Below are 144,179 nucleotides of genomic sequence, written 5' to 3'. Positions count from 1 at the left end.
TAGCATGCACATTTCTTCTCATTGGACTGCGTTTCGGCAAGCTTTGTGGCCCCGTTGCCATTGGCTGGCTCGGCGGGCGGTTTGTCGACGCACTGCTCCATCCTCTTCATGACCAGGTCCAGCAGCGTTAACACCGCCTTGTCCACATCCGATCCTGTCGCTGCACTCGTCTCAAAGTACGGGATGCTGTGAATAACAAAAATATTTATTTAACAGCTCCATAATAACAGGATTCCATTGTTATTGGACTGATATTCTCACATATATTGCATAATATGCATGTCCCTGTATTCTCAGTCCATGACACCTATAGTATTAATAATCCCTATTTCAGTGGGCAGTAATAATAATGAAAGACATGACATGACTGTCTAACTCCACATATCTTTTATTCTGAAGATATGAGTCATCTCTTTCACTGTGAACACATTTTAAGAGCACCTCAAGATATGCAGAGACAGCCAAACTGATTTCTTGTCTTATGAATCTGTACATCAGTGTTTTACATCACACGTTAATATTTTCTCTTCCTCTGAAGCAAACACTGAAGATGTGAATTTGGTTATTAGACAGCTGTATCTAAAAACCTGTTACAGAGACAACAGTGAGGTTTTTAAAGATCCTCTGCTCGCAGCGCATGATGAGAACATAACTTTGATAATAAACTTTTACTTTGTAAAATTAACTAACTTAAGGAAATCAATCAATCAGTGAAATCTATCAGTTACCCTATTATCCTATTTTATTATCTTTCACTCTCCCTTCTTCGTCGGGAAAACTGCAAGTGCAATGTCTGTACGAAAAAGAATTTCCCTTCGTGGATAAATAAAGGAATTCTAATTCTGATTCTGATTAAACTGGTGGATGGTTTAGAAAATTATCAGCCCGAATGAAAAAGTTCAAAACAGCCACAGAACCATTTAACACGCATTTGTTTTCACATTCATTCACAACAATGAACTGATTAACAAATTAGATTACTGACAGTAACAGTGTGTGGTGAAGGCTGTGTAATGCATGTGGAAGTAAGACTGAAGCTGTCACTTTAAATGTACCAATCTGTACAAACTTGTTGCTCGCAGTATCTGATATTGTGCAAACATTACTGAACTTCTTTAAGTTCTGCAGAGTAAAAGAACTTTCTGGAACAGACAACATCAAACCGATGTCTTGGCTGGCTGGAATGACACCAGGAAACACTTTTTACCTTGTCTAACAGGAAGTTCTTTTGTTAAGAAACTGTGATATGTCTGTGCTACACATGAGTAACCTACTGCCTGCCTGGAATGTTGTGTTTTGTTGATGCTTACAGTTAGCCTACTCTTTATGTAACGCATACTCTTCACTGTGCAATAATGTCAATACAACAAAATAACAAGAATGAACTGGTTTTAACGTGTAAACATGTAAAGTTGTACACTAAGTTGAGAAACATCATGTTCAGCTTCAACAGAAAACAATTTCTGAACCAAATAGAGAACAGGAAAAACAAACGTACCCGTATTTATCAGCCAATTCCCTGGCTTGTTTCTCCTGAACCTCCCGCTGGTCGGCCAGGTCCGCCTTGTTTCCAACCAACACAATGTCTGGATTCTCGCAGTAGGCATTGGCCTGTAGCTGGCCTGGAAATTAACACAATAAACAGCAACAGCAAACAAATAAGGAGTCGAAGTGTATTATGGGAAAAACCTTTTCTGACCACTCACTGCACTGTGCTTGTTTTGACAGCCAAATCAAAAAAACGACCCCAAGCGGACGAAACGCAGCTTTCCAAACACACAGGGAAAATGTGACGTTAACAACATACTCATCCAGTTTCTGACGTTGAGGAAGCTCTGCTGGCTGGTGAGATCAAACATCAGCAGGAACCCCATGGCGTCCCTGAAGAACGCCGTCGTCAGGCTGCGGAACCTGGAGCACACACCAAAGTGATTCAGTCATTTCTACTTCAGGCTCACCTCTCAGTTCTTCATCTCATCCTTCTGATGTTTCTCTTGGTCATTTTGAAAATTCAGCATGAAATGATTAAAGCTACAAACAATGGTATGTTTGTGACCTGTATGCTGGATTGACGGGTTCCTCAGCCACTTTATAGATTTTTCACTTTTTGTTTAGAAAATGATGTGGCCAAAAAATTATTTCACAATATATTTAATCATAGTCACAATTGACAACCTATACTAAAGTCCTTTAAAAATTTTTTTAGCAATTTTGGAATGCCCTGTGAGATGCCCCGAGAGACTGCAGTTCTTTTCAGAAGCTTCTCATCCACCATGTTGCCAGCTCTAATTAATATTGCATTATTTCCAATGAATCATCATTCTGTTGGTTTGTTTATGCAGTGTGGATCTGCTAGTCGACGAGGATAATGACCACATTGCTATGTGTTTACTGGAAGTGTAAATATGAAACTTAAATATATATTTATGAATAGATTTAAATGTAAAAAACCTGTTTAAAAAGAAAAAAAAAAGATTTACAGACAATGACTGTGGATTTACGTTCTGTCGCATGCTTTTTGAATGCCACAGAGTCACAGACATGATAACTGTAATGCTTAGTTGTGATTGGCTTAAGCCTTAATTGGTGAACAAGTAAACAAGAGTAGACACTGTGTGCTGTTATATCCACATATGCTTTTTATATTAGTAATTTCCATGTTCTCTGTCGTTTCTGGATGTCATGTTATATGAAGCTTTATGTAAATACGTAACATGCAAGCAATGAGGATAAAGCTACAGACATCAGTCTGGCCATCTGATCGCACAGGTGGAATAATGACAAGGTGCTCGATTTCCATTATGATGAACTGAAGACAGGAAGTTTAATTCATGTAACTAACACTGACTCATCCTGCCATGAGTCATCAGGCCTTTCTAAGCAGATTCAACAGATCGAGGCCAGTTCCGATTTAAGACCACACACACTTACATGATTGACACAGTGTGTGTACAGGCAAGGAGTCATATAGACACACACACACAGAAACACATGCAGACACCCATTGTGTCTGATCTGTTGCTTCTCCATTGAAACACCCAGTGTGTTTACATGTGCTCAGTTTCAGCAAAACAGATTTCTCACTCCTTCTTTTCTGATTACTGAAAGTTTTAAGCAAAGAGCTCAGCTGTTGAGGAAGCAAAAGACTTTGTATATCTGGAGAGACACTCTTGCTGCTGCTCCAAGAGATTTTTTGGAGCAGCATCTATTGGCTTATCAGAGGATCTGCATTTGAACACACTTCAGCTCTGTGAGCAGAAATTCGAAAAAGTGGGCCCAGTCCCAGTGTGTTGAGCAGCCCACCTCTCCTGTCCGGCTGTGTCCCAGAGCTGAAGGTGAACCTTGAAGGTTTTCCCCGTGGTCGTCCCATTGGATGCTGTGTACACCTGAAGAGAAACAAACAACATCAGTTTAGTTTTTACACTGATCAGCCATAACATTAAAACCACTGACAGGTGAGGTGAATAACACGAATCATCTGTTTACAATACAATGATCTGCATTGAAGCCTCGGGTTCTGGCAATCGTGTGGATGTTCTTTGACACACACCATCCACACACAGCAATGCATGTCATCTGGGAACACACTACAGTAATCAATCAAATAAGTGCGAGAAGACTCTGCACGCTCTTTTGAATTCTGTTGACTTTATCAGATTAAGACATGAGGCCACAGAATTAAACTGAACAATGTGCGCATTTTACCGTGTCCAGCCTGCCGTGCCTGCTGGGAAGCTAACACTAAATAACCAGCAGTCTGTTGACATCAGGACGGTGTCAGGAACTACAGCAGGAGCAGTCAGATAAATGAACTCTGTCTGCGCTGTAAGGTTGCAACAAACAATTATTTTCATTATCAATGAAACTCACATTTACTTTCATGACTGGTAAAATGTCAAAAAACTGAGACAAATGCTCATCACAATTTTACAGAGTCCAAAGTTCGTCTTCAAATCGCTTCTTTTATCCAGCCAACAGTCCAAAACCCAAAGACGCTCCATTTACTATCATGAGGCCTTTTGAGAAGCTGGAAGCAGGAAATGCTTGACATTTTTGCTTAAAAACACAATTGAAAGCATTAATCACAATAGTTGGTGATTAATTTCCTTTAGATAAACAAACAATTCAGTGTTGCAGCATTAGTGTGCCGAGACTGATTATTAAACTGGATGTCTGATTCTAACAGTCCGTAGCTGTATATGATTGCCTTTATTTATTTATTTATTTTTTTGAACAAGCACGACAGTGACATCTTTGGCAAAAAAAATAAAATAAAATATGTTACGGCCATATTGCCCAGCCTTTCATGCACATTCCTAGTAGATCACTTTGTAAGGTGTGTGGTGTAATTAGTCTGCAGAAAGGGAAAACTCTTAGCATAACACGTTTCCACAATTGTAAAACCAATTCTTTAACTATTCTAAAATGCTGTGGACTGACTTAGCATCTGCCAAAGTAGCTATAAGTTAGTCATCTTGTGTGAACTCTTATGAACTCCCGTGTGCTGCAGCTGGTCGTGTTTGTGTCTCTGCAGGAAGCCTGGCACGTCATTCACACCCCTCTCCTCCCAGAAGAGACACTCTGACACTTCCTCACACGCTCTTTCAAGGCTGCGTTCACACCGATCACATTCAGAGTGGTTCATTTGAGCTCTAAACTGTTTTGGTTCACTTTCTTTTAAGTGACACCTGACTGTCAAGTTAGGTGGCAAATTCTGACTTCTGACACCAACAGTGCATTATAGCGAGTCCTGCAGTAGAGCTGAAGATTGTGGGATTGTGTGTTTTATGTTATTAAACTATACATTTTTACACCTTTGCCGAATATAACAAATCAGATTATTTCCCAGAAAATCCATTTTTGTTTTTCATTACAGTTAGATATGCTGTTTTTCTGTTTCTGTAATAGACAAATCTAAAAAGGACTGCATGGTTGTCACACCAACAGCCCAGTCAGTTCAGTTTCAATCAGTACTCAAACTAAAAAAAGACAGAAACAAAACTAAATTCAAAGGAAAAGAAAATCTGTTTAATTGACTTTTTTACTGCAGAAATTGTATACAACAGAAAAACTGGAAAAAGAGGGCTGACAGTAAGGGAATCACTGTAAAAAAAAAAAGGTGTACATGGGGGTGGGATGATTTAGGAGATGTGACTGAAGAGATGTTACTGATTCCACATTCACTTCCAAAGCTGAGCTAACAATGAAGAGCTCCATCATTTTCGGTCTTGACATTTTCGGAATTTAGCTGGGACTCTGAGAAAACAAATCTGTGTCGAAAGGGAAGTGAAGGGAGCCGTGTTGGTGAGGGTGTGCTGTGTAAGGTACTGATGTAACATGAAATCTGATCCAGGAAGTCCAGTGTGAGAGACAGATTAATGTGTTTAAGAACACACATCCACAACAGTGTACAACTCTCACAGAACGGGTCTATCTACTAAGTTGTCGTTCCTGCATTTATTTGAACTTTTTCTGCAGTCGTGTTAGTTGAACAGTAGAAAGACGCCATCCACATTATGAAGTAAACCACCAGGATATGCACCTGCATGTATGTGACTGGTCGACACAGTGCCCTGCCAGATGCTGTTCAGCTTTTTGATTGACTGCACTGCTTTGCTGTAGCACTGGCACCACTGCAGAGCCCATCAGCTGCTTAAGACACAACCAGCAAAGTCTTAAAATAAGCTATATGTTCACTATATTCAGCTCCGTTAGCAGCGGCTGCAGACCTGCCTTCAGCTTAGCTTAGCAAAACTATCCAATAAATGACCTGGTCAGACATGTGACTTCAGATTCTGGTTCAGAGACTCAAACGATAAACAAACTGGTCCACATCATGCACCCAGCTTCAGGCTCCACAAAGACCCTGAGGAGGAGCCAGTGACATCATGGAGCTACAGCTGTGATCACATGTGTCTGCTTCTGTTGGACTCTTGAAAATGGGGTGTGATTTTAACACACACACACACACACACACACACAGTGTGAGGAACAATAATCAATCCTATGAGTCATCCACAGAGGTGTGATTAAACCAGAATTGTCGGTACAGTACATCTGATGTGCAAAGGTGGGAACGGCACCCACTGCATGTTCGTCTCAGACGTCTGGATGTATTCATCCTGATTAGATTCCAACAGTAGGAGTAAATGTTTTCAGCTGCTGGGACAACTCTGGGACATGATAATTTTACTTTCTTGCGGATTGAGGTGATTAGATTGACTCTCATGTTTGTACTTGACCTTACGGTTAGCTTAGCTTAACACAAAGGCTAGGGCCTAGAGGATGGAGAAGTGGCTTGCGATCAGAAAGTTGCCGGTTCGATTCCCCCACCGGACGGGCAGGAAAAATTTGAGTGTGGTGGAGTGATAATGCACCCACCCCCCGATTACCCAACTGATGTGCCCTTGAGCAAGGCACTTAACATCCCCTCCCTCCCCAATTTGCTCCCCGGGTGCCTGAAATGGCAGCCCACTGCTCCTGTGTGTTTCACTGCATGTTGCATGTGTGTGTGTGTTTCAATGGGTTCAATGATGGGTTAAATGCAGAGAGGTAATTTCCCATCTTGGGATTAATAAAGTAAATTAAAAACAAACAAAAAAACAGCTAGCCCAGCTCTGTCCACGGTTCAAAATCTGCATCTCATCACCTATAAATGCTCCATCTCATTTGTTGCATCTGTACACAAACTGAAAAGTAAAATGATGACAATTTCTGCTTTTTGGCAAGCTAAATAAATATGAGGGTAACAAAATTTTTGAGAAAGGAATAGACATCTCACAAAAGATTATGGTTCTTTTGGTTTCTTTTCCCCGTGTAAATAATGCATGCTTTGACTCACATGACTGGAGGCAAAGAACTGCAGGTTTTTCACATTTGTGAACTGGAACAGCAAAGATGGAACTGGTTAAAATATATAGTTTATGTATAATTTCAAGTTCTTTTCCATTTATTAATACCACAGCAATAAAAATGATAGAAAGTAGCTAGTAGTAGTAGTAGTTTGCCATCTTCTCACACATCACACATCATACATCTCCCTGGACAAGTTAAAATGATCATTGTGACTCAGCTCAATAGCTGCTGTGGGAGAAAAGCAGCAGAAAAACCAGACCTGACCTGACCTGACCCACCATTTATTCATTGATAAGTACAGCCAAAAGAAAGCGCTTGGGCAAATGACACGGTAACTATGGCAACCAAGCCTGCATCGCCCTGTGCATAGGGTGAGCATGTGGAAGTTTGTGTATCAGAAACATGACTTCTAGTTGAAATGAGGCTTAGGATTGACTTAAAACATCCAGAGACATGCACATACTTCCTGGTTTTTGTTCCTAAAACATCATCACTATAATGAAGGATCAGAACCCACCACTCTTTTTTCCCTGAAGTCAATACCGACTGTGGTGATGAACTTGGGGTTGAACTTGTTGTCTGTGTATCGGTACAGGAAGGTGGTCTTCCCCACGCCGGAGTCCCCCAGGGCAAGGAGCTTTATAAGGTAGTCATAATCCCCATCAGTCATAGTGATGACCGCAATAAACCTGTGGAAAACAGAGAGAGACACATGTTAACATACAGACACATGGAGAAATTCATAGCTTCAGTTTCTTTCTAGGAATTCTGTGCCTGTCATAACACCACATGGCACGTAAAAGTAGAAGAAAAGATGAAATCAGAGAGAAACAAACAAACAAATACTGACATGAGAGTTTTAAATTAAACAGGCTGATGAATGATAGAAATGAGATGGCGTGTATGTATGTGCGTGTGTGTGTGTGTGTGTGTGTGTGTGGTGGTGGGGGGGGGTTATCTTCCCCACTGCTGAATTATGGGACTGTGGTCAGAGGGCTGTTCTGACCAGAACATGACTTTCTGGGAAAATAGGAGCATTAAGTGTGGGTGGGAAAGTAAGTGTGTCTTTTTATATTTGAGTATGAGAAAGCAGAAGAACATCACAGAAACTGTGAAAGAATGTGAAAATTAGATAAACTGAAAGAAAAAGTGCAGATTCCAGACAAACTCATACATCAGTTTTACTCAATTTGTGTTATTCACTCCACAAATTTGGGACTTTGTCGTACGAGTGGGTCGCACTTTGTATCTCATCCACAAACACAGCACGTGACCAAAGAGAAACACATTCTGTTTTATATCAAAAAAACAATAAAAAAACAGCAAAAGAAAAAAAAAATGCACCAGCAAAGGCAGATGAGGAAGAAGAGCACAAACTAACACAAACTACTGGTTTTAAGAAACAATCAGCTTCGCAAATGTTTTAAGAGATGAGGAAATCCCTTCAACATGGCTGTAGATGCACACATTACTGCCCCCAACAAGTACAGAAACCCAACAAAAAAGGCAGCCAAGCAGAGGACTACTTGCAAGTAAGCAAGGTGGGTGTAAGAATCTGAATACTTATTCCACCTCTGCAAAAATCAATAAGTGGATTCAAAAAATAGCATTCGCAGTACTAAAAAGTATGAAAATGAAGACAGTATTATTTTCAGTTTTGGAAAGTGTTTGTTTTCTGACAAAGACAAACTGCCAACAGTCTAAATAGCAACACCTACAGGCTGCGCTGATCATTACAGCCACAGTATGAATGACGAACAGAGAATTTAGCTAATCTTGGGGTCTTAAATCAAGATCATACTTTCAGCACCTGTGAGTAAACAAAGGTTCGCTGTCAAAGGCTGACATCAGAGGGTGGGAGTGTAGCCTCTACGCAGACGTCCACGTACCTCAGATGTTTCGTTACGACAAGCTACGGAACACGTTTGGACATGCGTGGAACACTGAACTAGACAGTAAGATCAAATTTCAGCGAAATCGGAGAAAATGCATCATCTGTGGTACTCCTGAGCACTGATCACTACAGTTGGTGTCTATAATGAAGAGGAATGCAGCTTTCATGTGAAATCCTTGAATCAAGCCATGTATCCAATGAGTTGTAGTCTGGGGGTCTGTTTGCCTCACGGCTACATGTGGTATATTTAGAGAGGGTATCATAAGACCTTAATTCACTCAGCTGAGGGGGAGCACATACTCACACTGAGCTTTATTACTGTGAGGACAGTGATTAACCAGGAGCTCTGATTTCCTCACAATAACCTCCCTGTTCCTCGCACAGTACGGTGAGAGTCAGGGTGGCGCCATTTGACAATCACACGTATAAGAAAGTAAAGAAATTGCCACGCTCAATCTTCATCGTAACTCAAACCACAATTAGGTTTGTATAGACCGCAGCTATTTCCGGTCATCTTGAGCAGAAAGAGCAGCTGTAACTCTTAATGCAGTTAATATTACATTACATAACATTCATTTTTGCAAACATCTTGGAATTTGTTTTATTCCCTTACATACACTCTTTGGCACTTTAACATGTAGACAGGAGAAACATCACATCAGAGAAGTGAGAAAGGTCTAAAGATGACATTAATGGTGGGAGGGCGAACATACAAATTATCGTTATCACCAAGTTTCAGTCCTGATTTGAAAAATTAGGATTTCAATATGCATTCTTGAAATGAATTAATGCTTTTTATGATGCATTAAGTGCACAGTAGCAAAGAGCAGACCTTTCAAAACTAACTAACAAAGGCAGCGCCAGTGACAACTTTGGCAACTTACTGAAATCAGTAAGAAAGACACAAATCTAAAACTACATGGTTTAAAGAAATGGCCCAGAGTAATAGTCTGCATGTGGAAAAAAGGCAATTTATTAATGTCTAGAAAACAGACCATATAACTCTTTATGGTTTTGTTATTTGTGAAGATATGTGGTCCCACATAAACTGATAGACATTGTTTTTTTTATCTCACACATTTAGCATCCATCAGTCTTGGCACTGATGAAGCCCTCCAGGGCTGCGAGAGTGAGGAGGAGCTTATTTTATTGATTTGTCATCAGTGGTGGAAAAACCAAGAATGTCTGTAGTGTGATCGGTCAGTAAGACAGAATACCCTGAAGGTAAAAAACAGTTAACAGCCGCTCAGTCAGCTGATGACAGAGAATGACTCACAACCACCCCAACGATGATCAACAGAACAGAACAGAACAGAACAGACTAAAGTAGGAATTTATTTCAGAATGTTCATTTTCTAAGCTGTGATTAATGGATTTTAAAACACCGTCAAATCCAGTCTCCAACTCCCCCGTGCTTGAATGCACAATAGGTTTTCCGAGTTATTACATTCAACTTCTGTACATTTTTGTTCTCCCCAGATTGCCTGAAAGTTAGTGTGGACATACCATACTGCATCCTCTGCAGCATTATAGTGACCAGTTCACCAAAATCAGCTAACTATTCATCTAAAGTCTACCCTCCTACGGCTACCCCACCGAGCAAACATGGGAACCGCCCTACCTCTACTATGTTTATGGTCCAAAGTGCAGCAAAGAAGTGAGTGTAACAGAGGATCAGATCCAGCTCCATGAAAGATATGTTCCATCCATTAACTCCCCCAAGATAAGGGAAGGATATGGGAGTTCATCACAGAAATAAACAGCCATTCATGCTAACATTCATACCAAATAAAGGAATGCCTCTGGTATGTCACAGAGAGCATTTTACACCTACAGGACATTGCTAAAGGTTCAGAATGGGGTCCAAGTGAATTCTCGCCTCACATTATAGGCGCCAATTTGATTGCCAGATTACCATCGTCGCTTTTGCTGTCACATTGATATTATGCCTGCGTGACTCTGAACAGATGTGAGAGGAGATGGAAGCGAGATGGCTCACTCTTTAGCTACTTCTATCAACAGCTTTGAAAAACTGGTTCACAGTTTTGCTACATCCAGGTTGTGGAGTAATAGTTTTCCCTGGTGTGCATTAAAACGTCTCAATAAGAAGCAAGAATAAAACCATAAAACACACAGAGGCATTAAAAATGTATGAGCCAGCACCCACAACAGAAGAAAGGGAAACAGAAAGAGACGAAAAAAGAAGATGACAAACGCCTGCCCAGAAGAGAAGATGAGTTAAGATGAGAGTGTGTATGAGAACACATCATCAGTGTTACTATCCGAACAGCTATCAGGAAGTTGGGTTTTGCTCTTCCTCCTGTGTTATCCTTCAAATCAGTGAGATAAAAATGCTTTCAGTCAGACTCAAACAGTATGTAGCTTCATAATAACCCACTAAACGCTTGTCTTATAAAATGTGTCAGAATGTGTTTATGGTTATGACCAAGATGGCACACGCTCCAGTACAGCCACAGTGCAAAGCATACCATTTTTTAGTCATCATTTCTCATTACTCATTACAGAACACTGGCTGCTTACCTGGGGCAAGTAAAATGCCACTTTAGGCTAGTGAATCTAAAAACTCACTTGACAATTGGGCAAGTTTTCAGAGCTGATAATGAAAGTACGTAAGGAGTGAGCTATCTCGCTTCCTTTTCATCTCTGTTGAGAGTTACATGCACAGTACTGATTGGGTATTCGTGAGAAAATGAGAAGGTGAAGCACAAGCAATCTTTTAATTATGCTGGAAACAGGGTGGGTGACACTCCGGCTATACTGTGTTACACAGTCTGAAGCAAGTTTGACAGCAAAGCGGATAAGATTAAACATGACAGCTAACTTTAGTTTTGTTGTTTGAAAACCACTAGTTGAAAGCAAAAAAGTGACTTCATGCAAGTAGATTTCTGACTCGAGGGAAAAATTACATTATTACATAATACTACATCAGGCAGCATATTGCTTCAGAGGTTCAGTGTTGCCTCTTAGCAAGAGGGTTCCAGGTTCAAATCCCGGTTTGGGCCCTTCTGTGTGGAGTTTGCATGTTCTCCCTGTTCCTGCGTGGGTTTTCTCTGGGTACTCCGGCTTCCTCCCACAATACCAAAAACATGCACATAAAGCTAATTGGCTACTCCATGTTGCTCCTGGGTGAGAGTGTGCGTGTGTGTGTGTGTGTGTGTGTGTGTGTGTGTGTGTGTGTGTGTGTGTGTGATTGTGTGTCTTTGTGTGTCAGCCCTGTGATTGACTGGCGACCAGTCCAGAGTGTACCCCGTCAGCTTGTGCTGGACTACTGCTGTATGTCTAAGTAGTGTGTAAGTTCACTGAGAGAAACAAAAAAACACTGTCAAAGTCCTTGTATGTGTTTATATTTGGCCAGTAAAGCCAAAGAAGATTCTACAGCGTGGATGCTTCACACGTCTTCAACACAGCAACACAGAAGATCTATACAATAAGCAGTCTGAAGGTGGACACCCAAGATTAATGTCACCAATTCAGTATCTGACCAAATGTGAAATATGGTCACAATCTGTACTTCTGTTCCTGAGTTATGGTGTTGAATAATGGACAGAAAACATGATGCCACGGTGAAGTTGACCTTTGATCTTTTGGATATAAAATGCCATCACTTCATCATTTTTTCCTATTAGACATTTTTGTGAAATTTCCTCATACTTAATGTATCAATTCTTGTGTTGTAGCTAAAAGCCCGTTTTGCTTAGTCACAGTGACCTTTGACCACCAAAATCTAATCATTTTATACGTGAGTCCAAATGGAAATTTGGGACCAAATTTGAAGAAATTCCCTCAAAGTGTTATTGAGATTTCACAATCACAAGAATGGACGAACAGAGACATGATGCTAATGCTGCTAGCTATCATCTGCAATAAAACAAACCAGCTGATAGTGTTTAACAGGTACACAATGGCATACACAGTGTGTTCAGTAGCAAAAGAAGGTCGTATGTACTATATATATATATGTTATATCAAACCAAAGAAAAAAAACAAAAAAATACATTCATCCATACATCCATTCTACATGAAAGGTCAGTAGAAATTTGTCAGAGATGTTTATGTTTGGCTGCTGTGGTCTCTGAATCATCTTAAACAGATCAGACAACTGATTTGTTTCCCATCTGTTCTGCAGACTCTGCTGAGGGCCTTTGTCACTAACCAATCAATTCTCCAAAGTCAACAATCAATAACCACTGACATGGATGAAGATTGACCCTTGATTATTCAATTTGTCCAGATGTTCTCCGGGTTTAAACCTCAAATAGTACAAAACCTTTCTAAAATCTCAGACCCACTTAGCAAAACAATGAAGCACATTTGAGACGACACAGCAGAAGGATCAATGAAGTGAATCTAAACAGCAGCTGGGAGGCTTAGTGTGTAGATGTATAATTACTACTATTACTTCTGGCTATTCCCCCAGATAGTGTACTATACAGACAAAGTACTGAGGCACCTGGCCATTACACCAGCAGGGACTTTAATGACATTGCATTCTAAATACACAGACGGCTTTGCAGCTGTAACAGCTTCCACTCTTCTGGGAAGGCTTTCCACAAGAGTGTTTCTGTGGGAATTTTTGCACAATTCATGCAGTAGAGCATTTGTAAGGTCAGGCACTGATGTTGGACCACAAGGTCTGACTCACAATCACCGTTCCAGTTCATCTCAAAGGTGTTTGATAGGGTTGAGGTCAGGGCTCTGTGTAGGCTAGTCAAGTTCTTCCACACCAAACTCATACAACCATATCTTTATGGACCTTGCATTGTGTACTGGGGCACAGTCATGATGGAATAAAAAAGGACCTTCACCAAACTGTTGCCAGTTGCCAGGCAAGCATAGCATTGTCCAAAACGTCTTGGTGCTGAAGCATTAAGATTTCCCTTCACTGTAAGTAAGCCCAAACCCTGAAAAACAGCCTCATAAAGAGGTGTGTCTGAAAATTTGTCCATATAGTGTAGGTCTGATTACAACAGGACAGAGGACCATACTGACTTTGATAAATTAAGTGAAGGGCCACAAATTCGATTGTTTATACTAGCAAATTTGGCATTTTCCAACTGACCTTTGTTGTACAGACACAAAATTGTCCGCCTTCACCATATAAATCCAACATCAGAGAAAGGCTTGATGTATGAGAGTATAACTAACTTGTAGCTGATTCTTGGATGGTTGACTGTTTGTAAAAGTATTCTGCCTGGCAGCTAAGTAAGAACAAACTTTCAAGGTTTTTCCTCGTCTTTCTTGTGATAACAAGTTTGTGGTATAGTTAGCATACTTGCTCAAAAAATGTGTGATGTGGTATTCCTTGAACACTGCCATACATTCTTGGCACATCAAACATACTGCCTTTGAAATGACATTTGTGATGAAATACTATATTTAGATGTTCTTTCTTGGTTAAAAACACACCTTTACGTCTTCCATGTCTTCACAACCGCAATCTTACCTCATCTCTTGAGGTGACAAGATTCAACTTGAGGCCTTTAGTCCAATCTAAATGTAAACAGCGTTTTCTGTTGGAATAAAGTTAAATAGGAATATGGACCCCATCCAACCATCCATCCATCCATTTTCTATACCATTTATCGGTGCAGGGAGTGTGAGAGGAAGCTGGAGTACTCTTAGAAAAGCCATGCAGGCACAAGGAGAACATGCAAACTCCACACAGAAGGGCCCAGACTCAAACCTAGAACCCTCTTGCTGTGAGGTGACAGTGGTAACCACCGCACCACTGTGCCGACTGGTATACAGACTCATTGTAGTCAATCACCTAAAGATTCATTGACATGATGCAAAGTTTTATGGCAAACATTTTACTTTTCTTTGAGGACAGACAGAGATGGTCCACAGGCAGGTTCTGGTCCTGGGGTTGCATTTTGCCTATGTGTTGACTACAATCATGAGTCCAGTGGCTTCTGCAAGTGGATCAAATAAAATATGACACACTTAACTGAGGCATACTGTATTTAATTATTTATTTATCCATCTGTGAGTCGCACCAGGGCTTCCTCTATCCCTCCCTAATCCCACAGCACGAGGTGGGCTAACATCTTTACAGACAGCACACACAGCTGGATCTGAAAGGTCAGCATGGATATAGGAATACTAAGAGGCAGAAGAGGGTGGATGAGGAGATCAAGGTCCTCAGCGAGGCCCTAACTGTGGCAGGGTTGGTGGTTCAAATCTGAGCGCCACAGTTAACTAGATAGTGAAGAAAAATATTGTTTAAAGCGGGTTTGTCCTGAATCAAGAATCAACTGAAACGATTGGTCCTTTCGTAGTACATCATGGATCCAAAAAAAAAAACTAAAAATTATTGCAAAACTTGCTCTCCAGAGGTTGAGTCTTCGCATTATTGATATTGATGATCCCCTGACATTTCCTGTCGTGGCACCACGAGGCTAAAAGGAAGTCAGGCTGTCCCGGGGCACAGCAGTACTTTGACCTAAATGACTAATAATGAAATAGCTTACTCGTTACTTATTTCTTTATCTCCATTCACTCTGAGCTGTTACACATAAGGACCAGTGACTGAACAGATTGTGTTTACAGTGCTGCAGTAAAAAAACTGCAACATTTATATCTAAACCAATATGCTTAGCTGTTCTCTGTCTGTGGCTGTTTTAACACAGCAGTGATCCAGCTCACAACATATCCTCTTCAGGAACTTGTTACGTAGTAAAATAATTCTCATGCACAGTGATAGCATCATCACTCATCACTTCCATCTGTTGATTGACATTTTGATTATTGGGAAGTACAGCACAAAAGAACCCCACAGTAAGGACATAAGAATGGGGACTAAAAACCCGAAGACAGCACTGACAAGTCACAGTTTCTTCAACAAGATTGTCTTTGAATCTACTTCAATCAATGAGCAATCTTCCAACCTCAAAGCCTGTCCTAATAAAAACGACCCAACAACTTCGAAGTGCAGGACCTAAAATCCACTAAATCCAGCCACTTGAAACCTGATCAAATCAGAAGCGAAGACTGTTATTGTGGAATTGAAACTAACGAGGAGAGACACCAGTGAGCATTGTACTGCAACCTGCTTGTCTCATGACTCCAATAGTCAATAGAGGTTTTGGTTTAACTGGCCCACATTTGACAGCTGTAGACTTGTACATAACAAACTGCAGAGAAACAAACAGGCAAGTGTGGGAAAGCCGTAATGTAGTGGTTTAGGTATTTTTTTCACTCAGCTTCTACTATTTGTCTTCAGCAAGCCTCAGAGTGCATCATGGCTATTATACCATAGACATTTACATAACAAAGAGAGATAGAGAGGCTGTGTTTCATTTCTGACTGCTCAAATTGATGTAACATTATCAGAGAAGACTAAAAACTGTGTTGCTGTCGAAGTACAAACACACAGTTCATTTGTGGTCAGAGAGTGGCGTTAGATATTAGTGGTCTTTCTCTAAAGGACCATCTTTGGCAGGATGAATAATACATCAGGGCGAGGAGGGATAAGAGAGAGACGATTTATTCTGTGTCTGAGCTTAGTGAATCCAGGTTTTGCCAACCTGGAACAGGATCCAAAATGGAGCTGGCTTTCAAAATCTTAATTTGGGCCAAGACACAGAGACCATCCCATCCTACAGTGCAGGGAAGCCAGCGAGTGAGCAGTATGCGTGGTTGGCCCACCCTGACTACACATCAGCAGGGTCCAAAATGAAAAATGAAGTCTGGGAAGCCCACACTAGTGGGTAAATGCTCCTACAAAATAGTCATGTAATAAAAACGATGCTGAGATTCCCTATCGTATTTTGGTGTCATTTAGAGGCGTGCTGCTTGTGTCCTCTCATGAAAACAAGTTCTTCATGGTGCATTCAGATGCACCTCAAAAATCTCTTCTGAAAAGGCCACAAAGGATTTTAAAAATGAGAAAGTTTTTTTTTTTTAATTTACTTTTGTTGAAATAGATTGGTTTGTTTTATCATTAATTTCTTGTTCATTCACTTACACAACATACCATTAATTCACACATGCTATAGGCAGATTTTAAAAATTCTGTTTTAAAAATTCACTCGAAATGTTTGCAGCAAAGAAAGCTTCAAGTTGTTTAACTGCGGGACTGTTTAACAATTAAATACTAAAGTCATACCCAAATGGCATTTTGGCCGGTAATAAATATTCCTGGGGTTTTTTTCCACACACAACATTAATGATAACACGGGTGTAACGATTAACAGAATGCTGTCATTAAAACTATTAGTTTCACTTCACAAAATATCAAAACTTCTTCATACGTGAGAAACTTTTATCATCTATTATATTGTAGGTTTCAAACCCCCCTCAGCTCCTTTGTGACTACCAATCTCCACTCTTTGTTTCCATGCTTACTAAGATGGAGGATGCGTTAATCAGTCAGCTGACTGAATCAGTGGTTGCCCCAGGACAGTAAATCACATACAACACCATGACCAGCTTTAGGACACGCCCTGCTCTGTTTCAAGGTTTTTTTTGTTTGTTTTTTTAAACCATTGCATGTAGATTTACTTTTACACTGAGCAATGGCTCTTAATTTAGTTGCGGGTTTCAGTCAGTTAGTCTTTTTCTTATATGTACAGTACTACCAGCGATAGCAGTCTGTCGTCATGTGTTAACAGTGTTTTCTACTTTTTGTTCAGTATTTTACTGAAGTCTGTATATTAAATAGAAGGATTCATTGCTTCGTACAAAATCTAATAATCACGACAGTTCTGGATCGCTGCTTCTAAATCTAATTAAGGATTCAATTTTGAGTTCTGTCTATTTTCTGTCTATTCTGTCTATTAGAACAAAATCTAAAACAGTCACACATGGAATCCTTGCCAAAGGTAGAGAAACCAATGGAATTTCCCCACAGGAGCAAGGTTTCTCAGTTTCATCGGTTGTTTCAAATCTACATCTCTAAAGCGTCCAAACATATCAGTTTTGCTAATAACATTAAGCTTCTTTCATTCAGAAAATCTGCCATTAAATTTCCTTTCTTTAAATGCCCTTTCAGTCAACAAAGATTTAGTTAATACATATATATATTACGCAGCATGTTGAAACTAGGCTATGTGATAGTCACAGTGAGTGGAATACTTGAATCCAAGGTGACGGATCTCTATTTTAAAATAATGTTCAGAGTTCAGTTCAGTTTGACAGAGTACAAGGAAAATTGCTCAAATTGGATTTTTTAAATTCAGATATCAAAACTCAAGATAAAAATAATAAACTTAAATTTAAGATCATAAACAATAAAGTCTGAACTCATCAGCATGTGTTGTGTTTGTCATGTGATGTAAAGCTAAAACTGCCCTGCCAACAGCCAATGCTCTGCTCTGTGGGTTTATCTGACTACACTTACTACCCCCAGGAGCATCAGCGAAAACCCAGTGCCAGGCAAACAGAACCAGATGGTCACAACCTGAATACTGAAAATATTGACAGTTGTTTTTTTTGTAATCTACTGCATGTTTGTTTCAAGATATTTTTATGTTCATGGTAACATGGTCGTGTTAGCGCAGAGGTTTCAGGAAGGTGAAAATGCTGAAAATGCTCCATGCCTACGTAATGCTTTCTTCGTGCACAAACACATATGTCTCTGTCTTCTATGAATAGACAGAAGACAGTTTTACACTTTGAATATGTCACATGCCTGACTTGTTAAACACAGAAGGGAGAAGAGGGGAGGGACTAAGTGTAATAAATGAGTTTTCCCAAATTATCGAAATTATTTCAGCTGTAAATCATGCTGTTTGACACAAAAATTAAAGCTGATACTTTGGTTATGTTTTTTATCATTATTAGAAAAGTAGGTTTTTGACTAAACCAACCATCTTTTCACACTGGTAAATTTTCAAAAAAGCAGTAAGGTACGTAAGTAAAGTACCTATTATAGGTAAAAAAAGTGGAACATTTTACAGCTTTGACAGGCACTGACAGGATGACTAAACATGGCCTTTCTAAAGCCTCCACATCAAGAAAAGTTTGTTTCTTTGGGTGAGAGCAAACTAACAAAGTCAATCATTTACTGCAGAATGGCCTCTCGTTATAAATCATCAAAGAGGAAATGCCTCTGATACAAAAGTGGAAGGAAGAGACTTTTTATCACCACACAGAAATCTCAAATCAACACTTTCACATCTAGTGAGCCCTGCAGCTAATTAGTTTTTGAACATCTTTTAGGCTTTAAATGAGACAGTCAAACCAGTTTATGAGAATACTGTTTGAACAAAGCAAATGGGTTTTTTTGTTCTGCACAGCACAAGAGTATTAGATTTCTAGTCCCATTCACATATCACATGTGAAATGTGTTCAGTTAAAGGAAAGAATGTGTCCTGGATAAAAATTAAAAACACCAAACACTGCGGAAACATGACCTAACCAGAGTACAAATTCAGCTGTAATTGTTTCATTTCAAATCATTTCACTGATTTTACACATCAACCACAGGCTGAGTTGGCATCTGCACTCATCAGGCAAATTGATCAGCAAATTATTGTGTTGTATGTGATGTCTGGTGAAGTGAGCCTTTACAACGTTAAAGGAAATGCAATTTGTGAAAGCAAATGTAGCATTCATTTTCCAAAGGGTAAAGTTGATGGCATTTTTTTTTTTATTATCAACAAATTTAGTGAGCAAACCATTAACTGTCTCACAATCCTCTCTGACAACCTTGCTTGTTAGCCTCACTCCCACACCCATCAGTTCCCAATGAAAATGCTAATCTTTTAAAACAGCTCACAAATATTTCATTTCATTAGAAAAAAAAAAAGACTGCACAAACACGAGAACACAGGAATGAGCTGGTTGGCTTTGGCGAAATAACAATACTTTGTCTGCAGAATAAATTCATTGTTGTTTTTAGTCTTTTCACAAGGTTTGTTGGCAATAAAAAAGTATATTGCCAGTGTTACCCTTTGAGGCTGCTGTGGAATCAAAATCAAATGCCTCAGCAATCCATTATGATTCCCTGGTCATACCAGACAGCGCCATAGCTAAGTTAATGCTTGTCCATTGTTTCGAGAAGCGTGGCAGCCTACCTGGTGAATAGGTAGGTCTATTTGGTGAACTGCTAGAGCTGGTGAACTAACTGCTACCAGGCTAACCAGCTAGGAACACGCTTACGCTTGTCACATTAGTTCCCTGAACCAACTAACTGGCTGATTGTTGCTATCAGAGTAGTTCCCAAAGGTTTTCAAGAGAAATACTTGTAACATGAACTTCTCTCTTAAAACGTTCTTGTTACAACCTGTTTTAAATACTGGTGAAGCTGGGCCTTAAAGATATGACACACAATCACAAGATTTGGAATAAATCCCCATTTTTAGCTGCTGTAACCCTTTCTAGAGACCACACACGTTTATGCATGGCATACAACTGCTACTAAAGCCTCTTTTAAATTTTAAAAGAAACCAATTCACCTCCTTCTCTTTTCAGTGGTTTCCTGAAGTTTTAAGTTTACATGTTGTTGTATTTGTATTTGTATTGACTTTGTTGATGTTTTTATTCATCGTCTTGTCCGTCATGGTTATTTTTTTCTTCTTTCGTCTGCCTCTCTTTCACTGTAAAGCTATTGCTTCCAAAAGTGCGAAACAAAAAAAAAAAAATTATTGAAATAAACTTCTGCAATATTATAAATATGATTTGTACAGGCGACCCAGTATGGTGTCATCATTTTGTCAGCCAAAGGCTAAAGCTAGTCATTATACTAATTCAGACTATTACCTTCATGTTTGCTTAGGCCAAGCCTTTTCTGAGGTGATGCTTAATAAAGTGTTCCACGCACTCAAACCGGCGCTATGTTTTTGTTGATGCAATTCTTCTGTTAACAAAACAAGTTCAGAAAACAACAGCTGTGAGCCTCCTGCTTTCCTTCTGAACATCACCACTATCATGAGACTGAGCATGACAGAAAATTCATGACCAGCTTACGTGCCTGCTGCTCGGCCATTCAGAGCCCAGAAAACATGAGGATGATGCAGCTGAGCACAACAGCACACCAACAGTTGGAGACTTGTAGAAAAGGGTGTGATCACATTCCACAGCCACAGATGCAACAATCTCATTTCCTTGTTCAAACATTCTCTTTTCGTGTATCTTTATGTTTCTCCGTCCGTAAAACAGTCACTCCCGGTTCAGCCTGCAGCCTGTCACATGCCTACAAAAGTTAGCAAACAGCTCTACGATGTTCTTTGCAAACTAGCCAGGCAAACATCCTGTTGAATGTCTTACCTCTCAGTGGCTCCTCAGCTGATTCAACAGTGTGAGATCCTGAGGGAGATACGAGCCAAAGCAGCTAACCAGCAGCCCTGCATCTAAACCCACCGACTGACTGACTGGCTGACTGAGTGAGTGAGTGGGAGGCTGGATGACTGACTACCATTCAGCTGGAGGCAGCAGAACAGAGAGCCACTCCCCTCACCGTCCAGCTGACGCGTTGCCTGGCTGGAGGGATGGATGGATGACTAGTTTAAGCTCTGCCCTTCTGACTGTACTGGTGCGTAAGTTGCTGACTGTATTCCTGCCTGAATATCTGGTTAACCGACTAAAACGATAACATCTGACAAATTGAACATGAAATATCTAGATGAGAGTAAATGATTAATTTTAGGCTAACAAAATGACTAATAAACTAACTAACTGATTAAGAGGCTAAACAGTCTGCAAACCAAAAACATGCTGTCCTGTCCAACAGACAAAATGAAACAGTCTAAGAAACTGACTGACTGACTAAACTATTATGTTACAAACTGAGCAGCTGCCTAACTGACTGACTAGGTCTGCTCAGGTGCTGACTGATAAACCAGTCCAGGTCTGGCTGACAAACTGGTCCCCTGACTATAAATGCTGTAGCAGCAGTTGGCTGGGTGATGTACTTGCTGAGCACTTGCTGGACTGACTGGTTAACTGACCGGCTGATTAGTTACCTACTGAGGTCCAGATGCAGTTTTGTTCTTCCCCTCTTCCTTCTCCTCTAGTCTCTGCTTCACTCCGCCTCTCTCACTTTGTGTCTCTATGTAATGAGAGGGTGGGGCTGAGCTACAGTAAGCTGGCTCCTGACACACACACACACACACACACACACACAGTTTCCTCCACCAGTATGACCTGAGGCCGCCCTTCTCTGCACTTACTGACTGATAAGAGTGTGTGTGTGTGCGGTTAATAGTAGTAAAACAGGAAGTAGGTAAAAAGTGACACAGGACTGCCCCAGGTAAATTCTTCCAAGGAGGAAATGCATTCTGTATTTCATCTTTTATTCAAGTCTGCCTCATGGTGCAAAACTGACTGCTGCTTCAAAAGGGATTGTGAATTAACTAAATATTACCTATTGACATTTACTCTGTGGAGCGATGGGCAGAACTCCAACTGTAATATTCCTTTTCAAAATAAGTTTCCTTTTCCTGACAGAGTCATGAGAAACAAGAGTGTTCTGGATGATTTATATGTTACATCACAGTTTAAATAAATAGACTTTGCTATGAATTTAAGTGAGATATGCATTACAAAATAGTCTGAGAGGCTAGTGTCTCCTAAAGGTTGTAGTGTTCATTTTATATAAAGATGCACGCTATATATCGACTGATAAATTATCAGCCTGGTAATGGTACATTTATATTGTTAGCTATAATGAAATAGCACAATGAAATTAAATCTGATAAATGCAGCCAAGAATACAAAACCAAATTGCTTAATAGGCCCAACACGAACAGCACCTATAGTATAGTACAGTAGTTGACAGCAGGCACTTTTGAAGTTGATTTGCAGAGAAGGAGAAAGAGGAGGAGGAGGAAGAAAAACCACTGCACTATGCTGTCGTAATCTTGATGCAGGTTTAGAGAGGAGGTGAAAAATCTACGAGTTTGAACATGACAAACCTTATCAGAGCGCTGGAATATAAAGTGACCCATCTTACCCTCAGGTGTGCACAAATTACAGGTTATTGATTTCTTTCAAAAATACAAATGTGAAGTCATCTGCTATCTTATCGTTATCAGGCAAGAGAAGCAGGTATTAATAGTTCCTGATTCGAAGCATACTTACTAATTCTAGACTGCATTATATTTAGGTAAAGGTTAACAATGGGTAAAAGAGGAGAGTAAAGGATCTGCTCATCTATCGATAGCACCACCAATGCTAATGATATATAATCATATCATAGTGGTATTCAATGAGAATAATTCTACTTCTGGAGCAGTTCTGCCCAGCCACAATCTGTTTTATTGTTTCAAGACACAAGCATTTTATTCCTGAACAGCTGTCAGTGTAGGTGATACAGTAGCAGCTGTGTGTCTTTTGGATGGCCAGCAGCCATCACAGCTTCATGAGAAGCGTCAGTTTTCCAAAGTAACGATAACATGAGGAGACACGAGCACAGCAGAGGGGTGAGGATGAACTTCCTGTTCTCCTTGTACTGGGTCACTTACTCCTCGGTGGAATTTTGGTTCTCAGTATTTTTCAGAAGACAAATTCAGAGCAGCTAACTCCGACAGAGTAGGTTATGCTGGCAGGGAAGATAAAAAAGTAGATGGTTCAACACAGCTGATAAGCTATGATAACTTTCACCATTTTGTACTGCGTTGTCTTGGTTGCCATGATCAGCAGATGGACTGTGTAAATTTTGTAGCATCAATTTATATAGCTGTCTATCTATCTATCTCATATCTAATAAAAACTGATCCTTTTTTTCTCTTGCTGGGAGTGATACAGCTGGGAAACAGGGATGTCTTTGTGTCTGGAAAACAGATCTAGAGAACTTCTGAGTAGGTTTAAGCTTGAGTAAAACATCTTGAAGAATGTGTTTTCTATATTTTGTTTTATAACAAATTGTAGGCTACATGATGTCTCACGCACAGGCAGTAAATTCCATATGTGCCGTCTCAGATGGTGGATGGTGCAAAAGAAATAATAAAAATGTGAATGGAGTCATGTGGTTGGAAAAGTTTAAATACAAAGAAAATGCCCTCTCTCAGCCTACTCGGGGTTACGTATGATGCCGCACGATGCTTCACTGACTGAGTCCAGTTGCCAAAGCATCATGCAGTTCATGTAGTGGTGACCTTTAGGCCATGTTAAAGGCCACGTAACCACAACACCAACAGTTACCATGACAAAACAAGATCTATCACAGGCTCTGCAAGGAAACACTGACAGCAAGAGACAATATTCTGTTACATTAGAACAGATTCATCTTTGCTGACTTGATCTGGGAGTAAAACAGAAAATTTCTTAAATTAGCCATGATCTCCAATCCATTTTGCACTGGTTATATATTTTTTTTATCTAATGGCTTTTATGCTGTCCAAAGGCAGCTGGTGATTATTTATCTGGGGGGGGGGGGGGGGGGGGGGTACTGCTTTCACACCATGTTGTTCTTGTCTGTCTTGGTGCACTATGTTTTGACTTTAGCTGACAACAGGTCAGTTCTGCTTCTTACTTCATCTGTCTCTTTTCTCACAGAGGGCAGAGATCCTCTAGAACACAAAACAAACCTTCAAGACTGGCAAAAAAAAAAAAAAAAATCAACACGATTGCTGATGCTTGGTAGTCCTATTCTGCTTTTTTACTCAATAATAAAAGGTTTATTACAGCCACAGCAAGCAAAATATGCAATAGCGCATAAAAAGGGGCAACAAATTACAGTTACCATTCTGTCATAGTAATGCAGTCTACCCCCTTGTATCAATCATCCTAATATAAGAGCTATTCAATGTTTAGTAAAAGAACACAGCAGGGGCCACACAGTGGTGTTGTGGTTAGCACTGTCTCCTCACAGCAAGTGGGTTCAGGGTTAGAATCCAGGTCTGGGCCTTTGTGTGCGGAGTTTGCATGTTCTCCCAGTGCCTGCGTGGGTATTTTCTGGGTGCTCCGGCTTCCTCCCACAAGGTGTACCCCGCCTCTTGCTCCCCCTTGCACGGATGAGCGATATAGACCATGGATGGAATTTTTATCGCTAACGATAAAATACAGTTATTGTTAGCCTCCCTTGTGTAAACTCTTGATTAGCCACTCAGCCATCAATTCGAGATATTTTATTGCTTGTTTTACTGGTTTCAGGACACTGTCTTTTGTGGTATTTTTAGGGAGCAGGAGGAAGCTAGTGTTGAATTGGTCTGTATTGCCTGGCACCCATTAGAAAAATGAATACAAAATCAATTTTTGCCGTTAATTTCATATTGCAGAACTAAAATCTAATTCTTTCACCCATTTCTAATATTTAATAAGCCTAATAATTTATTAAGCTTACTGGGGCGACACAAGTGCAGCCTCTATTGATCGGCCACCACTGATACTTTACTGTCCCCACGGGGTAACTGGTCTTAATCCCACTGAAGACGCGCTGCACAGCACCTGCAGCCAAAAACATGCTTTGATGTTAGGTAGCTTAATTGCATTTGGAATACACGATTGTTTACAGCGAAACTTAACAGGGCCTTTCACGTGTCACTTTTGGCTCCAGATTTTTAGTGAAATTTTATAGCAAAATGATTCACAAAAACTAAAAAAAAAAAATCTTAACAGTTGTTCTTACACTTAAACATTCTCAACACAAATTTAGGCAAACGCGTTGCTGCTTACAGCTCAGGACTTCCTGAAGCAAATGTGAAGGAATACAAGCTGGTACCCTAAACACAGATGTACAATCAAATTAGTTAAACATATCATCATTGGAGTTAACTTTTTAACACATCCTCTCAAGTATGCCACCCCACATTTCACTGAACGCAGTGAAAAATATGAGACAAATAAATCATTGAATCACATGACCTAAGTGTGGAACCTTGTAGAAACAAAGGCTCCAAGCCTGTATCACCTATTATCATGAGACTTCATTCTCAGATCACATGATAACAAATTAAACCATCTCCATGACAACTAAGTAGATAGTAGAAGAGGTCCATGATTCAAGTAAAGTCAATTACATTTATGTTGCGCCACATCACAACAAAATCCAAATACAGCAGATCTAAACCATACTCTTTAATTTATAGCGAACCAACATTCCCCATATGCTAGCAGCAAACTCAGCACAGACCCAGGCTCTGTGAGACAGAAAACTATAAAAAAAAAAGTGTTGAGAATGAATGAATTAGTTGTGAAACATTACCGTCATCAATTTGTAATTTGGACAACATTAAATCTGTCAAGTCCGCTGAATGAATAATGTTGTGACCAACACTGCAGTGTCAGCAGGACAGTGACATCTCTCCATGTTATAGATAGTTCAGTCTTTCATTCTGTTCCACATGATTTGTTTAATAGGAAAATGCATTGAGGGCGGGCAGAGACATGGTCACTGGTCCAAACAATGGAGGCAACACAACCACAGACACCACCGAGTTTGAATATTTCATGCTTCTTTCTTTCCTCGATGCTACAGTCTTTCCAGAGACATGATACATGCATGTGTCAGAATCCACAGCGGCACCGAACATTGCCCCTGACAGACATGCTTGGAAACATTTACAATCCCTCAACCCGCATTAGCTGAATATGAAAAGGGCAACAGGTCCAAACCAATTTGCTAAGACTTCAACATGCTCCAAGTCGCAGACAGCAATTCCCAGTGAACCAGACACGCTTATTAATTGTGTTAATATATTGGATGGGTCTCTCCAGTACAGAACAAAGATGCACAACTGATATGAAGATGGAAATTAGTTCACAGTGAGTAGTAATGTTCACAACAAAGACTCACTACAGCTATTGAGCATATTTTTCGTATTTCCAAATATCTGTGAGAAAGTATCAGGTATCAAGGATGTTTTCTTTATTCAGCTAAACTCAACTGCAGTACCACCAGTAAGGTCTTAGCTGAGCTGGAGTTGGAAAACAATAGGTCAGTCATGCACTTTTTATTACAGCCCTGTTAAAAACACTGAAGGAATGTCCTTTTCCTATTTAAAACTGTTTACCCAGGGACAGACACTCAGCAGAACACAACAAGTGAGACGAGGAGAGAAGCTGACAGCTTGTAAGTGAAAGGTCACCAGTTCACGTCCCAGCATGAAGCCAAAGCTGCTCTTGACGAGCAGGTGAAAAGTAGGGGCAAATCTTCGTCGTATTTTGAAAATGTACGCTTTAATATTTAAAATCCGAAAGCCCTTCAGCATTAGAAATGAATCTTAACTGGGAGCGTCTTCATTTCTGAGGTAGCTGTAGCTGCTCTGTGTTGTATTCTCTTTCACGTGACCATTTAGTATTTTTAACACTGGCCTGACACTCCAGGCCAATCAGCTTGCCAGGCCACTGGGAATTCTCCTGGTGCTCGCAATGGCCAGTTGAGGCCCGCAAGGAGTGGTAATGAAAAATACGCTTCAAAATTAAAAAGTTATGAGCTTAAATTTGAATTTGACAAGAAGAGACGCTTCAGAGTGTGTGTAAAGTATGAAAAAAAGACAAAAGCGTTACAAAAGCGTGGTTACATCACCTCTAAAATGAGACACCCTGCCTCAGGCCAACATGCTGAGTCCGGACACAACAGCTTCTCACAATCTGAGAACAGGAATTAAGTGTTTAGATACACTTGGCAACATGTGGCAGAGTGAGCGCTCACAATGTTGCTTCCTGCCAGCACAACAACGACCATTGTAGGTCAGCTGCTCATCATCACGTCATAACGGCACGCTCTTCACAGGCCACGGTGGTGTTGACGAGTCAGCAGAAATGATCATCACAGATGTAACAGCCAGGTTCTGGAACCAAGAGACCAGCTATTTGAAGGAATAAGAACCTCTTGAAGAAAGAAAAAAGAAATATCCTACTGTGTACATTTTCCTTTGTATTCATGATGATTTAAGCATTGTGAGGGGTGAAAGAGAAAAACTCATTCATGCCAGTCAATTTCCAGAGTCACTTACAATAATAACAGTCTGGGCTGTAGATGTCACCTTGCTCCAGACTGAAATGTCTAAACCATCATTGGACCAATTTCCATGAGATTTGGTTCAGATTTCCATGTTGAATTTTGGTCATTCTCTGATTTTGTTATTCTAGCACCACCATCTGGCTGATATAGTGACATTCACATGACTTCTTCAGTAACTGGATTAGATAGGATTCATTTTTATAATCCACTTCAAGTCAATACCAAATGTATTCCTTCATAATCGTATGACTGGATCCTGTCTTACATCAAGTCATGTGTAAAAGGTTTAGTATTTGTGTGTGCATATATATATATATATATATATATATATATATATCCAAAAATCATGACCCGTTTACTTAATCCACACACCTTTTTATGTGCAGTTTCAAGTAGGAACTATTTTCTTTCTGTATCACGATGCAGCAGGAAGTATGTATCTACTGGCAGACTTAAGGCTGGCTAACTGCCTATTGTTAGAGCTCAGCTGAGGAGAACACCATTTATGTTTTCATCCTGCCCTGTTTCAGGAACAAGCCCCTTGGCCATGAGTAGATACATTTTTCCTCGAAGAAAGAAAATGGCTCCTACATGAAACGCGCAATAAGGTCTGTGGATTACCTATCCCTTTAAAATGCAATGAAAAGAGGAGCTGGTCTCACAGAGCTGCCAACTAGCCAGATTCATTCCTCATTCAGAAACTGATTCAGAAACTTCTATTACGGCTTAACATCATTCACAAGTTCCTTCCGACCAGAACATTTTTGCACAGGGATTTTGACTCCGCTATTGAGCCTGGCCCTCTGACAGCCATATTTTGGGGTGGTCACTGAAGACTTAAAGAGCACAGCTAACCAAGCTACAGTTGTGACCTTCTCTACACTCTGACTGACAACTGATTCTTCTCCAGTGCAGAAAAACCACACCACCATCTCAAAAAACACTGTCTAGGGCATGTGATGGCATACAACTCTTGCTTCAGCCAGAAAGATCTGACCGAAACCCCATTTATATGCATGATTTTTTTTCTTTCATTTTTCATTGATGTTATGTATTTATGTAAGAAACAGATGCAGGGTGTACTTAATGTTTATGTATGAATGCAACACATCACTTTCCAGTGCATTTGCTGATCTGACATCAGTCGGCAGGATGTGAAGACTGTAGGTGCCTTCAAAAGCTGTTACAGATAACTTTTTCACACCGCTTTGGTTATAGTTTGGTTAGCAGTGTTCCCAGGTTTTTTGAAAACCTTGTAAGCATGTGAATCTGAGGAAAGAAAATCAATGCCTTTAGGGTTTTTGAAAGTAGATCGTAAATAGACAGGTCATTGAAAGCACTTGAGTATACAGATTTTGTGCAAGAACAAAAATTGAAGGTCTTTTGACTTAAATGTCAGTAAAACAGGCTATGTTCAGATGTGTGTGTGTGTGTGTCTTCTGGGAAGTGTTCACACATTCTAGTCTCTTTTTAATTGTTGTCTGTGAGCTTCGGTAAAGCCTGACAGTTCTCATTATAAAGCTTTCAGTGTTGTAACTAACCTTTGTCCTTTGTCTTAAACCGTGCTGTGCTGAAGCCTTCAATCTGATGGAATAGGATTTGGAAAATCCTTGAAAAGTTCTTGAATTTGATGTTTAGGGAAGGTGTGGGAACCTTGAGTTAAGCTCCAAAAGCGATCTTGCTAAGGTTAGGGAATGATTTTGTACAACACAGAAAAGTCCTTGTCTGGTAAACGTAAACACAATTTTAGACTTTCACAAATGATTGTCGCCGTCGATTTTCTTGGAAGGGCAGTCTAATTTATTCATTAACATCGATTTATCAGCCCAAAAGACAACATGTGACCTTTTACTTAGGAAGAAGAAACACAGATGAAAAAAGAAAGACGGTAAGGAAGGAGAAGAGACGGAGGCTGACGACAACGCTGCAGTTTAAAAATGTATGAGCCTCCAGACTCCAGCAGATTGCCTGAGTATGTGTGTGTGGAGCACTGTGGTGTTAGCATTTAACAGTCAGAGTAAAGAACAGATGAAGCAGGGACAGTTGAGGGTGAAGTTAAACATATATTCTGCTTTAGTCGTCTTGCATCATGTGCTACGCTTTCTATGAGTGTGTCATTATTTAGCAGGGGACTGCATTGTTTCTCACATTTCACACGCTGTCTGCTGATGATAGAGAGGGAGAGACGCCTCTGCTTGACTTACAATAAAGTCACGTCAGCTGAAGCTCAGTGTAATAGTGATGATCTCCCAAATGAGGAGTAGGAGGAGGAGGAGGAGGACAAAACGTCACAGGCAAGAAGAGGAAAAGAGATAAGTTGTGTTTGGGTCCACCTTATGAATGTTAAGTCCACTCTGATTTCAGTTCTGGGTTTGGTCCCAGAAAAAGCCACTAATTAGCTTGTGCACTAGTAGCTAATATTGTATGTCCTCACTCAGAACAGCCTTCTGCTGCAGTTAATGAGACTACCTTGTCTTTGTGCTTTGCTGAGGCGGCCGTATTCTTTTCTCTATTTGTCATGTTCCTTGTGTCCAGCCCCTTCATAGCATATTGGCTGACTTTCACAGTCTGAGCCATGTATTAAATGTGTGTTTTAAAAATACTATCTGCTAAAAGAGCCTAAAAAGTTCAATGGAGTTGCAGAGAAATCTCTGTGGATTCATTGCTACAATAAACACTTGTATATTACATGTAGTCAAGACTGACTGTGTATAAAGATGGACAACATGAGAACTCCATTAAAAGTGAAGACAAAACATCTGGATCGCCCCCTGGTGGCTGGCTGCAGTACAGGTCATACCCTCCACCCCCCATTTTCTTTTAAGTTTGGCTTCAATTAGTTATTTAATGCTATAAAAAGGGGGAGTGGCCTTCAGTGACACTCAGTTGATTGTTAACTAAATATATATTTAATACACTTATAATCAGTGGTACATCAGACTGTGTTCTGTATCTTCCTTCCTTGATGTGAGGTGTTTCCTGTTGAAACGGAACACTGAGGCGTCAGAGAGAGAAACGCATATTGATAGGATGAGAGATTCTGTCGTCTGTGATGCTTTAGTTGAATAAATATGGATGCCCAAGCCTGAGCCAGCCTTTGTAAAAGCTGGCTGGCTGCAGTTTGAAAATGCCAAAGATCTGATTTGGGCTGTCACTTTGAAAACACAGCCTCATTTCAATAGTTAAAACTATAAATCATTCAGCACAGCACAGAAAGAAAGTGAGAGCCTACACGTCTTCTTCATCCTCTGAGAGAGCCAGTGAGAGCGCAGTGGGAGGGATGGCAGTAGCATCGTGACCAGTAACTCTTTGCACTTGGAAAACAACTCCACATCTCTCCTCCTCCTCCTCCTCCTCTACATTTTCTCTCCTTTCTTCACCTTCTCTCTCCTGTCTGTCCTTCTGCCTCCGTCACCAGGCAACTAGCCTTTCCTCCCTCTCTCTGTTTTTTCTCCTTCTCTCTCATCTTCGTCACTCCCCCTTTTCTCCTGCATTAAACCTCCCTCCTTCCATGGTTACCACTATCTGTAGGTCTTTGTTTTGGCTCATGCAGACACCACAAAAAAAAACACCTTATTTTTTTATTATGGTCTCAAGTGTTTGCATCTGTGTGAAAACCTTTTCAGACATGACATGTAAAGCATCTCTGGCTTCATGTATCTGTTCAAGAAGCCCTGTCTCTGAAAAAATGCCTTCACTTATGACTAATTTGCATAACCAAATAAACTGAGGAAACATAGTGACTATCTGCAAACTGTTCACAGCAAACAAACCATGTCTATAGAACACTAACAGTCGTGGTATTTCACTTGTTTTGCTAGTAGAACTCTCCATGGATGATGTAAATATTTTGCTTTTCCTGCTATGTTCTCAAACTTACTATTATATTGATTCTATTTCAGGAGAAAGGACTCGTGCCTGCTGCTCACCAAGACACCCTTAACTAAAAGGTTAAGGCTGGGAAACGGGACTTTAATCAAACATTGAAAAAGTCAACAAAGACTTGAAGAGCGAGTCAGTACATGTTGACTTCCTTCATATTTACCCAAAATCAACATCATTCATTAACCTCTACTGAAGATGTTCAATAACAAAAGACACTTCACAAGCTATGTTAATAATATGAAATGCGACACATCTCTGTGTGCTAAGTTGGCACAGACCTGCTGAAGCGAGCTTCACTATCTTCTTATATGCCAGTCTTATAAACTCATCTGAAAATTCAAATGTGATTTGACAAACAAGTCACTACCTCAAGTGTGAACCTTAATGCCCACCGGGTGACTGTTTAGCTGTTCATATTCACTGGGTGCTAACTAGCAGCTAGCTAACAGTCATTTGTTCTACCATTTACAAGAACTTGAACTGGCCCACACAGAGTCCTGACCTCAACCCCATCCAACACCTTTGGGATGAACTGGGACAGAGATTGTGAGTCAGGCCTTTTGGTCCAACATCAGTGTCTGACCTCACAAATGCTCTACTGCATGAAGGGGTAAAAATTCCTGCAGAAACACCAAAATCTTGTGGCAAGCCTTCCCAGAAGAGTGGAAGCTAATGGGTAGATGCCCCAATATCGTTGTATATCTAGTGTGTTTTTAAACTTTGGCCATATATTTACATATTTTAGTATGTAAATGATTGATACTTGTGTATGTCTCAGTAGGCATCCTTTTCATCAGATTGTCAGACTTTTAGAGTAACAATCTCAGCAAAAAAAAAGAAGCACAAAAACCTTTGACAATGGGAGCTGCTCCAAAGGATTATGTTGCAGCCGGTAGAGCAGTGCTGTGGCTGCCTGTTGAGGTGAACTATTGCACCAATTATAGGGCGCAGGTTTAAAAATACAGGAAATTCATCTTGTCTTTTTTTTCTCCCACTAAGTGATTATGTCTGAAAGGTTTTTGCAGATCTGCTTTGCAGCAAAATTTAAAGGATTTGTTTGCCTCAATGTAATGAAGTAGATAGATTTATTCATCGGGTTAACCATAAACATACTCATATTAGTTTGTTGATAAATTTCCAGAATATTTATTACAAGACAATTTTATAGTCACATAAAGGTGCACATACTGTGATAAGCCAGCCTAAGCTGTGACTGACTAGCACTGGATCTTACTGGATGTCGCAGGGTTTCTTCGAAACTCTTTGACTCTTATGGTTTGCAAAGTGTTTCAACTTCAAATAAACTTCACGTATGACTCTCTTTCACCTTGTATCTCTTTTTTCCCTCTCTCCCCATTCCCTTTTTTACTCCTCTCTTTCTCTTTGAATATCATTTCATCGCCGGCTCTCCTCTCCTGCTCCATCTCTCTTTCTACCCCTCTCTCACTAAACTCTCTTTGGGTTCATTCGTATCCAAACGAGCACAGTTTTCCCTTGAAGCCGTGCCTACAATAAGCCATGCAGAGACTTCTGACGCACATCAAGAAAACTCCACACAGCAAGAGAGGGAGGAGATGAAGGATCAGAACAAGTCAGAAAATCCTCACTGCCCTTTACACTTAAAAAGGAAAAGAAGTCAGATATGGTAGATCAATCAACCAAAATGTTAAAAAGGATTTTTGATCGAGTTTCATGTTATAATAATCAAATACAAATGTACAACACACTGTATACACAAATGAAAAAAATTACAAAAGAAGTAACAGTACAGCTGGAGTTTGTATGTTTGACCTTAACTTTTCTAAATTCGGGTTTACTATATTTTTGTGTTGTGGTTTTATTTGTAATAATTTCATTTGTAGTGAAGTTTACAGTTTAAATTTGACTGTTTCATTCACACTACTGTCATAAGAGGGCTTTGCAATACAGAGGGAAAAGTTATGGTATCTATGTAAAGAAAAAAAAAATCATATTTATAATCACCGGTAAAAGACTATAAATATACCATTGTCAATTGCAGTTCTGAATTAAGGATATTGATATCTGCCTCAGAGGAACAGCCAATATTTGAGATCACACACACACACACAAACAAAGCACTCCCCAGTGTGGCATTTCAGTGAATACAGTACATCAACTGCTGCTGGTTACATTCATTATTAATATGCTGCAATTAGTTTCTAATCTGCTGCTTCCTTTTACAGCACAGACACAGCCTGATTACCAGACAAATAAATACATCCTAAAGACATTAAGAATTAATAAAATGTGCTCAGTTATGAGAAAATTCAGTGATAAGTCCAAGTCAGTTCTTGGCAAAAGTGAGAAAGTGCATTTTGTGCCTGTTTTCTTCTACCAGTCTCATTTAGCTGCATGGTAAAAGAAAATATTAATCCAGTTCTGCAGAAAAGTCCTTTTGAAATGCTAAAACACACGCCCATTTCCCCCCTCTGTGTAGTAAGGGAAAGAAAAACAAAACAAAACAAGGATGGTAGCAGATCACAAAATGTCAAGGCAGCAGTTTAATAGAGGATCACTCTGCCCTCGCCTGACTTCTGTCTGTCACAGTACAGAGAGAGTTGAGGAAATCTAAAAGAATATACTGTGTAGAAAAATCAAAATGTCAACCCAGAACCAGAGGACCTCACAAATGCTGCACTAAGGTTCTGCTTGGAGGTGTACGGGTAAAAGTGGGGATAGAACACAGGAAAAAAAAGGGAGAGAGTCATTTATCCTGTGAGATTCTGGCAGAGAAATAAAAGAAGTCTACCACATGAAAGACAGACAGAAGCAAAAAGAGAGAATGAACGACTGATGCAAGAAAGAGACAAACAAGTACAGACTGTGTTTAGTCCCACGGTGCATTCTTGGCATTGATATATAGACCTCATTACTTTTCAGTTTATTAATTCACGGAAAGTTTAGCTAAAAATGATCTCAGTTCTCTAGTTCCCCAGTTGATTGGATGCTTTCATCTTCTCTATCAAGACTTTAATAATGTTCTTAGCTACAAGGATTATTAATCAACATCAGCCCCATACAACCTGTTACATTAAGGACCATTCTAGTGTAAGTGAAGTTTTCACCACTCACTGGCTCACGTACTCTTGTTACCGGCCAATATTCGATATGAATAATTTAATCTGCGGTCTCTATTAAGGTAGATCAGATGAGCCAATCACATTTACAGTTTCTCTGTGCACTGCTAAAACCCCATAGCAGACTGCAGCGCTCAAAGGGTGCCCCAACGGAGTCCTTAGCCAACGAGGCTACAGAAAATGTGGTAGGGACAAACATGACTTAGTGAATGACAAACTGAACTGAGTGCTGACCACAATGAAGTGTGTCTACTCACGTTGCTGTTATAGTTACTGGCTATATGAAGATTCTGAAATGCTTGTAACTGAGGGCACAGATGGATTGGTATCCCCCCAAACAACTTGCTGGCACCACCAAAAGCTACTTAGCTATTAGCAGCCAGCAGCAGCAGAGGACTGCAGTGTGTTTGGCTAAGGGAGCTAATAGGTTAGAGTTGAGCTAAACACACAGGAAGCGTTAAACAGTGAATTGTTTAGCCTAACCAATAAAATGGCTGGGCCAATGCTATCGTCCAATATTAGCTTATCACAGATGCTGCATTTAAGTATCACAATATGCCAGCCTTTAACTTACAAGGGCGATGCAGATAAACCCAGAATTGTTTAGTGGACTCGAGGCAGATTTAGGCAGACTTTGCAGATGCCCTAGCTATCCTTACCACAGACTACTACCACCCACAAGAACAGACACAAGCTTGACATATTTGCCAACACCTCCATGGATGTTAATAAAAGATTTCAAGCGTCACTTGAACCTCCAGAGTTTCAAAGTTATTGGGGCAGCTTTGTCAGTAAGGACATCAAGGGGCATCAAGGCAAAACTGAGAAAAATTCTGAGTGTTTTTTTCCCCAACTCTGTAACATCTCGTAGTCTGAGCAGTACAGACTAAAAACAAAGGTCTATATATATAACAATGACAAATCCATCCCAATGTACAGTTTTGAATGTTCTTGGTAGACCAGAGTTACTACAAGTCAAAAGGATTGATGTATTCTGCAGTGGATACCTAAGAAGGTTATTTGCCATTTTGTGGCATAATTAGACCACAATGAAATGACTTAAGAAACTGCAATTGCCGTGCCCTATCCTATGAAGCAAAAATGGCACAGAACTGCGGGGGGACGTGGGGTGAGGAACAGATGAATCTCACTTGGTGGGGAAGGTGAACGTTTCTTGTACATGCACCCATACACAAATGCCAAGGATGTGTCAGTTAAACTGAGAGCTATCACATTTGCGAGTTAGACTGTGTCACTATGTCAAGCTGTCTGTTAATGAAACGACAGAGCTTGAAGACCTGTCTCAGCTTGTGTCCTTTAAATCAGTTTTCTGGGGATTTTTTGGGTTCCCGGTCAGTTAAAACAAGCTCATCTACACTTCCTATTGAGTAAAATCTGGCTTATATGGAAGGGGGGTAATTGAGAGTAAAAATATCTGAGAGGTAAATATGAGAACTATTCGGTTCATTGTCTGAAAAACAGTAAACGGGGCAAAGTGTCAAATAAGCCCTAAATTTGTTCAAAATGACTGAGTCAGTTTCATGTTATTCGGTTATTTTGTGCATCCAGCTGCCTGATTTCATGTTTGGACACCACAGTGTAAGGATGGACAAACACCATCCATCTCAAAGATCCCTCAGAGAACAGTGTGCTTCGCCTCTATATAAATCAACTTTAGCCCCCATCATTAAAAATAGCACTACACAGCAAAGTGTTTTCTGTCATGACAAGAAGTAATCCTGGTATTTTTGAGGGAGGAGAAAAGTGGCAACCGAGGGGAGAGAATGTACTGCCAAGCTGATGTACTGCCACAAGAACAGTCTTCATCATCGATCCTACAGTCCTACCCAGACTTCACAGAGTTCTCTTTATCTCAAGTGGGCCATTTCTTGGTCACAGTCTCACAGTCAGAGTTCCTTAAAATGCATTTCTATGTATGCTACTGCTGCAAAACTCTTACAATCCAAACAACAAAACATTTCATTTGTCATTGTCAAAACAAGTCAAACATAGTGTTTTGGTCCTTTCAGCAGGATTGTATTACTTGGCACTGTCTTCAATTATGTTTTCTGATCAGTTCAACAACTGAACACCATGTGTGACTTCGTGAGTCTTTTATTCTGTCTCTGTATAGTCTTTGTCATCATAACCCTGACTGCAAAGGTCACGGCACTTGTATGACGACAGTGTTGACAAACCAGAGCCATTCATAATTTTACACTGACCTTGACAGCAAAGTGGGCTATTTTCATACTTCAACCTACATTACTTAGATCCAGCTTTCAGACAATTTGGTGCTTCAGTTTGCGGTAGCTGAGAAGTGGGTCTGCAGGGGGCCATTGCACACAGAAAGCTGCATAGATTACAGTGAGAATATTGCAGCGTAGTCTCACAACTTAAGAATGACGAGATGAAACGCAGATCGTGACGATTAATAACTTTAGTAAGTTAAAAAAAGGGAAAAAACACAATACAAACTGACCAGCAAACAAGGAGAACAGCTGACGCTGCCGGCCACAAACATCAACAGAATACATCTGACGGACGTTATGACGTCGTATGTTCTTTCTGCTTCTCAAGCATTGTGGGTAATGAAGTTCATTCACTTAAATAATAATATATTATACATATAGATAAATCAAATAACGTACACATTTAACTAATATCTTCTAATATCTATCTAATGATAGATATGATTTAATTAATTTATTAACTCTCGTGATTCTTCTAAATAAATTCTCAACAGAGAGTGTATCTGTTGTGTAAGATGTGTGAATGAAAAGCACGTCTGATAAGCCTGAGGTCTCAACATGGGTTAAGTCTTTAAACCCCCCCCCCCCCCCCCCCCCCCCCCCCTCCCTCAACCCCTCTCCTGTTTATCCGGCTGTAAATTATGCAGCCTGACTGGCTGGACTGAGCGACACACTCGAGATCAAATCGTTAACCCGAATGTGTCACAGCATGTCCATCTTCACACCAACTACAAACACTGCAGAGAGCTGAAAGCAACACAAAGGCTTGGAATGGTTACAAATGTGGCTGCAACTAACTTTCGTTTTTTCAATTAATGTATTTAATCTGTATCATGACAACTTCACAGTGTCAGAACCGATCTTTTCATTATGTACAGCGGCTTCATCAAAGCTTTTTCACCAATAAATATATTGTAACCTAGCTCATTAGCTCTAAAGAAAACAGGAAGAAAATGGGGGAGGGTTGGCTCCAACCTGCTACTGAGCCTTTTTCTCAACCAGATTTATGCTGCCAAAAATGTGCATTACTAAAACTTAATTCTGCCAATCAGGAAAACCCACATGTACCACACTTGACTTGGAGAGGAGTGCTCCTGCAGTCAAGGCTCTCGCTATCAGGTGGAAATCTTATTTATGCATTAATCATCTTAGGAAGGCTGAATCCTGCTGGTTCTGGTCAATACACTGCAGGTGGGTGGCAGGAGGAGGAGGAGGAGGAGGAGGAGGAGGGAGAGTCAGTGACAGAGAAAGACAGAGAGTGAAAAGAAAAGGGCACACTGGTTAGGGAGAGCCGTCCCAGAGTTATAAGGTCACAAAGAATCATCACAGCGAAACACCAAACCTGTGCCCTCACAGGCTGTAATTCTCTCTGGATAAACTGGATTCTCAAACATTACCATGGAAACTGCTGATACGCCTCATGAAAACTAAATGACCACAGCATAAACGGTTTTAAGACCTGAGACTGTACAAATAGTTTGAGTGTGACTCCAGATTACTGTTATCTCAGTCTTATTGCTATCATTGAGCCCAGAATAGGGGCTGGATGTATGGTCTGTGGTGTCTGATGGTCTGTGTCTCTGACGATATTATTATGACGTCCTCTGTATGGTGTCCTGTAATAATATCAAAGACAGACTGTTAGTGTGGATCCCTTGCAAAAAGGTCTGGATAGGATTCAGAGAGATATTCTTCCGACAAAAAAAAAACACTTTACACACCTCTGAAGTGGGCAAAATGTCACTGAGATAGACACAAAATGAAGCTCACTGGATTCACACACACCATCATTCATCACCGCTCGCCGTCATACAAGGCTCGGCGTGGAAAAGAGATCCTGAGCGACAAGCGTGTTAACCTTAAACATTATGTGGCGAAACAGAATCACCAAAAATCACAGGCTGCACACAAAGCCAGCTCTCAGAGCGTCCTACTCCCTCCATCAGGGCTGCAACGACATTCATCACTCAGTCTATACAACATCAAAAAAAAACTGTGAAATGCTCATCACAATTTCACAGAGTCCAAAGTGACTTCAAACTTCATTTGTCCAACCAGCAGTGCAAACCCAAAGTCTCTTCATTTACTGTCAGAAATGACAGAAAAGCAACAAATCCTCACATTAAAGAAGCTAGAACCATTAAATCTTTGACATTTTTTGGTTTTAAATAATAATAATTTAAAAAAAAAAAGAGTTGACAATCCACTTTGTCTTGATCAACAAATCGATTCATCGACTAACTGTTGCAGCTCGTACCTTTCTCTGAAACGGGCGGAGGTTCGGAGTCTGCTGTGTGTCCTCACTGCACCACTCTACAGCAGCTAAACAGGAACCTGTGGAGTCACGGCGATGAGCCAGCACACAGCAGCACTGTCTCTTTAGCATTTAACTGCCACTGGTCAACTTTTAAGTCCTGTGTTTGTACACACTTTCTTTTTTTTTTTGTCTACATGCGATGTGTTCTTTTTTTTCAGCGCACTTGATGTTCTTATATGTGCTGTATTCCCTAAGCAGGCCGCGCACCAGCAACAGCAAATTATGATTACTGCTTATATTAAAGGACAATAAAGTTTTGAATCTCAAAGTAACAGAACCATTGAGAGCAAAGCACAGTGGGTGCTGTCATTCCAGGAGGAAACATCTGCATTTCTGCCAATACGAATGCGTTCACATATTGATCCCAATCTCCTTCTGTGGATATCAGTTACATCAGTTAGTTGGACATTGTTTATCATTTACTTACTGACTACTGACAGGACTTAAGGATGCACCTGTGCTCACAGCAGGCTGTCTTATCTCTGTGAGTCTTATCACCATGTGGTGTTTACATGGAACATAGCTAACCTGGTTATTTATACATGATTTTTATGCTGCCGTGTGAGCAAATGAAAATGCAAATTAAGCAGCAGCAGCCAGTAGTTTCAATTAATATGATGGCAAGTGTCAGCCCCCAGAGTGTCTCCCTGCAGAGTCTGCCTGCAGGCTCTTTTCAGCATCAGCTGTTGCGAGCGGCGAGGGTTGTCGCAAACATTCATGTGACAGAGTTTTACTCTGAATAGCCTCTCTAAAATCTCTCCAGTTCTCTATAAACTGTCACAGTGGAGCATTACTCACAGGAGTCATGAACACACACTGCTTGGCTTGAAGACAGACAATAAGTTTGGAGAACAGAGCGCTAACAGTTGTATCCGTGTCAGCATCTCGTATTTACAGTAAATCTGACAGGACATGAATGCTGCATCAGACGGAGCCGCTGTAAGGTGACACGAGAGGACTTACAACTGAAAAACAGCTGCTGCAGCCACAGTTTTTGCTGATTAATTCGTCTTTTCATGAAATTCGAACAAATGAATTTGAGGAAGTTGAGGTCTTCCATGTATAATAACAACACCAGCAGGGATAACAAACCCAACAGCCAAATGTAATCTGTAATTTCCATTACGAGTCCATCAGCGAGGAATCACCTCGGATTGATACCGGAGACGTAAAACAATAAAGCTGCCAGCAGCTCAAGGGACGGTGAGTGCATTACCAAAGCAATAAAGGCTGCTTCCACTAATTATCCCTGCTCCTTCCCTCTTTGTTTACAAACTGATTTATGAGTCAACAAATATCCTGAGTCTGCCTATGAGACAGAGAGAGACACTCATTACTGTCAGGGTGGCAGAGGAGCTGCTCATGCGTGGATCTGAAATATTAGCTCTCATTCAAGGAAACACCTGGCGGGACAGTTTGAGGTGCGTTTGAAACGAGCACAGATGCGGGCGATTTGAGGTATATTTGTAGCAGAGGCTGAAAAATTATACACGCACGCAAAAAATTCTGTCTCATTAACGTACAATCCAGGGGTGGACCCAAACATATGTCCAACACCCCCACAAACGTCACACCGCTTCATCTCAGTCAAATCTGAAACACACTGACATCCCACACACACACACACACTCGAACTGCTACGATCAGAGGAATTTACACTCTGCAGAGTCCATCAAGAGCAGAATTCATGTTACAAAGGAGCTCAGGATCAGGTGAGTAAAGGTGAATGATGTCTGTACAAGCGTGAACAAGAACTGTGAGCAGCCAAGGCAGCATGAGGAGCAGTCAGGTTCAAATTCACCTTTCATTGTTTTACACCAGATTAGCCGGACTGTGCAGGAACCAATGGGACGAAGCTATGGAGCATCTAAGAAGTGCATGTCATGGAAGTTTTGGGGGTTTTTTTCAGTTTTTTTTTTTTAAACAGACATTTCAAACCTAATTTACCTTCTGCCTACTGCATGCTCAGTCTCCTCTTAAAATGAAAAATGTGCAACAGGTGACCATGAGCTTTCATGGTCTGTTTCATGTCATCACAAATCGCACTCAAACAAACTTTGCACTCGTCTACTCATCATCCTCCCATTATGTGCAACTTGCACGCACATCTTTCAGTTTCTAAAGAAAATCATAAAAGTTTGAATTCTCCAGTAACCTTCTGTTCTGTACACACTATGGAGGGGGGGGGCCACTCTCCTTTTATTTAAACTCACTTTATCTGGAAGTGGATTTCAAATACAAATCATGTTCTGTCGTTTGATTCACTCTGTAGCATCATCTACATGAGCTACACTTATTGACACGCAGGCTTTGAAGAGTGGAAGCATAGAAAATAAGCGAATGCAGCCACAGCAGTATCTTAAAACATGCATCACAATACTCAAGCGTATCAGTATTTCCTTACGCCTCTAAGAAAAGCTATTTTAGAAATGCCGTGGACATAAAAACTGAAGGAGAGGCATTCAGCAGTTTAAGAAGAACTGCTTCTGACTGGATATGTCTCCACGGCGACCACAGCTACTGTATGGAAGTATTAACTGTTCGATCAATCAAGATTTCTCAGTTGAAATGCTAAAGGCAGATGGCCGCGACGTCAAACTACAGTCGATTTGCACTGTACAGGAGACTGCTGTGCGTCATGCTAACAGACACCTACTGGCTGAGCGTCACGCTGTCCACAGTTTTCTATTCTGCTTCGATGGTGAGAACTGAAAAACTGAGGGTTAAAGTCACTTTTCCATTCAAGCTCCAAAACACAATTCACCCCGACTCAACAAAACAGGAAATACAACTACAGAGCCAAAACTATGTGGATACACAAAGAGCTCTAACAGCCCCAGAAATCTTTAAATCATAAATATTTCTCTAAAACCCTATGCATCACTGACTAAATAAGCAACAACTATAGCTTAAAATGTTTAGATGTTTACATAAGAAATGAAAAGTTTGTTGGATGGCGCTGAGGTCTGTGCAGGCCAGTCAGGTTGTTCCACACCACCCTGACCAAACCAATCTTTCATGGAGCATTGTGCACAAATGTATCGCTATGTTCACAAGAGTGGAGGAGAGACACACTGCTGATACAAAGTGGACAAAACACACGACTGTCTAAAATATCAATACATGTTGCCACGTTAAAAATGTCCCCTTCTGGGAACGAAAAGGGATCTTAGGAAACCATCAAAACAGCTCCAGGACAAAAAGTAGTGAAGACTGATACATATTAATCTCATTTCTTTACAATCCTCTTATGGATTTCAGGATTACACACTCCAACCAGGTGAAGTATCATGCGTGTGTGTGTGTGTGTCTCCCTCTCTCTCTCACACACACACACACACGTGCATACACACCCACACAGACTTCACATACGAACACATTGTATAGCAACTGTAGAGAGCAAAAAGCATGACCGATCACGTGTACACACACACACACACACACACACACACACACACACACACACTGAGTAGCGACTCGTTTGTTTAAAGAACACAGAAGAGCTCAGTGGCTTTGCGGGTTGCACACACCGCTCCTCAGCAGATCCTCCAGCAGCCCCTGCGCCGGGCTATGACTCATACTGCCAGCTTTCTACCGGTGCTGGAAAAGACACCGAAACGCACCAATAAACAACAACAACCAAATCTGCATCGGGGCTCGACCCGATTGCTCACGGCACATCCCCCCTTCTCTTTGGCTCTTACCTTTCTTTGACGTGACAGAAACAAACTCAGATCCTCCTCTCAAGTGTCTGCTGCTGCTGCTGCTGCTGCTGTTGCTGCTGCCTGGCCAGTTCGTCTCCTCCTCCTCCTCCGAGACGTCGCATCTCTCCCACAGTGCTGATGGAGAGGGAAATCCGCGCAGAAAGCACCAAACCTGCCCGGGGCTTCGGTGTGACGATCCGGCGGATTGTGTGGTGAGGGTGCGGGCTGAGGAGTGCTGGAGCGTGCCTCTGAGAGTCCAAAGAGTCTGATGGATGTCGCTCTGCTTCCTCGAGGGGTGGAGGGTTGTCGCTGCTGCCGCATTCACGGACTCCTCAGAAACTCGGATGTCTCACAGTTAGCACACAGGTGCTTCCGTGTGCTTCTTATGATTTACATTTAGCAGCCACAGCGTTAAAACCGCTGACTGATGAAGTGTGACATAAATCATCTATTTCTTTCTTTTCAATGCAACGTTCTGCTGGGGAACCTTGGGTCCTGGGGTAGTAAACTAATAAGTAATTCAACTAGTAGTTTTACTACATGTGTAGTATTTTGCTGGTAGAAATTTCATTTTTATTGGGTGTAACCAGCCTTTCACCTGTTGTCAGGTGGGACAGGCTCCAACCCCTCAGTGTCCCCACATGGAAAAGCGGTATAGAAAATAGCTGGCTCAATGGATGTACTTTGTCAATTTTCTTTTTTTTTTTTTTCAGCTACTTTTTCTGAGTAGTTCATCATCCTCCAGTGTGAAGCAGTCCTTAGTCTGTGAAGAGTAGCTTCACTCACCTCTCTCTCTGTTATTCAAGTGGATGTTCTTTGACACATACCATTGAGAGTCCTGTCTCTCACCCATTCATCCACCACAACGGTTCTACCTAAGGAAAGAGGATTTCTCGCAGAAAACGTTCTATAAACACACACATAAAAGTAGTAACTATGTCGGTGTGGTGTTTAGAAGACACTGTCTGCAGTATGCCAGCTGTAGAAAGTATCAGCAGCTATAGTGAATTTCAGACCCTGTGTGGTCTTGATGGGTTTGATGTCAGGAAAAAAAATCTATCTAAAAGCACCTTTAAAGTTCACTAATTGACACAACACACTTGAAGTGTAAAATCCACAGACAGCCTACTGTTTAATGTTGTGCAAAAGTATGCACAATAACAAATTCTGAAATTCACTGGGTACAGTAGATTGTACTCTGCTCATACAGCTCACAACAGCAACAACAAAAAAAAATGGATATTATATTCACATATTCAGCTCCAGACGAGATGTAAAGCTGATAAATCTTACATCATGTGAAGGCAGCACTCTGCGTGTGTATGGAGGCTACACATTTGGCATCCAACCTGAAAAGATGTGAGCCTACAAGGTCCTAGCGCCTACAGGTTACTTCCTCATTCATTGAGGCCTAAGCGTTCAACAGGTGGAAACTCAAACAATCCTTGCACGAGTAATTTACACGATTAAATAAAAAAGAACTGAAGAGAAATGTTCTGAAAATGAAAAGAAATTGTTACTGGATGCTTCAGCTTATAGACGTTATTTAACAACAGGATACTTTCAGGAAGAGTTTGGTGACCGCTCTGAAGTTCTGTTTAGTTTTAAATTGTGACTCAGCAGCAGTCACAGTTCCGCTCCGGACTTCACACATTCTTCACCCTGGACGCACTCTGTTCATTTGTGTCAGGGAGATTGATTGTGTTTGAGTACTCTCAGATCTATCTCTGAGCGCACACTTGTCAAATTTTGGTTATTGCTTTGACAGTTCTGTTCTGACTTGCAATATACAGCAAGAAAATACCAATGGAGTTTCTTGAAGGATGAATCTACAGATCCATCCCAGGTTATGTGAGAGAAAATCCAACATTTTTTAACTAAAACCAAAAGTAACATTGTCTTACTTCCTCCTGTGTTGTTGTTTGACACACCTGTTTATGATCAAGTTCTGCAAATCTGCTGGTTTCTAAACAGTTAAAGTGTCAGGTTAGATCTGCTATCCTTCCAAGCCCACACCAGTATAGAATGTCATATATACAGTGTTTTTATATATATAACACCTCACTGATGATGGGGCTCCTGAGGCTTCAGCAGAGGAACAGATTCAACACTGGATGTCAGTAAAAGTACACTGAAAGAATGGCAAGCTACTGAGACACAGTGCGTCAACAATAAAAATATCAGCTATAAAAGGAGAGACATTGAGGTTGAAAGCCTGATGCTCCCCTAAGGCATACCTCCTTATGTTAAATTGCAATGAAATTATAGTGCTTTTAATGCGTCTGTGACACTCTGAAGTGTTTTGAAAATTCATTTTAATGACTTTAACCTACAGACATCATAAAGTCCTCAGCTTGGTGTGAGACTATGCCAAGAATTTGAGAAAGAAGCAAAAGGAGCCTCTCATGTCCCAACTACGTAGTCCACAAGAGGTGATGATAGAAGTTGTCCCCAGTCCTGTGGTTGTCCTGTGTCCTGGGATTCTGGCTGTTTCATCAACACCATCTTTTAATTATGTCTTCTCAGAAACTCAGCACAATGTCTGTTGGGGTTACACGGGAAGTTCCGGACTGGGTTTCCACCTCTCTCACCACTGTGGACCGCAGAGCCACCAGTTTGAACACAAACTTACATGTGATGTAGCAGTTGATGTTCCTCTTGAACTCCAGGCTTACACATATCCTCAATGTAATTACTTTCACTTCTCATATCCTGCAAAAAAATCCTTTTTGTAATATATCCACTGGATTTAAATTTCTAGTCTACTGTCATTGGGAAAAAATGAGTATATTGATTGGTGGATGATGCATTTGTAGGCTGCTGCTGAAAGGGTAATCATCATTTCCCTGTCGTAAGCACTATGGTGAAGCAGTCACTCTGTGTAGCATTGTGATGTGAGAAACCACTGATTTCATCTCCTATTAATATCAAGTAAAACTCCTTTTCTTTTTCATCTTCAGGCCACCGCTGCATCACATTCTGCACTGTGATTAAATCTCAGATGCTTAACCAGGTTTGTGTTGCTGCCACAGTGCTCTCACAGTCCTCCCACACACATCACATACGGCGTCGTTGCTGTTCGGAGAAGTGAAAAAGCACCACACATGACAAGCATTTGCAGCCAGCGTCGATGTCAGCTCCTCTGTGAGGTACACCTTTAGAGAGCCATAGTTCACATGTGACCATGAAAGGCGGAAGGAGAAGTAGTTCCTTTCAAATGGGTGTTATTTAGAGGAGATCCTAGTGATAGCTACTTGTTACTTTCTGAAAAAGGACACATTTACCCAACAACTGATCCTCTAGGGATTGGAAGTATTGATAATTCTGTATCAATCCCACACCACCAGTATAGTCCTTTTTTTTAAGCAAAGGGCTGTAATTATATTGTACAATACAGATAACCCTAAAACAGGTAAACAGGTGAGTGGGTCTGCAGCTGAGCTGTCCCAATTTTGCTTTGAGCTAAATGCTGAAGTCATCATACATAGTAGATGAAATGTGCCTAAAAACATTTCAGACTGTAGTTGTGATTACAGCTAATGAGACGTGGACGGTTTCTGTCAGCTACAATATTTTCCACTTGGTGAAAAGAACAACAAATGTCTGCTAAAATGGCTGCAAAAACACCATTGCTGTGGTGTAAATTAAATGAAAAACAGCATTTTTTAAATATTATAATTAAAAGGAGCTATAGGTCTTTTATGTTTGATTAAAGATATTGATTACCAATTACCAATAAGCAACATGATTTTAAAATGCAGCAATTCAGAGCCAACATTCTGATTTATCTGGCGTGAATACAGTGCTAACAACAACAGCCATAACCAGCTTCAAATAATGTGGGAATACTATCCATCCATCCATTTTCTATACCGCTTTATCCGTCAGGGAGCTGGAGCCTATCCCAGCTAACTACAGGCGAGAGGCGGGGTAACACACAAAGACAAACAACCACACACTCTCACCTAGGGGCAATTTAGAGTAGCCAATTAACCTGTGCATGTTTTTGGTATTGTGGGAGGAAGCCGGAGTACCCAGAGAAAACCCACGCAGGCACAGGGAGAACATGCAAACTCCACATAGAAGGGCCCAGACCGGGATTCGAACCTGGAACCCTCTGGTGCTGTGAGGCAACAGTGTTAACCACTGCACCACCGTGCCGCCCATGTGGGAATACTATGAAATCCAAATTCCACCCTGTCCTCTTGGCATAAATGCAGCAAAAGGCAAGATGATGGGCAAAAAGAAAAAGATTTCAGAACATTCTCACCCCAGTTCAATGATGTAATGTTAATTGATCCTTGTCAACCATGGGAATGTAAGTCTAAGTCTGTAGTCAAAATAATAAAGTTAAAATAATCAAATAATTAAACAAACAGGGAAACAACAAGACACATAACTGGAAGATAGAAACTGACCAGCAAAGACAAATCAACAAACTTAAACTGAAGTAATCAAAATTAAGCCGAGGGGGACACCTTGTGGGGATGCACAGATATGACAAAGAAGCCTATTCAAACTCTGGGTCCAGCAGACGATATTTCATTTCCCAGAAAGGCAAAGGAAAGAGCGACCGTATTCTGCCTCTGACTGGCTTAACCTGATACCCTTCCTTTGCCATCCCAGGAAAGAAAATTGGCATAACTGGGATAGTCCTTACATTTTTAAATAAGTTTTTAAAGTTAAGTTAAGTTAACCTAAGTTTTTTTTTTTTTTTGCTTTTTTTTTAATTGTTCAAAGCATTTAAGCACTCTGGGCTATATTATTCTCGTTTGTGCTTTACAAATAAAGTTTGATCGATAGAAGGGGAAGTAGAACACGTCTAATGAAACTGTGTTTGCCATTGGTGCGGACTGGGGCTGGAGTGAGGAGCATGATAGTGAACATGAAGCAAGTCTTGTAACACAACAGCTCTGTAAACAAAAAAAAATGTTATCACGCTGAACTTCGTCCAGTCTTTTGTCCCTCATTGTTTACTTCCATCTGCTGACTGAAACTGCTCCTCCTCCAGGAATTTCACTGAGCATGATAACCCCTCCCTCATCTTCCTGCTTTCTAACTCAGCCAGTCCCATTCAATCCAGATGTTTCTTGCTTCCTCTCTCTTTCGCAGATCTCTCAGTGTACTGATGGGTGCAGCCAGCATGTGGTGAAGTGAAGCCCTATCCACTACAGATCAGCAAACAATAATGAGGAAAGGCAACTAAGCTTTGGTATGGATCGGTTCTCTGTTTTCATGTTGAATGAGAAAGTGAAACTGCTTGATATTTGTGTTTATCACTTTGTGTTGAAATGACGCAGCAACAAAACCTGATGGATCAGAAAAAACTCTGCTGTTCGATCTGTCTGGATCGACTGATAGATCCAGTGACTATTCCCTGTGGGCACAGCTACTGTATGAACTGTATTAAAAGCCACTGGGATGAAGAGGATCAGAAGAAAATCCACAGCTGTCCTCAGTGCAGACAGACCTTCACACCGAGGCCTGTGCTTGTAAAAAACACCATGTTAGCAGATTTAGTGGAGGAGGTGAAGAAGACAGGATTCCAAGTTCCTCCAGCCGATCACTGCTATGCCGCACCTGAAGATGTGTCCTGTGATTGCTGCAGTGGGAGAAAGCTGAAAGCTGTCAAGTCCTGTCTACAGTGTCTGGTTTCTTATTGTGACCAACACCTTCAGCCTCACTATGAATCCCCTGCCTTTGAAAAACACAAGCTGGTCAACCCCTCCAAGAGGCTTCAGGAAAATATCTGCTCTCATCATGGTAAAATGATGAAGATTTTCTGTCACACTGATCAACAATGTATCTGTTATCTCTGCTCCATGGATGAGCATAAAGACCACCACACAGTCTTAGCCTCAGCAGAAAGGAGTGAGAGGCAGCGAGAGCTCGGAATAAATCGCCAAAACATCCAGCAGAAAATCCAGGACAGAGAGAAAGAAGTGAAGCTGCTTCAGCGGGAGGTGGAGGCCATCAATAGCTCTGCTGATAAAGCAGTGAGGGACAGTGAGAAGATCTTCACTCAGCTAGTCCGTCTTATCAAGAACAGAAGCTCTGATGTAAAGCAGCAGATCAGATCCCGGCAGAAAACTGAAGTCAGTTTGGTCAAAGAGCTTCAGGAGAAGCTGCAGCAGGAGATGACTGAACTGAGGAGAAAAGATGCTGAGCTGGAGAAGCTCTCACACACAGAGGATCACACCCAATTTCTGCACAATTACCCATCACTGTCACGTCTTAATGAATCTACCCAGTCTCCCAGCATCGATATCCGCCCTCTGCAGTACTTTCAGGATGTGACTGCAGCTGTGTCAGAAGCCAGAGGTAAACTACAGGACGTTCTCGGTGATTTATGGACAAAGATCTCACAGACAGGAACTGGAGTGAATGTTTTACTTCAACAAGCAGAGCCAAAGACCAGAGATGAGTTCTTACAACATTCATGCCAAATCACACTGGATCCAAACTCAGCACATACACAGCTGTCATTATCTGAAGGGAACAGAAAAGCAACACTGATGAGTGAAAAACTGTTACATTCTGGTCATCATGACAGATTTACTGACATGTTCCAAGTCCTGAATAGAGCGAGCCTGACTGGACGATGCTACTGGGAGGTAGAGAGGAGCAGATATGAAGTTTCAGTAGCAGTCACGTACAAGGATATCAGCAGAAGAGGATATCAAAGTGGATTTGGAAATGATGACAAGTCCTGGGCTCTAGAGTGTTTCAACAACACTTGTGAATTCAGACATAACAGTATTAGCACTGTTATCTCAGGCCCTCAGTCCTCCAGAGTAGGAGTGTACCTGGATCACAGTGCAGGCATTCTGTCCTTCTACAGCATCTCTGAGACCATGACTCTGTTACACAGGGTCCAGACCACATTCACTCAGCCGCTCTTTGCTGGGCTTGGAGTTTTTGGTTCATACGGCAGTGGGTCTACTGCTGAGTTCTGTAAGCTTGAGTAGACAAAAGTTAAGAAGAACCTGAGTCAGAACTTCACAGAGATTTGACTTGCTTCATGATTCAGTGACTGATGTGATGTAAGAACAGGTATTGTCTTTACTTTTCGATTTGGTGTGATTATATCATTTATTATTTGATTGATGACCTAAAAGTTAGAATTGTAAACCCATTGTCAAAACACAGAGTCATCCAAATGCTTCTTTAAACAGACATTATTATGGTTTGGCACATCAGGGGAATTTTGCAATGTTTACTGCGGGGGTACTTCTTTCTTCGAGAAGCCAGAATGCGGCTAATTTTGGAGTAATGAGTAATGGGAGACTGAAAAACAGTCTGTTGCTATCATGTTTTCTCATGAACCGTTGTGTAAGTAATGTTTAGTTTCATTACATTAAGATGATGAAGAAGAAAATCACCAGTTAATTTCTATGTGATTTACTGAAACTCCCTACGCTCCATCAGTGAAGGTTCAGAGGTGCTGTGTGCTGTCTTTCTCTGCGCTAAAAATATTCTTTATATATTCATCAGGTACTAAATTTATACTCTCTTCGTTGTGTACTTATATACACTATATGCATACATATATTAAGTTTTTTTTTAATCAACTATTCACCCTTACTTATCATATTCCTTTAATTTATGTGAACATTAGCGCTTTCATTTGTAACAGTTTTGTGATTTTGTTTTAAAATTAACCGGGTTTACCATCACTGTGTACAATTATCATGGAAAGCAAATAAAATGAATGTTGTCAGTCCCTTGTTTATTCTGTGTATGTTACACTATTAGAACACAGAGAACTGAAATCATCTGTAACACTGTTTAAGTTGTTTCAGGGCAGAAATCAGACTTACATTCACACATGCAACACTACTCTTTCAGACTCACTACTTGGGGCATGAATCATATTTGCTCACATGTACCACTTCATCATACTCTAAATTTTGCTAATATGTTTTGAATAATAATAAAAACAGTAATAATACGACAGTGACCGCATTGTGGTGCCTAATAAGTACGTTTACTTTGGATGAAGTTAATGTTGGCTGTCGTCTTACGTCATATAATCCCTTTTACCGAGAAAACCTCATAATGACTGTGTTTAAATACACATGAAATGGACACATAGACAGTCTGACGTCCAGTCACATCGATTAAAAATATTTATCAACTTTTTCACAAATAAGAGAGCGGAACATTTATTCGACGGAAGAGTTATTAACACGGAATGTGTTGGCGTCGGACTTCACAACACGGAAGTGAAGCGCTACTCTTCGGTCTGTTTATGTTTTCGTCTTCGCCCGGAAAACTCAGTTTGTCCGAAAATATGGCAGTGAGCGCCGTTCACTTGGAGTCAGACGCGTTTCTGGTGTGTATGAATCACGCATTAAGTACAGAAAAAGAAGAGGTGATGGGTTTGTGCATCGGAGAGGTGGAAATCACACGGATCGTCCACATTCACTCCGTCATCATCCTCCGCCGCTCGGACAAGAGGAAAGACCGGGTGGAGATCTCCCCGGAGCAGCTGTCGGCGGCCTCCACGGAAGCTGAGAGGCTGGCCGACATCACCGGCAGGCCGATGCGGGTAGTCGGCTGGTACCACTCCCACCCGCACATCACCGTTTGGCCGTCCCATGTCGACGTGAGGACCCAGGCCATGTACCAGATGTTGGACCAGTGCTTCGTGGGTCTCATTTTCTCCTGCTTCATCGAGGACAAGAACACCAAGACGGGCCGGGTCCTGTACACCTGCTTCCAGTCCGTGCAGGCGCAGAAGGGCTCAGAGTACGAGCGGGTGGAGATCCCCATCCACGTCGTGCCCCGTGAAGCTATCGGTAAGGTGTGCTTGGAGTCGGCCGTGGAGCTGCCGCGGATCCTGTGCCAGGAGGAGCAGGATACATACCGTAAGATCCACAGCCTGGCGCACCTGGACCCCGTCACCAAGATCCACAACGGCTCGGTGTTCACCAAGAACCTGTGCAGCCAGATGTCGGCGGTGAGCGGGCCGCTGCTGCAGTGGCTGGAGGACCGGCTGGAGCAGAACAAGCAGAGTGTGTTGGAACTGCAGCGGGAGAAGGAGAGGCTGCAGCAGGAGCTCTCTGCTCTGTGATCACACGGAGGAGGACGTAGTTTGGAGACAACTACCAGTTCCTGTTCTGTTACTGGACGAGGGGGGACGACACCTTTTGTTTGGCTTCTTTACTATTTTCTTCCCTTCCAGCCTGCGCTCCTTTTGCTTTTCTTGTATATGATGTGTTAATAAGATGGAATATCAAAAGCTGTCTGATACCAAAGTTGGCATTAAATGTCTGGTCAGTCTTGATTGCTTATTCTTGATTAGACATTTCTTTGTTTAAATCATATTTTTTTCTTATTTGATTTGGTTGATCGGTTTGGTCTATAAAATTTCCCATCACGATTTCCTAAAACCCGAGATGATGTCTTCAGTTTTACTGTTTTGTCTCACAAACCGTCTAAAAATTCAAAGATATTCAGTATATTTTAATTGCTGTCTTATAGAACAAAAAAAGGAGCAAATCCTTACTTTTAAGGAGTTTTTGCTTGAAAAATAATCAAAACAATGTGATTATCCAAAAATTGGTAACTAATGTCATTTCACTCGATTAACTGACTAATTGTTGAAGCTTCATAAATGACCATTCAGTTATCTAAATGGTTGTTGACTATTCATTTTGATGTTAATGGTAATGACAACAAGACCGACCTGAAAAAGCCACACATTCAGAGCTCAGTTTTTCCCTATGAAGATGAGAAGAGATTGGTTGGTTGGTTGGTGCATTGTGGGCAGTGTTGCACATTATTAAGCAGGGCTTATGAAGCAGACCTAAATAATGTGAGGTAATGTTGGATTTACAGGATTTTTGCACCAATGTGATGAAATACACTACCTGGCCAAAAGTATATGGTCACCCCAATGTGTAATTTAGGTCTGGGTTTGTTTGTCCTCTTAGGTTCAGTGAAGGGAAATCTTAAAGTGAACAGTCTGTTTTCTGTGGAAGCAGGTTGTGTTTGAATCTTTCCTGTTTCGACATGACAGTTTCCCCGGGAACAAAGCCAGACCCAGGAAGAAATAGTTTACCCACCTTGTACTTGACTGGCCTACAAGGTGCGCTGACCTCAACCCCATCCAACGCCTTTGGGATGAACCGAAACATCGACTGCAGCCAGGTTGCAACATATTGCAGAAAGCCTTCATATGACAGAAGTTGATTTCAGCCGCCCATAATGGAAACGAGTTGTCAACTAGAAGGACAGCTGATGGTGTAAAACATTAAGTCATAAATGGTAAATGGGAAAAACAAGCAAAACTACTGCTGGGTACACGAAGAGCCTCTTTCCCTTGCTGTAATCACTCTGAATCAGAGTTGACTCAGAGACAACAAGACTGTTCTTTATACTGTATATTGTAGTGTTGTAATTAATCTAATTTTACTACATAGATTCAGTGTAAAGGGTCACATTTGATGTAGTGTTTTTCTGTTACGTTGAGTCACCTTTATGTACTACACTTAAACAGTAAACACTTCAATAAACACGATAAGTTAACATTAATTTCATTTCATCACACTGACTCAGAAAAACTTAACATTAAATGGGATCCTTTACACTGAAATTATGTAATATTAATTCTATGGAATTAAAATACATAACACTTGGGGCATAATTTGTTTTTTGAGTGTGTAAATGAAGGTTATTGGATGAAAATGTTATGTGGATCATTGCTGTTTAACACCTACTGTAACATTTAATGCCCAAGATTGACTGATTTGATTTCAAGAATTTATAGTAATGTGTAAGTGTAGGACTGCACTGGATTTCAGTGAATTTCTGGACTTTGTGACAAACCGTACAGAATAACTGTTGTAATGACCTCAAACGTACAGTCAAAATCATTTTGGGGATGTATACACAGATTTGGAAACCCTGCAAAATGAATTCCCATGGCTGACAAAGGGAATCTGGCTTGTGTTTTTCAAAGTCAGGGGATTCATAGTGAGGCTGGAGATGTTGCTCCCAGTAAGAAACCACACGCTGGAGACGGGACTTTTGAGCTTTCACCTTTCTCCTGTAGAAACATGGCAGCCCAACATGGCAGCCTCTATTGAAGAGGACCTCCATAGATGTAAAAGACTCGTTCTAAGGTAAGGACATCACAGCAATTGAAACATAATTCTGAATATTATATTACATTTCTGCACCTAGACCCTACACACTGGATCTTGAACCATATTTAAATGACTTTACATACCCTTCATGAAGAGTATAGAGTATTTAGAGTATTCCAGTATTGTGACTGTCCAACGTTTGCTCCATCTAAATGGGACAATAGACTCACCTCTGCTAACCTCCCTGTTTTCCTGGAGGCAAAAAGCATGTCCAAGCCCGGTTCATAAATCCTCCAGAAACATTTCTTCTGTTGCTTTGTTTGTTTGTTTCAAATGTGTGTGTGTGTTGCCGTGTTTATTTATAATTTTCTTTTTCTCAGTGGTGCTCACGTGCTTGTCAGTTCGCATGTGTGTTACGCTCTATCGTACTGTGCCACTGACTATATGTAAATGTAATGTAAATATAAATGTGATTTATGTGATATAAAAAGCCCTGTGAGTAGACATCTTGTCTACAAAACAATCTGTGGCCGCACTAACACATAGGAACTGAACATGTCCTTCCTCACAAACAAAAAGGTGACACTGACAAACAACTTCCCCAAAGAAAACAACATCTGATTGATCACCTTTAAACTAGAACAGCCACTGGACTAAATGAAGAATTATATGTTAAACCCTTTATGTTATTCATAGTGCCTTTTGGTATAATTCTTTTATATATTCCATATTGGAATAGCTTTTTCAGGGATTTTAATTCTTAATTATGAATACAGCACATCGCTTTTGTGATTTGATTATGTCTTTGTTTGCAGGGTACAGTGTGGTGTATAGCCGACTGAGTCTGGAGATGATGGATGATGGTGCTGTGTGCCAATTCTGAAGGAACTTGGCTGTTTACTTAATGACACACACCTAATGAAGAGCCAGCTTTGGCTCCGAACGTTGTACTCTTGTTAAATGGATGAACACTGACGGTAATGATGTTAGATGGATCCTAGCTCACACTGAGAAAAAAAGAGCACTTTCTTGTACCTTTCGTGGTGCCTGTTTATTTTCAAGATCAGTTTTTAAAATTTTGTGAATTAGCTGAGGGTGATGAGAAAGAGAAAAAAAGTCATGGGGGTCAAAAAGCTTTCACTTTCAGAAGACCAAAATCAAAGACCCTCATCATTTAAGACTTTGAATTATCACAGTAGTCCACAAGCCAAAGTATTTTTAATCCTAATAACATTAATTCACAAGAAAGTGCAATTAGTGAGCAGACTGCTCTCACTATACACTGACTGTGAACGTGAATGCTGTCTTCTGTTAATGAACTACCTGTCTGCTGGGAGAATTTTGTGCTTTAAGCTGTCTGGGATGACGTCCCGATCCTTGTTTGCTGTTGTGGATGCGGTCCAAGGAGGAAGGCAAAGGGGTGTGCGGGGGCTGCGGTGCCCGCGGTGCCTGCGGTGCCTGTCCTGGGGGCAGGACGTGGCCCCCTTTACGGGAGAGGAGGGTAATCTCTCTCCTGAGGGCCTCAGCCTGCTGCGATTGTGTTTTCACCAGCTCCTGAAGCCTCTGGATCTCCTTCTGGTCTGCACGTCTCCTGTAATCCTGGAACTGTCTGCCCTGGATACACACAAACAGATATCTATAAAGGTGTGCAGTAAACAGATGGACAGACAAACAAACTCACACATATATGTTTTGTCCATTTGGTATGAAATGTCCGGTTTGTATGCAACTTCCTCAGGACTTCCCATAAGACACAAACCTGGGGAACAGATCTGGATTTTTTTGGCGGGACACCTGCTTTAGCATGCTGGAGACCTGCTTTAGCATACTGGTAGACTTACTGCGGTTAGTTAAACTCATGTTGCAGTACTGCTCCATTGTTTGGGAGGATCACCATTTCCCAGTTAGTTACAATGAAAATGGATGTGTACTCGTGTCAAACTTTTTAACAACAGTGTTTGACTAAAGTTGAAGATGAAGATGGATGGATGGATTTAATGCACATAACTTACCATTTTCTTCTGCCTAGTGTTGAGTTTGTGCTCCAGTTCTTTCTTCTCTTCGTAGAGGTTTGTCATGCTGAGGAGACGCTCCGTGTTACACTTGGTCACCTCCATCATAGCCTGACGTGCCTCTTCTACCTTTGCCTGAATGTCACACACACACACACACATACGTGCACATGCACAAATTCAGAAAAATGATCAACAGACTTTCTCTAAAATCTGAGCTGTTTTTAAAAATTACAGCTAGAGCTTAAAGTGGATCAAAACAAAATATGGCAGGGATACAAATAGCTCGCACACACACACACACACACACACAGTTCAGCGTACATCCCACTGTTTGATTTCCTTGGCATAGGCAGCTTCTTGGAGGAGTTTTTCCTGCTTGAGCTCCTCCAGCGTCCTGTTCCCCGACAGCATCTGCAGAGCCTCCAGATCCACCAGCCTCCCATACTTCATCATCATCAGCTGGCTGCACTGCTTCTCCAGCACTGTGATCCAGCAAGCATACAGAATACACAGCAACACGCATCAGTATGTAAGAATGTCACCTTCTGGCACTGGTAATAATCACAATGACCAACTGAGGAATTTTGCTCTGCTACTTCTCGACTTGGCTGAACATGTACTGTTTTCATCTGTTGTATCTTTCCTTTGAATTGTATGTCTTTACAGAGAATTTCACACATTGTATCTTACACATCATCAGAGGTTTCAGGTTAAGATAAGTAAGAGTCTCGGCTCTTCTGGGCCCAGATGCTGAGCTTATTGAATCTTACCCTGGATCTGGTTGTCCATGTCCTTGCGGTCTTGAAGGAGCTTAACATGCTGCTGGCGGGCTTGACAGTACAGATCTCTCTGCTGGCTCTTCTCCATGTTCAACTGCCTGATGCGCTCCTGTAGTCGCCTCAGCTCCGTCTTGTCCAGCACCAACGCCGGGCTCAGGTCAGGTGGCACTGAGCCGTTAATTACAAACTCAATCTTGTAGAGGAACAGAGAAGGTGGAAAGAACAGAAAGGGACAGTAATTGCATGTCTTGATAAACCGATTATTTATGAAGTCAAAATTTTATACTATATAATAAACTTGAATGGTTTTGCAAAAGGGACGGTTATTAGTATGGAAGTGTAGGGTTACCGACATCACAATTAAAAGAAAAATAGATGTTGCATTTGTGGGCACATAATTACATAACTAGATGAAAATTAGACAATACATTTCAATTAATTTTACATTCATGATGAAAATTACATTGATAAATAATTCATAGAAAAAACAAAACTTAAATTAGAAAAGTAAACTACAGCAGAGCTGCAACACTTGAAAGAACATTAATTAACAACTTTGTGATAATTAGTCATTTAAGTATTTTTTTAAGCAAAAATGCCTAAAATTCAGTGGTTCAGTTAGTTTGTTATGAAAAGTAACTAAAAACGTTTTGGACTGTTTCTCAGAAATTGTGATTATATATATCTGAAGACATTTTTTTTGGGCCAAGAATTTCTTTCAGTTTAATCAATTTAATAGTCAGATAATCAAACAGATGACTTGACTCTGAAATGGAGTCAGCTGCAGCCCTTTTATTTTGAACTTTCATGTCCTAATTTAGCTCATAATGCTGGATTTTTTCAGGCCTTTTAATTGTTGGAGATTTTATTTTGCTTGACACATGCAGTGCATTTGGTAAGACAAAAGGACAAGCACAAGAGCTCTGAAAATCCCAAATGACGTGGAAAATAATACTGTGAAGTAAAAATTACTTTATACCCCACTGAGGTTTACTGTTCCTACTACACTGCTAACCCTCTTCCTAAGGTGATCAAAAAATGTGCCGTCGACGAGAGCTTGAATTGAATTGAAAAGTTGAGTTTTGAGTTGTCTTCACTCAGTTGTTTTGTTATCAGTGAACCTCAACAGTTTTTGGCTGTTTACTTGGTTCAGTCTGAGAGGAACCACCACATCCAGTTCATTCATTTTCTGCTGTTTCTCTCTTTGGACTAACTCCAAGTCGTCCTCTGCTGCTTTCCGACTGCTCTTCATCAGTTTCTCCTGTAGAGCCAAGTGAAAAAGTAAAAGAGATGAGATATGAGACAAATAGAACACATGGTAACAGAAATGTGTCTCTTGAGATGAGGAGACAGAAAGGTGAGAAGCAGATTGCAACCTTCTTGACAAGAGTATCACACTCCTGCTTCAGAACTTCAGCACTCTTCTTATTCTCTGCCAGCTGTTCCTCCAGGTCCAATCGACGCTCACGCAGCTGCAGTGTGTTCTCAAACAAGTCTGGCTCACAGCCTGAGACACACACACACACACACACACACACATAAAATCAAAGCCTTTTGAACTGGAAGCACAGTGAGGCCTTGCAAAATGCCAAGTCTGTGCAAGCTGGAGGAACCAATCTTGATGTGTGGTTTGTCCAGTCTCTGTAGGGTTCAGCTTTGAATTCCTACTTCAGCTCATTAACCATGATGAGAAAAAATGGAGCATGGGTTGAAACCAAATTCGGGTACTTACTGTACTGCATAAATACACATGTATAGATAATAATTATATGTCTCACAGAAAGTACAGTCTTAAATATTTTGACGCATCCTGTTGGACCTGATTGCAACACTGGATGAAGGATCTGAATACTTTTTCCACCACAATACTGACCTGGAGGGCAAACACTGTCATCCACAGCAGCTCCTCCCCCCTCTGTACCACTGTCATAATCATCATCCCAGTCATCATCTTCATCAGAGTCTTCATCACTTTCCTCCTCTTCTTCTGCCAACACACATTGAGATCATGAAAGACACAAGGACAAACACAGCATCTCACTTACACCGTACACTTGTATACCTTCCTCTCACCTTCATTTCCCACCTTCTCCTTCTTCTCAACACGTTTGATCTTCTTCTTGAAGACTTTGGTCAGGAACTCCTCAAACTTGTTCTCCTCACCCAGCGAAGCCTGGAAGGCAGCAGTCAAGGCCCTTTCTCTCTCCTGCAGCTTGGCTATCTCTCCCTGCTTCAGATTCAGCTCCTCATTACACTCCTCCAGCTTACACTGTCAGAGGAGAGAGGGGAGAATGAAACCAAGTACACGACGATCCATTAGCAGTGATCTGAGGAAGGAATTCACATGCATTAAAAACTATCGTGTCTCCACAGCTGCAATTTTGACTGAATGACTGATGGTGTGAGTTTTTGTCTGTAAAATAAAGGAATGTTAAAGAGGACTGGTGGGGCCAATGGGATGGGCACTGCAGGCATGCATTCTCCAGTAGAGGACGAACTAATCATCTCCTTTACTTAGACAAAAGTATGTACAACACAATCTAAAAATACTCCATTACAAATGGAGTACAAAAGACCTGCATTCAAAATACTACCGGTACTTAACTTACTTAATACTACTTACTTATTACAGTGAATGTACATCACAATTTTCTACCACTGACATTCTCACTTTCTAAAAGGTGATTTTCATTGTGCACAGAAACAAAACCAAAGGCTGTCTGAAGGAAGGGAAACGAATATGTCAACCACTATGATACATATCAATGCCAAGATCATCCATATGAACCAGTCCAGTGCTGTATGAACTGTCTCCCACCGTGATACTGTTCTTTTCCTTAATGCGTTCATCGAGCTTCTCCTGCAGGCTCTCCTCCCTCCTTACAAACTCCTTGAGGAGCAGAAGCTCCTGATAGAGCGTCAGCTGACGGAGGTCGGCCACCTTCAGCTGCCAGTCCAGAAGCAGCTTCTGGTGTCGCAGTAGATGGAGCTCTGCGTCAAACTGACACATCGAACTCTCCATCTGATGATTTAAAAATACATCCATTACAGTGTTTTAGAACGAACGTCAGTCTGAGATGTTCAGCAGTTTCCAGAAGATATTTTGTTTTTGATTACACAACATATACAATATAACATATTGGCTTTTTATTGGATCAAAGATTCGCCATATAATGAATAAAATAACTGACCTGCTCCAGCAGAGAGTCTTGCTCGTGCAGCAACCGGATCTCCTCCTCCTTCTGGAGCTCTTCCTCCAGCTCGCTCAGCTCTGCTCCCTCCTCCACCACTGTCCCTTCTTCTTCTTTGGTTGCAGATGAAGCTGACCAGCTGGGAGCTCCTTTCTCTTGTTTCTCCACCTCTCCTTCCATCTCTTTCTCCAGCTGCTCTAATAAACTTTGGGCTCCCTCCTGCTCCTCCTGCTCCATGGTCTGGAACCTGTTTGAAAATAAAAACTAGGTCTATATTCTTCAGCAGCTAATCAGAACATTCTGTTGATCTTCTGTTCTGTCATTATTCTAGCTGCGGCTTAAAGTTTAAGACAAATTTAAGCCTGGGTTGTCAGGGTTACAGTCTAGATGTAGTCTTGGATCAAACTAGAATTCCACTACCTCTGTTCCCTCAGAACTCGATATCGCTCCAGGGTGTTGTGGCTGTACAGCAGCTTCTTCTCTGGGGTTTCCTCTAGTAGTATATTGGGCAGGGCGGGTGAAGGACGGTGGAGATGAACCGCCAGACTTTGCTGGATCTTCTGTAACTGCTGAGCCTGAGCATGTAACTGAGGCACAAGGCGAACCTTGGAGTCACGCAAAGCTATGATCCGTTCGTTCATCTCAGTCTGCTTCTTATGGACCTAGTGGGATGGACAGAGTTATGAAATGATTCTTCTATGCATACAATTAATGTTCCTTCTTTCTTCCAGATTGATTTTGCTGTAAATGAGCTAAGATGCGCTTTAGGAACATAACCATGCATATTTGACTGGTTGCTGTAAATTTGTTTTTGATTCCCAGGTGGGGCGACTCTTCTGTGTTTTGTTGACATCACTAAAAGTAGTAATACTCAAATAATGTTTTAATTTAATTTTTACTTAAGTAGAAAAGTGTTACCATTAAAATACACCAAAAGTAAAAATACTCATTATGCAGAATAGCATTTATCAGAATAATATACATTATATTATTGGATTATTATTATCAATACATGTGTTCGTGTGTGTGTGTGTGTGTGTGAGTAAGTGTACATGTTGCTCCAGGCCTATCAGCTGTGCTCTCTTCCTCTCAGCATTCATTCTCAGGTGTTCTGGCACAGTGAAGTCTTTAGCTGACTTCAGCTTTAAGTCTCCAATGTTCTCTTTGGCTTTGCAGATGGCTTCCACATCCTGTGGATCCTCGCAGTCCTCGTTTGGCTTCTCTGCATAACTGAGACACCGACAAGATGCACCAGCATCATAATAATCACAGTTGAGGACTACAACTCATTTTAACCTCTTAGTGGATTTTTTTGTTTTTAAAAATACAGGAAATAGAAACATAAAAGAGAACAGAGAATGTCATGTAAATCTTATCTGAGCTCAAAATGCTGAGGTGGATATGGGGATATGACACTCACAATTGGGCCCATTCCTGCTTCCTCTTTTCAATCTTGGCTCGAGCTTGTTCAGCTTTTTCTGCAGCCTTTCGGAGTCTCTCAACCTGCCTATCTGCCAGCTTTATGCCTGCTGGACGAGCCACCGGGGGTCGAAGCACCTCCACCTCTGGAAAAGACACCCAGGCGTTAGGTAAAGCGTGTCTTTGACAGGTGAACCAAACGCACAAACAAATTCCTACCTTCTAATCTGCTGCTGTCTTTGGCAGGCTCGGCTTTGGACTTCCTGCGTTCTAGTGTAGCAGCTGCGTCTCCATCAGACCAGCTGGGTCTGCTCTGATGTCTGAGCTGTGTCAAAGGCTCAGTGAGCACTGGCAGACGGTAGGTGGAGATTTTGTGGTCAGTGTAGATGGCAACCACAGTGACCACGTTGGTCTCCAGAGAGTTCCTGAACCTGAAAACGAATCCATAGAGGTGAATGATATATTTTGCCAAGGATGGTGAAGGAATGATCCGCTCTACTCAGCCTCTTGACTGATTGACTGATTACCAACTGATGATATTCTTACCCTAACCCTGACCAGTTTCGCTCCTCACACCTACTCCTAACCAACCCAACCAATAAAGGCAACAAGCACTAGCCAGTCAGAAACAGAGTAGGACAGGTCATGATATTGCTATCCTGGGGAAAAATTGGCAAGAGATGAGCCTTTCATTCTGAAGGCTGGCTGTCTGCACCTCCTAAGGTTCTAGCAAATCAAGACCTCAGCCAGGTAGAACATTTCCAAAGAAGGTTATGATGCATTTATTAGTACCAGTCCTGTAGCTTGCTGAGTGCTAAGTTGCAGCGCTCCTCCTCCCAGCCCATGTGCTTTCTGAGCTCCCTCACCCGCTGGGCTTTCACCCTCTCCGCCTGCTCACTGAATCGTGGGTCCAGCTGCAGCTCCTGGACACACAGACATACACCAAGCACAATTGTCAATCCATGATTGCAGTGATAATTGCATTCATTCCCTTACCTTAAACACAAACCAAGTGGAATGGTTTAGTTTGTGAGGGTCAGCTTTTTATCCTGCAGCATGTGTTTGCAGATTTACGGTAACCAGTTTACTACAATCCATGTAAATTTGTCCTCCGGTTACCTGCATAACCTGGTTTCACTGAATAACCTGGTTACTTACATGCATGTAAATGTAATGTTACAGTGAGAACAGATTTTGTCAGACAAGTACCAACACACCAGAGATTCGTTGTTTGCCTTGTCACAGGTCCCAAGTTCCTAAACAAGTGATAATGGGCTCTTCAACTAATGTGAAAATGGAGATTTTGATGTTTTAAACAACCTCCATGGCCAGTCGGTATACGCGCACTTACATACAAAGCAATGTAGATTTCAGAGTTTTCAAGATGCACCTGATTGCCTCCCTGTCCTGTGTGTGTGCCAACCTCTGGCACAGACAAACAGAGGAGCATTTTTTAAAATAAGACCTATTAATGTCTTTGGGCTTCTGTGAAGGTACCAAGTATTTTTAAATCAAAAGGCTCAAGTCAAGGGAAGTCACAAGTCACTGGTGTTGAAGTGGAGTTGAAAGTCTTTTTTGATTATGTCAAGAATCTAAAGTTATCAAATGTGTGACTTCTGGTGACTTGAAAAACCAGTTGAACAGACCAATACAGGCACTTCTGACAGTCAGCCTGTAATGAAAACTGTTGCTAAGACACCAGCTGGTTCAGAGGACAGTGAGAGTTGTCAACTTTGACTGGAATGAGACAGACAGACCCTTAAACTGATGTTTCACTTGGTTGGATGGTTGAGTTTTGGATGCATTATTCAGATATAATGATAATTTAACTTGATGCAGCAGCTTCAATGGCAAAAAAACAAGAACCGTCCAACCACATGGTATTAGATCATCCAGCTGTGTGCCTGTCTGTGTGTGTGTGTCTGTACCACAGGGTTCAAGCGAACATGCTCCGGCAGACTCTGGTTGTACTTCAACAATTGGTTGAACTTCTTCTGGAGCTCAGTCAGCTTCTTCTGCTTTACCGCAATCTTCATTTCTGCCTCTCGGAGAAGACAGTCTTTCTCCAGCTTCTGCTTCGCTGTCTCTATGCTGGAGGGAGGGAGGGAGGGAATACACTACTGTGGAAATAACTTTGAACAATGACATACATAGATGACAAAGACAAAGAAAACAAGGAGGGCAAAATGATTCCTAAACATATTACTGACACTCACCTGTAGGCTGCTGGGTCCTCAATGTCCTGAGCTAAAGCCTCATTCTCAAGACACATCTGTTAGAATAATGTGTAAACAAGATATCACCTTTTCATTGTTATTCATCTACAACCACTCCTTTGGCTAACCCCTGAAAACAAAGTACAGCTGATGCTGATGGGTCATTAGTTTTGCAGGCATTTGATCACAAACCAAAGTTCAGTCAGACAACTCATGATTCAAATGTCTATAAAAGCAGCAGAACGTGTTAGAGTTTGGGGTCTAGGCTCCAGCTTCATTACTCAGGGCAGATATGCTTACATGAGATATTGGGGAGTGATGAGAAAACATTTTGAACTCCCCACCAGAGCCTGCATGTGGATGCTGGGGTGGTGGTGGGGCTGAGGATGTGGGCAACAGTGCTGATGCAGGGCGGCAATGCATTGCAGAGGGCGAGATGGGGAATTTCTGCAGCTTAAATAGGCCAGGAAACTGAAAAACGCCAATCTTCCAATAGTGATTTCACCAATACCACAAATGTGAAACTCACGGTCGCAGAAGAAGAAAAGTCAAGGGATCATCAAAGTTAAAAGGGTTCATTGCCAGTGTACCATGAATATCAGTACAAATTGTATACATTTTAATGGTAATCCATCCATCCAATAGTTGTTGAGGTACTTCAGTGTGGACCAAAGCAGATGACCAACGAACAGATTGACTACATCATCCATTGAGCAATGGTGCTAATGTGGCTAAAGAGACACTACAGAAAAGAAAAAAAAAAGTCAATAAAATTTGGACTGACCCTTGGTGAAGGAACTTTGGCCCTCTTCTTCTGCAGGCCTTTCTGTAGCTCCTCTGGAGGAAGCAGGCTGAATGAGAAGATGTTCCCATCATCTCCCGCAGTGAGCACAAACTGGTCGTCATGGCCGCAGCGGATGTGCCGCAGCTGCCCGTACTGGTTGTCGTGGACACTGAGAGCCCAATAGGCCTGCATGGAGGTGAGACTGTGGTCGTCAGGCTGCAGGGGGTAAACCCTGATTACGCCTGAATGCATGCCACAGAACAGCAGTTGCCTGTTGGAACTAAGAAATACCAAAACAACAAAGCACCAGAAAGAAACTTTATAACGTGAGGCTTATTTCGCATTCTGTCATCAAGACTGTTTTTAATTTTATTTTCAACAATCTTTCTGTGTTGACTCTCATAGATTTAAAGCTGCATCAAAAGGTGTTTGGCCACTAGGTGGTGAAAAAACTTGCTGCTAAGTACAATCTACAGTTTAGTGTTGGACATGGACTGAACATGCCCTAAATACACCAAAAGTATGAGCTTGAGCCATGAATTTCTCATGATATGCCAGTATGGTTTGTCTCCTGCTTACCTGAAGGTGATGGAGCAAATGGGGTCATCGTCTGCATTGTGGACAGGCAGGAAGTCAAAGGGTTCGTCCTGCTTCTGGTCTGGATCCTGGTCCTGCTCCTCAGAGAACTTACAGTGATACAAGAAACCTGAGTCAAAGCCACCCTGCAAGAGAGAGAAAGGAGAGAGAAATTCATTCACTCATTCATTCATTTTCTATACCGCTTATCCATCAGGGTCGCGTGGGGGGCAGAGAAATGGATTCAGTCTTCGGGGCAAAAGCAATTGTCTTCTTGGATTATTTCACCGATAAAGTGTAATCATTTAATTTCTTGATATACAAAATGCATCATAACCACCAGTTGTTGTTGTTCTATATCTCCTTGAATGCTTTAAATAAAGATAGGATGGCGAATGGGATCAAAGATTTGAATACAGACATTGTGTGTGTGTGTGTGTGTGTGTGTGTGTGTGTGTACCATGGAGAGCCAAAATTGGCCAGGTTGTGAGTAGAAGCCACAGTAGAGAGGACTTGGAGGGTCGGGGATGTGGATAGGGGGCAATTCGTCCTCCTCCTCTTCCTCTTCCTCCCCTCCTCCATCCTCTTGCTCTGTGACAGCCTGCTTTGATTCCGTCATCTTCTCTTCTCTCTTTTTTTTTTTCTCCTCCTTTATAGCCTGACGTCTTGCAATTTCCTCCTCTCTCTGAAATACACAAACATACAAATGGTGTGAAAGTTCTACTAAAGCCACACAGCAAATCAAACAAAACCTTTTAGGCAGCAGGAAAAAAAGGAAAAAAACGCACACAGTCAGAGAAAAGACATCAGTAGTAATTATAGATTACAAACAAAACATACAGCATGACGTATCATATAAATAAATACATATGAAGACATATACAGTGAAAACCCTACAAACAGACCTTGATTCGAGATTTAATGCTCCTGAACCTGAAAGATCTGCTAGGCGGTTTAGGCAGCTGGAAGGTTTTGGTTGACTTATGTGCCTCTGGATCGGGACACTGTACCTCGACCACGTGACCGTTCTGGCAAAGGATGAGCAGCCTATTTTCACTCTGGGTAAAATGATAAAAGAAATGTGTTGAGTCAATAATTTTCCATCACGTGTATCTGGATATAGTTGAGTGCCAGTTTGTCAGAGTCCAGACGTACATGGAAATGAGGAGACCACTCAAGCGCCTGCACCGGCCCGGGAACATGGATGAAACCAATGGGATCGTATTTTTCCCCAACGGTGAAGAAGAACACAGTGCTGTCTGAGCTCTGAGCAGTCAGAAAGATGAGGCAAATCAGGAAAAAAGAAAAACAAAACTACAGGCTAATAAAGCGTCTACAGAAACTTGTCAAAACCACTCCTCCAAATCCTTGTGTTTTTAAGACTTGTTGCAAAGTAAAGACCCAACGCTGCGTGACATGTCTTTCATCAGTGAACTTGTTTGAATTTGAATTTGATCATTACCACAGGCTGAGATCTCCTCCATCATGTGAAAAAGGTGATCATCAAAGGTAAATGACAGGAACAGAAATTGGTCTTCTTCTCTTCATTTACATGCAAATTAATGAGGATAATGAGGAGTTCCACTGTAAATCAGATTTACAGTGGAACTCCTCATCGCCTTGCCATAATAGGGTAAACTCAATAAATTCTTTTGTAATAGTTAATATTTTTTTGAAGAGTACACAAAGTTGAGTATGCAAATGAACAGAGGATATTAAAGAAAAGTTCCACGGCATTCATTTTCTGTATGTATTTGTCTATGTTGTAGAAAAGATTTAACCTGAGCCAGGCCGCACAATGATAGTGGTCATATTACATCCATACAGGATTAGTAATCACATGCAAAGTTCAGGGGTTGGCACCAGTATCAGGAAGAAAAAAATGGTAGTGGAATACCACTACACCTCATAGCAGAAAACATGGTCTTCCTGGAAAACCTCTTACCCCTGTGGCTAAGATCTCTCCATTTCGCTCATATGCAACAGCAGTTACAGAGGCATTATGGGGTTTGAAGGCTTGTTTGAGACGGAGCTGGGCCTCTCCTTTGGGGCTGTGCCCGCTGTCTGCATACAGCTTCTGAGGGTTGTACAGTTCCAATAACCGGACCACCCCGTCTTCAAAGCCCGCCACCAGTAAACCTCCACTCTGATTCACCTGAAGACCAACATCAGTTCAGTTTTCTGTCAGTACACATTCATACAGTGACATGATACACTTTCACACCGACACACTTACCAAAGGTGGAGCCCAGCTGATAGCAGTTCCACCTTGATTGAAGCGACTGCTGGTCAGTTCTCTTTTTGCCAGAAAGTCAAAAACTTTGACTGAACCTGGACGTAAACAAGAGTACCTGTTAAAGTGTGTGTGTGTGTGTGTGTGTTTGTTTGTGTGTCAGCATGTTTGCAAACATGTGCAATATGTGCACAGGTGTGGAAACATGCTCTCGACTCACGGTCGAGAGCGGTCGTGGCCATCAGGTGGGATTTCCTGGACACGTCCAGGCCCTGGATTGGTCCGGCATGGAAGGAAAACAGGCACTCTGGATCAGGAGACTGCACACAAACATCAACATGTTAGAACATGGAGTTCATTCATCATCAATCATTTACTGCAATACGAATGTGACGATACAAAATGGTATGCAGTATATAGTTTTGCATTCGACTGGACAATACTGCCTATACATCACCATCATATTCACCTCAATAAAATCAAATATAATAACTTAATGTCTCTCTCCTTTTGGCTCACCTGACATGTTTGTCCTAATTAATTACAGTCTGTCCATTCAAAAATTCTGTCTGGACACTTGCTGATTTATTGAAGTTTTGGAAAAATGTCATTGGTGGTTCAGCTTTTTCTTAAATTATAAAGGAAACAGACAACTGAATAATTGAAAACTTACTTTATGAGTGGTTTTAGGACAATAACAGTTTCATTACATTAATAATTTAATGAATAATTATACAACTGTTTCCCATCCCATTCCCACATTTACGCCACATTTTGGTTGGTACAAAAGACAGACTGGAAGGGCGCTTTTTAAACTTAAAATGCAAATCAGTTTAAGCAGTTTTTAATTGGAGTTTTTCTCTTCTCACACATCCAAAGGTTGTTGCATTCCTGCTGCAGGGAATATTCATTGTCATTTACAGTAAACTTCTTACAATGATCAGAGAATAGCTTCCACTTATACAAAATAAAGATTCTTATCTGGCATGCATCTTGTATGGGATGTTGTGGATCTATTTAATAACCAAAATCAAACACACATACATGCAAGTTCTGGAAAACACTCATGAAAAATCTAGACAATATGCTCTATTTGACCAGTAACCATAAAAATAATTGTTTTTACAAAAATGTTTTAAGGTAAAAATCCATGATGTTGTGTAGACTGCTTTGTGGATATCCATCAACATGCCTGTCAGCACAAGCTAATCATACAGACTCTATCTTGATGTGAAGGTTGTGCATGGAGTTTTCTGTGTTGATAGTGATGCTGTAGTTGGCCACAAATAGGTTAATATCCAAGCTTTGATGAACAAGAACCAAAATGTTAGCATAGGAAGCTCACCGTGTATGTGAATGAAAGATCCAGTTTCCAGATGGCTCCACAAGAATCCTACAAAACCACATCATTTAAAGTTCAGGTTGGTGAAGGTGAGGCTGCATCATGTATTACAAATGGTTTGAATTAGTAACTTGTTTCCCTCTCACCTGAGCAAACCAGATGAAGGAGTCTGGCAAGGAGCTCTTCACTACAGAGGAGAGGCAGACATTGTGTCCGACCACCATCTCATTCATGGGCTCCATCTCAAATCCGCTGCTGTCGCTGTAACTGTTGGCAGTGCTAATGCTCTCAAGGTCCCAGCTCTGCAGGGAACAGAGGAGAGTCATAAAGTCATACTGATTGTATTCAAACTAATTTGAGAAAATGAATGGGATCATCACCCCCATCTTATTACGGATCTAAATTAACTCAAAACATTAGAAAGAAATATAAAAACTAATAGAAATTATTTAATTATACAGAACCTCTTCAGACTGGAAGCTGCTGTCAGCTCACATTATACAATAATAATACCAAGAGCTTCAAAGTGCAAGTAAAATATCCAAGGGAAAAAACTGGATCAAAATGTTATGTTTGCATGGTTCAAGATTGTCACTCGGTCAATGTGCTGCAGTCCTTTTTTCACTTGGAAATTAGCTGTCCTCAAGACCCACCTGGTTCAGCCACATATTGCTTGGCAAATGCACTGGATAACCTGTGTCAACTTACTGAGGGCCAACAAGTAAACTATATTTTAAATAATATTGTCTAATTTGATATATATCTAACTTTGTAATCACCTTTTTAAACAAAGTCCAATAGTGATACACCAAATGTATATTAGGTCACAAAGCATTTAGGGACAGACTAACATTGACAGACTTATCCTTTAATCCTTTATTATCTTGCAACAAATTTGACAGGCAGGTTCTAAAAGTGAGGCATTGGTTACTTTAATGCAGTTATCTCACCCGGACCGCTCCGTCAGAGCCAATTGTCATCAGCTGTCCATCTTCAAGGGCAAACGGTTGGACCATCCCAGTGTGACAGCTCCGCCCCCCCTTACGACAAATCTCTACCTTGATGGAATTACCATCCCACAGCAGCAAGTTTCCCCAGCCCGAGCCGGACACCACCTGAGGGGAAGAGACAAAGGACGATGAGGGTCACAGGAAACTATGTGCTGTCTCACAGAAGCCTAAATATATGTGAAAGTTTCACACCTTCTAACCATCAACATGTCAACATTGTCACTGTGAGCATGTTAGCAAGATACTGTTAGCATTTAGCTCAAAGTATTGCTGTGCCTGAGTACGGTCTCTAAATCTAAATTTGATACACATCCAGGCCTTCCTGACTTGCCTACATATCCAACCTGTAAAAACAGGAGAACACACACCTTTCCATCAGGAAGTTCCACGTAGCCCTCAATGTCAGTCGCTGTGGTTTGCCCAAAATGCCCCATAAAACCTTGCAATTTAAGACCTGTGAATGAGCTGGCTATTTTCCAGAACCTGACAGAGAGAAGGAGAGAAGGTATTTTCACCTTATTTGAAAAGATAAACACATTCAACAACATGTTCAATTATCAGTGTAAGGGAATACTTCAGTTCCAGATGTCTGAAGTAATTTCCACAGTTGTGGTTTTACTGGGGGGTGGGGGGATATGTGCAGGACTATTCTTTAGTAATTTCTTGGAGCCAACACTGGTTGCCAGACAACCTCACAATGACAGCAAGGAAGTCACTGGTCCTAGCTATGAAACAGTCTCCACATAATCTCATGATATTTAAATGAAGCAGTGTTTTCAAGTGTCACAGGGTTTAATGGGGAGTCAGTATGTCCTTTACTTGATGTGTCCAGATCCTGATGACGTAAGCAGTCCCGGGTTGTATGGGGAGAAGCTCACTCGGTAGACCTCTTGAGAAATGGCCTTGCAGCTCAATATCACCTTCTCCTGCATCCAATCCCACAGCGTCAGCATGAAGTCGGGTGCGCTCCCCACGCTGGCCAGCATCTTCCCGTCATAGTTAAAATCCACGGTGCTGTATGCCTGCTCTGTACCGCCTGCAGAGATGAAGGTCAGAATAGGATTATCAATAAAATGGAAACATGACATTCAAAAAAGGTACTCAACTCAATGCATCTTGGTCCCATTTACCTCTGAGGATGCGACAGGGTCGTAATGAGGGATATTCATAGACTATGATGTTAGGCTGGTTTCCCTTCTCTGCTACAGCAAAGTACTTCTCGCTGGGGTGTACCTTGACACACACGCACAAAGAAATGAAAACAACACTGAGTCTGAAACTCAATCAGTTACATCATTCATACTAAGAACTTTTTACTTTGATCAGCTTTGTTGAAAAGTTGTACTTTTGTAGATGTGAAATAATCTGTCCACCAGTCCCAGACTTACTGGACTCACCTACAAGACATGCAGTTTGTCAGCCATCTTACCGTGATGGAGCCAATTCCTCCTCCACTGCAGGAGCGGAGGTATCTCTGCTCCTTGGTGGAAACATCCAGCAGGATGAGTAGGTTTCCTGCTATGAAGATCAGAGTTCTGTCATCCAGCAACTGCAGGTTCCCCCTACGCCCACTGTCATAACCAAAGGAGTGACTGAATGGAGGACATATTAAGGATCAAGAACTGATTTGCTGAAGCTTTACACAGGACTTACTTTATTTACTTTATTATTTCATTATTCTACCAAAGGTCCAATAATAATAGTATTGATACATATTATAGTAACGTGCATGTGTCACTACCTTTAACAAAAGTAGTGACACATGCACATTAATTGCAGGACTATAAAATAATACTATATAATTCTTATATTGTTATTATTATTTGTTGATGCTGTATCATATGCCATAGTATTCATTTTCTTATTCTTATTTATTTGTCATACTTATACCTATACTTCAGTATTTAGGTAAACATTTTCTGAAATTAACAACAATCAATAAAATATTATCTTATTATTTGTTGTCTGGTAATAAACCTGCTAACTAACTAACAAACAGACAATTAAAGGACTAGAAAGTCCTCTGTAAGGTTTTTTGTTACATTACTGAAAGCATACAATTATCTCTGATAGATGATTGCGTGTGTGACAAATAAACCCATCTTGTATCTTGTATTTTGTATGAGAGGAAAACTCTGAACATGAAGAATATCACTTTGCCTCTATTTTCTAAGTAGTATTGGAAAAAAGCGAGAAGTACCGTGGTGTGAGAGACGCATTATAAAATGAATTTTCAAAGAAGGATACGAGAGGTGCAGGAGGTTCTGTGGGATTTCAGAGTTGGGTGTGATGGACGGTTTGGAGTGAAGCTCCTCGTACTTGTAGTACACGTCTGCAGAGAGCTTCTTGTTTGACTCCTCCTCAGCCTCCCCCTCCATCACCCAGTTTGCAGTATTACATGCTGAGAGACAGGAAACATTTGGCAGTTTACCAATAAAATGAACTTGTGTATTTTCTCCCCATTTATTGCATTTCTAAGACAGATGATGATAATTGTTCTTATGCTTTTGTATAATAAATCATTGTTTTTAAAAGTCTGAGTCTGTACAATACTATATAAAGCATCAGGTCATTGTTGCCAAGGAGATACCAACATTAAAAATGTTAAATCCTTGTCAGCCAAAGACTTTAAAAGCTTCTCTACACAACTACGTGTCGCTTTAGAGGGCGAAATAAAGCGCAAGAGAATTATTAATTTCAAATGTTTCAACCCTACACTTGGACTACATTTTTTGTTGTACTAATATAGCAGTACTACTAGTAGTCATAACGTTAACTAGCTGTTTGTATTCCATTAAAAACAACATGTACAAGTACATAAAAATGTGATATCTGAATCTGAAAGCCTCGAGGTTAGCAAATATAACCAAGCTGTGATTAACTAGGTGTGATTAGCTAATGATTGGTGATTATGGTTGATTGATGATTATCTCTACAGTACCTTCAGTGTTTTCCTGTGAGGCTGTCCGTGTGCTCTCCGTCTGGTCATCAACAGGAGCTGTTACTTCTTCCGACATTACGGCCGTTAAATCATCTGATGAATTTTGGGTCTTTTGTTTTGTTGTTTTTTTTTTTTGGTTGGTTGGTTTGTTTGTTTTTTTATCTGTAAAATTTATAGGGATTTGCTATTCAATTGTGTTTCCAACTTGACCAAACTCACGTTAAAATATTTTGCAAAAAAGCGTTCGCAAATAACAATATTTTCACTTATTTCGTATCAAGCTAACACAAAAGCGTTTCTGCCTTAACTCTGACTCATATTTTATGTCTGCTACCTTCATAATCTGGATGTGCAACTATTCGACTCCCAAAGTCCGTGTTAGTTTAGAGGCGTTGCCAGGCGACACAGGAAAGTCACACTGCTGTAAAGAAGCCCGCTGGTTAATGTAGTTCTCATTGAAACTCTAGCGCGTCATCTTGGGATTAATAAAGGTAGTATATTTAAATAAAATGTGGAATTGTAATATTTACTTACATTTACAATATAAATAAAAAGAAAATAATCAGTTAGTTGAAATAATTTAAAAAAACATGCAATAAAATTTGCCTGCCCTACTGTAACCTTAGAAACAAGGTCTATCCCTTTAAATACTACTTGTAAACAAATATGGCCGCTAAACATTCGCGCTGAGAACACCAGAAACTACTGACAGAAGAACTACGTTACTACTGAAGAATTCGCTTGTTATATATACTGTGTCTGCTGAGTATAAAACATGTTAAGTACGATTATAAGTACGTGATAAAATATATTCTACTACTTTTCGACGACAAAGTATTGTCGCAACAATCAGCGTTTTACGGCACCTACGATTCAGTTTGATTGGACGTTTTGTGCCGTAAACTGTGTTGGTTAAAGAACGCATGGGACTGAAGAGGGACAGCGTGTGAGTGCATCTGAAATGTAAGTAAAACCAGTGTAAATGTTATATATTTTCTTATTGTTGGCGTTAACAGTACAGATAAACCGCGCGAGACGTTTTTGATTGTACAATAATATTTATTGACATCCATTTTGTCATGCGATGCGCTAACCTAGCTTCCGAAAAAGTACCCAAACCCTTAATCTAAGTAAAAGCAGCGACAGCACAATCTAAAACTAGTCCAGATGAAGCAAATATGTAGCATTTAAATGTGATATTAAGTAGTAGTACCAACAAATATGCTTAAGCACCCGAAGAGCAAATAGTTATTTAGAGAGCTTCTTTAGAGTATTAAATATGTTGTTAACGTTAGCTGGTAGACAGGTTATTTCTGTGTTTTTCTTGTTTTTGGTACAACCTTTTAATGATGTCTCTTTTTGTAAGAACTTGGTATCATTTGCGTTTAGAACCTCATCCTAGAGAACAGCAATTAAGAGCTGCTAAGCGATAGATGTAGGGAAAAAATATATATTTTTTCTTTCTGTGAATGAGTCATGTAAAATGTGACACTTTGATCAAGAGAGGAATGCCATAGTTAAGTGAATGTACACGATTACATTTACCTTTAACACTCATGTTTACATTTGGAAATGTTGCCTGTGTAACCACATGTCCACCTGCATGTTTACTGTGTCTTAGTATTTGCACGTCCTTAGCTTCTTAAATATCATCTTACAGCGGTTAGTGAATGTTATTTCATACACACAGTGTATGTGAAATTACTTAAAAAATATTTTTGGCTTTCTGATGTTTGTATGACATTCTGCTATTGTTTTATTATCTCTATCTCTCAGTGAGACGCATGTTAGGATGGAGGCGAAATCAAAGAGATCTCCTAAAGGTGGAAAGAAGTTCACACAGAAAGGAAAAGGTGAGCTGCAGTTGACACTAACCAACTATGCAGACCATCACTGTCAACCAGTTTTATTCATGTCATGTCTTGCTCTGTTCAGATTCCATAGGGACCAAACTTGGTGGAAAACCAGGTAATAAGCCAGGCGGTAAAAAACCTTTCAAACCATACAACAACACAGAGAGGAAGAGCAAACCGGGGAAGGGTGGAGATGGTGGCAAGAAACAACAAAAGTTTGCTTTTGCCAAAACCAGCAAGGGGTCGCAGAAAAGGAAACTGCCGCCTTTTAAAGGGAAAAAGGAAGAGGAAGGTGAGAAAACACTACATGTCACATAACAATAAAATAAAAATGCACTCAAGCACTCAAGTTTAACACCAACAGAATGCAGCCTTTTATTCTGCTGAAAAGGAAGAGTGTGAAATAAAATACATGCAATACTTCTAATTAAGGCAAGGCTCAGAGTCGACACTTTAACTCTTATTCCTCCACTTCCTGCATTCGGCCTCAGTTTTTTTTTTTTTTTTTCGATAATGTGTGGGTTCAGGTCCAGTGGCTAAGAAGATGAAGAAAGGTGAGTTTAAGCCAAAGACGAAGGAGATGACAAAGGAGGAGTTGAAGATGAACAGGCAGCAGAGGAAGAAGGAGCTGAAGAAGAACAGGCAGCTGGCAGAGAGGAAGGACATGTTCCAGATCATCTGTCAGGCCAAACAAGTGTGGGGAGACCTCAGGAGGTACACACACACACACACACACACACCCTGACATGGATGTCAGGTTTCTATGGGCCTGTAAAATGTCTTAAAAACACTAAATTCCAATAATCTGAACTTCAAGCTTTAAGGGTGCAATTTGTAAGATTTTAAGTTTTAGTTTTAAAAATTCCAACAATGAGCTTACATTATTAACAGAATGTGAGGACATAACAGTGTTGACGTTATGTCAAGTATGTCCATGTATTGTGTTGCAGAGATAATTCTAACCATCTCGCTCCAACCTGTTCTGTTTTATTATTCCACTTTGTACCTGTAAAGGTTTATATATGCTTCACACTGTTATTTTTACTAGTATGTACGTGAAATAGTTCTTAAATTGCTTTCATAAAGGCCTTGAATTAACTTGCTGAAATATGCACAAACCCTGGAACTACGGCTCAGTAGTCTTAACCCCGCATGTATCCAGTTTTTAATAGCGGCCTAACAGCTGTTAAAGATAATGCCATCTAAATCAAATCAAAAGTAAGCAAGCCCACGTTACTTTTAGCTGACCTTGTAACATGAATGCTGGGAGTCCTGCTCATCGGTGAGTGATGGTGGTGTATGCGTGTCAACAGGAAGAACTGCGACAATGACTTGAAGAAGAAGCTGATGAAGGAGCTTCACGATCTGATCCGCGGGAAGGTGAAACAGGTGAGTCGTTCTCTTCGCCTCTTCATCTGTTCACTGCAAACACAGCAAAATCATTTAAACGCTTCAGAAAGGAGAGGCGCTGCGCAGCGTCTTTTCTGTTAAATGCCCACAGATCACCTGTCAGTCCATTGTTTCTATCGGTAATTATAACATTGGAGTCATCAGGTTAGTAGCTGAGATCAGAGAATGTGAAGTCACCACTAAAAGAAGCCTGAGGGCCATCATGACAGGAAGCGTCTCGCGCTGTAATGTTGTGCTATGCTGAAAAGTCTGTTATTTTGAAATCCATCGTTTCTGACTGCCCTCCTGCCTCCAGATGGCGTTTGCTCACGACTCGGTTCGAGTGCTGCAGTGTTTCATCCAGTTCGGCAACCACGAGCAGAGACACGAAGTGTTTGAGGAGCTCAAAGGTGAGCCGACACATTTGCTTTCTGCATCGACTGCCTTTGTATCCGTCTGCGACCAACATGTTTACCATTTTCGTACATAGCCTCTTGTCACGGGACTTGTTTACTTTTCGGCTGTTCTCATGTGGCATCAACAAAGAAAACAAAAAGTGAAACACAAACTTTAGCTACCAAGTCATAGAGGGTCGTAGTTCTACCATAAACTTGTATGTCGGAGTGTAGAATTAGCTATTAGCATCTACTATTTTAATTTCGGATTGGATTTTAATGAAGTTTTAATCATTTATTTTATTATTTGGACAAAAAAAGATTCTGGTAACTGGAAAATTTGCTGGTGATCAGATTCAGTAATCGGTCAGATCAGTACTTGTTGAAAATCCCTAGTTATGACATTGTGGTTTGTGGTTTTGAGCCGCCAGTCCCCTCCTGCTGCTCCTCGATTATATGCAGACAGAAAACAAACACGTCCATGAAGTGAATCGTTCCCGTTTACATCAACGTCTTCTCAGTAACGTCTGTCCGACGAATGAGACGGATGCAGAGCTGACCTGTGGTCCAGCACCTGGTTGTATCTTTGTGACATCTGCTTTGTTATCTTCCTCCCCCCACAGATGACGTCATCGCTTTGTGTAAGTCGCAGTACGGCAGACATGTGGTGAAAAAACTGCTGATGTACGGGTGAGTCAGCTAAGATTGGCTTCTTCTTCTTCTTCTTCTCTCTTTCAGCACACGTCTGTGTTTAAATCAGCAACACATAAACTGCGTGTTTGGCCCTGCAGACAAGTTCATTTATGCAGCACATTTTAAAGCAAGTCAACTCAAAAAGTGCTTCACTTGAAAATACGCGTGCCAGCACCCACAGACAGGAATAGAAGAGCAGGTTGCTTCTAAAGGTGATATTTGTGGAAATCAAAATCAAAATTTAGAAAAATTAGATATTGATAAGTGGTTCGTGTTCTTCTCAGGGAAATTTAAATATTATACTGAATAAATTGGATGGAGCTCTCAGGACTTGTTGATCTAGTTTCTTCAGTTTGGTCCAGTTAAAATAGATAGCTGTTGTTTCACTTGTGTGTGTGGTCATGTGTTGAGTTGTACGTATGCACTTCCTGCACAGGAACAAGGAGCTGGTTGCAGCTGTGATGCAGACATTTAAAGGTCACGTGCGTCCGATGCTTCGCCACGCCGCCGCCTCATCCATCATCGAGTACGCCTACAACGACAAAGCCGTGCTCGCACAGAGACTCATGCTCACTGAGGAGCTGTACGGGAACACCTTCATTGTCTGCAAGGTACACACACACACGTACACACCTGTATGCATGTATTACACACTCAACCGTGCTGGTGGTCTTGTGGTGCCTCTGCATTACTTTTCGGCTCCCTGCCACTGTTGGGATTAAACTGTGGTTAGAAATATCTGCTGATTTCTGTGCTCTTGTGTCCAGTCATCAGTGTGTAACACCATTGAGAAAGTTATTGAAGGGAACCCGGACAAGCTGAACGGCATCATCGACGAGATGAAACAGATTCTCGCGCCCATGGCCCAGAAGTAAGGCAAGAAAAATAAAAAGCAAAATTCATAACTGACCAATCATTAAAATCATTTAAGAAGCAAAACAACAAATGTTCTCTGGTTCCAGGTTTTTTAATGTGAGCTTTTTTTTTTTTTTTACTTTTCTCTGTTTTGAATAACTTTGGACAGACAAAGCAAGTTACATAAAGACCACATCATGATTTCTTTCCTAAAGGTTTTTGCACAGTTTGGTTACTAATTTCTTGGAAAAGTTAAAAGAAATAAGAAACTTCAGAAACATGAACATGAACCTTGAACATGCACTTTTTTTTCTTTCCGTCTCCCTTTTCATTATCTAATTTAGTGTAACATGCAACTGATGTTTGTTTTCCTAATAGATTAATCTGCTGCTTATTTCTACGATTAATTGTTATGTCCGTAAAAATGTTTATGAAGATTGTTGCCATGTGATCATCTTTTGATCGACTAGCCAACTAATTGTTGTTGTTGTTGTTGTTGTGTTTCAGAGAACAAGTGATCAAACACTCTCTGGTCCACAAAGTCTTCCTGGACTTCTTCCTGATTGCTCCTGAGAAACAGAGAACAGTAAGCAGTGTGAAGTTAAAAACAACAACCCCCCCCCCCCAAAAAAAAACAATATATAAGCAGAAATTTGAGCTTGAAAGAAGGCAAAAAAACTCAGCTTCAAAAAACAAAAAATTACAAAAGTGAGACAATTCAAAAACAAAATAACTCCATGAATATCACAGCTTCATTAGAGCAAACAACAAAAAAAGAGAAGTTAATAAGTTCATACGGTGCAGAATGTAACGTGTCTTCTGTCTGGTTCGGATTTGTTCTGATGTGAGCAGGAGATGATCGAGTCCATCAGAGAGTCGGTTGTCTACATGGCTCACACACATGACGGAGCGCGAGTGGCGATGCACTGTTTGTGGCACGGGACGGCCAAGGTGTGGACACGCACACACATACACACACAATCATCTTTTCCCCAGTTGGCAACATGGCTTTCAAAAGTGTTAAGTCAAAAACTTGCAAGCAATATATAAGATCCAAAAAAATCCAACTACAGACACCATCTACTGTGCTGGGAAGAAAAGTGTTAAAACAGACTGTTGTGTTTGCCCAGTTTTCTTTCCCTTTTCCTCCTGTCTTGCCTGTTGGTCATTATTCATAAACTACAGGCAATTTGCAGTCTAATAATACTCAAAATATTAACAATACTAATAGTTTGGTGTCCTGATGATGCAGATTGGCAATCATCAAAACTATCCAATCAATATAACTTCACGTTTACTTCTCGTGGTTCGTTTGTAGAAAATGTAAAATGAACAGGAACCGGGCTAGAACTGATAGGTAACAGTGTGTCATTGCTCCCTTGGTGAACCAAACTGCAGGATTGAAAGCACCCAAAGACCCACACCAGATACTACAGCAGCCAATAAGTGCGGGTATGAGGTGTGAACCCAGAATCCCACACCGCGTGACACTGATAGGCTCCTCTGGCGCTTGCCACACTTCACACACACGTTTTTGTATCATATCAGGAGGATTAGCCTTTCAGTGGCAGCAAATAAAGTGTTGAAGTAGAACAAATGTCTGGTGTTTGTTTTGAGCAAAACTTTCTTCTTTTCACGTTTCAGGATAGAAAAGTGATCATCAAAACGATGAAGACGTACATGGTGAAGTTCGCCACGGTGAGTTCTCAGTGATGCTTCGTGCGTTCTTAGAAACAAGCTGTCGGTACTCTCTCTCCAGGAGGAAAGGACTGAACCCCAAGCTTGTTTACCTTGCATTAATTTGGGGTTTATAGGTGAAAAAAGTAAAAGTAAGAATACATCCACATGCAGCCAGCTTTAATAGTTGACTTGTTGGTGTCCAGACAAGCTGAGGACATGAGGAGAGACATCTAAAGTTCACATGTTCAAGTTCTTGTGTGACTGACTGTTGTCCACAGGGGGAGTTCGGTCACCTGGTTCTTCTGGCCATATTCGACTGCGTGGATGACACCAAGCTGGTCAAACAGGCCGTGCTCTCAGTAAGTCTGATTTCATGTGGTTTCTGTTGCAATCCTGATTATTTAAATAGCGACTGCAGTTTTCCAAAAAATCAAACCCAAGTATGATGTGAAAACTAAAGAAGCTGTCAGGTCACGATCATCAGTTTGAAGGTGCGTTTTAGTTTCAGTCTAAAACTGTCGTCTCACCTGTTCAGGAGATCTTGTCCTCGCTGGATGAGGTCATCAGTAATAAATACGGCAAGAAGGTTTTGTTGTACCTGCTGAGTCCCAGAGACCCTGCTCACCTGCTGCCAGAGATCATCAAGGTGCTGGAGAAAGGAGACGGAAACACACACAGGTAACAACTGTATATGTGTGTGTCCTGTTGCCATCAACTAAAAGGGTAGGAATTACAATGTTTACTGCCTCAGAAGGACCGCAGTCACAGTTTGTGGTTGTAACAAAATTGAGACCTAAAATGTTCAATGTGACGACTGTAGCAGCTCAATTTTCTTTAGAAGTGAAGTGAAACAAACAGCTGTCTGATATGTAACCACACTCACAGTGACATCACTTCTGTCTTCCTGTCATCAGTAAAAAGGACATGGCGACTCGCAGGAAAGAGCTGCTGGACGTCGTCTCCCCACCACTGTTGGACTATCTCCGTAACAACGCTGACACCATGGTGACGGACAAGGCGACCAGCGTCACAGTCAGTGATATCTTGGCATCAGCCTGTGGTGACCTGCGGCCAGCCATGACGGCCGTGGCTCAGCTAGCCAATCAGGAGTTAGTACCAGGAGGGAGCAGCGAACAGGTAGGGTGTGTGAGTTTAAGGAGCGTGACCAGTTCCATCTGATTAATCTAAATATAAAGGGAAAATAAAAGCACTCAGCAAGCATCAACGGGTTCATAACAAATCAAACTTTGTTTAGTGCTAATTAGCAAATGTTAACATGCTAACAGGCTAAATTAAACATAACTTGCTAAACATCAGCATGTTAGCATTGTCAATGTGGATGTTAGCATGGTGTTACTATCATTTAGCTTATAGCATGCTAGCACGACTGTAGAGTCCAGTCAGTCATTTACCAGGTAAAACTGTTGGCTAGTTAGAAACGCTCAGATTGGCTGAAAAATTCCTTAAATGCAGTTTGTGTTGTAGTTTGAACAAGTTTTGAGTGATGAAGTATTGCATATGATGTTTATGTTTTGGAAAGCTGCTTTGTCACTTTTTCTCCTGAATTATTGTAATCCAACTCAAAGGCACTTTTTGCTGAAATGGTTGGTCATGTGGTTGTCACTCTCGCTCTGAGCTCTGTATGTCTCCTGCAGCTGCACATGGCGGAGCATCCGGCTGGACACTTGGTGCTGAAATGGCTCATAGAGCAGGACGTGATGCTTGCCGAGGCTGGCAAAGAGGGTAAACACACAGACAAACACAAAGTTTTATAGGACTAGTTAGGCTCTAAGCTGCTCAGCAGTGTGCACCTACTGCTGTGTTTCTGAAATCACGAAAGACTCTTCTTTACCAGGGTAAACCAAATCCCAGATGTCTTGCGCTATAGAAAAAGTTTTTAACCTCTTTCCCATTTGGGATTGTCACTTCTGGCTTTTATCTTTGGTTCCCTCTTGTTTTGGCCTCAAAACGGAGCCAGTTGCATCAGTTGTTGACATGTGGCCAAACTTCCAGCCTAATTGCAGTGAAATCAATGATGTCTGTAAGATGACAGAAAGACAGCGTGACCGTGTTTCCCTGTCCCACCCTCTCTGTCTCCTCACCTGGCCTCTCAGAGCGGTTCAGCAGGATACTGGTGGACACAGTGGGGACAGACAAGCTGAAGAGCTGGGTCAAAGTCAACAGAGGAGCCATGGTGCTCTGCAGGTCAGTACACACACACACACACAAACATACACTTATGAAATAATCTGGTTGCATTATACAATCACAAATCACTACAACGCAGCTCCAGAGAAGAGTGTGGGATTATTCAGAGTAACCTCATCACTGTTTTAACCAAATGTGTCCTGTTTTTTTAACATGTGGAGGCATATGGGAGTGAGACAAGAATATGTCATTATCCACTGTAGGTGGCTGTGTGTAAAGGCAGGGCCGTCCCCATCGTGACACACTGGCATGATGCTCAAAGGAAACTTAATGTTGTCTTACATGCAGTTTCAGATATGAATACAGAAGCTCAAATATACTATGAAGCCCACCTCTATTGTGTCATCACAACGAGCCATACTTCTGCAGTTTATTTTGTATTTCCCAATATCTGCAATTATTATTAGTTTCATTCAGTTAGATTTTACTGATTTTTCTATAAAATAATTGTATGACAGTGTGGGAAAGAAATAATTGCCAGTCTTCACATTGTGATGTAAACATGAACCCTGTTAAATAAATAAATTGGGATTTTAAAGTATAAAAGTAAACGCCTCTATCGCATCATGTTGGTGATAACAGCCGCATTAGGCCAATAGTAGAATAAAAGTGGAAAGACAGTTTGTGATTTTAGGGAGGCACGTATGTTTCTGTATGTGTTTACATTGTTAAAGATCATTTTAAATCATCTGCAGAATGAAGTAAAGAAACGTTAGCGTATGTGGTCGCAAGCTAATAGCTAATCAGTCTCTTCAATCTTGGTGTTTTGGTGTGCAGCCTTCTGAACAGCTGCGATAAGTCTGTGGCCGCGGACGTGAAGGCAGCGTTGCAGTCCATCAAATCAGAGATCAGCAGCCTCAGCAACAACAAAGGAGCTGAAATCCTGTTGGAGAATCTGAACAAGTAGAGACTTCTAATTTTAAACCAACTGGTGACGTCAAACACGTCACTTCCTGTGCGGCAGTCCTTTTTTTTTTGTTTGTTTGTTTTTTTTTTTACAGAGAATGCCAACAAATCGCAGTTTTTGTTGGCATTATCTTTTTTTGCTGCAAATGGGAATATTCTGAGGAAGTGGACACATCCTGGAACATTGTTGGTCCCTGGTGGAAAAATGGGAGCAAGTTTGTGTGCAGATGTTGAGAACTCTGTTAATAATGAAATAAAAGTGTTTGGAAGACAAAGTGATGCTATGAGAAAACAGGTTAAATTACAGTGATGCCACTTGTTTACAGATGTTAATTTGTCAGTGCTACAACACATGAACAGAAAACATAAATCATCATTGCATCAGTACAGCAACTCGTGGTTAGAGTAAATTAAGCAATACGGAGTACATAGAACATCGCCGTCCTGTTATGGTTTCTGTTCGTGCACATAGTTACAGTTTTATTTACAGGTTTCGAAATATCTGCCTGAGGTGAATGGAAGTTGATTTTAATGCCCACAGCACTCACCACAGCTGCAACATCTGTTTCATAGGAACGATATGCGTAACAGAAAGGTAGTTTGTTAATTTGAGTGAACTGGCCCTTTAACAGTGGCTGCTTAACAAAGAGCTGTCCAGTATTCCCTGACTGTTTGTGCCTTCCTGTTTCAGATTGGGTTTTTTTTTTCTTTTTTGTATCTTGTGATAATTTTATCAGCTAGAAAGAAAATTTGATTAAAAATAAAGATAATTATGAGTACTTAGTAGTATGTCATGCTTCTTTAACCAGTTGGCTTTCAGTGAGCTTTTTAAAAAGAAGTAACATACTGTACAGCTGAGCTGCCAAACAGGGATGCAACTAACTGTCATAGTCATTACTGATTAATCTGCTGACTATTTTCACAACTAACAGACTATGAAATGTCAAAAAAAATGAAAACTGCTCATCGCCATTTTCTCAGAGCCCAAGGTGATGATCTCCTCTTTTGTCCAACCAACAGTCCTAAACGCTAAGACTCTTCGCTTGTTATCAAAGGACAAAGAAAAGCAACAAATCCTGACCTATCAGAAGCTGGACCCACACACACACTGCCTGTTCAGGAGTGAGGACTGTGTACCTCTGTTTACACACACACTCAATGAAAGCTGCACAGCTTTATGATGACAAGAAAAAGGTTTATTATTAGAGAGAGAGAAATGTATGGGCCAGAAGAACAGGTCTAATATCCATTGTCCAGATGTTAACTTTTGATTTATTTCTGTCCAAGTGAATCCAGGATTACTTAGGAGCTTTAGAGACTTATGTATAGAGTGTGGATGGAGGAAGAGCAGAGGTCAATGAAGGCAGTAGGGACAGCTTTAGCAAAGATGTATGTAGTGACCGACATTTTTATTTAGTTTTTCAATCCACTCCAAAGGAGTCAGAGGGAACGGCAGCCAAACCACGTAATTACAACACGATCCAAAAAGACTTCCCATAAGCTTACATGTGTTCTTTTTTTTTTAAACCTCCACAAAATAACTTGTTTTGCTATCAAAATTTGATCCATTTGGGCCGATAACACTTTGACAGTCTAGAAGAGCTGAATTAAAGTGAATACGGGGCTAAAGTGGAAGTTAGCAGCTCTGCCAACAGAAGTCACTAGCACACATGCACTATGGGTTGAATTTGAATGGAAAATGAAGTCTGCCTTGAGATCCAGCCAGGCCTGGTACAATGTCCGTCCAATTTCTCCATCTTAGACTAATGGATGAATAAACTCAAACGTTTGTCCTGTGTTGTTGTAGCTGCTAATTGAGGAAAACAGAAAGGGATGCTGTTGCCTTTGTAACGTCAGCATCGACAATACAAACATCATGAAATGTCAGAGGGGAAAAGTTGTCTGTTTCCACTTTTACTGTTCCTTCAGGAAACCTTGGAGAGAAATTCTGAACTCAAAAGTGTGTTAGCCGAGACCCAGACTGTTGGAGATTTCTCAGCGGGTTACGGGTTCAAACCTGACATGACCTGGGCAGTCTATTTCTGCTGTGTCAGAAATAGACTGCCCAGGTTCTGAATGGTATAATCACCTGTATAGAATGTCACAGGTTCATTTCCAGTTCCAACCCTCCGTCTACATGCCATCCTGATTACATCCTTCACACATATTTTACCGTAGACTTGGAAAACTACAGCCTGGCTCACTGAAGGTGGGATGTTCCCGGCTGAACGACATCTTCACAGCACTCGGCCAACTTCTTAGCCGCCCTCCTGGCAAACTGCACCTTCCCCCGGGCCTTGGTTACAGCGGTGTACTCGTGGGACTTGAGCTTGGAGTAGTAGTCGGAGAACTTGTTGTAAAGGACGGAGATGGGCATGCCGTTGAGGATTATGCCAAATGAGATGCAGGCAAAGGCAAAGATTCGGCCCAGGTTGGTCTCAGGGAACATGTCACCGTACCCCACAGTGGAAATACTCACCTGAAGGATGAAAGAGAAGAGAAATCTCAGGTTCAAATTCATATTATTTGCTTAATCATAGTCACAGCTGCCGCAGTGTATTTTCTTGTAAAGCAGGTCGGTATATCAGAGAATTAAACGTCTCTTCCACAGGGTTGGAGGCTGTTAATCAGCTTCCCAAAACTCTTAATCAAATGCTCAAAACGTGCGTGTGTGTGTGTGGACTCACCGCGGCCCACCACCACGCGTGCGGCATGGAGGTGAAGTTTGTGTTGTAAACGTCGTGCTCCACGGTGTACACCATGGCTGAGAACATGAAAATTCCCATACCGATGAAGAGCAGTAAACATCCCACCTGCACACACAAACACATTTTATTTTGTATTTTTAATTAGGTTTACTTGATGTTGTTGGTCCTCACTGTGTGTCTCAGATTCATTAGTCAACACGTATCTGTCCAGGTCATGTGAAAACATATTCTTCACTGCTCCACCTACAAATTTTTAGCAAATTCTCTCTAAATTTGGCAAATGCTTGGATGAACATAAGTGTGAAAATACAAGAATACAAATAAAAATGTATTCCTCTGTCTCTTGATTCCTATAATTAGCTTATCTGACAAGCCGGAGATAAAGTCAAACCTGCTGGTAGCACTGTCTCAGTGTGAAGCCAAAGGCTCTGAGGCCCGTCGAGTGTCGAGCCAGCTTTAAGATCCTGAAGATTCGCATCAGACGCATGATCCTGAGAACCTGACCCACCTGCGGAAAAGAAAAAACACAGAAGGAGAGCCAGTAAATGTGGGTGAGACCACAAAAATCTCATCACCTCATTGTTTTCCCATCAGCACAGTTTTACCTTTCCTACACGTGCCACAGTCTCAATGTCCCCCGAGTGCAGGTGGATGTCCTCGTCTTCGAAGTACTCCAGGACTATCTGCAGGTAGTGTGGCAGGATGGCAATCAGGTCGACGGTGTTCAGCACGCTGCGTCCAAAACACCTGAGGTCAGGGGTGGACACCAGGCGCAGCAGGTACTCCAGGGTGAAGAAGGTGATGCAGAACGTCTCCACGTACTCACCGTAGAATCTGCCGCTGGGCTGGCCTGAAGCTGTCTGGAAAGGAAAATAATGGTGAACTATTAACACTTTAGCTCAAAATGTAAGAGTCTGGAGAAATCTGGTTTTACTGAGATTTCATGTACACTTCTTGTCTTGTATTACTTCTCTTCTGTACGGTTTTGCACATTTGCCATTAATTCATTCAAGCGTATGACCTTTTGAATATAGTGTGGTATTCTAAGAATAAAGGACTGTTCTTGTGTAAGTGTGTATGCTGGCATTTGATACCACTTCACAGCTCGTCTATATACACTCAGCACATACACGCTCACACGGACTACAAGAGATGTGTTTAGTTTAGATGTGTTTACAGGGAGGCAAGCACCACATGATTTATAGCGGTTCTCCCCTCGACACACAAAGCAACGTAACAGATGGAAAAAGTTAAATAATCTGCTCAGACAGATTTGCTTCTCATATACACTAGGCGAAACACACACCTTGTACTGCATCTCCTCCACAGTGTTGAGTGTCATGGCAACAAGCGAGACCAGCACAAAGATGGAGGAGGCGACCCCCATCAGCTTGGCAGTGACCGAGGAGAACGGCTTCTCCATCAGGTTCCAGATTTTCCTTCGCGTCGGCCCGAAGGCCATGCCATGAAATAACGCCTCGTTCTCCTCCATCTCGACCTGGAGAACATCGAAACACATCACAATCTCAGAGTTGATAAAAGAGAACCATCAGATTTCATCGCAATAATCCAACTGTGAAAATGAAAAGATTGGCTTCAAAAACACAGAAACAAAACAGACACTCATTTAGTGTTAAGTAATACAATAAGAAAAATCTAAATCCACTATATAGACAAAACTATTTGGATACGTCTCTTTATTATTGAATTCAGGTGTGGTATGGTGCTGTTTTTCAGGGTTTGGGCTCGGCCCCTGACTTACAGTGAAGTGAATGCGTCAGCATACCAAGACATCTTGGACAATGCTATGCTTCCAACTTTGTGGCAACAGTTTGTTGAAGGCTCTTTCCTATTCCAGCATGACTGTGTCCCAGTGCACAAAGCAAAGTCCATAAAGACATGTTGGATGAGTTTGGTGTGGAAGAACCTGACTGGCCCACACAGAGTCCTGACCTCAACCCCATCCAACACCTTTGGGATGAACTGGAACAGAGATTGTGAGTCAGGCCTTTTGGTCCAACATCAGTGCCTGACCTTACAACTGCTCTACTGCACAAATGGGCACAAATTCCCACAGAAACACTCTTGTGTAAAGCCTCCCCAGAAGAGTGCAAGCTGTTACAGCAGCTGAGACGTCATTATTAAAGTCACTACTGGTGCAATGATCAGGTGCCCCAATACTTTTGTCCATATTGTGTATGTATATAAGCAATAAATGAGATTTAAATGTTTATAAAAGCATCTGATTTAAAATGAGGGCAGAGCAAAACAAACCAAACAACCAACAAACATGTCTGGGTCACAAACTAAAACAAAACCGAATTGACAAACCAAAACTCAAATATTGAGAAAACATAACAGGGAAGAAACTGGAACAACAAACTGCATCACAGTGGGACCCCGTTGATGGTCTAAATCTGTGCCAAAAGAAAAAGAAGGAAAAAAAAAGCTTATTCTCTGTTCTCCATCTGTCAAGACTGCGGAGCGAAGCGGTGATTTATAATGTAGGTCAGACAGACTCAGAGTCAGTGAGCAAATTACTGGCAAAATCTCAAAGGTTAAATAAACAACAACTGCTGAACCAATGAAGATAGCAGATGATGACTTATTGACTTTTTTGTGTGGCTTGTATGGAGAAAAAGTAATAATTAGTGCCACAAAAGAGTAATCCGTTATGTAGTTCACTGGGACTGTTTAGTTCCAGGTCCACTGGGACTTCCACTGTGTCGAGAAATAAAGTACATTAACTGATAAATATCAATAAGATTCCTGAGGACTCCGTCCTTGCTGTTGGCTGTTTGGTTTTTGACTGAGGGATGCTCAACCTCCCAGCGCCACCTGTTGTTGTGGAAGGTAAAGTAATCAAGACGTTTGTGAGAAAACCTGAAGTATGGCAGAACGATTGCGCGGCGCTTTGGATTTACAAAGCACACAATGCTGAATCATAAGGCACGTGGAAAACATGCTCCAACCTACCTCTGCCATCAGTTGTCTCTGTATTTTCAGCTGCTCGTTCAGCTCGTCCTGCCTCTCTTCAAAGGAGATGCGGCAGCAACGCTGACTGTTTTTGATCCTGACCCCCCAGTAATTTATCTCTTCCAGGAAGCTGCGGGGACACAGCTCGTCTTTAATGTGCAACACTCCAGTTCTGATGGAGAGGACAGAGACAGAAGAAAAGGGGATCAGAACTTGTCTTAATTCATGTATTTTCTTGTATAAGCTCGTATATGTGTGTTTTACCTGTAGAAATTGAATATGTTGTGGAAAATTTTAGGATCCCGGTCAAAGAAGAACTCGTTGCTCTGGACAATGTAGTCGTCACACAGGTCCAACTTCCTGCTGTGGTCTGTGTGCGTGGCCAACCGGCCTATTCTTGTCTTCGGATACCTGGCAGCTAACCTGTAAGGCAAATGATAGATCTGCAGAAGAGGAAATCAGAAGAGTGAGTAAAACATATTATATCTAAGAAAGAAAACAGTAGCAAGTCTTTTAAAATCCTAACTGACCAATGCAGATAATGACTGTGTCTGACAGAATTGCTTTCACAGTTCACTTCTTCAAAATATTGACTAGTTGACAACCTCGTCACCAGGGCTACAGCTAACCGCTAATTTTATAATATATTTACCTGTTAATACTTTTATTAAATACGTAATTCAATTTTACAAAATGTTGTAACAAAGTGAATAATTCACAATTTCTCAAAGCATGTTGGTCATGTCTACACATTGCTTGTTTTGTCTGATGTTTGCATTGCGAGCCAGACCTTAGCGACCTTGTTTGGATGAGATGGTTGTGCTGAGGAAGATATACACTGTCACACCTCTAATGATCCTGATAAACTCATTAGGAAACTGCTGACTGAGGTACGTGAGAACAGGAACATTTTCTCATAAGCTTACAAACAGACTTCTTTTTGAAACCAGTGAAGTTGCCTGAACAGCTCCCCCTGGTGGAGACCCTGCAGCCAGTTGACTGCCAGCGAGCTGAGGTCCCTCATGTCTGATAATTAAAAGCTGGTATCTGTCTAGGTTTTGATATATCTAGTTGGAGTCAAATTACCGTTCCTCCAACATTAATGTTAAGAGTGAGGTGTTTGGTTGGAGACAGCAGCACGCGGGATGGAGACACCGTCAATCGATCCTCCACCTCCTCATCTTCATACTCAGCGTAGAGATCATAGATGTCTCTGCACAGATCCTTCACAAATAAAACAAAAATGAATGAAACACTATGGGAAAAAAAAATGATCAGACTAAGCAGAAAAAAACAGATGCAATCAAATACTGTGTACGAAAAGGAAAAATCATGAGAATAATTAAATAAAATTTGAGAAAACCAGAGAGAGAGATTCAAACATATAACATATAAACAACATATATTGTAGCTGCATCTGTGATCAAAGATAACATGTCATCTACAGGAAGATTCTGATTTTTTTGTGTGTACTTTGGTACTTTATACCAAATCACTTAGGTGATTAACTAATTAGTCAGAACGCAATAACGTCAAACAATCGCTGCGTCCAACTTCTTCTTCTTACTTCAATCTGTAAATTTGTTGTGTTTCTCTGAATCATATCATGGTGAACTGAATACATTTTGCATCTGAACAGAAAACATGTGAGGATATCAACTTGAAGCACTAGTCAATAATGAAGACAACCACAGCCATACAAATATCATATGATAGTAAATGAAAGAGTTTTGTGAGAAGTCCATTAACTGATGAATAATAACATTGTGCTGTGCTTTGAACACCGTTTTCAATTTATTATGTAAATACGTAAATCTGTGATGTTTATACAGATTTGAAGAAAAAGTGAAGAGCAGAAAAGAACTCAGACGAGTTCAAGAAGAAAAAAGAAACATGAAGGAATAAAACGACTCATCTGACCTGCATGGAGCTCCAGGGCTTGACACAGGTGTCAGTGAAGTCCAGGTAGTCAGGCGGTTCTTTCACGGCTTGAGTCCGGCTGTCGTGTTTGTAGCTGTGGAACAAACTCCTGCTGCGGGCTCTGAGGCGGGTCAACATGATCAGCTCCGAGTGTGTATGTGTTTGTAACCTTAAGTCAACTGACCTGCATGGAGGCGCTAACACCGTCTACCTCACACAAAACCTCGATCACATAGACACACACATGCAAAATGACAGTAAAAATACGTCAACGTGCATACATACAGTAGACAGACACACACACACACACACACACTCAGCAACGAGGTAGGAAGTGACTCGTCGTCTGATGCGGCTGACGAAGATGATCTGAGTGCTTAAAGTTTTAAATGCTATTATCCTCTTATCCATCTCCCTCTCTCTCTCCCTCCTCCCACTGACTCCAACATCTCATAACGGAACAAAGCTAGCTGGGCGACATAGTTTAAGTGAAGTCAAAAGTCACATTTAAAATAAAAAACAAAAAACAAAATGAAGGAACAACTCCTAAAACCTACAGTCGTTCTAGTGACTGTGAAGCTGTAAATGAACAGAGTGGTGCTTTGAGCTCAATGAAGAATGAAGAAGAAAGTTTCTCATTATTTTCAGAAAATTTCTTGGAGGATTTTTTTTTTTTAATCACATTGGCATAACGTAGAAACATATTTTCCCTATAGAGCTATAGAACATAATTATGACTAAATGATAACATTTAGGCAGAATGGGAGATGAGTTCATTTGGGGGTCATTCAATTTCAATTTCATTTTAACAAGTTTAACACATGCTCAATGTACACCATAAAGTATCTTTAATTTGTAGATATCAAAGTGTCCCGAGTCTCTTTTGTTTGCAACTTAGAGCTTCACAGCTGACATTTCTGCCTTAATCTGTGTGTGTGTGTGTGTGTGTGTGTGTGTGTGTGTGTGTGACTCAAGCAGCCAGATAGGTGCAGATTAATCCCTGCTGTAGATAAACAGGGATAATGAACAGATGGATGACTTGTTACAAATAAAACAACTTACTGGCTCTCCCACCATCTCAACCCCCTTGTTTTTAATTTCAAACACTCATTCACTCTCCTGGTTGTCCCTCAGCTGATGTGTTCAGGCCATGACCAGTCAGCAGCAGTGATTCACTGGAGATTAAACTGGGCGATGGATGCTCAGATGAGCTATTGGTTTCAGGTCTGTCTGTCTCCAGCTGCTTCTTGGAACAGATCCTCGAGGATCACAGTGAACCTTGTTTGCAGTTTCAAATTCTCCTTCGGTTCATTCTTCTCAGACTCTCTGATTATCGAGCAGCAGTTTGACTAAATATTCCTTAAACAACTACATTTTTGCATAACACATTTTTAGTCACCAGTCCAAGTTAAGTTATGAGTCACTGGAGTCAAAGTCAAATAGCCTCTACTTGTGGCCTCAGGTGTTCTCACAGGTTGCTGCTGCTGTTGCTCCTGTTCAGATACAAGAGGATCAATGAGCTCCAACACTGATGTTGGTTGAGAAATATAAAGTCTGGCCCACAGTCGGTTTATCCCCAAGGTGCAGGACAATTGAGCTTAACGCCAAACAAGGAAAAACACTTCTTTACGCCTTTGTGCATGGGGCATTAACTCAAGTAGAGTAAGTAGATACAAATTTCAGTTACTGGTATTTAACTGTGTTTACCTTTATGCTTCTACTTCACTACATTTTAAGAGTAAAATGTCCCTTTTTAATCCACCATATTTGTCTGATATTACTTATTAACTATCACACATTAAGATTTTACATTCAAAACAAATAAGCTTAAAACCTATGAAACACTGAAACATGCTTTTTTGATCATGACCCCTCACAAAAAGGCAGATGCCTAACAGTACAACCAAGGTGAACTTTCCCCACAAAGCCTTTCATAATTTCATTCATACTGTTCAAGTGATCCAATTCTGGAAACAGATTTGTGGAGCAGAAGTTTGGTTTTCCTTCATCTCCCTTCTCATGACCCTCAGAGGTTTATCTACTGTGATTCTTTGGAGGGGGGGCCTGAGCTCTCAGTTGGGAATCAGTGACTGAAACTATCCGACTACATACAAACAACACCAAACAATACTCACAAGTGAAATACTACACACATTTTAACCATCTCATAATTTAATGTATACCAATGTATCAGTCACAATGGCCCTCTCTTGCAGAAAAGAGCAATTTTACTTTTTCACCGACTCAGTTTTGCTGATAATATTTAGTATTTGTAGAGCGATTCAGATTGCAACCGTACTTTTACTTGAGTAAAAACCTCAGTACTTCTTCCCCAACTGGGAGTGTAATTTGTAGCATTAAGTCTGTACATGGGCACCTCCACCTACGCACACCAGCATGACAGAAAAGACCGGACGCCATATTTTGAAACGTTGTGAATTAGATTTTAATTTTCAAGTGATTTGCAAATCAGTTTCTTCACAGATACAGAGCTTTAAAGTTTTTAATAGTGCTCCCCCTCACTGTACAAGGCTAGAAAAAGTTCACAGCGACAGCACACAAACATACAAAATAGTTTTACCAAATTCAGTTGTTTTGTTTTTTGGGATTTTTTTTTTGTCCTTTTTCAGCTTTTTCTTTCATGTTAAATACATCTTAACTCTAACCCTGGTACAATGCCCAACCATAGCAAAAAACTGATTTCAAGTCAAATGTATACAATCTTATTTACACAAGGAACATTTGATCAAAGTGCATTGAAGAGAGTCCTGATTGACTGTCATGTCTGAAGGATGATGGCTAAATATTTACAATGTTTACAAATGCTGTTACCATGGTGATCCTTACACAGCTTTGCTAATAATAATAATAATAATAATAATAATAATAATGATAATACACAACAGCTTGTAAGAATGCACTGCAGGAAGTACTGTTGCAAAGAAAAAAATAAAAATTAACAAATACATCTTTACTGTCCAAATCATTATCATAAATATTCACACATCTGAAACTGGCGGAGGCAAGAAATAAAGTTTGGACCAAATTCCCCCCATGAATGTCTCGCTCCTAAATGACCCCTGACCCTTCATCACTCTGAACACGGTCAAAAAGGAGTCTCATGCCGCCTTTGACACATTGGACACCAACAGCTCAGATCCTCTTTAAATCCTGTCCCGTAAAAATCGATCTGTTTTGCTGAGAGATGAAAAGATGGCATCAGACTCCAAGAGGGAACAGGAAGCCCAAAAATAATGTGGACCAAAAGGAGAAAGGAAGAAAAAAAACAAACAAACCCCCAAACACTTTGGACTCACTGAGTGAAAAACAGTTATGACACATAATATGTTGTAGTATTCACATAATAAATAACTTTTCTTCCAGTCACCCTCTCCACAGATAATGACATAATGCACTTCAGAAGGCATGTGGTCTGACTGTAAGGGCTGCTGCTATGGACAACCGTCGGCACGGGGAACGATGACGCTCCACGCAACGCTACGAGTTGCCGTTATGATAAAGATCACGACAAATCGTCATCTGTGCTCACTATGGATATCTGCAGACAGAGGGAGGGAGGAAGGGAGGGGGAGGAGAGAGAAGGGAAAGTCTTCATTAAAATGTTTGATTTGCTTATTTGTTCTGCCTCAAGATTCAAGACTGGAGACAGCTTGTCCGGCCCCGTCCGAAGTAAAAACACAGACACCAACACCAAGTTCAATAACTGACGTATTCGACATAGTTTGTTTAATTCACCAAAATAGAGTGAAAAAACAACAGGGAGTCGCGCGCTGTAACCATTTTGCTCTTTTTGCCTTCTGTGGTTTTGATCCGACGGAGATACCGCGCATTCTGTCAGCTGAGGTTTGTGTCCATTCCCAGAGGTTTGTGCCCATCTTGCGACTGTGGCCGGGCTTAAGGTTAATCTGTTTAATCTGCATACAGAGATGTGCTCTGTGGACAGCCAACAATACGCTAAGGATTACTAAAGGCCATAAAGTCAGGGTGAGTGTGGAGGTCATTAACATGCAGTCTCTATCCTCCTCTATCCTCTATCATTTTTTGATTCGGTTGTCATGAATTCAGGCTCTGAAAGGCACTGTTTAGCTGACCCATCCTCTATGGTGATCAATCAGCTGGGATCAGTACGTCCACCCTCTGAGGTCTACAGGTCTTTTGGTTGTTTACTCACTGCGGGGTAGGTGTGTCCCACGTTGGCGCCGTGCCGGGTAATGTCGATGTTGAGGTCTTCTTCCGTAGTCTTCAGGTAGACGGGGTTGTCAAAGTTCATGCTCTTCTGGTTCTTCAGCTGCCAGTTTCGCCACATCAGGTAGGCGCCCGCCGCCGCCATCGCCAGCAGCACTGAGCAGAAGGACAAACGGACACGGTCAGATAATTCAGTATGAGGGCTGATGCGTCAGTGAATATCTGATAAATCATTCTAATTCAGCTTCAGCAGCATCGTTAAGCAACCATTTTAGCAGGTAAAATATCTAGAGAAAACAGCTGCAGCTAGAAGGGAGATCCAGTTATATTATCAAACCTATTTTCAAATTACTGTATGCATGTATATATATATATGTAAACAGAAATGGCTCTTCTGAGGTAATGAAGGCATGACTTTTACATCCGCCAGACTCCTTGACTGAGTGAGTGATTTCTACTCACAGACAGGCAGTATGGCCCAGGCAGCAGCAGACCCTCTGGCTGTAGAGTCCACCTGGATCGACGTGCTCACGTTGGCTTCTGAAAGACAAACCAACCAATCGGTCAGCACTTTCAACATGTGCTAGTTCTCTTTGAGCAAACATGCTGAAAAGGAAGAGAATTTAGTCAGAGGTTCGACCGCCACGTTGCACTTGAAACACAATGATCTGAAAACCACTACGACTCCAGCTGGTAGGCCTTTGAGGAGCCTTTATTTGGATTCACTATGAAAAGATGTTAAAACTTAAGAGGTAACAAAAAGAATCACGAGGGTAAAAGATTAATTCTGCTACCAGAAAACTTCTATGTGAGCAGATGGTTTGAAGGGGAGTCACACTGCATTGCACTGGGAACAAATGGAACGTTCAGCAAAAGAAAAAAAAAATATTTGGAAACGGAAAAAGATTCTGAGAGCAGAGAATGAAAGGTTTCGTTTGGAGAAAAAAAGTTTTGGTATGAAAATGTTGCACTAAAATATAAAAGCCATAAGAACATAATTATCAGCCAGCGAACAGTCAAACTTGAGCTTCTGTAAATGCTTCAAAAGATAAACCTTGTTACAGCACTGTGAAGAACTGCTGTTTTCCCCCCTGGGTCAACATTTTACAGTGCCAGAGTGTTCACGCAGCAGAGGCTGGAGTGTTTTGGCGTCAGCAGCCAGTGAGTGACATGACTGGCAAACAGCTCGGCTGAAAGCAGCGACGGAAACTTCAGGACAAAGCGACGAAAGAAAAAAGGAGTTTGTTAATTCGACTCCTTCCTGCCAGTCAATCTGCCGTGCTGCCAAATGACTTAGTGATGTCATCCACATGCCTCAGACGCCGAGCAGCTCGCTGGCCAATCGCCAACAATGTCAGCAGTAAAACTCCATTAAAAACTAAAGTGCACCACAAACTCCACTTCCAAAGCAACTTAAATCATCTGCCTGGTTAAATTCATTTTACACTTTTAAATATTTCAAAACTTCACCTCTCACATCAAAAAAAGGTAAACTATTTTAGAATCTACTTCTTTGCTTTTAAAAAAGTAAGGCTGTTGTTTTTCTTACCGATTAAAAGACCAAATCCATATGTGTTAGCCCATCTCTAAACACTAACTTAGTCTGTCTGTTGCTCTCAGCTAATTGTTGACTACTTAAAAACGCTCATGATACTTAGCAGACGCTGGGACACTAATCTCAGACTGTATTTTAAGTTTCATCACGGTTCCCCATCGCAGCTAAGGTAAGCATCTCCGCATGCTAACATCTAATGTTTACACTAAACAAACAGTACAGCCGAGTTTGACGGGTTTATAGAAAGTATGGGCCATGCTGAAACTTTGGCTTCATGATGGTACCAGAGGAGCAATCAGGGTATCGTCAAAGTATTTCAGCTGCACAGTCTAGGGACGTCTGTGCAAAATTACAGGTCAAAGTATCTAATTGTGAATACATTTCAGTTCAGTCAAATTACTCCACTTAACACCGAGGCAAATTATTAACTTCATCTGGAAAAACCATCTTGATTGAGTCCACAGCTTTGTTACATTTTCAAACATGAAAAATAGACCTTTATTTATATTGTAATAATTTGATTTTATAATAATTTAATTTTAAATAACAAATTTATAGAAATTGTGCTGAAAACATAATGAATGGACTAACTAACATTGCATGTCCAACAATACTACAAATTCTGCACCGTGTCTGCTGTGAAAGGTATGTATTTTCCATAGAACACAATTATCACTGAAAGAATGTTTGGGAAGAATGGAAACTGGGTTCATATGGGATCATTAATTTGGCAAAATTTAATCTTATCTCTTAAGACTCCTGCACAAGTATGAAAGAAAAAAATGAGACTGAGACTTGCTGATGTGTGCTTCTCTTCTCAGTCCAGCAATACAACAATCACACTTTAACTTTATATGTGGAACTTGCACCGTTCCTGGCTTTGGTGATTTGACTGTCTTGAGACACGTTCTTGTTTCTGCCACTAGGTGGCCCTCCTGAGCTGTGCATACAGACGAACATCTATGGGTGGATAGTTTAATGCTGAGCTGTGGTTTAATATCCAGATCATGTTCCTCCACAGCTTGTTATAAAGTAACAGAACAAAACATGTAAAACTCTTCACATCCTGTGCATCCAAAGAACTGCATCACGAGTGCACCACTTTACTAACAGAATGGCTCAAATAGAAAATCAAGGGTCAAACTAAGTGAATCAAAGTCATGAGAACAAGTACTGGAATTAGAAACAAACAGGAACTCATCAGCAAACCGTGTCTGTGCTGCCGGTCTTGTTGATTAGGGTCTTGTTTTTACGCTGAACTCATTCACCAGCTGCATTTTTCAGAGGATTAGGACAAAGCTCCACAGCAAACACTTCATTCTGGCACCAATTTACTGAGCACATTTTAAACCCCGTGAGTGAAATGTTTACAGGAGTGAACAACGTGGTCAAATCCATGAACAGCTGAAGTCAATACAGAAAGTGGACCCAAATTACATCTAAAGTAAAGCACATATAAGGAAACACTCTGCGCCTCATGGCTGCAAACAGGCATTAAACTAGTCAAGTTGCTCTTTACATCCATTTGTTTCCAGATGCATATGTGTAACGAATGTATGATTTCAGTGAATAATTTCCAGTGAGAAACAAGCTGTCCTCACGTAGAGACTATTTCCATGGAGGAGCACAGAGAGCCAGAGGACAGAGGGCTTCATCACATGGGGCAAAGACAATCACCTGAAGCTCAGCATCAGCAAAACCAGCGAGCATGTGGTGGATCACTGCAGCCTGTCCGTTAATGCGCAACTTCACTGAGGCAAACAAAAGAGTCCAATTCGTTCGCAAAAGCCACAAATTCAAAAACGCAGATGCTTCACACACATGTTCAACCCAACAGCACAGAAGATCTACACAATCAGCGCAGTTTCAAAGTGGACAGCAAAGGAAAGCGTCTTTAGCGGACGTTAGCGACAAATATGAAATTCCCTCAAGGCTTTCCTGAAATACTGCATTAACAAAAATGGGAGGGGCAAGCGTAGGTACAAACAATGTGAAAACGCAATGCTTCCGATGGACACCAGCGGATCAAGAGGCTATGTCATATGTTGAACCCATTTCACAATGATGCTGAACACATGTGCCAAAAGGTTGATTTATTAATAAATTGAGTGTGCAGACCAGGAGACAGCTGAGATGGAATTACCCTTGATACCTCAGGTTAGCAGACCATCTGTTAGAAAGGAAGTACAACTAGACTTAAATCAGTTACACTCTTGAATACGATACATAACCCAACAGGAAACAACAAAACGCATACATAAGCCATCATTACAGCCACAGCTAGAAAAACCCAGAATGTTAAACATGTCGATACAGCACCATGGACACAAGAGACTTAATTTTGGCAGCAGATTAACAAAAAAAGGCTGCTTCAAGGATACATGGAGTAAAAGAAAAAGTCACATAAACTGCAACTGCGGCCGCGACCAAATAACAGTAAGTAAGTAAGAGACAGATGTTCCTCAGTTAACAATTAAAACGGAAAAGCTTTAACCCACCACCTGAATCCACAGCAAGGGAGAACAGTCAGGGTTTAATTTAATGTTTCAGCACAGCCCAGCATGCTTTAAAGCTCACCATCCCAGAGATGCGCAGCAAAGCAGACAGCTGATGGTTTTACCTGAGGGTGGCTGCGTGAGCGCTTCCCCATCATCCTTTGAAGGACTTTTGGTGGAAAGGTCTGTCACAGAGAGAGCCAGGAGTTACATGTTTGACAACAGACACTTGAAACAAAACATCAGGCTACAGAAGCTGTCCCATTTTTAAACTGCGCACATAAATGTAGGCCTTCTTTGAAAATAGACCAGATCTCGGGAGACTAAACTAGTAAATAAACGCTCGGCAGATGAAAGCGGGATCCGTTTTTCGTCAGCGAGAAACAAGGCTGTCACCAAGCTAACATACAAGGCAAACAGTAATGACGAAATGTGCAACGAACAACACGCAGCAGCAGCACATCTTCACATAAAGATGGTTTTCCTGCTTTGATATGGCAGTTTACATGAAAAAGCCAGATGCACACAGAAAGCTGGGAAAGTGAGGGCATGACCTTCAAGAAGCAATTTAACGGGTTTAAAGCTAAATTATGCACAGTAAACGGCATCGATTGGGAAGACCCCATCAGCAGCTGTACAACCAAGACAGACAGCTGCAGCAACAATAAAATCCTTACAGGCTCGTCAATATGGCCTTGATTAGCAGCAGCAGCAGATTTTTGCTCTTTTTACTGTAAAAATCACAGGGCTGTTAGGTCTGATGTGTAGGAGTGTTGAAATGAATGCATATCATGCTTACTGACAGAACAGAATGAAAGTAAGCACAGTCAAACCGACACTAAAGCAGTTTCCAAAGCCTTTATCTCTAGCACATTACACTTCTGACTGATCAGTTTATTACTCAATTGACCAGAAACTAAAACAATAATTTTGCTCATCAATTTATCATGGCAATGCTGTAACATTGGATTCAATAGACATAGATATTATCTTTTATTCCACACAGTCTATTTTTGTCAAAAGCTACATTAGAGATTCAGACGTCTTATGCTAGTAGCAGCTAATGTAGCCTTGAGCCAATAACCTCAAGCAGAGAGGTGCAAGCTACACAACTCCTGCTGAAGACACGAAAGGCTTTATACAGCTTTTTCACATATTCAGTAGTACTCAACAACATGAACTTTGTTGTTGTAAATGAACTTAGCTGTGTTAATCATTGCAGAACCCCGTAGACTTAAACTTGAAGATTTGCTGCATTTCATTTTTATGTCACCGTGAATGCAATTAGATTGTCCAAAAAAAACCCCCCCCAAAAAAAACCCACGATCTGTTAATCACACTCTGACCAGGTGTGCAGCAAGGTTTGAACTTGTCTCACGTTCTCTTTTTTCTTTTCAGTCTTCACACGACTCACTTGTGTCACTTCAAGCGTACAATGCAGCCAACACCAACAATGCCTTCAAGGAGAGATTGCCCAAAAGTGTGTGCTGTTATCAGAATTTGAACAATTCATCACACAGAGTACAAAGACACTCAAAAATAAAGCACAGAATCCTCTGAGTACAAGATCTGGGGGAAAACAGTGAAATGGAGCCAGGGGGAAGTTATGATAGCATGCTTTTTGCCCAGCCTTTGAGTGAGGCAGAAGCTTTCTGGTGACAAAAGTTGCACAATAAATACTTTATAAGGTACATTCAAGACTGTTAAAAGAAAAACCTAAAACCTGAGTTTGATTGGCGTATTTGGTTTAAAATTGAGCTTGCAGAAACTGTTGACAAAGCCCAAGCCTAACTGTAAAGCCTTTTATGGACTGGTCTTAGGAAACAAACTGTAGAACTACGTGGAGCCCCAGCAGTGCCAGAGAATCCCTGAAACATCCACTATTTCAGCCTGATAGTGTTTGGCCTGAAGGAAAACACTCCCCAGTTGACTCTGAAGGCTGTTATATGAATCCCTCAGTGGTAGTTTAGTTTCAGCCCTGAAGTGAGGAGCATTGCTTATTACTTTCTTCTGCTAACAAGATTAGAGCCGGTCAAAGCTGGAACCACACAATGCTCTACAGTTCCCATTCATTTCAGCTGCAGCGGCTGTAAAATGGGATAAATATGTTAGCTGGAGGTTTAACAGAGAACAACCAGGCCTTTGGCTACATCCCAACTAGGAGGAAGGTGGAGGAGCATTCAGTGAGTGACAGGAATCTCTCTTTAACTCCACCCATACAATTCTCACTTTTAAAATAGTACCAGAAACACAGACAGGCCTGTAAACACAGCTGTAGAAACACAACGCATGCACGAAAACAGACACACACACAAAAGGCACCCATACCCGGGTAATAACAATTTGCACTGATTCGCATTCTCACAAAACACACCCTGGAATTTCAAGCACACTTGCAAACACACGCACATACAGCGAAGGAACGAAGACACACAAAGCTGCATTAAATTGCAGAGAAGAAAAATAGAGACAGACAGCACACATACTTCTTGGCAGTCTGGGCGGTACATTCAGTCATCATCAGTGCAGCTGTAAAGAGCCTGCAGGACGCTCCAGGACCACAAACAGCCCAGGAGGTGCAGTGAGTCACACTACATTACACATTTCTGTAGACCAGGCAGGACTAAAACCTGCTACACAAATGGCACATTTCTGCAGGTGTCAGTTGCGCTTCACCCAGAGTCCTTGTTGAACAGAACATCACCCCTTGTGAGAAGCTAGAACTCAAAGAAGAGCATCAGTTTACAGAAGCGGAAAATGCATTTCAGAGCAGCACTGCTGGCCAAATTGCTGGGGAAAACAAAAAAGTACCTTTCACGACGCTTTGAATGCAAAAAATTTCTGTCATAGTAAAAAAAGTATAAGAACTAAGCTCCGGGTTGTAAATAATTGATGTTTAAAATTGTGTCGGCGCCAAATTTGCCCTGCATATAAGAATTCATTCAATAAAAGAGAAAACTGAAACAGACAAACACACTTGAAAATAGAGTGGTACTGCAGAAAAGGATCTCACAAAGGAGGATAGGCCGCAAAAACTGTCAAGAAATGCTGGAAACAACCAGAGAGCACAGGAGAGAAGCCCTTAAGAGAACCGAACAGGCTAACTAGACAGAGTTTCATTCGGGAAGGCAAGAGGACGATAGTGCAGAGAGTCGTCAGGGAGATGTTCCAGTACTTTGTGTACACCAGTGTCTCGGTCTACAGTTTGAGCCCAATTAGCAGAGTATGTGCACTGAATTCAGCTGTCAGGTTCATATTGGACGCTGCTCCAGTATGAAAAGGCTAATCTGTGGGAGCGCATAGAGGAGCTGGACGGCCCAAGACAAAAACAACTGGAGCAGAGTGGATCAGAGAGAGGGGACGGCGTTTCCCAGCAACCTTTTTAAAGCAAAGACAAAAGGCTGACGGAGGACGGGGCTGTAGTTCCATTTTTAAAAAACACTAACTTACTATCATACTAAAGTTCATTCCTTGTAATCAACTACAAAGCAAAGCATTTAGCATTAAATGTTGAGTAGATGTTAAGAAAAGTAAAATGCTGAAACAGAAACTACTGAATCTCACCAGAAACCATCTTCATACAAAGTCACTGGAAAGATGTGAGAAGGGCTGATCCATTATGGCTCATCATCAAGGTCGCAATACTAATATCCTATACACAATCATAATAGTGAGATCATAATTATTTAACAGGAATGCAGCAAAATAATGGTTTTAACTCTATTATCTTGTTTTCATAATCACCACAAACCAAGACTGTGAATGCATGAAAACAGATGCGAATTAACTCGAGGTGCCACAAAAATTGAATCTAACTGGAGAAGTTCCCGTGAAGCTAGAGAGCAAATGTCTTGGTTTTCCCAAGGTTCAACGTCTACATGCTCCCACTAGCTCAGAATATGTAGAAATAATGTATTTCCACCACAATTATGCAGAACGTGCAAAGATTTCCACAATATCAAGTATAGAGCGAGTGGAAACAAACACACTGGCTAAAATTTCACTTTTGGGTTTATCAGAATAAAACCGAAATAACAGTTTTCACTGCCAAAGAAACATGATTAAAATTCTAGCACTTTTTTTGTACTGTTGAGGCCGTTTTTCATTGTTTGGCCTCAGCCCCCTTCATTTCAGTGAAAGCAAATCTTAATACTGCACAGTGGATATGATATTCTATACAAAATGTGCTTTGACATTTGTGACAAAATGCTGAAAAAGGGCCCTTTTCTGTTCCAACACTGTACATAAAGCCAGGTGAATCAAAGGATTTTCCAATTCAGTGTGGAAGAATGGCCTGCACACAAGCCAGTCCTCAACCTCATCCAGCAGCTTTGGGGTGAGCTGGAACACTGACTGTGAGCCGGGCCGACTACACAGAGCAAATGCCTGCAGTCAGCTTCCAAATTCCTGTGGAACACTTTCCCACAATAGCGGACGCTGTTATAGCAGCAGATCATTTCCAATGGTTTTGAAAGCAAGTGCTCAACAATCACATATGGGTGTCCAGCAGGGCAAATTCAGCCTGTCGTGGCATTAACGCGGTCTCACCTCATTAATGACTCCAGAGAATTGAAAGGCTGCTCAGAGTCAGGACTGCATCGAAAAATGAACCAGAGGACAGCACTGATCAGAGTCAAGCAACAAGTGCAAGAGGAATCAACCTCTGCAACAGTTCAGCTGTCAGGATCGCAGGAACCGTGTAGACCAGTGTATTGTTGAGAATCTGGTGATACAACACTTATCACAGTACCAAGGTTATAATTCAAAGTACTGCAATATGTTGTGAAATTCGGACCGTGTTTTTGAGAATCAATACAGCGTCACAAAACATAATCGCAGCGCTCGAGAAATATCAATATTTTTTTTTCCACACCCCTACATTCAAACAGCAGAGAGAGGCAACAGAGCTGCAGCTGAGATATGAAGAAAGGTGTTGAGACTTGCCAGAGAGACACTGGGAAAACTGGATCACAACACCAACTGACTCAGCTACTGTTCAGCTGTCAGACCGCTAACACACACAGACAGCTGGGTTTGTGGCTGTCATGGATACAGATAGAAGACTCGCTGGGGAAACACACACACACACACACACACACACACACCAAGGAAACATGCTTCAGTGGCTGAGAAGGGATAGACTAACAAATCTGAGTTTTACCCAAAGAATTAGACTGCATTAATTCTGTTTCTTACAATTGATCCTGTGTTTCGGGGGGGACTCCCTTTAGCCTCTTCTTTCTAATCATTTAAGAAGATGTACATTGGAGACAAGCAGCACAGCAAAGAGGAGATGAAGCAGAGAGGACTGCACAGGATCGTCTTTGTGTACATTAATTGAAATGCACATTAACACAAAGAGCAGCCACAGGTTTACCATCCATTTTGTGCAACAGTGTGGTCTGTACTCTAATTGCCAGCGTTTTCCCATGATGCCATTCACAGTGGCCCTGAAGGCATCAAGAGGAAAATCAAACTCATTCAGCTGGGTTAGTGTTTACCCAAGGGCTCCTTTAAATTTTCAGTTTAGGCAGTCTTCCTTTTTTTTCTTTTTTTAAATCTTTCCAGTTTTGCTCCTATGAACTTTGAATGAACTCCAACAAATTTCTTGACTTGCTTCGCCACATCATCTTATCAAATTTTTTTCACAATTCTTCAAAAATAATCTTCAGCACTGACAGGGTTTCCTTGATTCTGAATAATTTTCTTTCCGTTTCTGTGAATTTTCTGAGATTTTTTGTTACTTTCATCTCACTGCACATATTTGTACTATGCTTGTTCCAATTGGTGATCTGATTATGTATTGATGACTTAACGGTCAAATTTTGCTAAATTACAATCAGGTCATCACTAAGATGTAATGAAATACTGAATCTGTGCACTACTGTGCACTTTCTGCTGGAATTAAACGCCTGCCTGCCGAGCTTCATTAAATCATCACAAGAGCAAACTGAAGTGTTTATTTCAGGATTCAAATCAATTGTTTTGTAATAATATATGCATGAACCCAAGGCAAAAGGCCTGGCTCACAATCTCTGTTCCAGTTCATCCCAAAGGTGTTGGATGTGGTTGAGGTCAGGACTCTGTGTGGGCCAGTCAAGTTCTTCCACACCAAACTCATCCAACAAGTCTTTATGGACTTTGCTTTGTGCACTGGGACACAGTCATGCTGGAATAGAAAAGAGCCTTCACCAAACTGTTGCCACAAAGTTGGAAGCATAGCATTGTCCAAATTGTCTTGGTATGCCGAAGAGTTAAGATTTCCCTTCCCTTTTGTCTATATAGTGCATATTCTTCTACATTTTGCCTAAGTAGAGCAGAGAGGGCTGCACACACACACCTTCTTTACACCAAGCTTGATGACAGCTGCAGACGCTGGTCTAAATAGTTTGCCGTTTTGTGCTCCAAAATACAATCTCATTTATCTTTGCTGGTGTAACGTCACGAGAAATTAGGTGTGCTTGTCTCAGACGCAATGGATCATCATACTAACGCAGCAGAATGGAATCAAGAAGAAGCATGAATCAATATTAAACAATTCATTTTGCTTTACCTTTACAAGCCTCTCTAACAAAAGTAATTTGCAAGCCTGCAAGCTTGTTTGTGCTTCTAGCAACGGCAGATAAACACGGGTTCTAGGATACGGCATTAGTTTAAAATGAATGAGAATATCTGTTGTTGCAAACTGCGGCTTGCATGTTGCAAATTTCTGCTCTAACTTAGGGTGTAGGCATGAATCAATGAAATTCCAAAAATGACAACGACAAATTAGTTTCACCTCTGTGGTGCTCCGACTCCCCGGGTCTGCAGCGTAGGCCATCAGCCGCCAGCTCTTGTCCCTCAGGACACACACAGGTGTACTTGGGGGAGTGTTTGTTGATTTGCGGCGCAGGCAGACACATGTAGTTACAGCCTCCGTTTTCACTTTTCTCTGTGCACCAGTTAGTACCTGCACACAAGAATCAACAGTTGTGATTACTCTGACAGGCGTTTGGAAAAACTGTCAACGTACACACGTAAGTGGTCTTTCAACCTTAGCTGAAACAAACTGGCCGTGCAATAGCTGGCAAGAGGAAGAGATTGTTTTGTTGGGATGACTTACTCACCCTTTCCTTTCATAAATCTCAACTAAACTACATCAGTGGTTAGCAGACCTGTGACTACATGATTACTGCTAAAATGACAATTTTCATGATAACTCCTTGCACCTGTAACCTGTGTATTTACAACTGATTTTCTGATTAACACTCTCTTCATTAACCTTCATTAACTCACAGCCTCAGGTGCTGCTTAACAAAAAAAAAAACAAAAAACTTCAAGATCAGCCCTGAATTTGGGCTATGAATGATGTTATTGAGGCTGCAGGACTCTGACAAATAGGAAGAGTTCAACAGCCATCAGTGTCCTGTGGCCTCTCGCCACTTGTTTCTTCGTCCTCCTTCCCCTCTCAGCAGGCTCTTACCCGACAGCTGGATCAGCTCGTGGTACACTATGATGTCCTGGGGGTCGTTTAGGTTGCTAGCAAGAGTCACCACGTCAGAGCCAGTGAACTTGTTTGCGCCATAGATGGCCTCATTTTCGCCATCTGTCCAGAAGACTCGATCCTGGACATGGATGGATGGACAGAGAGGACAGGCAAGCAGCTCATTTTTCTATTAATAGTTAAAAGCTTTAATAACCATAATTCTTACGTGTTCATGGCAGTTATGGCCACACACAGCTGTATAAGGATCCCTCAGAGAGGCATTTAGCAGAGAAGGGGAAACAGTAAAACACAAAACTGTCATCCATTGTTAGGCTGATTTTAGCTTTAATGAGTGTCTTTGGTTTAACAAAGTGAAGTTATTTGACCATAAATCATCACTATTGCTGCCATGGTTATTTGCAGAAGTAAAACATTCTGATCACCTTTGATAACTGCAAGCTGAAGCTAGAAACAAGAACATTAGTGGCTAATGTATTAATATTTATATAATGTATATACAGTAATCCTGCAGCATTAAATTCTTTTACAGAAAGGTTTCTTTACACTCAGACAGCCTGGAAAGTGCAAAGCTTGTTTTCTACAAGTAATATCTGTTGGAGACTGAGCAGGGGTTTGGTAGTATCACTCGGTTTCATTCTTTTCCCCGAATCATAAGATCAGATGATCTTTCCCCTCAGAAATGGGCGTGAGGGACTTGCTGAATGTACTGTACCAAAATGCAGAAGGAGAGATTCTATATGCTCCTGTACTGCACTATGAACAATCTGCCACTGAATTCAGTGATAAATTTATTTCTCCCTGGATATTCTGCTGGCTCTTTGCTTTTAGTCTGTTCAGCCTTAGTGGCTTTCACTGTTCATTTTAATATGTTTAAAAAAAAAACCAACAACAAACAGCTAGAAAAAAAGAAGCAGCAAACTGTTACTATGAGAAGTGCTACAACATGCTACTTGGTAGCAATCCCTTCTTGTTTAAGTTGTGCACCAGATTATGTTCAGACACAAGCTATACCTTGAGCACAGCGCCTGCATGGGAATAAATGTGTCATCTGTCTGAGTGAGAGCAAGTGGGTGTAGGTGAGAGAGCCACATGTCCGTGATTCTGTGACTCAAAAGATGTGAAAGACAGTTCTGATTTTCTGATGTATGAAGAGTGCATTTTTTTTTAATTGTTTTTTTTTGTTTTTTTTCCACAGAGGATGTATTAAGAATAAACACATTTCAGTTTTCGTGATCCACCTACTTTCTATACTTACTTATACTGGATACAGATTTGTTTATTGTTTTTACAAAATTGATTGTTGACTGTCCTGATTCCAACTATTACAAAAAAAACAAAAAAACAAACGTAGCTGAAATAGTAACGATGAGGACTGATTGAAAAAGTCTTGAAAAGACAAGAAAATTCAGACAATCCCTGAACACCACACGTGTGATTATATCAACAGACTGTTGAACACACCCGAACTAATTCTGTCACACTCAATAAATAATTGGTTCAAAAATCATACGGCGCCCACCACTGGGAGAACGCAGAGGGTATGCGAAAGAGCTGCAGTACCTCAAAAACGGTGAGAGCGAAGGGATGAGCCAGGTATTCCGGAGACTGGAGTACCTTCTTCCTGTTGTCTCCGTTCAGGTCGACACTGCAGAGCATATGCAGCTTAGAGTCGACCCAGTACAACCTGCCTTTGATCAGATCTGGGAGGAAGATGAAGCATATAAATAAACAGGAGAGTTGGTGAGAAATGACAGGAAGGGGGATGGAAAAAAAAACAATAGAAGAATAGATAATAAAGAGGGGGAAGAAAAAGAGTGGAAAGACAACAGAGGGCAGAAGAAGACAGAAGGGAAAGAATGTTTACACAAGGCGAGCAAGGAGAGAAAAGAGTGATACAAAAAGATACAGTTGGACATTGAATAAATTGTGTCGACAGGGGAAATGAGACCAGGCAGTTGAAGAAAGAAAAGAGGGATGAAAGAATAAAGGAGCACAGAAAGAAGATGAACCATGTCGGGACAGATAAGGAGGAAAGAGAGAGTGAGAAAAAATAAAAATCAATACAACATTTCATTAACAAGGACAAATCGATGGCTTTTCCCCACAGCGTTGGAGATGCAAGTACAGGAGGAGACTGAAGAAAGGAGAACGTTCAATTATATGATGTGGTCAGGTGTCAAACCATGTTCCAGCTGTATTAATAACAAGGCTTTACTGATCACTTAAGATATTCCCAATGATAAGGGATTAAACGTTGAGGCTTTGTTGCTCACTATTAAACTCAAATCTAGAAATGGCTACATTTTCTGAGGAAAATGTGTATATGTGTTCTATTTTGACACCAAAACCTGACATTTCACGTTGCTGGCTGATGTATTTCCTGTTTTTCTGGTCTTTCTAAAACAGAACAGAAAACAGAGGACCTCACCAGCAGCTGCTGAACGGTGTTAACCGTTGGGTGAAATTTCCTCTTTGTTTGCTGTGCAGCGACAATGTGGGCATGTAGTGTGTGTTCGTCACTAGTTCGGAGTGTGTGTGTGTTCCTACCCAGAGTGATTCCATTAGGCCACTGGATGTCAGATGCCACCAGAACCTGTCTGTCCACTCCGTTCATACCAGATTTCTCAATCTTGGCAGGCTCGCCCCAGTCAGACCAGTACAGAAATCTGCAGGACACACACACACATATCAAACACATCTGTAAAGATGTGAAATGGATATGAAAGGTTTTGAGCCAACATCCAGAGACAAGCTTTCCACCCACCCAGACAGTGGATCCACAGCGATGGATGCTGGTTCTTTGAGACCTCTGTTGAACAGAACCTTCTGCTTGGTTCCGTTGAAGTTGGCTACAGAGATGGTTTTGGTGCTGAGATCAGACCAGTACAAGTGCTTATAGATCCAGTCCACGGCGATTCCCACTGGAGTCTGAACGTTGTCTATCACTTTGTTGTGTGTGCCGACTTCCCCTCGTTTGTCCAACATGGTGCTGCAAAGTCAGTCAGTTCAACAGTTACATGACCATGCTAGTTTAATGTCCTCCTGCTGTTTTTTCTATAAAAGAATGAGTCTTAATTTCAAAAAATCTGATATATCCAGCTTGTCAAAAGAGTCCATCATTCAGAGTAATGTGCTTTCCTTGTAGTTCCTGCAGCTGAATGTCTAGACTTCATTGTGTGGAATGATGTATGTGCAGAGTCTGACAACATAAGGTTATTCTCACATTCATATACTGAAAATTTTGTCGCTGTTCACTGAAAATCTGATTTTGAGAGGTGGGCCTATGAGCATGATTTATGACACCATAAACAGTCAATCCTGGTCCATATTCAGCATACACAAGTGTGATGCAGCATCCGTGCCGGTACACTGTACGCAGTACACTGAGAATGGACAATACAGTGAAGAAGAAAACATCTGTCATCCAGCAGGAAAACTTTGGAAAATGAACAAAATTAATTTGCATATTCAGAGTTTCTGGAAATTTTAATTAGGTAGCAGTAGATGCCTTTTAGGGATTTTAATGTGGAAATTTTGCTTTTTTTTTATATTGCACTGGTATTGTGGCTACAGACAGGGCAAAGGATTTTTAAGCTTAAAAAAAGCCTTTGCTAGCTTGGATGTGTATCTCAAAAAACCCATACTGAACATTTTCAGAGGACACAACAGCTGTTTACACCAACATTTATGTATGTCTCAGTGCTTTCATGCAGCACCATATTTCTATGATACAAAACGTGAAAATCTATTTCAGCAAACTAACTGTAGAATTGTCTCACCGAACTGTCAAATCAGATATGCATTTGAAAATGTATGGAATTTGGTGTGGTGCTTTGTTGTTTCTTTACAGGCTTCTGTGTGGATGTTTGATGTGTGTAAACTAACCTATAGATGGCCTTCTGTCCCAGGTCGGCCCAGAAGATCATCTGCTGGTTAAAGTCTGCATCCAGAGCCACTGTGTTCCTCTGCTGCTCCACAATCTGAGTGTACTCCTTCCTTTCCAGACCAAGACGACGGATGTCACGGCGGTTAGTGAAGATCAGGGAGGGCTCCTTACCTACGAACAGGAAACACTTGGTTAAATATAGCAGAGAAAAACTGAAAAACAATCTAGCCACTCACCTCTTCGAAATATACCTTGGGTTGCTCTGTGCTGCCTGCTGATGTTTGACACCCACACACGATGAACCGCTGAATGAATGCTTTTATTCAATGTTTAAAACATGCTGTTAAAGTGTGTGGGTTCTTCTTGTTTTTGTATTCAGCATATCACCCAGATTCAAAGAAGGAACCAAAAGACCAATTTGATCAGTAGTGTGTAACCAGAAAAATCATTTCTAAGTCAAAGATCCAAGTTAGTGATGTTTTTGAAGAAGATTATGAAGATTCCTTTTCGTATTTTAAAAAGAGTACAGAGCTGAAAATTTGATCCAACACAAGTTCAACTTTAAATCACTAATGACTAATCTTTCAGACAAAAACAGTCTTCAAAACTATCTCACAACAGCCTATAGTTGGAGCTTAGAGTGTTCAACGACATTTTGGTTAATTTGGTCATATTCCAAGACTTGTCCTATACACTCAGTTTAGTAACTTTGCTGATCTAAAAGTAAAGACATCTAACAGAACAGTCCTGTGACAGATGCTGTCTTCATGAAGGCCAAAATCTTTATGTTTCACCTTCTGGAACCGATAAATTGACTTGTCAAGCTGAAATCGACTAAAACGGCCTGAGACAGAAAGAAAGAAGGAAAAACTGCACGTCTTCAGGGTTGTATTTCATGGAGCTGTGGACTCACCAACAGCCTTGCAGACTCCGGTGGTTGGGTCCATCTGGTAGCCGTTGTGGCACTCACACTTATATCCTCCCTTCAGATTGATGCAGATCTGACTGCAGATGCCGGGGTTCACGCACTCATTGATGTCTGCACATAGAGAGACCAAGAGAAGGAGAAGTCGGAGGGAATACAACTGCTGTCTGACATGTTTAATTAATCAGGTCTTCTGAACACTTCAGTTGGAGTAATCAGACACTTACACACAGCTCTGCTACACAAACTATTGAAATCCTGTCTTTTTAATTAAATTAACTTCGCTTTTTTGAATGCAATTGCTCTTCTGAAACATTCCATTGATTCTTATTGCATGGGAAGTACACCGATGTGCTTGGGATACACAAAATGAAAATTAAACCCAATCATAACTGCTACTGATATTTGACCAGGACTCTCTTTAGCAACAAACTTCTCTCATCAGAATTAAATATACAAATGTTTTCAGGTGTTCAGATTAGGTGCCTCTGTGCAACCAGCGGAGTTCATTCCAGATGGGATTGTACACATTACCCCCTAACCTGAGTGCTTTTCGATGCCAAGACTGACTGGACAAAAATATGAACATAGACATAAAATTACAACACAGCCAATCAAATTACACACTGAGAGGGCACCTTCAGAGGGCAGAACGGCACAGTAATAAAGCAGCCACACAAAAATAGCAAAGCATCTCTCCAGTCTAAATATTTTCTTTTCAAACCATGCAGGAAAACAGCCTGCCAAGGACATTCAGATTTTGAATTCATTTTGATTGCTCTGACTGTGTTCTGTGTGATCAATTTTTCAAACAGTTTTACTGCCACAAAACAAAAGCATGATGGTGAACAACAATAAGGAGTGGTGTTTAACCCACCCCCCTCTGGCAACAGAGTCTTAAGTATATGGTAATGCTTAGCTTACACTAAACTGGGTTCATTAATGCACATGGTAGCCACACAAAGTGACAACCTACAGTAAAAGCAGCCCAAAGGCTGAACTGGTTGAACTAAAAACAACTCAAAGCAACAACTGTAATTTGCAAAGACACTGAACTGAACAATCTAACCATGCTGAAAAAATGCAATCAATCAGTTACCAAGGTCATCATCCGATTAATGATTTCTGCCATTGCTTTCCTTGTTCACAAATTAAGATACAATATTTATGTCATCCAAGAGGAGCCATATAAAGCAAATTATCCAATCAGCAGAGCCATCTAGCAGGCTGCATCACTTATGTGGTGTGGATCTGCTAGTCAATGAAGTGTGAAGTTTGGAAACAGAAGAATTAGGACATAACTATCACAATCTACTTGAAAAAGCAGATTGTGGACACCTTTATGATTGATCACAATAAAATATCATCACACTTTCCCCACTCCTTTTCTTAACTAATACATATTTGTGTTTTTCTTGCATTCCTTCCATTTCAGGTCAGATCTAGGATCTAGCAGGTCTCAGTGTCTCACAGTGATGTCTCAAAAATGGCTTTATGCATTGATGAGGTCCATGGTTACGAGGTAATGTTGATGTTGTATGTATCGGTTACGTACATTAAACAACGCTAGCTTGGAAAACTTAAAAACATTTGCCAGCGCAGACATATAAAGCCATCAGCTGCCATCCAGTATGACTCTAATGCAAAGGTCACCTACCTCCACAGGTCTTGTGGTCTATGAGCTGAAGTCCAGGCGTACAGTCACACTCGAAGCCAATCACCATGTCTTTGCAGATGTGAGAGCAGCCACCGTTGTTCAGGAGGCACTCGTTTAGATCTGAAGCACAGGAGGGAAACGGGACCAGTGTAAACCCAGGAAACACAGGGGACGGCTCAACGTAGCTCAACCCCAACATGAGATACAAACACAAAAAGTAGTATGCAATTCAGAGTTTGCTAACAGAAAAATGGATGGATGGATATACTTTGAACTTTGAGTGCTAAAAACTTGTACTCACCATGTTATTTAATAAAAAGAACAAAAGTTCTCTTCATTTCAACAACAGACAAACCAACACATGAAACAGGATTATTCAGCTCATCACCAACTGTACTGTACACTACACTTAAGAATAATGTTGAGTTCTTTGATCCATTACGTTGACCACATACTTGTCTTTTTCTCTGACAGAGCTGTGGTACAATTCTGAGTATTCTGATTATGGGAAGCATAGCTGAAGTTCGGCTGAGTTCTTTGATCCATGAAAGAGAATTATTTAGAGGCAGCATTCGTTCTCCCACACTGAACTGCAGACAGATTTGAAGCTGCACATGGCAGGATTTATGTAAAAATCCACATATTAATCAGCCAAAATCAATGTGCAGCAGAGAGGAATGTCACGGACACTTTCCTGCCCACAGGAGAAGACGTCTGAACTCACTGAAAAGCAATTTGTCTCCTGCACAGTGACTGAGTGACCTGTTCTTTGAAATCCAAATGTAGGAGCTTCTTCTTTTCTTTGCTTTGTTGAAACAGTTTCATGTTGCTGACATTCAAAGCTGCCAGCTGGAGAAGTGCTACAAGACTTTATTAGAAGTAACATTTGCAGACTACAGTAAGACAAACACAATGTGGTCTATAGCATCTCAAACTACAAGATCATTCGTATTTACACAGATCACAGTGCAAATATTCACACATAATATGAATGTACTAAAATTAAACATGTTGAATACTCACGTGCTCTGTTTGGAGGACTGAGGCAATATTTTAATATCATTCTGATGTGCCATTTGCACCCGTTTGTCTTCAAACAAAGCTTTCCTCACACCACTCTGCATATGCACTTATTTCCTCATTCCTCATGTAAGCTCCTGTATAATATCCTAATTGTTTTGCTGTGTAAACCACCAAAAATTGGCCTGTCAGTCTCAGTCTCAGTGAAGCTGCACACGCTCACTGCTAACAGCTTCAGCATGTAAATATCTATTATAAAACAATATGGTATGGTAGAACAAAAGATGGTCCACAGAGTGGGATGTCTTCCCGAGGAGAACAATCTTTGATTTTAAGTCAATACCAAAGAGCACGAGTTGTGTGCGCTCCTGTGATTCTGAGGCTGCAACATAGCAATGTCCAGATGAATGAACAAATGAGCTCTTTTCCCCACATAAAGCACATATTCAGTAACATCTAGAACACCGACTAAAGCAGCTGAAAATAAGCTCAATTTATCAAGATTCAGATTCAGATTTGAGGAGAGCGGAAGTTTTGCCACAGACCAGACAAATTTCTAGTAGGACAAAGGAGTGCTTTATTCGAATCTTTTTCCTTTCACTTACTGCATTCCTTGATGGGTTCATCACTCCAGTCGGGACAGTCTCTGACTTTGTTGCACACTTTACTCATCTCGATACACTCCCCACTGCGACACTTGAACTTTTCTGGTCCGTTACACTGAGTCGCTGTGGAAAAAGAATTTTGTACGTCAGAAGCATACGCTGCTTACATGCAACATTCTTTAATATTTACTTACTTTCCTTGGAAAATCCAATTAAAAGAAAAGCTAAACAGGCAGGCTAGCTGTTTCCCCTCTGCATCTTTATGCTAAGCTAACCACCTTAGGTTCCATCTCCTTATTTAATGCAAACACGAGTAATAACTATCTTCTTTTGTCATTCAAAAAACAGACTTTGTTTGTCTGTCCATGGATTTTCTAGCAAATAAGCACCAATAACAAACAAATGAACTATTTCTTTAAGGATGACAGATTCATGGGAGTATCACAACTTTTCAGCTCCATATGAACTTCAGCAGGGGAGACTATCGAGGCTCTATCAAACGTGAATGTGTCAGAAAACAAGATACCGTTTTGAGCTTCAGTTTCAAAAAGGTTTACGCTCTTCTCAGTCAGTCAAGGATCGTCTAATCCTTCAGTCTGGATGAAAAACTGAAGTCACTATAAAAAGGTAGCCGAATTCTCAAACCAAACAGTGCCAACTGCCTTTCTTTCAGCAGTCTGAGTGGGAATCTGACAAAGTTGTCACTCTTTAAAGTCTGTTTTCAAAGCCCTGTTTTATGCTACAAACTCAAGGAAATAAGACAACCAGGAGCTTTGTTTATTTGTCTCTCTTTGGCACATTTAACTATTCTAGATGAGCACACACATACAAAAAAAAAAAAAAAAAACACAATAAATTAGGAGACCCTGAAGCAGATTGGGACAAAAGCTTTCTGAATACATCACGCCCAGAGAACAAACACTCTACCATGGTACCTGAACACAACCTGAGGTGGATACAGAGACAGAGACACACACACATTCAGAGCTTCTGAACCTCAGGGCAGCCTGAGGTGGAGTGTAAAAACAGAAACGCGAAAGAAAAACATTAAAATAATTTTTCATATTATAATTCTTCATCTGATGATGGCTTAAGAATAATTTGTCATAGGTGAAGCTGAAAACACACACAGGGAAGCACATACCGTTTTTGCAGCTGACTTCATCTGATCCGTCGGCGCAGTCTCTGAGGCCGTTACACTGCCTGCTGCCCAGGATACAGTTTCCATCATCACATTTGAACTGATCTGGTCCACATGTGCGTACAGCTGTCCAGAAAACACACACACACATCAATCAAATAATCATTTTGTTGACTGACAGAGGATTAATCAAACTATTTTAATACTCGATTAATCATTTAAGGCACTGAAACACTAAATGACATTGTAAACTGAATGCGTCTGGGTTTTGTGTTCTTTGTGATGACATTGAATGCTGAATCCTCATCACTGCATGAACTAGATGAGAGAAATGAATGGAATGCATAGATGTGGTTTTTCTTACGTTTCTGAATGAAACCCCTTCATCTCAGCCTCTAATACAAAATCTCTATTTTTCCATTTTTTATTTAAGTTGTGTAAAGAACACAATACTGGAAACTTTCTTGAGAATGACACAGAAATCTGAAAAATCTGCTTTTTGCAATTCATGCCAATTCTACATACCACTGATTTCAAGGCAACGTCACATCCTGAACCCCCCAAAACTCATATTATTTTGTTTAGGGATAATAAATAACAACACATACTAACACAACAATAAGGACAGTTTTGGTCACGGAAATATATTGTTTTGATCTTAAAGTGTGTGTTAATGACAGCTGGTCTGTACGTACGACAGTTGGCTTCATCGCTGCCATCCTTGCAGTCAGGGTCTCCATCACACCTCCACTTCTTGTGAATACACTCTCCAGAGCGGCACTGCATCTCACTGGACGAACACTTTGCCGGTGGCGTTGGGTGGCGACCGCAACGAGACGGAGACTCATCTGACTGGTCCTGTGGGGAACAGAAAGCAGAGTCGATCACGGACTGCCTGAGAAACTACAATCAGGATTTCATGCTTTTGACACCATCATTGTTATCTTAAGAAAGTTCTTCCATTTCCTGCCAGAGAGGCTCAAGACTTTGAAAGAATACTCAAATGACCAGGATAATTTTGATGAAATTTCCAGGCTGATTACTCAATGTCTTAAGTTTTTGCTGAATTGAAGCACTTCAGAGAATTTCTGCATATTTTTAGAAAGCTGTGGCGGCCTTAATCTCCTTGTGCTGAGAAAAGAGTCTGTTTCCTAAATGTCAACAAGGGGAGTGGGGCGAGTTAAATCTTATGACCAATAGTCAAAACAAAAATATGAAAACTGAGAAACTGAGAACAATCTCAGACATTCCAAAAAATTTCCTTGCTTCACAGGGACATCGTCCACGGCTGAGGAGTATCCAGAGACCCACCCTTGTTCTTTGACTGACAGGTAATCTGGGGGATGTGGAGGGCAGAAATGACACAGCAGAGAGGTTTTAGAACTCCGATCTCACACATGATTACCACTTTAATTGGAATTTTAACTGGGCAATCAGACAGAGTTGAATCAAGAGGAGCAGTAGGAAGCATTTCTCACACTTTCATCATCTCAGAAAGTCACTGACTCATGTGGGAGCAGATTAATGGACTGTGAGAATCACTGTGTCTGAAACTCCATAACTGTTAACAGTGAAGCAGGTCTGGCTGGTTGTGAGTGGGAATAACAATGACCTTCCCACTGAGCACAGCATTTTAAATATTTGTGCCAGTGCTTGCATCAGTTTTACCGCAAGGTTGTTACAGTGATAACCACAGAGCCAGTTAACTGGAAGCCAGTGGCCGACTTGGTGGAACTTGTTCTGTCGTGTGTGACAAACATGGAGTGCAAGAGTCAGAGTCAGTGTGTGTGTTTAAGTCTAAGTGGCAGGTCAATATCCACAGGGCGTTTTGAAAGTGAACTTGCAGAAGGAGTGTGTTTGTATACATATGTATTTAAGTGTGTCTGCGCAGACCATACTGTGCAGCTCATTATAACGATGTCAAATCTAACCACAAACCACGAACACTGGTTTGTATGAGCTGCCGATTGGCGAAAAATCCTCCAAAACCAACATCTTTCTCGAACGAGTAGAGAACAAAAAAGCCCGACCTCAGTTTTTCCCCAATCGTTGTATCCTTTCAGTGAAAGTAACATGTGTAATGTGTAGGTTGTGACCACAACTTAAGGCTTAACCTTAAATTGAACCTTCAGCAAAAACATCTGTGACAAATGTGTCCTCCTGCAGAGTCCAGACTTAAGACCATGAGCTTAAGAAAAACCTGCCCAAAGAAATTACCTGCTTTTAAACATTCAATAAAACTATTATCATACAGTTCATCTGATCTAAACTTAATTGCAGATATATAAGCATACAGCCACAAAAATATCATACCAATATATCATACCAGGGCACATGGACACAAACATCAGCAGCTAATCATGGACCAGTCAATTAGAAAGAATAAAAGGCTGCCTTACTGAGTAACAACAATGACCATTACGTATGCTCATTAGTAACACTGACTCCATCTTCTTGCCTGTGTGTAATCACTGCCAATCATCCAATCCCATGATTCAACAGAACTAGTATCCAGGTCAAGATACTGGGCCAAAACAGCTTACTGAACTGCTGCCTCTGTAACTGTCCTCTGATGGTGTAAGAATGTAATCTCTAGTCTTTTAAACAGTTTTGTTCAAAAATAACATCTGATTATCTAATTGTAAGTGCATGTGTATTAGCTCACTTAATTCTGTGACATATTAGCATGTGTGTGGTATTTCTCTGGCTCTCTTACCTGGCAGTCAACATCGTCGTCACACATCCAGCTGGCCGGGATGCACGATGAGTTTCCACACTGGAACTCACTGGGACCGCAGGACGACGGTGCACACTCCACCTCGTCAGAGCCGTCGCCACAGTCGTCCTCACCATTACACACAAAGTTCCGGGAGATACAGCGGCCACTGGCGCACGTGAACTCGTTTGGAGCGCAGGTGATGTTGCCTGGAGGCAGTGGGGAGGAGAGGATGAAAATGAGGGACCATGTTGTGACGCTGAGCTAATTGGCTATCCTGCTAACTAGCCCGCTGCTGCTAGCTCTCTACACCTCCACCTAACAAATGTCAGCCCAGTCAGTTTGCATGAATTTAAACCAGGTTCATCTTATATAGTGGACCAAACAGGCAAAACCGGAAACCTACTCAACCCTACTGCGGAGTGCCGAAGCTGGGAAATTCAGGTGTCTCAGTTGCAACATTAACTACAGAGTTCCAAAGGGCCTGGGAAGCAAGCAAGAAGCCTTTGTCAGAAGCTTCATGTCTTGTGTTTGCATGTCCCAGCAGCAACACTCAAGTCTGAGATTACCATGCACAATTCCAAGCTTTGGCTGAGGAACATAAAGTACACTTTAGTGAGATGGTGAGGCAGTGGAAATGTGGTTTTCAGTTGTCAACATACCTTTGGCAGCAGAACACTGCTCTGTTGCTGCGCTGCATGAGGGACTGATATTTCCTTATTTAAACACTAATCTTCACAGGGGGAAGTAGAAATCATATGTGACTGAGATGAGGAAAAAGTCTGAGGTTGGACCTTAGATTTTTGATTTGCAGGAACCTGTCACAGTTCAAATTAAGGGAAAACTGGGCTTTAAAGTAACTGCCTATAAATGTGCATCACTTAGCGGCAGTAAAACACACTGCTGCACAGAGTACAAGAACAACTGTAAGCAAATGAGACAACTAACAAATGTTGCTACTTCGTCCATTCTGCAAAAGCCATTTGTGCTGCACAGTACTTAGGATAAACAGCTGGAGGATAAGAAGTAATTGATACGCACATCCATGAAACAGCTGCACTGCTTGATAAGTACATCGGCTCATCCACTTAAGTAGTACTTCGATCATATCAGAAAAAATGCATTGCATTGCAGTTTTTCAAGCTATGACGCTCTGGTGTATCTTGCCGAAAGTTGTTTGCCCCTTTGCTATACAAATCAGGCAGAGGGACATATACACAGCTGCAGCTATACAGAGGTTTAAGTTGGGCAGAATGAACTCATCTGAAACTGTTTCCATGAATAAGGTGTTATAGAGAAGCTATGTTGCTGCAATGACTGTTTCTGCACTCACATTCAGAGGCAATGTCCTGTGAAGTCTGTGTTCTAGGGACAAAGAGTCCTTCCCCATATTGCAGCAAATGTGGCCTTGTTGTGCTCACATTTGCAGGACAGAATTTATGCTGCTCTCAGGTTTCCATGATCCTTAATGCTAATAGGTGGCTCAGTTGTTTAAAGGTGCGTTCAGGCGATCCTTGAAAACTCCAGGTCAGAGAATATCTTGTGGTCACATTATACGTCTTTGCTTACAAGTGCTCATCAATTACTGGCAAACGCAAAAGCCACAGCAGGATGTGGACAGAGGGAGGCAGGCATTAACTCCTCTGGATGTTATTCACAGCAGCTTTGACACATTAATAATTTTTATCATTCATTTTTAAAACAAAAATACTAAACACTTGCTGCTTAGGGTTATCACTGATACTGGGGGGATGCAAAGCTGGATGGATATAGAGTGTGACAACCCTTATCCTAAACATGGCTAATTCAGACCTTTCAAAGAGCATTTTCTTATTTTATCACTTAACAACCACTGCATGGTAATTAGCTCAATATGTGACTTTATTGCAACCAATCATAAAAGGGAATTAGGTCAACACCTCAGCTCAGCCTGGCCCCCCTCGTCTGAAAAACACCTACAGTGTACAGATCCAACACACGCACAGTTAAGCCTGACATGCTGCATGCAGTTCAAATCAAGTTCTAATACAAGATTTACAACTTAATTCTACCATATTATGCACTGTAACTGAAAATGATCAGTCTAAATGCTGAGGCAGATACCTGTGCAAACATGCCTCCCATATTACTGTGTGATGTCCACCTACCACAGTTGACTTCGTCCTCTCCGTTGTCACAGTCCTTCTCTCCATCACACTTCCAGAAGACTGGGATACACTGAGTGGAGCCTGCGCCGCAGCTGAACTCGTTCACACGACACGTCCTTGTGTCTGCATGGACAAAAACACACCGTCAAAGTAAAATTCCACCAACTGATCACATGGCAATTTACATCCACACAGAATGAAATTTGAGAAGAAGTATCAAGCACAGCTCTTTATTCCAATGCCAAAGATGCTGTCTTAATTTAGAGACCATGTTCCACACAGGAGCACAGAAGACTGATGGGGTGTTTCATCACATGGTGCAATGACAATCACCTTAAGCTCAGCATCATCAAATCCAGTGAGCTTATCTTGGACTACAATGCTTCGAATATGGATGTTACCGCAAAGACGCTGCATATCATTATTAAATATGTTTCCTGCTCATGAGTTTGATTTTAACAGCATTATTTTTCTCTTTGTAAAAATTTATTTTAGCATTTATATCTGACAGGCTGTCCCGGTGAGGAACATAATCAGTTTTTAAATATGAAATGTGACTCAAGATCCTCTTGAATTATTTGGAACCGCTTCACCATTCAGCATATGTATTCACCCCACAGTGTTTCCAATAAATCTCAGCTTCAGGACCTGGTTTGCTTCTTATCCCTGCGATCTTCCATTGTGGAGGCCGATAACAGTGCAGTTGTTCACATAAAAACAGACCGTGTGATAGGAGCTGCCCAGTGAAGCAGTAGATGAAGTTTGGATACAGTTTAGTACTTTGACAGTTCAGTGATTAATTGACTGGTCATCATATCAGAGTCAACACATCCAACCCCTTAGTTCAAGAAATAAAGACAGACTGTTATTGCCTGCTATTGATAATTTCATTGGTGCACCCCTTAAAAAAAAAAAAGAAAAAAAAAAACATGGAAAAAAAATATGTTGTTGCTACAGTTATGCTGGTTGGTTTCACAACGTGAGGCCTATTGAAAATATGAAGTTTCTGTTGTGTGGGACTGGTCAAGTGTGGGTGGCTAAGGCAGCTAACAGAGCTAATAGCTTGCAGCAGAGCTAAACACACAGCAGGACAGAGTGTCTGTACAGAGAAACATGAAGTGTTAAACAGTGAACTGCGGTTTACTGTGACACACAACAGCACCACACAGTTTGGTGGTAGAAGTACTTACAGTTACAGACACTTTATATCAGTGTACATCTGACCAAACCTGTCAGATGAAAGCAACCAGACAGAAACAGGGACCGAGTGATGGAGCAGTGACTTCAGGACACAAAGACTGCAGGACAATGACTGAGACATCTAAGACTCAGATGCAGAATTCTTAACTAATTCTTACTAAATTCTGTGCGATAATCTGTTTTTAACAGTTTACAGACAACTTGTTTTAAACTTACAAACCACACACACACACACACATACATGCTTACTGACTTCAACATTTCAATGGTATATGCTATAAATGATATTAAACTAAGAAACAACACTTTGATTGTATCAGCTGGTACAGCATTGGTGTCATTGGTGATTGACTCCAATAATCTTGATGGAACAAAAAATTTTAAAATGTTTTACAAGGACAGAGATGCATTCAGTGCATTTGTTAGGACACTTTATACCTGATGAAACTTTCCACCATCTATTTGGTTAATTATACACTGTGGTCTTTTTGAAAGTACAGCTGGTTTTCTTAGTTCCATGAAAGCTAACACTGAAGACAAAGTCTTTACCCAACAGGAAGAGCGGGAACCTGAGTAAACCAAACACAGATGGCCAATTAAAGCCAAGGTTGTAACTTGAGTGTTAATGGAATCTGACATCCTGGTTGTCTTTTTAATAAATGACTAAACAGAAACTGCAGCTCACTTCCTTAATTGAATGCTGAAACTGAAACTGACACGCATACATGGACACACGCTCACACCTTTTAGAACCCATTCCCTGTTGCCAAGTCATGTGCAACAGCTGGTCAAACAGAACAGTGATATAACAGCTATAGACGGGTTGACCTGCACGTACACCACTGTAGCTATGAATGGAACTTAACACAACCTTAAACACACTAATACACACACACACAAACACAATATGGACTACAAACTGGAATGCTGTTCAAGACCTTCAGCTGACCGACACACTTTTTCAAGTACAAGTGGAAACACGCACAGACGGGGTGCATCATATAATCTACAGAAGAACATGCTGACGTCAGGCAGCCTAAAGATGAAAAGATTGAAATGTCACAGCAAGACTTTTGGTCATTCAATTTCTTAGCTGAAAAGGCACAAAGGATAAAGGACATAAAGGATAAATTTAACCAGATAAAAGTGTAAAAATGTAGCACAAGTAAACTGTGAGTTGTAAGAAAGCTTTGTAAGGACAGAACAAAAGGTTAATCAGTTATCAAAATCATAACAGTTGCCAAAAACAACTGCTGTTCAAATAGTCTTATTGTCTTGATACTTGCAAAGTAGAAACTGTGGAGTTTTACCATGGCAGTGCACCAGTTACTGGCATGCTAGTCAGCTTCACCCGGTTAGGCAAGTTCATGTAATGTCGCTGCCATCCAAATGGCAAAGACATTAAGACCAGCCCGAGTGAAATCAGGTTTGTCTGTGGAAACACACATCATGTACAACAGCATCATGCAAATGTGCTGGTTAGTGGAACCAGAAAACAGACTGGAAGGAGAGTCCTTGCAATGTTCAGGCAGTCTTGAACTATGGGAGTATGTGACGTAGAGGACGTAAAGTTGTTGTTTTATAGAACAACACATTTAAGTATGTGGTTGACGTGCTCAAGTGCTGCTATAATGTGCCTTCACATGTGCATTTTAGTCCATCCATTGTTCCTGCCCTATATAAACAAGTACACTTGATCAGACGGAACAAGTGGATTTATGACTTCAGGGAGGACCGACTGGATTTTGCTGTCTGTATTCTTCCAAAGTTTTGGTTTATTTTTGGTGCAGCTGACAGCACAGCCCAGTAATTTATGGTTTTGGTTTATTTGCAAGTGAAAAGATATGGTGCTGTTTGAGTTTTGTTATAAAGATTCAAGTTTTTTTTTTGTTTTTTTAAATAAAATAGAAATACTTTTTCATCAACGCTGCAGAATCTTACGAAGGTCCTGGCAACACCACACAGCTAGGCTCTTTGGATAACTCTGGTGCTTTAACAGTTCCCAAAACTGTACCGCTTTCATTTTGGCAGCACTACACCACAGATCCCCATCCAAGTGTGCAGGAGAGATTTGCCCCGACCAAGATGTAGTGCCGTTTTGTTTTCTGCCAGGGGTAAAGAATTTATTTCTGTATTGTTTTCAGGTTTGTGCACTCGACCTGCCGTGTTGACACACTGCAGCAAAAACCAGAGGACTGCTCTGTGAAAATCCAGAGCTGAAGTGTAACCCTGTCACACACTTTTCTGCAACTCTCTGCTGCCCTGGCAAATATCACTTCTCAAACACAGATGAAACCTTGCTCACTTGCAGGGTCAACTTTATATTTTGTGTCTGGTTCGAAACATGCTGGTATTATTGTTGAATTTGTTGACTGAAAAGTCCGTCTGTTGATTTCATGCCTCCAAACTCCTGTTAGACTAGAAAAAATATGTAAATAAATAAAACTAAGACTGTCAGTATTAGCAAATATTCCCTGTCTTTATGTTTGGTCAGAAGCACTTCTCTTTAATAAGGGCTTCATAAAACACTGTTTTACTATTTGTGACAATAAATAAAAAGTGTATCCAAACACTTCAAATCACGAGCTAAAAGTGACACATTTTGCTCAATAAAGATATTTTGTGCAACCCTCCTCTCTATTTCTTTATCAGTTTGCTCTGAAATATTGTGGTCTACAGCAACTTCTATTCTTCTGAGTTTTCCCTGTTTTGTGCAGTAGAGACTTTTTTGCTGACCCATCGATACTTCCGTCTAGAGATACTGTATATACTCAGTTAACTTGTTCTGCATTGGCATCACAGCGCACATGATGATGTAATGTCAAATCAATGTAATTTACTGAGTCACAAATTCTTCCTAACCTTAGAAATTCATTTAGGACAAAAAAAAAAAAAAAAAAAACCCTTTGCGTTTCGATGTCAGGATTTGTCGCTTTTCTTTGTGATTCATGATATTAAATGAAGAGTCTTAGACAAATGAAGCAACCTGAAGATGTCACTCTGGGCTCTATGAAATTGTGATCAGCATATTTTATAGACTAAACAGCAGAATAATCAACAATGAAAATGATCTTTCACGGCAGTCATAGTTTCACTCCAGAATAGACTTGAGGTTCAGTATTTCTCTTTATAGGTTTTTTTTGTTGAACACAAATGCTTTAAGCATTTAGGAAGCACAGTGAATATCAAACCAACAAGTGTTTGATGAAGAACCTTCATCTTTCCTTTGATGTTTATCTTGTACCTAAGGAGACGCCAAAGTCCATTTGTCTTTCCACCGGCACAGCGAAAGCAGTGCAGACAAGAGATTCTCATTAAAAGCACAGTTCAATATAAACACTTTCCATCATCACTTGTCTACAACCTCGGCAAAAGCTCACATCACAGTTATACCACTAAAAAGCTCAGAAGCTCTCCTTGGATCCATTTAAAACAGCTTATTTATTTGACAGGGCTGCTCACTGGGGAACCCTCTCACTGTTCTTAAATGCCTTGCTGCATTTCTGCAACAATGAAATGCTGTTAGACACTTCAGGAAGTCTTGTCTATGCACTCTGATGGTAAAAAGATGCTTATAAAACTCTGCAGCTGGTTGCTAAGCTAAATCCAAGAGTAATCAGCTGTATGTCTAAAATGTTTTGGGGGCTTTAAGGATAGTTTGTACAATGCATTATTTCACCAGTGGATGAAGTATTCAGAAACCTGCAATACAAAAGTGCTCAATTAAAGTGGAGCCATCAAAACTTTAAGTACTATCAGGTCAAAAATAAAACTATAATGATACAGAATTGCCCGGTTTATAGTCTTCTGTACATACTTTGGTACTATCTACCACTATAAAGACTTGCTGTGTCTGTTGCATCGTTGTCATCCTATTAGAGCAGTAGTCCAATAGCTTCTAACTGGAGCCTGCACATGTTGAATAAACCGTTTTATACGTCAGTTTGTCTTCTGTTTATTGCTTTAGCCTGAACCTGTCAGAGAGCCTGCCGTAATTCCAGCTGCTCTCACCATCTGACCTCCTGTGGGAGGCGTGTGCAAGCCATGCAGTCATACTTTAATGCTCTTTATCGTCTGCGTTGTTGTTAATCTGCATTCATGTGCTTTGCTGCTCTGTAAACCTCCGAATGAACCCATTTGTTCAAACTAAGTTTATACAATTAATATGGTAAGTTTGTAAATAATGGAGGGAGTAGCTGACCTGTGTACAGCTGTTCTCTTGGGTGGCAGATAGAATAAGACAATCATTATTCAGCAGGCAACATTTACCGAACACTAAAAACTCTGGGGTTCTGTGGCTTTTAGCCACCTGCGCCCTGACTGTGTGCTGTCTACAAAAAGCCTTCACAGTCATACACACAAACACACACCCCCACACAGTGTCAATGTTGAAGTTAATTACTTGGACTATGTTTGATGCCTTAAGGTGCCCACATATGATCATTTGCAAAACCACTCTGCACTGTTCATCATTTTGCTTTTGGGCAAGTGCTGGCATCCGACTCTGTGACGGCTTAAAATTGCCACTGAGAGCTACACTCAAAGTTCAAATTATTTCAACCTTGACATCTGCTGCTGCTGTCTTTTCAAAGTGCAACCAATCAGCTAAAGAGCTGTGTGCAGTGTAGCCTAGAAGCAACACACGCAATATTCCAGAGTTCCCAGAACATTAATGTTAAAACCACATCGCAATGTCGCGAGGAACAGGAATGTACGGAGAAACCAAGTGCCAAGTTTGCTAAACTTAGCTTGCTAGACAGACAGTGACAGGACTATGAACATATTGTGACCCAGGCAAGGCTACAGAAACAGTCGATGACCAGAGAATGTTTGCTTAGGAACCGTAAAACCCATCATGTTGTTACATAGAAATTCTGATTAGTTTTTGCAGCAGAATATAAAACAAAACACAGTGACAACACTTACCTACACTGCACTTTTCCTCTGCAACTGTCAGCACTATGCTTTGTCTGACCTTCCAGTGACAGAAGAAGTTTCTTATAATCTTAAGGCACTTTTCGAAGGTAAAGGCTCTTATGTTTAAGATTAAAAAAAAAAAACAGACATCGTATATTTTATTGATTTTTTTTTTTTTTTACACCTCAAATCCCATGAAAACACAAACCAACATCAAACTAACAAATTCTGTGTGCATATCTATGGCCTGACGTATCTTTTTCCTTAATAATGCATGCCTGATCCTTTAATATATGCTAGCGAGGACACATTTGTCCGATATTAGTACTATGAAGAAATGCAGTAATGCAAACGTTGTGATAACTGGGTCAGAACAAACATCAGTATGGTTCTTCAACAATATCTAGGCAACTAGGAATTAATGAAGTCTGCTGTGAAATAAAAAAAAAAAAAAAAAAAAAAAAAAAACATTTAAAAGAGGAAACCATCTACTCACGGCAAATATCTACGCTCTCGTCAGACCCGTCCTCGCAGTCCGGCTCCCCATCACAGTGCCATCGCTTCGGGACACACTGGCCATTGTGGCACACAAAGTCTGCCTCCGCACAAGTCTTTCTGACTGGAGTGGGAAAGAAGAGGGATAAATAAGATAGATATGAGGAAAGAGAGACGGGCTTCATGTTCTAATGAAATCTCTCACTTGACAGAAACAGAAACATGCATAACAGAAAGGGGAAAAGATGAATATGAATTGCAGTACACACAACCTCGGCCTCTTTCCATATCAGGTGAAAAGGTCACAATTTTACAATGTCATTTTGTGATTAAACAAAGCCCAAATTCATTTGCAGGGACAATGCACTCAAAACTATCCTCTGGAGATTTTCTGCATGAGTCACATTAGACAGATCTTCATCAGCAGTGGTGGTTGCTTAACAGTGAAGAAAACTCCCACTTTGATCCCATGCTACCTTCTTTTGTTTAGTTTTTTTTATTGAGAAAAACCTAGAAATAGAAATTACATACCATGTGTTTAAATAGATTTTTGCTTCTACATGAAACTTCAGACAAAATAAAGCAGTTGCTGGCAGTTAAACTCCTTCCAGGTTTGAAAAACATCATTTCAAGGATTTCATTAGCAATTACATTGAGGGTATACTTAACATTACTCAGTGATATTCAGCTTTACTATGACTATGACCATGGTAAAGAAATGTAATGAAAACAGCTTTGCTACATCTCATAAGTCAAGCCATTTCATCAGTCAACGAGCGCTGGAAATAGTTAGCATAAGAGTCAGTTTCTTTCTCAGATTAACTTATTTCAAAGTATTTTAAGCCTTTACACTTTTATCTGTTAATTTACAAAGAATATAGCAAAGTCAAGGTCTAGAAAAATGCCCACACAAATCAGTTTTCTTTGCTTTCCTGTTCTGTTAGCTGGTGAGCCTGAGCCCTGAGACTTCACATGTGGGGGACTGTCAAACTCAGCCTGTGCTCTAATCACTGTTGATACATCTGTACTCTCTCTTCTTTTGATGATCAAACTGCATAAATCATTAAAGTTACCTTTACAGACTGACAGAACAAGCTGCTTCATGGCTATGAACTCCAGAGGCTACCATTCAGAGCTTCACCAGCTGCTGCTCTACTCACAGCTGACTACTAAGGTACCAACTAGCGATCAACAACATCTTATACAGCAACTTCCACGCTCTGTTGGCGTTTTAGAGCAACAAAAAGACACAGCCAACTGTCAAAGTCACAGAGTGGTGACTCGCAAAACTCACACAATTAACTAAAGCTTAAAGATAATGCACCTGTTGGCTTGTGCACATCGAGGGAATGTGAAAAAGACAAAGACAAAATAACACAGGAAGAGATTATGTGGATAGTTGAATAGATGGGTTAATGCAACCTAAAAACATTCCTGATATCATCAGGAAAGAGAAGTGCTTCAAGATGTTTGAGGGATTTCAAAACTACGTGTCTCCCCAGGACTTGAGCGTCTCCTTAATGCCTTTCCTCAAACTCTGACCAGAATACAAATATGTGCCCGAGAGACAACAAACTCCAATTTGAGCCACGACAGCAGCAAGTCACAGCGGGCCTCATTATCAGCCTCCCTTTTTTATGAATCACTTTGGATCCTTATATTTCACACGTCCATGTGCATCAGTTCTGTCTGAGTTGGAAGTTACAGCAGCTCTTATCTGCCAATAACTGAATAACAGGCGAAGACTCAAATGTAGCAAAATGTCAGCGGCTGTGAGAGAGGGTGAAGGAGTAAAACTGATTAGAGACAGAGAAGGTCACAGTCTGTTTTAGTTCATCATCACTTCACTGCCACCATTAGCAAAGTCACTGATCCGCTTATGTTCTGATTAGGAATGTGTGCAATTAGCTGACTGGTCGATTAAACGTTGTTGCCCTTGCTAGCAGGCACCAAAAATACTAAGTTATTATTATCCTGTTAATGCATATATCGGAGCCATTTCTAGAGCTAAATGTGCATAGGACACCGCACTGATCCAGTAGGAGTTAGCCGTTTGGATATAGTACATTATAGAGCCTGAACTCAGGGGACAGGTGCTGCCAGATTGAGAAGCACAGTCTCTTGAGCGCTACGCTAGGCGAAGGCCGTGTTGCTGTACTGGTGAAATGTCTGGCTCTATGGAGACTTACGGTAAATAAATGCTCTATCAAAAGACAGGAAGCATAAGTTAGGCACTGCTAAGCGGTGCTATGGCGAACAAGTCAGTTACTAGCTTGTCTAGGCAGCCCCTCACAGGCTTTAAACCTGCTGTGAGGAATTCCACAAACATCATTCGTTTTTATGATGCCAAAGGCTCTGCCATACCCGAAAGTTAAAAAGCTGAGCAGCCATTACTCATGTTAATGGGATTACTCAGTTAACTGTTGCAAATGGATAACATAGGTAATTTTTTTTGGACATTGTTTAACCTTTAAATTAAACTGCGCTCAAACTGACTGTTTTTAGCGCTTTCTTACTTTTAGAAGCATTGACAAGTCTAAGTTTAAATTTCGATTTAAATGTAAGGGAAATTACATTTAAAAAAAATAATATTAGTTAACTATAGCGTAATTTCCGCAATATAATGTGGCACATGAGTGAGTTCCTCTAACCATCCATCACTTTCAGGTGCCTTGATTTTGCAGCTCTTGATGCTAAGCACTGAGTCATCAGTGAAACACTTCATGCAGCTATTTCACAATAAAAAAGTCTCCAAGCAGTTCAAAGAGCATTATTTGTCCTATTGCGTGCAGGCTTTAATTCTGAAACATCTGCAAGTAGTGCTGTTTCATGGAAGAAAGTAAATGCAAGGTAGTGTGGATTATACTGAACAGAGAATATGAGCCATTAAAGGTACGACTAACTGATCAAAATTATTTCCTGCAGGAAATCCTGTATATTTATGTATGAAGGGGATCTCCTGGTTCTGGTTTCCTCTATCCCCTTGCAGTACAATCATCTGTTCTTTTCTCCCCCTCCATTCCTTGCCCTCTTCCTTTTGCTCACTCATTTCCTTCACTTGTTCTTTCCTCCCTTCCAGCCTCACATGACCCAGATAGATGAGGGACAAAGGAAAATGAAGATTTGAAATTATTGGACACACACACACAGTCATATCCATATTTAGCTCTGCTCTATCTGCTACCTTCCCATCATCAGGTCATTCTGTCCCAAGGGATGCTGGGAAGACTCCTGGTGGGGCAAAGCTAATATGGTGGGTTCTGAATGTCATTCATATATCAACCTGTGGAAATATGGAGAAGTGACAGCATGTACCATGTACTTCAGACTCTCTTCGGACACACAAAACATACGATATCTGCTAGTCCATATTACAATTTAACATGAACGTTTGAGAACAAATAAGGCACCTTTAAAGTTTTAAGAAGGTTTGTAAGTGATGTCATACACTGGAAGCCTTCAAGATCATATTGCTGAAACATCGCAAAACTAGATAGCAGGTGCTAGTTAGCTAGCTACTTTGGACTGTTGGTCACACAGAAACATCATTTTGCTGCAATAACATGTCATCCGTGATAACCTGACGATAAACAAACAAAAATAAGTAGGAACAAGCAATCAATACATTAGTTACAAAATAAAATACCTGCAATTTGCAGTCCTACCACAATGAAAATGATTCCCGTCCAGATGTACAGATACCACAGCAGTATTTAGCTTTGCGTTTCTGACCAACACCAAAGCACTGGATAACTCTGAGTCGTACATGTCCATATTGCTGTCAAGCTGAACACCAGTGAACATGAGCGCAGACTTTAGCATCCAATTAGGGCAAAAGCAAAGGTAATTGGTAAGGACAGAGGATTTAGTGTTAAATGCGCTATCTGCGGTCCTTCATTTAAAGTTTGGGTCTAAACAAATCCAGTTCCAGAGCTGTTAACTGGAGAAAAAATTAAACTACTGGCACCAGCCCTACCAATGTCAACAGTTTAATCAGCCACCCTGTGAGGTGACCTTTCAAGACACAACTCCGACTGCAGACTACCAACCTCATTTACATATTGTTCACTTTGGCAGAAAAACACGCTTAACTGTATCCAAGATGAACTGGCATCTGTTCACCCACACTCCTTCAAATGCCACATTAAAAGAGTAAATACTAAACATGTCCATCGCACACACAGCACAGGAGCAACAGAAAAGGCTACAAATGACTCACAAATTTGTTAACATGTTTTCCTAAAACAGCTGACCACTGTGTTTTTAACAAGAGTATGCGGTGTATTTTAATTTTCAGCATTTTCAACATGGTGTTTCTATCAAGTACAGACACAGCACGATGTACGTGGGATTGAGTGAAACAACAGTGCGTGCGCTCATGGTAATGAAGGAACATGTCACCCACTGCAACAGTGGGGCTCATTCATGTGGTTTTTAATAGTTTTGGACAACAATGGAGCTCTGTGGCACAGAAGAAGAATATATCAGGTTCTGGCTACACAGACAATACTTGTTGTTAGGATTAATTCATCTTTGGGTGAAACTTTGTTGAATTAAAAGAAAAATTAACTGTTAAGACTGTTACTACAGTGAGCTCTAATTATTCAGTCACTGACAGAGCTTACCTGAACACATACTCCCATGTTCAATTTTTTTATTTTTTTGCTTGTTTTGTTTTTTCTGTATTATTTGTATAAACATATGAGTGTCCAACTGATCTTCCAGTGTGCAGTGTGTGAGGGATGCACTTTGCTGTGTTCAGAGGATGCATGCATTTAGCGTCTCACCACAGGAGTTCTCGTCGCTGCCGTCAGTGCAGTCCTCGTCTCCGTCGCACTGCCAGACGGACGGGATGCAGCGACCGTTTCCACACTGAAACTGGCTGGTCTCACATTCTGTCTTAGTACCTACAATGGAAGAGAGATATAGAGGGGGACATGTAGTAAACTTAAATGATTACAGTATCATAATATAGTCTTCATAATTTTTCATAATTATCATTAACTGTTTGTTTAGCCCCAGCCAGGCTCCCTGCAGTGCTTTAATTCAGATCTCAGCCACCAGTGAGACACTGTGGAGATATGGCAGCTCCACATGTTGCATCTGACTCATTCTTTCTTGTTTTACATTTTTGCAACGGTGCCTCTGCTAACATCACCCACACAAACTGCCCATTTGGGGTATGAGTGATAACTGGTCACAAAGTTACTACTCATACTGGCCCTTGATCTGAAATATCATCATTTATGCAGCTTTACAAAGACAATAAACAAAAGAGAAAAACAATTTCTCAAATGATACTGTGTTGAGGTGCTCAGAAAAACACACACACACCACTGCTATCTGAACTCACGCCTCTGGGTTTGAATTTGCAACTAAAGACAAAGCGACATCAGTGTTTTAGTGGCCAACTAAGCCTCGGTGTCCTGAAAATGTTTACTATGTACCATCTGTTCAATTGTCATCTGAAGGACATCAGATGTAATGGAACAAGAAGAAACAAGTAGGGATTTTCAGGAATGCAGGAATACATTTCTGACTTTTGATCTGATGAAACGATTAGGCTAAAAGCTTTCCAACTGTGGCAGATTCAGCTTTGCAGATGAACCACGTGAGGGTCATGAGAAACAACTAAATAAAAATGAGTTTCAGCTGAGGATACCACTTAACCGCAAAATAATAAAACCACGAGCGCATTCATCAGTTTGTTAATCAGGGGAATCTTAAATTGGTAACAATTCCAAAAAACATGCTTCAGCATTTTAAATGACAATATCTCCCGTTTTTTGGAACTGTTGTGAATATATGAGGCTCTGAAGATATATGAGGCTCTTGGACCTTTGAACGGGCAATCTCCTCCATATTCTGCTGTTTCATGGGTCAAAACAAAAACAAAAAACTGATCGATGGGCGAGATATTTGGCACACTAATCAGTCAACAGCAATCCAACACTGACCATGTGTAAAAGGGACAGAAATTCCCACCAACAAATTTTCTCCACCAAGAAACAAGAAATAAATAACATATTTTCAAGTCAAAAGGACCGTGCAGCTCAATATCAAAAATTTGCAAAACGGGCTTAAAAATCTTAACAATCTACGTATGATACCTTGCGTCATTAGACCCTGAATTCAGAATTCATCTGTTTAATGGAGGAAAAAAAAAGAAAGCATGATTTCCCCTGCATTCATTTATACGTGGTGGCCTGCAACAGTACCAACAATGCCAATATCAACATATTAATCTTCTATTTTTGGAGCACCTTTTTCTCTCCCTCTCTCAATTTCCCCACATTACCTGGACAGGCAACACAGGTATATTAACGGCCGCTGAAGTATATTTGTTGAACATTTGATAATGCCATTTGCAATTGATAACTAGTGAACAACTTCCCCCTCCTCTACCCATCCAGTCTGTTGACAATCACCCATGCTCTACAGAAAAACAGAGAGAGAGAGGGATGTTCTCTGGTAATAAACCCTCTAGGCTGACCTCTCCTGTTTAATGTAGGTCTACTTCTGGTTAATGCTGATGTCATGTGGTACCATGCTGCTTTTGATAGGCTACACCATTAATAAGCCTGTTCAACATACAGTCCATCTGTATTCAGTGGAGAGGAAAAAAAATTCCAAAACGTGAGCCATAGTATTTAGGAAACTTCATAAGAACGTCCTGCTGATGAAGAAAGAGAGGAAGAAAAAGAAACAGTGTGTGCAGTGAGAAACCATAGATCCAGTAAGCAAAAAAGAGGGTTTGGTAATAAACTATACTATGTAAGAGCCTGGTTTCCACCGAACAATGAACAGAGCAGTCACTCCTTACCACAGACCATAACATTGGGCAAACACAGCTACACAGGGAATTAGAGGGACAAACAAGTTTAAATAGAGAGTCAGAGGGGGTTATTATGCAGTAATGCATTTCCTTGTAAACTTTTGTTTCCTTGAAAAAAGAAACAAAGCAAAACAGTTTTTAACACACTCTGCCTTGGTATGACATAATGTTCGGGCAATAGTATTCAAGCCACTGGTCCCACAGCACACTAGATCCCATGGTAACATATGGACACAGTCCAGGGAGCCTGGCTTAATGTGAGAAATTGGCTCTTAACCCATTTTAAAGACAGGAGCTAAAAGCTGCACATCACACTGCTAGTCACTGTGTGTTATGAAGAGTCAGAAGCTTTATTCTACTCATAAGATGATGCTGTTAAGAAAATAAACAACAACAACAAAAAAAAACAGACTATAAGATCTGTTAAACTCGATTTACATCATAATGTTTCTTCAGATGAGAGAGGGAGGAAAAAAAACAACCTCTGACCACTACCGAGACAGTTCCTGGGAAAAGAGGAACCCCACAAATGAGTCATGGAACGGCACTTCCTTTTTAAAATAGATTAATCCGATTGCAGGAACGTTTTGCACTGAAACAAAAAGACCCAGTTCATTAACAAAGTCCTCAGAGCAGCTCACTAACATGCATGCAGTGGGTTGAGTTCAGAGGCGCTTCAGGAATTCACTAAAACGTTTCAAAAATCACTGCCAAACAAAAATGTTACATTAACTGAATTGGAAGTACACTTTTACAAGCTTTTGATCAGAGTATCCCACTGTTAATGTAAGCTGGGCCTCGTCCAGGACTGTGTTATGATCATGCAGGGATCTAGATTTTCCAGACACACTGGGCCAATTTAAAAAATTAGGTATGTCTTGTAATCTCGAGATAGCAAAGTTTGTCATGATGCCAGAAGCACTGGGAACAAGCCCAGTGATCTACTGAAGCAATCTACTTCATCCTTTAAAACCTGGAGACTAAAAAAAAAAAAAAAATAATAAATAAATACTTTACCATACAATAACCCAGAGAACCTATAAACAATTTTAAAAAAATCAATTTAAAAATAGACTACATTAATTTATCAGTCAAATCCTAACACATTTTGCATATTTCTCTGTGTCTGTGTGGTAACTGTGTGGGCAGGTGGCTAACCTTTCTCCGGAGTTATTTTTACATTTACGTAGAGTTGCAACTATGGATCATTTCTACTATTGATTGGTCTGTTTATAGTTTGTTTTTTGTTTTTTTGGTTAACAGCTTGATCACATATGCCTGTATAAAATAAAGCTATGTTTATAATGTGTAAAGGCTTTAGATCGCTGCTGTGCCATAGGAGACACGCACATCTTCAAAATCCCAGATAAACTTGGCACACAAATACTTCTTGACTTGTCTACACTTTGGCAGTCAGCAAGAAAGCCAGTTATGGTACCATTCCAATTTGTTATTCCATGTCCATGGTTTTGCTGTTGTTAAACATCGTTGGCCGTCTACTGACAATCCCTTGGTACCTTGGGGTGCGTATCAACTAATCAGAGGCTGTGTGATGAATATATGATTTGCAGGTGCGCTGCTTAAGCATAAGCTTATGGAAGGCAGAAGCAGACACTAGTCAGCATCATGGCAGTTACATGAAGGAAACGCTTCACACAGCTGAATTCCTGAGTCATCACTGGCCTGAGCTACTCCTCCCTGCTGACGTAAACTTAACGCTGACGGAGCAGAGACGAGAGGGGGGAAATCATACACACTAAGGACAGCAGGGTTTTCAAATGGAAAACCTATTAGTCAGCTTTTCTAGCTGTTCAATTTTGCAAAGTCTCCAATTCATCCATCAATGTCAGCCATGCTTGTTTTAGCAATTTACATTACAAGAAACACTAGAAGATAGCTCAGTACTAAAGTTATGCTTTGAAAACGTTTCAAAATCTATTTTCATTCAGTTAAAGAAGCCACTTGTCAAGAGTTACACGTGGTCAAAACTCAAGTAGCTGTACAAGAACTTTGCCTAAAATAAAACACAATCTAAAACGTGCAACATTTTAAAGTTTTGAATTAATGCTGATAGAAATGACCAACTGTGAGCTGTTGGTCATTACAGGTCATTACTAATTCCATTAACGAATGGCAGGATTTTAGTGGGCAGATAGGGTGTCCTGAAATACAGAAAAATTAATACCAAAAAGTGACTAACTTTGTAAAAAATAAATAAATAAAGCACTGTGTTTGAATAAACTTTTGGTGTAGTACACCAAGATAAAAAAAAAAATAAGCAGATTTACTGCAAGGTCCATGTTTGAATATATCCTGTTGACTTACAGATTATTGGATGCATTTTTTTTTTTAATCCAAGCAGCCTCTGCTTTAAAACACCAACAGAAACAACAAAAAGAAAGAAAAAAAATTGAGCAGGCTGTAGAAAGCAGATTATTTAGTACAGTCCTTTTAGCATCCAGTCTGTTTAGCATTGCCCAGTATAACTTTGGTACTATAAAAGTATTTACCACCTCTACTAACCACTTTCCTGGGGGACACCCTGTACTGAATTGAATAGAACAGTAGGGAAAGCCCATCAAAAAAACAGCATGATTTGAAAAATGGTTTGCTGTAAATGCAAGGTGTGCAAGTGGTGTTCAATATGCAAAGCAATGCAGCCTAGAACTTAAGTCGCAGACAATTACATATTCCAATGTTTAGTTTCTAAAAGGGTGTTTTCTCTTATGTTACCGCTACACTGTTTGTACAGAAACCCATTCACTTGCCATTTGGAAAAGTGCACACCCTGCACTTTGATCAAATCAGCACAATAACAGGTTTCAATAGCTACCTGAACTATACAAGCCTGTATGAGAGTGTTCTCCTTTTCCCTGCTCTGTCACAAGTTTAAGCTGACATTTTAAGTCTGAGCTCTGCAAACTGTGCACTGTTGCCACATAAAGAAAACACACTGAGAAAACCTGAGCAAGCCAAGAAACTCCTTCGTGAAAAGTGTCACTGCTTCCAGCCCCTCAAAATTCCTTTTATTATTTATTTCTTTTTGTTTGCACACATTGGTGCAAGATTAACACAGGATGACTATGTAAGAACACATAACCGAGGATTTTAGAGCGCTAGCGGCAGCACATTTCTCCTGTGGCTGTTGGGCACCACTTGGTAAGACCTCAGAAAATATGACCTAAAACTGATTTGGGGAATCCAGTCCCATATAGAAAACAGCTTTTTATTGAAGAACATTTGGGTCTGATTTGGCAGACTTTCTTTTAATGTCCAGTTTGTCAAACAGTGAGACCATGTGAGTCCTTGAAAAAAGTCAAATTTTATGAGAAAAATATTCCTCAAAACAACATTCAGGTTTCTCATGGCTATTTCCTTTCTAAAAATGACCAATTTTTTTCTTCTATTATGATTCTCAAAATATTTTTTTCTTCAAATCCTATTTATATTGCCCCTGACAGTGACCTAAGCACACCAGCTGTACATTTTAAGTTATTGTTATGCAAGCAAACGTGTTGATTAAAGAAATGAAAAGAGCCAAGCTTGAAATCACATTATTATTTCACTTGATAGTCATCCAACTGCAAGAACTCTCCATCTTTGTGCCTGTTGAAACCACAGATTCAACAGGCATGGAGCTGCAATGAACCGTCTGCCTCCCAAAATAGTAGATCATTGTGGACTATATAAATGCTGTCACACTGGAGGTCATGGTAATGCAATTTTCCCCAGTAACAGAAATGGTTGCAGTGTGCTCCTGCTCCTCCTCCTCCTCCTTCTGTCCACCACCCCGCCCACTTCAAGAACCAAGCGCACCCCCACACATCCCCCGCCTCATATGGCTGAGGATCTGGGTCTAGCGCATGGTATCACAGTAACCATGGAGGAAAAATACATCCATTTTAATCAGGCCAGCATTGCTGCTGCTGCTCTTGCTGCCATCTAATTTGCGTGACGTCTTGTTCAAACAGGCTCACACAATCTCAGTGTGTGCGCACATACATGGGTGTCGGGGTTTGGTTTAGAGCAGAGATCAAGGAGGAGGTGGTGGTTTTAGTGGGTGTCTGCTATAGGCAGTGTGTGCACATTACAAGCACTAGTTTTGATTCACTGTATCCCCCAAAGGCCATTTTCCACAGTAGGTAGGAATTCAAGAGACTGAAATCTGTGCAAGAGAAAGGCAGCCAAACACAGCTCACTGTGCCTCTCTTAGGTGTTTCATAATTTAGCCTATGAGCAAAATTGTGCTGAAATAATTAGTATCTGGTCTTAAAAAAATAATGCCGACATTCTGTAAATATTTTATGTACCTGGGGCCATGGAGGAACCGTCACAATGTCAGCAGTGAACCCCAATCCAGGACTGCCATATTACACATCACGGTCCTGCAGTCCTGTCTTTAATAACTAATCGTACACATTCCATTCACTGAACAGAAAACTGTTTAGGTTCTTAAACTCAGATTGTTGCCTCTTTTAAACAAACAAACAAACAAACAAAAAAAGAACTATGAGGTGGGCGAAAAAAAATGACATTACATGAGTGAAAAGTAACTAAAACTCATGACTGATCAAGAAAGGTCTCTTCAGTTTATAGCCAACACAAACAGACGGTCCTGGACCAGGGCTCCTTGGCAACATGACTGGCTAATATATTTACTATTAGGCAAATAAAGCTTTGTTTGGTAGTAAAAGGGACTGCAGGCCCACTTCAAAAAAACAAGTTGGGATGCTGTGTAAAACAAAATCACAATGTTTCCTTTTACAGGTGTTATGCCGAATAATTAAACTGTCTAATTTTTACCTGATGACTAATTTTAAAAATGATCGTACTAAAAACACCAAACTCTATGCATGCAACTAGTCATTCAATCTACTAAATGTCAGAAATTGAAAAAAAATGAATAAAGTCTTTTCAAACCTCCTGCCCAAAACAAATTTTGAATTGATTAATCATTGATTCATCGATTGATTAATCAATTAATTAATTAACTGACTAATTAAGTTATTAAATTTCAATCATTATCTAATAAATTTATATTGAAGTCATTTCAGCACTCTGTATTTCGCTCTCTGGATCATTAACTAAAATATTTACTGTTGGTGGGACAAAATAATAGATGTTTATATTTTCTGGCATTTTATTGCCTCTGTGGGAATTAACAATAATAAAAATAAAAAAAAATCAGTGATAACAGAAAGGAAAGTCTCTATAGTTGCAGCACTGTTGCAAACTGCTCTATGAGTCCCAGCAGTTGGTGCTAATAGCTTAACCTTGGCCGCTCGGCTCATAATTAGGCTCTCATTGAGATCACCTGCGGTCGGTAATTGGCCGCGGTCACTTCTCTCTCCTGCTCCCTCAGCTGCTGCAATCCTACTGGGAATGCGGTGCTCTTTAGTGCCCCCCCGTTGTCAATTTTATCGCTCTGTAATCAATCCAGTGTAACCCCCTATTCTTCTTCTCTCTGCCATCCCTCTCCTTCTTTGGGCTTCCACTTCAGGAATAAATAAATAAATTACCAACCTCACTGGGGGTGGTGATGCCATAGTGGAAGTGAACGAGAAATCAGGACGAGTGAGGCGGCAACACAGTACAAGAAGCACGGGTTTGTCCGTAAGAGACGCGTTTTCTGGGTGAAATTAATTGACCGCGGGGCTAATTGACCATGAAAGAGCAGCGACAAGCAGTTGCTGTACAGCAGGCAATAAACACTAAACGGGCCTCTCCACCCAGTTCCCCCTTTCATTTCCATGAACAGATATTGAGCTAAAACACCCAAGCTAAATCAATGACTAACGTTAATTTAAAAAGACAAATACGCTCTTGAATCACACAAAGCACCAAACGTCTCTTTATAGCCCCCCAAAAGACGTTATTTCATGGGTTTCTTTTCTAACAAGAAGCGCAAGGTTGACTAGCCCAAGGTGTAGCCAAGCACGGTCATTCCTTTAAGGAGCAGCCAAGACAGGTGTACAGCTCGTTAATGTTAGCTAACCACACCGTACACAGTGCACAGTGTTTTCCCAGCGCCGTGATACCAAACACACACTAACACATAAGCAAACAAAAATACACACACACACACAGTGGATTCAAGACTTACCATGGACGTTAATGCAGTGCTGGAGACATATTAGCATCGGCAGCAGAAAGATCCCCGGTGTGGACGTGACCATCTCTCGCAGTGTACGGTTGCTAGCTGAGCGCTCGCGGGCTGCCTCTCTGCCCTGTCTGCCTGCGTTTCTTCGCTGGCTCGCGCTGGCCTGCTTGGTGCTTGATTTTGCCGGTTCACGCGCAAACCACACATACACACAACAAATAAGCGCGCTCAATACACAAACACACAGAGCCAAACGAAACAGAACAGCCGCTCCTGCCGACACCACGGAACTGCCAACCGCACGCGCTGCAGAGAACTGTGCCCAGAGAGAGGAGTGGTGAGAGGGTGACCGCCGCGTAGACCACGCGCCTTTTGATCTCGTTCTACAAACACGCGCTGTGGGGGCCGTTCGGGCTCCCGTTCTCCCCTCTCGAGCTGAAATCCATTTCCGAAAATTGACGGTAACGAGCTGCTCCGGTTACCGGTTTGTCAGCGGTACTATACTGAGCCCGTCACAGCTGGGCAGGATTTGTTTTTTTTTTTTTTTTCCTCCTTCAGTACGTCTTTGGCACATTGTTAACCCTTAACTATCCGTATGAAATAATCAATTAAAGCGGATTTTAGAGCTCTATACAAGCAGAAAAAAAATCTCAAAGAAAGTAGCAGTATAATGACTAAATCAGTTCTAGATAGATAGATAGATAATCAGTAATCAATAATAATCAATCTATGATCAGAACTGTCTGATCCGCTCAGTTGCACCGTACATGGACCCACAGGACACGATTCTAGCCAGTCGCCAGTCAGATTTCAGTCAGTCATTCACCTTCTTCAGTCACAATGAGGGAGTTTTATCAGTTCAATCACTCAGTGTTTGCTGATTAGTATTAATGAAACTGTAAACTTTCACCAGGCAACAGCAGCAATGTATACTGTGCAATATGTATACTGAAGCTGCAAACGCAGATTTCTATTGCAACAAAGTGTACGTTTTAATTACCTCAGTTTCTGGGACTGGAATGTATACAATATAAATGTGAACATAACCAACACTTGAAAGTGAGCCTGTGTTTTAGCTAAACAGTGGCCACTGAGACCTCCGATGGTAATTACAAGATAAAGGCAAAAATACTTTACATTTTCATCGCTTTCCCCAGAATCTCTGACTTTACAGTCAACAGGATCTGCATGTGCACTTTTCTGTTGTTTGCAATAGGAAAACAGGCCCTTATAATCCATTTTAACAGGTGTTATATGTTTTATGTGATTAGGAAAAGTCAGAATTACCCGAAGCTCATTTATTGAGTATGTCAAAATGACTGAAGATCAAGCATGTTATGATTTTAACAAGTAAAGACTTAAAGTACTTACCAGCGCAGAAGCACCATATGTTTAGTTTTGGTTTAATTTCCAGTCATTTTGTAAGAGCAGATGTCTCATGTTTCAAAGAGTGAATACCAAATCTTGGAACCAAACTCAGCTCTTACATTTTCTTTCCTCTGTCTAATGCTATTCCTCCCCATTTTGATCACCAGGCCTTTGGATTTTCCAGAGGGCTGCGTGCTGCCAGGTTTCATAGGCTCTTAGAGTTCTTATCAGAGGATTGAACCTCTTCTTCAGTGATGGCTGATGGCTGCTGATACACCCCAAGGCTCATTCTGTCCCAGATTTTGACATTCCCTGAAAAAAAAACACACACACACACACACACACATACATCACTGTAAAATTCTATATGAGGAAGCGCCTCTGTCTTTATCCCTGTCTGTATTTCTTATTGCATTTACCTCCAAACACACACTGATTGCAGATCACATGCTTGGGATTCCAATCTCTTGTGAAATACAACTTTGTGAAACCGTTATTTGAAGGCTCGCCAGCAGAGGCAATCAGCTGCGTAACTGGTGGAAAGAAAGAAAGAAGTGTTTTTCCCCACCCAACACATTTTACCATACTATAAAACATTATACAAAACGGTATAAACACTATAATCATTATATACACATAGTGAAAGCAGCAAATCTTAGATCATTAAATGGTTTTTCAGGGCAGGAACAGCTCTGTGTTGATGTATTTGTGTTTAACCATGAGACAGTCCAGTTTCAGTTACAGATCTGTGAATGACAGTTAATACTATGAGACAGGACATCAGCGACAATCATTTTATCCTCCTGTTGTGGTGATCAACAAGTGCATTGCAAAAGTACCTGCAAAACTACTAAACTTATGAAGTATTCTAACCTTGAATTTCCCTTTTAGGGATCAATAAAGGATTATCTTATCTTATCTTATCCTAACCAGAATGTGTTTTTGTACATTTCACAATGTGTATTGCCAGCTGACGTAGCAGGAAAAGTGAGGCTTGAGCTGCTGCACCGACACAGTGGACTTACAAACCAGAGGATGTACATTTTTTAATCATATTAACGTGAATCTGAACGCATCCTGGGCATTCCTGGGCTAGTTGTCTCCGCCTGCTTCTTTAAATAAGTCACAGTTAACTCTGAAAATAATGAATACATACGTAATCAAATCATGCACATTTAATGTTTTTATTTTTATTGGAACGACATAGAAGCAAAAGCTAAAGCTCAGTATAAGTTCATTGAATGTGTTTTTTTCAAGTTCATTGTACTGGATGAGTTTTACTCAAGTGTTTCAGTGTCTCAGACTTGAAAGAACATCTAAAATTTCTGACTATGTTTTACGTTTCAGATTTATTTTCCAAAAAGATCAATGACAGAGTGGTCATAAGAGCATGTGAGCAGAAACGGGTTCCTTATTTTGTGATGCCACTGTCCCCATGTGTCGCGTGTGCTGTCAAAAATCTCTAATCAAACATGGCAGATTGATGTCGCTGCATAGTGTCAACCAGCACATACCCAAGGTGAACACTTCCTGTACCAGATGGATCCATTTAATTCACACTCCCCCAAATGCATGTTAACCTGCAATTGTTGTGGCAGCTGTCCAACGTCACTCTCATGCGGCAACGGAAGACATCAGTTTTCCATTAGACTTTCCAGCAAGCATCATGTAAAGAACCACTGAAACACATATTAGATTTAAGGATTTGCATGTTATTACTTAGATATATTTAATTTTGTGATGTTTGTCAGAGTGGAGTGGCTCGTAGCATGCATGGCAACAGAAAGAATTGTTAAGTAAGTCTCCAGCAGTGCAATGAAAGCAGCTAGGGTTATAGAAGCAGAAAAACAACACATCTGAGATTCATCTAGAGCAAAAGAGAAAAAAAACTGAAGGAGCTCAGCTAAACATGGTTCACAAAACCAGGCCCCCGGTAAGGGTTTTACTTTTTCATTATAATTTCATCATGTAAAAATATGACTTAAAATCCAGCAGAGAAGCTACATAATAAGGCAGAGAAGTGCACACAGCCTACAGACATCAACACATCTTCAGACCAAACAACTTTATCCTCAACTCACCAATAAGCTGCAGGGGCTCTCACCACTGGCTGAAAGCAGATGCCCAGATCTTGGCCAGGTTTTTGAAGATGTTTGTAGCCAAAGGTGGGGAGTTTTTATCTCTCTGTGAAGGAGAGCTGTTAGTCCATTCTCTTTAGGATCTTTTTTTTCTCTCCTCAGCCCTGAGAGAGGAGGGCACGGACAAGAGGAGAAGAGGTTCTGCTGTGATTTAATGCCTTGCCAGATCGATTCCTCTTGTTCAAAATAAGCTGTAAAACTGTGCAAAATGATTCCAATGATTGATGCCACAGGAAGAAGGTATATAATCAAGAAAGTAACTGCAAACCTGTCATTACTTGAAGCCTCCATGTTGACTAAAACCTTCAACCTGCCCGTTGACAGGAATGACATCTGTCAGTAATAAACAGTACAGTGACAGTGAAACACAGAGAAACATACTGAAAATATCAGAATAAAAAAGAATGCATAGCTGTAAAGATATCCATTAAGACAAGGTAATGGATAGGTGGATCACAATTACCTTTCTGATCCAGTCATGCATTTTACTGCACTGTTTAGTGATCAGTTTGGAAATATGCTGTGATCTGTGTGTGCTCTCACTGAACCATAATTGCTGTTCAGCACCACAGACAGCGACAGTCAAAGTAGGTTAAACATATCACCATCTCAGGTTGTTGTTGGCACATAAGCAACACATAATCTTTACTTTGATTGATTATTTACTATGATTGATTATTTACCAACTCCACATTACTGAAATTTCTGAGATCCCTCTTTTGAGGTTTCTTGCTTCCAAAACAAAGGCATCAAGTTTCAAGTTTATTTGTTACATGCTCAAGATTTCCCTGCATTGTGCAGGAAAATGCTTATAGCCACCTCCAGTAATGTACTTCGCATCAATAACATCAAATATAAAAAATATAACTATACAAAACTACATAAAATATGTACAGCAATAGAAAAGAGCATATACCCACACAATATCAGAATAATGTACACATGTCAGACAAGGTGTGAATATTAAATATGGTACAGATATCAAGGGGATGCAGGAGGAGGGTGGAATACCTTAATGTACGTTAGTTGTAAGCCGGTGAGCAACATCAGGCACCAACGGTGTGTGATCTGTGTGTTGAATTCAGTTCAGCCTTTGACTGAACTCAGCACACACCAGGGGCTCTGGTTCAACTTCTTCCTTTTCCCCTCTCCTCTCTGCATGCTTATGAATAAAGCACATATTCCATACAGACAGTAGTCAGCACTATAGTACATAAACACCTGTAAACACC

General features: G+C 40.8%; 7 protein-coding genes across 9 annotated transcripts in view; 3 read left to right on the top strand and 4 right to left on the bottom strand.

Annotated features, from left to right (window-relative positions):
- The window catches only part of rab27b (RAB27B, member RAS oncogene family), a 28,088-nt gene extending 6,699 nt beyond the window's left edge, over positions 1–21,389 (bottom strand). The window contains exons 1-6 of the mRNA XM_046376082.1: positions 20,981–21,389; positions 7,373–7,544; positions 3,304–3,386; positions 1,808–1,911; positions 1,499–1,622; positions 1–186 (exon numbers count right to left, since the gene is read on the bottom strand). The exon at positions 1–186 is cut by the window's left edge and continues 6,699 nt beyond it. Of these exons, the coding sequence (XP_046232038.1) occupies positions 1–186; positions 1,499–1,622; positions 1,808–1,911; positions 3,304–3,386; positions 7,373–7,525 (650 nt within the window). The 5' untranslated portion in view covers positions 7,526–7,544; positions 20,981–21,389. The remainder of the gene's footprint in view (positions 187–1,498; positions 1,623–1,807; positions 1,912–3,303; positions 3,387–7,372; positions 7,545–20,980) is intronic.
- A 26,581-nt stretch (positions 21,390–47,970) lies between these two features.
- On the top strand, positions 47,971–50,593 carry LOC124051307 (tripartite motif-containing protein 16-like). Its single transcript, XM_046374552.1, has one exon. It carries the CDS (start codon positions 48,165–48,167, stop codon positions 49,839–49,841), a length of 1,677 nt encoding a protein of 558 aa, XP_046230508.1. The 5' UTR covers positions 47,971–48,164; the 3' UTR covers positions 49,842–50,593.
- A 480-nt stretch (positions 50,594–51,073) lies between these two features.
- Positions 51,074–52,169, top strand: brcc3 (BRCA1/BRCA2-containing complex, subunit 3). Its single transcript, XM_046374554.1, has one exon. The coding sequence runs from the start codon at positions 51,125–51,127 to the stop codon at positions 51,947–51,949; it is 825 nt and encodes a 274-aa protein (XP_046230510.1). The 5' UTR covers positions 51,074–51,124; the 3' UTR covers positions 51,950–52,169.
- A 2,996-nt stretch (positions 52,170–55,165) lies between these two features.
- LOC124051304 (cilia- and flagella-associated protein 44) lies at positions 55,166–72,954 on the bottom strand. Of its 2 annotated transcripts, none has more exons than XM_046374550.1 (33): positions 72,473–72,954; positions 71,779–71,932; positions 70,961–71,123; positions 70,662–70,764; positions 70,351–70,567; positions 69,900–70,014; positions 69,472–69,636; positions 68,668–68,823; positions 68,525–68,572; positions 67,400–67,499; positions 67,183–67,277; positions 66,892–67,101; positions 66,102–66,212; positions 65,852–66,004; positions 65,407–65,631; positions 64,950–65,092; positions 64,371–64,556; positions 63,299–63,461; positions 62,163–62,293; positions 61,590–61,801; positions 61,372–61,516; positions 61,004–61,181; positions 60,372–60,613; positions 59,952–60,198; positions 59,579–59,782; positions 58,834–59,029; positions 58,634–58,744; positions 58,137–58,267; positions 57,905–58,021; positions 56,752–56,953; positions 56,303–56,463; positions 55,979–56,113; positions 55,166–55,580 (listed from the first exon to the last, which is right to left on the bottom strand). In XM_046374550.1, the coding sequence occupies exons 1-33, from the start codon at positions 72,546–72,548 to the stop codon at positions 55,278–55,280; spliced, it is 5,298 nt and encodes a 1,765-aa protein (XP_046230506.1). In that variant the 5' UTR covers positions 72,549–72,954; the 3' UTR covers positions 55,166–55,277. The 2 variants fall into 2 exon arrangements, with proteins under 2 accessions (XP_046230506.1, XP_046230505.1); XM_046374549.1 differs by having other exon boundaries at positions 58,634–58,747; positions 72,473–72,950.
- Positions 72,955–73,181: 227 nt separating this feature from the next.
- On the top strand, positions 73,182–83,230 carry pum3 (pumilio RNA-binding family member 3). The gene is made up of 18 exons (XM_046374551.1): positions 73,182–73,435; positions 74,249–74,325; positions 74,408–74,617; positions 74,853–75,039; positions 75,639–75,714; positions 76,031–76,124; positions 76,733–76,799; positions 77,239–77,413; positions 77,570–77,673; positions 78,165–78,243; positions 78,510–78,608; positions 79,302–79,355; positions 79,616–79,696; positions 79,873–80,015; positions 80,252–80,474; positions 80,993–81,080; positions 81,452–81,542; positions 82,323–83,230. The coding sequence occupies exons 2-18, from the start codon at positions 74,265–74,267 to the stop codon at positions 82,450–82,452; spliced, it is 1,962 nt and encodes a 653-aa protein (XP_046230507.1). The 5' UTR covers positions 73,182–73,435; positions 74,249–74,264; the 3' UTR covers positions 82,453–83,230.
- Positions 83,231–83,566: 336 nt separating this feature from the next.
- kcnv2a (potassium channel, subfamily V, member 2a) lies at positions 83,567–90,193 on the bottom strand. Its single transcript, XM_046376029.1, has 9 exons — positions 90,056–90,193; positions 89,222–89,359; positions 88,400–88,578; positions 88,136–88,307; positions 86,466–86,657; positions 85,765–86,019; positions 85,551–85,667; positions 85,139–85,264; positions 83,567–84,930 (listed from the first exon to the last, which is right to left on the bottom strand). Exons 1-9 carry the CDS (start codon positions 90,191–90,193, stop codon positions 84,652–84,654), a joined length of 1,596 nt encoding a protein of 531 aa, XP_046231985.1. The 3' UTR covers positions 83,567–84,651.
- A 2,284-nt stretch (positions 90,194–92,477) lies between these two features.
- vldlr (very low density lipoprotein receptor) lies at positions 92,478–139,946 on the bottom strand. Of its 2 annotated transcripts, XM_046375070.1 has the most exons (20): positions 139,445–139,946; positions 131,294–131,413; positions 126,508–126,630; positions 119,895–120,017; positions 117,748–117,956; positions 115,727–115,889; positions 115,035–115,157; positions 113,891–114,013; positions 112,266–112,385; positions 110,597–110,722; positions 109,683–109,854; positions 108,562–108,786; positions 108,345–108,463; positions 107,358–107,497; positions 105,774–105,915; positions 105,090–105,260; positions 98,437–98,496; positions 94,724–94,801; positions 94,248–94,417; positions 92,478–93,614 (listed from the first exon to the last, which is right to left on the bottom strand). In XM_046375070.1, the coding sequence occupies exons 1-20, from the start codon at positions 139,515–139,517 to the stop codon at positions 93,579–93,581; spliced, it is 2,616 nt and encodes an 871-aa protein (XP_046231026.1). In that variant the 5' UTR covers positions 139,518–139,946; the 3' UTR covers positions 92,478–93,578. The 2 variants fall into 2 exon arrangements, with proteins under 2 accessions (XP_046231026.1, XP_046231027.1); XM_046375071.1 differs by lacking the exon at positions 98,437–98,496 and having other exon boundaries at positions 139,445–139,944.
- Positions 139,947–144,179: the final 4,233 nt, after the last annotated feature.

Source organism: Scatophagus argus, chromosome 20 (genome assembly GCF_020382885.2).
Source record: "Scatophagus argus isolate fScaArg1 chromosome 20, fScaArg1.pri, whole genome shotgun sequence".
Classification (NCBI taxonomy): domain Eukaryota; kingdom Metazoa; phylum Chordata; class Actinopteri; family Scatophagidae; genus Scatophagus; species Scatophagus argus.
Note: the sequence above shows the minus strand (reverse complement) of the source record. Positions and strands in the feature narration are given on the sequence as shown.

Excerpts from the sequence above, each read along its gene's own strand:
- LOC124051304 (XM_046374549.1), bottom strand. The coding sequence starts at position 72,548 with ATGTCGGAAGAAGTAACAGCTCCTGTTGATGACCAGACGGAGAGCACA. Across the intron at positions 71,124-71,778 it reads CAGAACCTCCTGCACCTCTC|TCACTCCTTTGGTTATGACA; the intron begins GTATCCTTCTTT and ends TCCTCCATTCAG. Across the intron at positions 67,278-67,399 it reads GGCCACGACCGCTCTCGACC|GTTCAGTCAAAGTTTTTGAC; the intron begins GTGAGTCGAGAG and ends GTTTACGTCCAG.
- pum3 (XM_046374551.1), top strand. The coding sequence starts at position 74,265 with ATGGAGGCGAAATCAAAGAGATCTCCTAAAGGTGGAAAGAAGTTCACA. Across the intron at positions 75,040-75,638 it reads GTGTGGGGAGACCTCAGGAG|GAAGAACTGCGACAATGACT; the intron begins GTACACACACAC and ends GCGTGTCAACAG. Across the intron at positions 76,800-77,238 it reads AAAAAACTGCTGATGTACGG|GAACAAGGAGCTGGTTGCAG; the intron begins GTGAGTCAGCTA and ends CTTCCTGCACAG.
- LOC124051307 (XM_046374552.1), top strand. The coding sequence starts at position 48,165 with ATGACGCAGCAACAAAACCTGATGGATCAGAAAAAACTCTGCTGTTCG.
- vldlr (XM_046375070.1), bottom strand. The coding sequence starts at position 139,517 with ATGGTCACGTCCACACCGGGGATCTTTCTGCTGCCGATGCTAATATGT. Across the intron at positions 112,386-113,890 it reads TGAACCCATCAAGGAATGCA|ATCTAAACGAGTGCCTCCTG; the intron begins GTAAGTGAAAGG and ends CCTGTGCTTCAG. Across the intron at positions 109,855-110,596 it reads CGGAGTCTGCAAGGCTGTTG|GTAAGGAGCCCTCCCTGATC; the intron begins GTGAGTCCACAG and ends TCCTGTTCGTAG.
- brcc3 (XM_046374554.1), top strand. The coding sequence starts at position 51,125 with ATGTTTTCGTCTTCGCCCGGAAAACTCAGTTTGTCCGAAAATATGGCA.
- kcnv2a (XM_046376029.1), bottom strand. The coding sequence starts at position 90,193 with ATGTTGACCCGCCTCAGAGCCCGCAGCAGGAGTTTGTTCCACAGCTAC. Across the intron at positions 88,579-89,221 it reads ACATTAATGTTGGAGGAACG|ATCTATCATTTGCCTTACAG; the intron begins GTAATTTGACTC and ends CCTCTTCTGCAG. Across the intron at positions 86,020-86,465 it reads TGGAGGAGATGCAGTACAAG|ACAGCTTCAGGCCAGCCCAG; the intron begins GTGTGTGTTTCG and ends TTTCCTTTCCAG.